Source organism: Symphalangus syndactylus, chromosome 21 (assembly GCF_028878055.3).
Source record: "Symphalangus syndactylus isolate Jambi chromosome 21, NHGRI_mSymSyn1-v2.1_pri, whole genome shotgun sequence".
In the NCBI taxonomy this organism is placed as follows: Eukaryota; Metazoa; Chordata; class Mammalia; order Primates; family Hylobatidae; genus Symphalangus; species Symphalangus syndactylus.
Window position 1 is genome coordinate 59,754,377 of NC_072443.2, and position 114,338 is coordinate 59,868,714.

At 46.0% G+C, this 114,338-nt stretch overlaps 1 protein-coding gene across 5 annotated transcripts; it reads left to right on the forward strand.

Moving 5' to 3' along the window:
• The first annotated feature begins 297 nt into the window (after positions 1-297).
• Positions 298-59,107, forward strand: SSUH2 (ssu-2 homolog). Of its 5 annotated transcripts, XM_063630476.1 has the most exons (15): positions 23,897-23,908; positions 24,864-24,958; positions 25,852-25,979; positions 42,622-42,720; positions 43,106-43,187; positions 44,726-44,855; positions 46,417-46,477; positions 47,598-47,722; positions 48,801-48,863; positions 50,746-50,831; positions 52,193-52,285; positions 52,867-52,972; positions 54,854-54,961; positions 58,286-58,322; positions 58,481-58,507. In XM_063630476.1, exons 3-14 carry the CDS (start codon positions 25,934-25,936, stop codon positions 58,295-58,297), a joined length of 1,011 nt encoding a protein of 336 aa, XP_063486546.1. In that variant the 5' UTR covers positions 23,897-23,908; positions 24,864-24,958; positions 25,852-25,933; the 3' UTR covers positions 58,298-58,322; positions 58,481-58,507. The 5 variants fall into 5 exon arrangements, with proteins under 5 accessions (XP_063486544.1, XP_063486545.1, XP_063486546.1 ...); XM_063630473.1 differs by lacking the exon at positions 58,286-58,322 and having other exon boundaries at positions 58,481-59,107; XM_063630474.1 differs by lacking the exons at positions 23,897-23,908; positions 24,864-24,958; positions 58,286-58,322 and adding an exon at positions 298-381 and having other exon boundaries at positions 58,481-59,046.
• Positions 59,108-114,338: the final 55,231 nt, after the last annotated feature.

Below are 114,338 nucleotides of genomic sequence, written 5' to 3' on the forward strand. Positions count from 1 at the left end.
TCCCCCACTCCGGCTCTTAGGACCCCCACCGCAAGGGGCGAGGCGCCCCCAGCGATACAGGGAGTAAGAGCCAGCCCCTCCCCCCCCCCCCCCCCCGGCTCTTAGGACCTCCACCGCAGGGGGGCGCGCCGCCCCCCGCGATACAGGGAGTAAGAGCCAGCCCCTCTCCACCTCCCCCGGCTCTTAGGACCTCCACCGCAAGAGGGCGCGGCGCCCCCCGCGATACGGGGAGTAAGAGCCAGCCCCTCTCCCCTCCCTGGCTCTTAGGACCCCCACCGCAGGGGGGCGCGGCGCCTCCCGCGATAAGGGGAGTAAGAGCCAGCTCCTCTCCCCACCTGGTTTTTAGGACCCGCGGTGGACTCACAGCCTGTTTACCATATTGTGAGTAATATCATCTCCCCCTCTGGAAATTACGAACTATTTCACAGACGGGTTTACACCCTCGGTGTATAGAGGATGTACACCCGTCTGTATTCGGAGTAATATCATCCTCTTCCTCCCTGAATATTAAGAACACTATCACAGGGGTGTTTCTGCTCCCTGCGATATTGGGTGTCATATCCTCCTCTCCCATGTTGCAATTAGAAACAATATCAGTAGGGGCATGTCCACCTGCTGTGATATTTAAAGGAATATCATCCTCTTCCGTCCAGGATCATGGGAACAATATCTTTGGGGGGTGTACAATTGCTGCGATATATGTAGTCATATCACCCCCTCCGCCTTGGAATATTATTAAGGACCATCTCACACGGGGGTGTACGCTTCCTGCGATATTGGGAGTAATATCAACCTCCCGGCCTCTGAATATTAGGAAGAATATCACAGGATGGGTGTTCACCTCCTGCTCTATCATGGGGAGTAATAGCTATCCATTATGGGGAGTAATGTCATCCTCTCCCTTTCAGCATATTAATAACAATATCACAGGGTGGGTGAACACAGCCTGCGATGCTGGAATTATTATCATCCTCTCCCCCTCGGGATACTAGGAGCAATATCACAGAAGAGGTGTACACTCCTTGCGATATTGGGAGTAATTATTATACGCTTCTTCCGTGAATATTAGGAGCAATATCACCGGGTGGCTGTTACATTCATTGCTATGTTGGCAGTCATGTCATACTCTACCCGCTGGATATTGGGATCAGTGTCACAGGGTGAGTGTACATCTACTGTGATATTAAAACTAATATCATGCTCTCCATCCCTGGATATTAGGAACAATATCACAGGTAGGTGTACATCCCCTGCGGTATTAGGAGTAATAATATTATGAATTATTAAACATCAGTCTCATTAATAATTATCATTGGTAATATTAATTAATAGTGTAACGTTATTAATTAATGATTATTTTAAAGACAGGATTATGCATGATCAAAATTATTACTATTAATGTCATTTTAAATAATATTAGTTATTAATCTTAATATTAATCATTGTTTTATTACCAACATCACTTATGATTGATTTCAGTAACATTAATTACTGGTATCATTATTTTATTATTAATAGTGATCTTGCTATTAATTAATAGTAATCGTTAATATTTTTAATCCGTATTAAGTTTACTGTCTCTACTGTAATTATTAATATCGATGATTACTATTATGTTATATTTATTAATATTAATAATTAATAAAACTGTTCCCGATATCCGTGGGGGAGAGGATATGACTCCCAATATCGCAGAAAGTGTACACCCCTCTATGATGTTACTCCTAATAGCCAGGGGGTAGAGGATGACATTATTGAAAATATCGCAGTGGGTGTACATCCCTTCGGTCATCTTGTTCCTAATATCCTGGGTGGGAGCGGATGATATGACTCCCAATATCTCAGGGGGCGGAGACCTCCCCCGTGATACTGTCCCTAACATCCAAAGGTGGAGAGGACGATATTTCTTCCAATTTCGGCGGGGGTGCACACCACCCCTGTGATATTGATCCTAATATCCAGGGGGCGAGAGGATGATATTAGTCTGAATATTGCAGGAGGTGTACAGTCCCTAAGGATACTGTTCCTAATATCCAGGGACGGAGAAGATGATATCACTCCCAATATAGCAGGGGGTGGACACACCTTCCGTGACATTGTTCCTAATAGGCAGCGGGGAAGAGGAGGACATTACCCCCAATATCGGAGGGGGTGTACACCCCCTTGTGACATTGTTCCTTCTATCCTGGGTGGGAGAGGAAGATAGTGGCGGCAATGTCGCACGGGCTGTACACACCCACTGTGATATTGTTCCAAATATCCCTAGGGGGAGAAAATGATGTTACTTCCAATATCGCAAGGGGTGTACATCCGCCGGTGACATTGTTTCTTATATTCAGGGGGAGAGGATGATATTACTCCCAAGATCGCAGGGGTTGTACGCACCTCCTGAGATACGGGGAGTAAGAGCCAGCCCCTCTCCCCCGCTGGCTCTTAGGACCCCTGTCGCAGGGGGGCGAGGCGCCCACCGCGGTACGGGGAGTAAGAGCCAGCCCCTCTCCCCGCCTGGCTCTTAGGACCCCCATCGCAGGTGGGCGAGGTGTCCCCCGCCATACGGGGAGTAAGAGCCAGCCCGCGATGTGGATCTTAATATCCAGGGGGAGAGAGGTGTGGGGCTATTACTCCCCGCATCGCGGGGGGCGCCTGCCCCCCTGCGATGTGGATCGTAATATTCAGCGGGGGGAGAGGGGTGGGGATATTATTCCCCGCATCGCGGGGGGCAACCCTTTGAGGAAGTCGAGAGCTGTAAGGAAAGCCAGGAACAGGGGCAAGGGAGAGATGCGTCCCGAATGATCCTGTGCCAATTCTTTCTGGAATCTTTGATGTGATCTCAGCTGCCCTTTCTATACTTGACACAGTGATTGTGGCACCCACTGGTCTAGCTGTGGTCTACAAGGAACTCCCAAAGGGAAGGGCACAGTGAGCAGGGGCATTGGCCTGAGTGACAAGGATTGAGAGGGCAGGTTGGATGCAGGGAGAGGACTGGCCAAACGCCATGTGTCTGGACTTAGATTGCCTGGTTCAAATTGGACTTCACCCTTTTTGACTTCATGATCTGGTACAAGTTATATGAAACTGCATTGCTCCTTTTCTAGTCTGTAAAATAATAATGAAAGGTGCATTAATAACTGGGAGACTATGCAGATGAAATGAAACAAGCTGCATAGACCACAGAGCTCAGAGCCTGGCCTTTAGGAAGCCCTCATAATGGTTCACGACGCCACAGTGTCTGTCATCGTCCTCTTTATCCTCATCATCACCTTCATAATCTTTTTGTTGTTCTGAGGGAATAGTTTAGAGGGACTCATTCCCTGCTATCACGGGTGAGATGTCTTTGAAAAGGACAACCAGTCGGGGAGGAAAGCAAAATTTCGAATAAGATTTCTGAGACCCCCCCACCACAACCAAGAACAGAAACTCCACAGTCTGCTGAGCTGACAGTTTGCACATTTGTCTCCTCCCATCTGCCCACCGCACTCTCCTGTTTGTCCTGAGGCTGAGGAAACCAAACAAGGCTCCTGACCGTCCCTCAGCACTCACTGAACTGCCCTTCCCCTCTGCTGGGCCATGACCATGGAGAACAGGTCCACTGTCCTCCCTGCGTGGTGCATGTTGGAGGCTCAGACTCCATCCTCAAGGCTGGCAAGAAGACAGGGTGAGACATGAGCCTCCTGATACAGGGGACGGGTGTGGAGCCCACAGCACTGGAACCTCACACTGCAGGGCTGGAGGCACAGACTGAGTATTGAATATTCTATGGCCTGGGGGGCTCAAGGCACAGAGCTCCTCATTAGCCAAAGTCACCCAAGTTCCCCAAGCTCTAAGGATTTCCTCAGAATAATGCAAGAAGAAGAAGAGAAAAGTGAGTATCCGTAGAAGCTTTGGGGCTCTTCCTCTAATCAGGAGAAAGCTTGTGTGTACTATTTGCTTCTTTCTTTTCTTTTGAAAGATCCAACTGCTTTAATTTTCATCTTTTATTATGCGAAAATATACCATGTATAAATACTAAAAATTATAAATATATATTATTTCATATGGAGTGGCCAGTGTAAACACTTAAAATTTCCACTCTTTTTCAGTTTACAGTTTAATCACATTAAGTACATTCACATTGTTTATCAACCATCACCGCCATCATCTCCAGAACAGTTTTATCTTTCAAAATGGAAGATGCACCCATTGACTAAACTCTCCATTCCTCTCTCTTGCCCACCCCTGGGGGGCCGCCATTCTATTTTGCAACTCTATGAGTTTAACTACTCTAGACACTTGATCTAAGTGGAATCCTACCGTGTTTAATTTTTTTTTTTTTTTTTTTGGTTTTGTTTTGGAGACAGAGTCTTTCTCTGACGCCCAGGCTGGAGTGCAGTGGCGTGGTCTTGGCTCACTGCAACCTCCACATCGTGGGTTCAAGCGATTCTTGTGTCTTAGTCTCCCAAGTAGCTGGGATTATAGGCGTGCACCACCATGCCCAGCTAATTTTTGTATTTTTAATAGAGACAAGCTTTCACCATATTGGCCAGGCTGGTCTCGAACTCCTGACCTTAAGTGATCCGTCTGCCTCAGCCTCCCAAAGTGCTGGGGTTACAGGTGAGAGCCATTGAGGCTGGTCGTGTCTATCCTTTTGGGATTTATTTATTTCACTGATGATAGTGTCTTCAAGGTTCATCCATGTTGCAGCCTGTGTCAGAAGTGCCGGTGTGGTTTGCTTTTTTTTGTTTGTTTTTTTGGTTTGGTTTGGTTTTGTGTTTACAGGAAGTCTCACTCTGTAGCACAGGCTGGAGTGCAGTGGCACAATCTGGGCTCACTGCAACCTCTGCCTCCCGGATTCAAGCGGTTCTTGTGCCTCAGCCTCCCGAGTAGCTGGGACTATAGGCCCATGCCACCACTCTCGTCTAATGTTTTGCATTTTCAGTAGAGACAGGGTGTCACCAAGATGGCCATTCCATTGAGTTCGCGACAGGCATACACGCAAGGTGTGACATTGTTCCTAATATCCAAGAAGGGAGAGGATGATATTACTCCCAATGAAGGAGTGGGTGTACATTACCCCTGTGTTATTGTCTTTAATATCCGGGGGCGTGGTGGGTGGGGAGGAGAGGATAACTTTCCGTCAAATGTAGCAGGTGGTTTGACGCCCCTTGTGGTGTTGTTTTTAATATCCAGCGGGGAAGACTATAATACTATTTTTGATAGTCCGATTCACCCAATCCACCTTTCCGGAACTCTGAGGCCGGTAGGCGGCATGCAGTTTCCGTGTGATCCCCAATACCTTTGCCGTCTTCTGTACCAAGTCAGCCACAAACACAGGCCCGTCACCTGAACTGATCCATAAGGGCAGTCCAAATCTAGGAATCAGATCTCGAAGAAGCACACGGGTGACTTCACGAGCTTTCTCAGTTCGTGTTGGACAAGCCTCCACCCACCCAGAGTAGGTACACCCAAGAACTAGTAAATACTTGTTACCTCCACACTTTGGCTTTTCTGTGAAGTCTACCTGGAGTCTCCCGTCCTCGTATAGTTCCCAGTCTACTGATGCCCAAGGCAGGTCCCGGAGGTCAGGTCTGCTAGAGTCAACTGAGTCCAACCCTTCTACACAATCTTGCTCGACAGGGCTCTGTGATACCGGGAGCAAGGTGGCGGGGCTTAGGGTTTTACAAACTTCCATGGTTATATGGGGATTTTCACCGAGCAAACTTTGGTACTTGGTGAGTCTAGCATTCGTTAGCCAATGATGTCCTTTAGTATTCATTAAAGTCACCACAGCATGGGGGGCCTTCATGTTCAGGTTTTCCCCAAGAGTCAGCTTATTTGCCTCTTGTACTAGCAGGGCAGTTGCTGCCAAGGCCCTCAAACATGGGGGCCATCCTTTAGAAACTCCGTCTAGTTGTTTAGAGGGGTAGGCCACCAGCCTCGGCCAGGGCCCCACAGTTTGGGTGAAAACTCCGACTGCCATCTTTTCTCTCTCTGATGCATACAATGCAGAAGGCTTTGTCAGATCGGGTAGCCCCAGGGCTGGGGCTGACATAAGTTTTTCCTTGAATTCATGAAAGGCTTGGTGTTGTTGGGATCCCCATTCAAAAGGTTCCTGGTCCCCCCACTTTGTGACCTCATACAAAGGCTTGGTTAACACTGCAAAGTTTGGGATCCACAGTCTACAAAACCCACAGCTCCTAAGAATTCTCTCACCTGCCTTCTGCTCTTAGGCTCCGGTAAATTGCAAATGACCTGTTTTCTTTCTGATCCCAGGCTGCATTCCCCCTGTGGGATAGTAAATCCCAAACGTACCTGCTGTCAGCAGATCTGAGCTTTTTTCTTGGACACCTTATACCCACAGTCCTCCAGGTGCCTGTGTAGGGCATCCATTCCCTTGGCGCACCCGACTACTGTGGGGTGTCCCAGCAAAAGGTCATCAACCTACTGGAGCAACACGCAGCCTAGTTCTCTGGTGGGAAACTTCTGGAGGTCTCGAGCCAACGCCTCCCCGAAGATGGTGGGGGAGTTCCTGAACCCTTGTGGAAGCCCGGTCCAAGTGTACTGAGTAGTGACACCTGACTCTGGATCTGCCCACTGAAAGGCAAACAGCTTCTGGTTCTCAGGGGCTAGTCTGATACGAAAGAAAGCGTCTTTCAGGTCCAAGCAGGTGAACCAGCTGTCCTCAGCTGGCAGCAACCCCAACAATGTGGATGGGTTACGTACTGTTGGATGTCAAGTCACTGTAGCTTGATTAAGCAAGCGCAAATCCTGTACCGGCCTGTAGTCCTCGGTCCTTGGCTTGGGAACAGGCAAGGGGGGAGTGTTCCTTGGAGACTGACAAGGAACTATAATTCCAAAAGTTCTTAGGTGCTTGAGATGGACCTGGATACCTTGAGGAGCTTCTCTGGGGACCGGGTCCTGTTTTTGCCTAACCGGCTGGGCCCCAGGCTTAACTTCTATGAGTAAGGGGGCTTGATTGACTGCCAACCCTGGAGGGTTGTCTTCCGCCGGTACTCTTGGCCAACGCTTAGCCAGAGCTGGTCTTATCTCTTGGCCCGGCTCAGTTAAGGAAAGTCTCTATTCCTCCTCTCGGAGGACTGTAAGGGTCATAATGACTCCCGTTCTGGGGAACTTTAGCAGCAAAGAGCCCTGCTCTGTAAAAGAGATAGTGGCCCTCAGCGTGCTAAGCAAGTCCCTTCCCAACAAGGGCAAGGGACAGTCTGGCATGTGCAAAAACTGATGAATCACTTTATGTCTTCCTACAGTACAAGTCCAAGGCAAGCACAAAGCTTGCTTGGCTGAAACCCCCATGGCTCCGATTATGTCAATAGTCTTTTTGGATAAGGGGGCGACCGGGGCAGTTACTACGGAGTGTTCAGCACCGGTATCTACAAGAAAATGTCTCTACCCCCGACTGTCATTCTGACCAGAGGCTCTTTGGCGACACTTGAGCCCGGTCTCCCTGAGTCCAAAAACCCTTCTGCCAGGTTGAGCCGGGCCCCTTCCTCCTTGTCCGGGGCCTCCTGCTCTGAGTCACCTTGTTTTCTTTTTAGCTGAGGGCATTGGTTCTTCCAGTGTCCTATTTCTTTACGATAAGCACGCTGGTTATGCTGGAAACTCTGGCAGCCAAGCTGAGTTTCTTTCCCAGGGCCCCCCTTCCCTTGCCTCTCTGGGGGGACCCATCTGATTGCTGCAGCTAACAAACAGGTCGGTGGGTCACCGGGCCTGACGTTCATTCTCTTTGCGGTTTTCCTTACGGCTTACCGCCTCCCTGTTTACAAACACCTGGTTAGCTATTTCTAATAATTGTGATGTATTCATCCCTGCAAGCCCAGCCTGTTTCTGCAGTTTTCTTCTCAGGTCTTCTGCGCTTTGACTGACTAAAGCCATGTTAGTCATGTGCTGATTTTCAGGGCTGTCGGGATCAAAGGGAGTATACATACGACAGGCCTCACACAGTCTCTGGTAGAATTGTGCTGGACTTTCTTCTTTTCCCTGAATGACCTCAGAGACCTTGTTAACATTTGTGGCCTTCTGAGCTCCCCTCTTTAATCCTTCCAAGAGAGCTTCCCTGTCTCGGTTTAGCCTTTGCATATCCTCTCTTTCATGTGGGTCCCACTGGGGGTCGGTTTCAGGTAACTGGGTCCTTACATACTCTTGGGGGTTTGGATAATCAGCTGGTGCATGTTCCTCTAGCCACTTAGTTGCTGCTTGGAGCACTCTCCACCTTTCATCTCTGTTACAGAGGAACATAAGCAACTGGTGGCAATCAGCCCAGGTCGTGTTGTGGGTCTGGATAACAGTTTGGAGCCAATCAATTAGAGCTTGTGGCTTTTCAGTATAGGACGGGGTATTGTTTTTCCAGTTGAGAAGGTCGGCAGAGGTGAAGGGCTGGTACACAAAAGCACACCTCTCCACCATGTGACCATCCTCATCTATCCCAGGATACTGCTGCTCTCTCAGTGGCATTTGTATCCCCGTTTTGGGTTGTAAACGAGCTGCCAAGGGAGGGGTTTCTCCCGAGTCTTCACCTCCTCTCTTGTCTACTCTGGGGGGCCTAGGGATATGCTTGTCTTGTGGAGGCGCAAGCACTGTGGGCTCAAGAGTGGGGAGCCTCTTTCCCTGGTAAGGGGAGGGCATCAAAACCAAGAGATTAATGCCAGGTCAACACTATTCAGTAAACTATAGAATGTGTTCAGATCTCACCAGTTTTTCCACTCATGTCCTTATTCTGTCCCCAAATCCCACATTACATTGAGTCCCATGTCCGCCTGTTCTCCTCCAAACTGTGACAGTTCCTCAACCTGTACTTGTCCTTTTATGACCCTAACAGTCTTGAAGAGTACAGGTCAGGCATTTTACAGAATGTCCCTTAGTTTGTGTTTGTCATGTTTTCTCATGCTTTGATAGATGGAGGTTATGGATCTTGGGGAATAATGCCATGGTGGTGATATGCTCTTCTCTGCTCAAAATACTGGGGGTACGTGCTATTGGCACAGGTGTTACTGGTGATGTTAGCCTTGATCATGTGATTGGGTGGTGTCTGCTTTCCCCACTCAAAGTTGCTATTTCCCCTTTTGTAAATAATACATATTTTGGGGAAAGCTCTTCCTTCTTATCCCTTTTCTTCTTAATATCCTATATCTTGTCAAACTTTTGTCCACTAATTTTAGTATTCTTTGGTGAATCTTGCAGCAATTATTGCTGTACTGCTCTGATGAAGTTTGTCTACTTTCCTTATTCTGTCTCTATTTGTTAACTGGAATTCTTCTGTTCTCCCTCACTTGTTATTTATTCAATCACTTTTTTATATTAGTATTGACTTATGGTTGTTTATTTTATTCTTTGGGTTATAAAAAATATTTTTGTTACTTATTTTGTTGCTCAGTTTTGTTCCAACTTTGGCCACTGGGAGATCTTTTAGGTCGGCTCCTGTTTCCTTTTGACATGATGTATTACTTTAATAGTTTAAAAAATACAACAAAGTACAAATAATTAAAATTGCTGTCCACCGCTTTTTATTTTGTTGTTTCATTTGAATGAGAGAGTATGCTGAGACTAGCCAAGGAGCAAGTGAGATTCATCTGGGGTACATAAACAAATCTTTAAAAGATTTCCTTCCTTCCTTCCTTTCTCCTTCCTTCCTTCCCTCCCTCCCTCCCTCTCTCCCTCCCTCCCTCCCTCCCTCCCCTCCCTCCCTCCCCTCCCTCCCTTCCCTCCCTCCCTCCCTCCCTCCCTCCCTTCCTTCCTTCCTTCCTTCCTTCCTTCCTTCCTTCCTTCCTTCCTTCCTTTTTCCCTTTCTTCTTTCCTCTCTTCCTTCTTCCTTCCCTTCCTCCCTTTCCTTCCGTCCCTCCCTCCCACTCTGTTTCTCTCTCTGTATACACAATTCTCTTTGGCATATGAGGCTGAATGGTTCTAAAATGCAGACTCAGGAATCTACCTAGGCTGTGAAAATAACATGAAGAACATGTGAAACTGTTTCTTTTTTTTCAACCACAAAGAATAACAAGAACTTCATATTGTTAAAGAGACTCATGAAATCCCTGAACTTGAGTGCTGCCCAAACTTCACTTGGGGAGAAAATTACAAATAAATTCCAGAATATTGATTTGTCTGATTTTTCAGTGAAAGGCTGAAAAGATGACTAAGGTTAATTCATCCCTAATAAAGGAAAATTGTACTCACCGCTTGTTTATGCATGCTGCAGTGAAAAAGAAACTGTTCCTAAGCCCTGGAGAGCACTCCTTAAGTTGATGATGTCTTTGAAGCATAGTTGAAATTCTTTGAAGTAATGAGATTAATGAGAAAAAAAAAGAGAAAGAATGGATGTCTGCTGATGCTATTTCATTAATGTTAGATTTGCAGTAAACATTTAAGACAATAATCCAAGAGAGATGAATCATCTTATGATATCACATTGCTGCCAAGCATTGCAGTGAAAAACTCCATAAGAGCATCTCAGCCTAGCTATCCAGATAGCCAACCTGTGAAAAATAGTGTCTTAAAGCATCAGCCTGTTTGCCTTTTTTGTGTGTGAAGATTTGAATGCTGATCTTAGAATACTCAGGTTCATTTCTTGCTACAGGGAAATTAACCTGGCTGGAATTAATGAAGGCCACAGTCGTTGTGTTTGTGGAATACCCAGGGAAAGAGCTTTACAAGTTTTTAATAATGTTAACTCTCCACATAGCTGGGTGTAGCAGATCCTCTCAGTGCTTCACCTGGAGACCCTGGGTCTTTTAATTAATTTAATTTTTTTAAAAAAATTGAAAGTTAATTTTTGTAAGAAGATGGGGTCTTGTTATGTTGCCCAGGCTGGAGTGAAGGCCTGGGTCTTTTTACTGGTTGGATGCTTTCATCCAGCTCCCTCCATGGGTGAGTGCTAAGGGATTCTCAGGCATAATGCGCTGAGATATTGTGAAATATTAACTTAGTCTTCATTCCCGTTTCCTGGCATACAACTCCTAAAGTCCTTGGGATCACCAAAGTGCTGTCTTTTACGTGTCTTTTGTCTGATAGGTTCAGGGTGGGGCTGGTTACCAGAGTGGCCAAGGCAGGGTCAGAGGGTTGGGACTTTTAGCCCCAGGAGGGGAGAGGGGCTGAAGGTCAAGTTGATCCCCAGTGGCCAATGGTTTAATCAATCATGCCTGTGTAATGAAGCCTCCATAAGAAGAAAAGAGGACAAAGTTGGAGAGCTTTTAGATCTCTGAACACGTGGTGGTTCCTGGAGGGTGGCCTGCCCAGGTGTCAGAGGCTTTGGAACCAGACTGACTCCATCAAATGGGTGAGCCCGGAATTGGAGGGACTGGTTTTTCAAGATACAGATCACAAAGACCCTGCTGATAAGGTGTGGTAAAGAAGCCAGCCAAAACGCACCAAAACCAAGATGGCGACAAAAGTGAGCCCTGATTGTCCTCATTGTTCATTATATGCTAATTATAATGCATTAGCCTGCTAAAAGACATGCCCACCAGCACCATGACAGTTTATGAATGGCATGGCAATGTCCAGAAGTTACCTATATGGTCTAAAACGGGAGGAACCCTCAGTTCCAGGTATACGCTGCCCCTTTCCTGGAAAACTCATGAACAATCCACTCCTTGTTTGTTATATAATCAAGAAATAGCCATAAGTCTATTCAGTCCAGCAGCCCATGCTGCTGCTCTGCCAATGGAATAGCCACCCCTTTATCTCTTTACTTTCTTAAAAAACTTGCTTTCACTTTACTGTGTCATCTTGCTTTTGAATTTCTGTGTGAAGCAGAGAACATGCGTGGACTCCCAGCCTGAACTCTAATTTTGGGATTCACCCTGTGACATGGGAGGGCATGGAAGCTCTGCACCCTACAAGTCTCTTCATCAGTATCATCTGTAGTGTCCTTTGTGGTAAACTGGTAAATGTGGTTCCCTGAGTTCTGTGGGCTGCTCCAGCAAATTAGTCGAACCCAAAGAGGGGCTTTTGGGAACCCAACTTGAAACAGGTTGGTCAGGAGTTCCAGAGGCCTGGACTTGCAAACTGGTGTCCGGAGTGGGGTGGTCTTGGGGACTGAATATTCAGCCTGTGGGATCTGACGTTATGTCCGGGTAAATCGTGTTGGAATTGAATTGGAGGACATCCAGCTAGCATCCGCTGCTTGGTGGTGGGGAAACCCCTGCCCCCTGCCTACATTTGGTCACAGGTGTCGTCTTCTGTGTTGATGATTGTTGCCGTGGTATGAGAGCAGAAGAAAAACATGGTTTGGGAGAGTTTTTCCCACCACACGCACCTTCCAGAAATGGTCCCCTGGCTGGGCTCTTCTCGCTTCCTTGTTCTTCTTCCCTCACACCTTACAGGTTTCTCCTTCATAAACCCCTTGTGGCTGCATCTTCCCCGAGGGTCTGCATCTCAGGAGCCCAGCCTAAGATACTTGGCATACTTAGCAGATATATTTGAACTTTTGAATATATTGATTGTGAAACTTCAAGAAATAAATATCCATCTTGTTTCTCAGTATTGCTTATGTCAAGAAATTATAGCCCACATTTATCTAAAAATACATTATATTATTGCTAAACGTTTCTTTTTAGTGTTTAGATTTGGTGATCTTGCGCTTAAGGAGAAAAAAGCAAAAAGCAGTTTCGTCTAATATGTCTGCAGAGTGAATTTAAGAAATCCATATTTTTCTGATATTTTGTCTGAAAAGCACATTTGAAACTCCATAAGGAAACCCTTTCTCACATGTTCAGTCTTTGCCAGATCTCTCCGAGGTGTTTTGGGAGCTCAAGCTTGAGTATAAGATAATTTAATCAAGTTGGCTTTCAAGATTTTTGGGAGTAAATGATCTCCTTGATCCTCTGAACACAAGTAAACATTTATCGAACATCATTTCTTATTTTTATCAACATTAAAAAAAGCTAGCAACAACTTTGATGTTGAAAATGATCTTCATTATGTTCTAATGGCCACTTTTGACCAGGAAAGAGGAATCAGGGCAGACAAGCAGATTGAGACCTTGTGACTAAAATGAAGATTCTATTTTTAGGGAAAATGAACTATTTTCATCTAACATTGCCACAGCCTTGCTTTGTTTTGAGTAATGATATTTAATTTGTTAAGACATTTGAAGTGACATGAAAGGCATGTTTTGTGTGTTTGGCTTTTGGGTTGATGAATGGGGGGGACTTTGGGTTGCAGAAGGTTTTAAGGGCTCCTCTTAGTGACCTCTGTGGTCTTTACCTGCAATGACATTCATTGATAACAAGATTTACTTATTTTTTCTTAACTAAGACTTGAGTCTGAGTCAGACTGCCTTTTCTTCCAAATAAGGATGTTGTGGAAGTTGCATTAAATTTTGAGTTTCAGGTCCAAACACTGAGGGACAGAGACTGCAGAATGAACCTCTCCTTGTGTCAAGAGACTATGCTAATTAACATGGTTGTCTTTGGCTGATCTTGGAAAATTGAAGATGACCCAGGGTCCTCTTTAGCTGGACATTCTCCCTCTCTACCTCCTTCCTTGCTTCTCCTTTCTTCTCTCTTCCCCTTCTACTCTCTTTTCTTCTTTATCTTCCTTCTCTTCCAATTCATTTCTTTCATCCATTTTCCTTTTTTTCTTCCTTTTCTCTTTTTCTTCTTTCTTTCATGGCAACTGAAATATACCCATCCCAAAATAATTGCCGTCAACATCTCACCTTTTTGATAATAAATATTCTACAACATTGACACAAAAGGACTCCTGCAGTTGAACATGAAGAAGAAAATCCGGTGGAAAAGAAGTGGGTGTAGACAGCAGAGATTGTTCTTGTGGTGAGGGTGATTCTTAAGGAAGGCATTTGTAAGGGAGGGGTCTGCAGAGGCCAGATGCCAGAGAGAATTAAGGCTCCGTGCCTTGGATAAGGATTCAAATCCAGAAATGACTTGCAGGAATCGCAGATCCTTTCTTGAGAAACGTTTGAGTTGGGTTGGTGTTGATCATAATGACCTGTTTAGATTGTCTTCTGTATGCCTTAATTTGCTTTTTTGTTAAGTGGGAGCAAGGATTGTGATTCCTTTTCATAGATGAGAGATATTGTGAGGGCCAAGGGCCCATTGGAAGGCAGCATGGTGAGGAGGTCAGAGCACTGAGCCAGGAGCCAAATCTGGGCCACAGACCCAGCTCTGCTGTCCTCCAGGTTTGTAATATTCAGTGTGTACATAGCTTCTGAAGATCTTTTCCTCATCCATGCAATAAGATGTTTGAGTTTCTCAAAATGGGGTGCATTTTCGTGGTTCAAAGCTGTTTTGTGCCCCCCTGCCCTTTTGGATAAATGTTTTTTAAAGGCATAAATGTGGTAAAAAAAAAATTGCTCAGAAATGTTGTTGAAAGCGTGGATGGATGAATGAATGCTCCGAATTGGGGCCTCCAACCATGACTGTGCGGGCTGTGGGGCTGTGCTATACACAACTCCAAGGGAAAAGGGGACATGCTTCTTGAAGATAGTGATGGCAATCCTGCCCCATGGATCTGTGCCAGATGGCCGCCTGATCCCAATGGGCAAGGATTCAATGACCTGAAGTTGCTGAGAAGAACACGAGGCTCTTGAAAGATGTAACATCCCTTGTATCCTTCTCTCAAGGGTTGTTTTCTAGGAGCTTCAAAACAATCCACTTGGACTCCCCATCTTCCTCTCTCCCTACAGAAAAACAGGTCTGTGCATGCCTTCTGAGTTTGCAGCAGCCATGGGGGTCTGGGGCCTGCTAAGAGGCCCTGGCAGGGTGCCTGGGTCAGCAAAAGCCTCGTGTTGACATGGGCTGGGAGAGAAATAACCTGGGTCTCCCAGCGCTTCCCTTAGAAGCTATATTGTGTTAGTTAACAAGCCAAAGAATCCCTCACTTTCTAACCAAGGAAAATATTTTTATCTTACTCAGAAAGCAAATCCCTCCTTTGTGCAGTGCAGCTAGAAGAAAACAAAATTTTCTTAGGACACGCATCATTATTAAGAATTTTTCCTGTAAATTTATCTGTGTGCCTTCTACAGTTACCTGTGTGTCCCCTGTGGTACCTATGGGAACCAGTTGTTGGGAAATCCTTGTTAAGGTAAGAAAGAGCGTGTATGGACCAGGATGTCCCAATAGCTTTGGATGGGGGAGGCTGAGTTAATCAGTTAACACATTCCTAGTACTCCCTGGTGGACATTGCTGCTCTAACTGACCTTGGAATTCTTGGACTTGCCTGGGCTGGAGATATCATACCCAGCCAGACACCACCCACCCCGCCCCACTGCTGTGGCCCCCACCTGACCCCAACTGCCAACCATGCCTTCTTAATTTTCTCTGTGTTTTTATGTCACTTTGTGTTTGTTTCTCACAAAGCTCTGATGAAACTATCAGGGAACAAAGGACGAGAGACAGGGTTCTGAATCCAGAGTAAAGAGTTTTAGTTCCAGGCACTTCCTTGGGCTCAGCACATGCATTGCTGTTCTCTTATGTCAGACATGAGGGGGTAGGTGAATTCCAAGGCTCCTTGTAGCAGAATAATGCAGTGTGGTAGAGCTTGGGCTTTGGGGTCGGTCAAACATCTGAGATGTCAGTTTACATCTGAGCTTAGTACCTGAGGAAAGTTGCCTTAGTGCCATGAACTTTAGCTTTATGAGCGTAAAATGGGGATAATAATGATAATAGCTGTCCCTGGATTTATTGTGGAGATCAAATGGGAGCAGGCATGCAAAGCGCAGCTCAGCCTGGCACATTAATTATCAGGCTCAGCTCATGGCAGTGGCTGTTTTTATTAATGCCACTGTGATCTTCCAATGATTTGATCCAGGAGATGCCTGCTGAAGAGAGCAAATCAATCTCTACGCGATAGTAGGAACAGCAGCATCGATGTGGCCTTGGTACTTATTTTGCATTTGGAAAAATTCCAAAATGATTCATTCATCTCAGGTTTTTAGTGGGTAATTCATCCCAAGTCAGTACCACTGGAGCCTGGAGCCATCTTCAGCCACGTGGGTGTCATCACATCCCTGTCTGTGAGTGCAGAGTTGGGATGAAGACCAGGGTCAATGGAGTAGGAAATTACATCTACCTAAGTGGCCCTGTTGGAGCCTGGGGAAAGCAGGGCTGGGTGGGTAATGATGTTCTCTGATGTTTCACAGCTGTAACTCTGTTCCTTGTTCCTGAGTAGGGCCAGGCTTTTCTGGTCTAGGTGCTCAGTCTTCTTCTACTTCTGTATATCTGTCCTTGTTCCTCCTCCTCTTTCATTCCTTCCTTGATTTTGCTAACATGCACAGCACTCGCTGTATACTTGCCTCAGTACTTCACAGGAAAAACTCAGTTCATCTTCCCAACAACCCTGTGAGCTAGTTCCTGTCATTATGCCCCCTTCACAGGTGGGGTGAGTAGTGCCACTCTGGGTCCTGCCATTCGCTGGGAGGGAGACCTCAGGAGGGACCAGGTCAGGGCTCTGACTGGATACTCAGTACTGATGTTTGGTATCAGGAGGGCAGAGTGAGACCAAAGGGGTGCATTTCACACTCAGCTTCTGTTAGGGGACACAGGTTTTGTTAGAGGACAATTTCCCATGGCCCTCTCTTGTTTCTGCATGTCTTGCAAGCAGAGGCACTGTCTGCCTTTTGTTCTGTGTTATCTCTGCATAACAAACATTCTTGGGAGACAGACAGAGTGTCTCCCACTGGAACAAAGGTGGGCATGTGTATTAGTGCACTTTCACACTGCTGATAAAGACATACCTGAGACTGGGTAATTTATGAAGAAAAGAAGGTTTAATGGACCCCCGGTTCCACGTGGCTGGGGCAGCCTCACAGTCATGGCAGAAGGCAAAAGGCATGTTTTACATGGAAGCAGACAAGAGACAGAATGAGAGCCAAGCGAAAGGGGAAATATCAGATTTCATGAGACTTATTCACTACCACAAGAACAGTACGAGGGGAAACCATCCCCATGATTCAATTATCTCCACTGGGTCCCTCCCACAACCCATGGGAATTATGGGAGCTACAATTCAAGATGAGATTTGGGTGGGGCCACAGCCAAACCACATCAGTATGCTTACTTACAACAGGTTCCCCAAGCTCAGCATTGCTGTTCTGTAATGCAACCCACTGTGTATACAGTATTACCTGGCCCTCTTCATGTGGTCCTGTGGAAACTGAGACTGAGGGCACTAGTGCAAAAACCCTGATTGTCCGGCTACTGCTGTTGCTGTGATAATAAAGTCCTTTGTCTCGGATTCAGAAGTCTCTCATGTCTTCTGTCAGCATCCAGGAAACAGGCAGGCTGACTTGTTGGCTTGCAGGTAGGGTAAAATCTCATCGCCTTCACAGTCCCTGACAGCTTCCAGGTTCATGACTTAGAGGAGGCAGAAGTTTAGGATTTTAATGATGAATCAGCCATAGCACCCAGTGTTAAATTGCTCAAAGACTAATGGGTATAGAGGGAAAAGGATACGTGAGAGAATGACATACAAGTTAAACAGTGAATACTTTCAGAGTAGTTAAGGAAAAGGCAGTTTTTGGGCATGGCTTGAAAGAGGAATGAGATTTTGATGGATTAGGAAGCTGGGCAAGGGAGTTCTAGGCAGAGGGAACAGAGTGAGTGAAAGCATAGAGGTGTGTGCGAAGGCCAAGAGTGGATTCAGGGGACAGTGCCTGGTTACTTCCAACTGTAAAATATTTCTTTAGTAAGGTGTAAGGAGCAGTGGCTAGAAGAAACAGCATGGACTTCAGAGTCAGACAGTAAGTCCAAGAGCATGAGAGCCAGAAATGCATGGCTAGCTGGGCTGGACAGCTTCATCCATCCTTCCAGAGTCACCCTTTACCCTTCACATCCTGCTCACTGTCCTGGCAACCTGGCCTTGTCCCCTTGTTCGGTCTGGGTTGGCCAATGGGAGGTGCCAGTGAGAGATGAGTGTGTTGCAGGAAACTGAGGACAGGAGAGACTGATATGGAGAACAGGAGGATTGTTTATTTTAGGTACTCACCGGCTCAGTGGATTCATATGCAAAAAGGTGAGCATTGAACAAAGACTGAGCACGGTTTTTGTAAGTTGACTTACAGAAGCAAAACAAAAGCAGCTAATCATATGATAGGTCACATAATCTATAGCATAGCATAACTTGTGGCCCTGCATAGCTGTTGGCCTTGTAGCTGCATTGAAAGAAAAACAAGAACTGGCTAAATACAGACATTTGTAAAACATAGCTGTACTTAAGAAGCCAGGGAAAGGAGGAGTAACAGTAAAGGAATTTGTCTTTCTCTCTTTTTTTCCTTTCAACCTTGTTCGAGCAGGGGGTTGTCTGGTGCCCATTCCTTTGGCCTTGGCTTCTCAAACAGTGTTATCTTATAACTGTCCTTAAAGTGAGCATGCTAGACAGAGGAAAATTTGTTCTTTTCTTTTAATCCTTGCCTTGCCTGCTACTTTTCTTGGAGTAAATGAATGCATATTTATTTTAAGTTTCTGCCTCAAGTGGATGAGAGGCGAGTGAGGTCAGGGTGTTGATCTTGCCTCCTGGCCTGCAAGGTTGCCTTGGGCTGCTGTTATCCTTTGACGGAAAGTCACTGTGCCCTCAAGGGGGTCTCTAACCAGCTCTCTCTTTCTGGATTTTTATAAATTCCTTCCTTTCACCTTTTCAAGTGGTAATGGCTCCATTACAACTAGCCAGGTAACCACACTCTCCTGTGTGGTGCTCAATCCTGCCTGTTAGGGATTGTGTATTCCCTGTGGAAACTAACATGCCTCCTGGGATCTGACTCAAGCAGACTGGCTTCCCTGTTGCAACCCGAGTGGTACAGTGGCTGATGGGGATGAGATGGGAAGAATGTTAGGTCAAACCCTAGAGGACGTAGGTTAGCATCCTGTCTGAAGAATGGTTTCCTAGTTTCACCTAATTAACTCCATTCTCCCTTTAAGATCCAACTCAGATGTCTGCTTCGCTGGAAAGATTCCCATGAACCTGTGCCACTTTCCATAGCATTTATTGACTGTGTTCTAATTGCCTCCTTCTCTATCTCTCTCTCTTCTGACTGCAGGTATCTGATGCATCTCCATATCTCTTACACTGCACACAATAAATACCCAGTGAATGAATAAATACATATATGGATGGATGGACAGACGGATGATGCATGGTAGATGGATGAATCTATGGATGATCCCATGCCCATTGAGGGTTTGGGTCAGGGGACAGATGTGAGCAGACACAGGGAAGCACAGGCAGCCCCCGGCCTCCAGCAGATTCTTCCAACCCAGCTGGAAAGACATGATATGGACATGGGAGTTCTCTAACTCTGAAAGGCCCCCTCTGCTGAGGTGTCCCATGTGCACAGACAGTGTGCATGACCAGAGGTCAGGAAGGAGGGATCTCACTCTGCTCTGGGCAGGGGGATATCAGGGAAGGCTGCCTGAAGGAGGAGAGGCTGGAGTGGGGCACTGAAGGATGGGAGAAGTTATGTGGATGGAGAGGCGGAGGGAACGAAGGCCTGGGAATCTGATGGGCCAAAGGGAAGACAGGAGACAAGTAAAGCTTGGAGATTTTGTCGAGAAAAGAAGAGAGGAGGCAATTAAGGTGGGAGAAATGACACCAGAAAACCACTGAAAATGCCCCAGTGGGGTTTGTTACTTTTAAAAAAAAGCAACCACAAAGAAAGACAATGAAACAGCCACGCTTTCTTTAGTAAGGTGTAAGGAGAAGTGGCGCCAAGAAACAGCATGGATTTCGGAGTCAGGCAGACCTGGGTTTGAATTTCAGCCTTGCTGATTTTTCACTGTGTGACTCTGGGCAGCTGACTTTACCTCTCTGAACCGTAGTTTCCTTTTCTAGAAAATGGGCCTTGTAATATGTACCTCTTAGGGCTGCTGTGAACGAAGGATAACATGGAAGCAACATGCCTGTCATAGTGCTTTGTGTATGGTAAGTACTTTGTTGATGTTATTGTTAATACTGTGAATACTATAGCCTTTGTGTTTTGTTTTGTTTGGGGGAATGTGGCATTTGAGAGTCCTGGGCATTGTCTGCAGTAGCTGTGGCAGCTGTGATTGTGGGTAATAGAAGGAGAAGTCATGCAGGCACAAGGCTTTTTTTCTTCTCTCTTTTTTTTTTTTTTGTGGTCTGAAAGAATGAGATAGCAGAATATTAATACTGCTATCTGGAGGCTTGACGCTGGGGCCCGGCGGGGGCTTGTTTTTGCAGCTAGAAATAGTCTGGCCTTTGCCTTTCCAGCGGGCAGGTTGCCAGGCCAACGAGTGTGTAAACCACCCAGCCGAACAAAGCAAAACTATTTTTACCTTGGGGAGCCCAAGAATGCATCACAGAGTTTACGCACCTGCCCCACCCAGCCTGGCAGCCCAAGCCAGTCGCCAATGGAGGCTGGTCTCCGGCAAGCAAGTGGAAAGCAAACAGCCCTGCCCCTTGGTGACCAGCTGCCCTGGCAAGGAGACCAGGTGTTCCAGAAAGGCCCAGAGTGCCCCCTCTTTCTCCTCTAGCCAGAGACTAGGAGACCAGAGACTCTCACTGAGAGAGTTTCTGAAGTGGTCAGGCAAGGAGCAATAAAGGTTTAGTTTTACCTCCTAATTCGATGTGAATAACAGCAATCCTACTCATAGCAATGCCTTCCACTTACTGAGATTCTGCTAGCCACAGGCACTGCGCTAACTGCTTACACACATCGTCGTCTCTTAGTCTGTAATAAATATCTCCATGAGGGACATCCCCAGTTTTCTGATGTAGAAGCTGAGGCTCAGAGAGGTTAAGTGACCTGCCCAGGGTTACCCAGCTAGGATGCAGTTTGACCTCAGGCCCATTCACTGCAAAGTGGATGCTCTTCTCACCTCCCTCACTGTCTCCCCACACATGGGAAGAACAGGGAGGAGCCAGACTTAGAGTCGTCATGGGGAGAAGGGTGCCTGTGGTCCTGCCCATGCAGGGCTATGAAGGCATGGAGGCCGGGAAGAGATTGGGAGAGCCCCACTGCCTGCTGATACCAGCAGATATGCACACATACTGGAGAGCGAGAGTGGCACCATGACTTGTTCTCTGATGAGCAAGAGGGAGGCCAGGGTGTCAGAGCCTACAGAACTGAATCCTCCATGTGTTACCACAGTGAAGGCTTTTCTTCGTTTCTCCCTCCCTCCTTCCCTTCCTTCTATACTCACCTCTTGGTAGGATGTAGCAGAAAGAGCATAGTTTCGGTAGTCAGCCTTTGTTCCCTTCTCCATGTACCTGACTGTTTTCATCCTTCGGTGCCCAGTGTCAGCCTCGCCTCCTTCAGGCAGCCTTTCCTGATCTCCCCCTTCCCAGAAAAGAGTAGGCTCATCTGACCTCCTGTCGTACCCACTGTCTGTGAGCATGGAACACTTCATGGAGGGTGGCCTGTCAGTGCTAGAGAACTTCCACGTGTCCATGTCTTGCCTTCCCACCTGGGTTGAAAGCTCCTTGAGGGTAGGGGCTGAGTCTTGGGCTTCTTCTTGCCACTTTGTATTACTCCTCTGCCTCCTAACATTCCATGACTTGTACCACCCTTTGGATTGATTATTCATCCACCCACCTATTCAACAAATACTCATCAAGTGCAGTGTCAGTTATGTGAAGATGCCTGAGATGCTATCCTGAAGTCTAGAGTCAGTCAGGAAAGAGAGCTAAGAAAGGAGGTAATTATAAAACAGGGTGGTGGGCCAGGCACAGTGGCGCATGCCTGTAATCCCAGCACTTTGGGAGGCCGAGGCGGTAGGATCGCTTGAGGTCAAGAGGTCCAGACCAGCTTGGCCAACATGGCGAAACCCTCTCTCTACTAAAAATACAAAAATTAGCCGGGTGTGATGGTGCACGCCTGTAGTCCCAGCTACTCGGGAGGCTGAGGCAGGAGAATTGCTTGAACCTGGGAGGTGGAAGTTGAAGTGAGCTGAGACTGTGCTACTGCACTCCAGCCTGGGTGACAGAGTAAGTGAGACTCCGTCTCAAACAAACAAACAAACAAACCAAAAAATGAAACAGAGTGGTAAATCCCATGGAAGAGAAGGCAGACTCATCGTGGGAGCCAGAAAAACCCACATTCAAATCCTGGCTCCACCACTTCCCACCTGTAGGAGCTTGGTCGAGTGACTTCCTCCCTGTGCCTCAGTTTTCTCATTTATAAACTGAGGCTAATAACAATTCTCAACTCACAGGGTTGTAGTGAGGACTGAATGAGATGATGTGGCCTTTTTGTCCTTTCCATCATGTTGGCTCCACATGGGCAGGGGTTGTGTCTTCCTCGCTCCCCGTGGTGTCCCCTGCCTAGCGCACATGGTGGGGCATGAAGAGTGTTTGTGGAATGGCTGTTGCTCCATCCCTGGGTCACAGGCAGTGACTGCCTGGTGCTGTCAAGAGGGGCTGACAGTCCAAGAATTGTAATGCTCAATCCATAAGCAGGTTTTGTGCCAGTTGGGAACACAAAACAGGGCAGAGGTGGCCAGGTGGCAGGCAGCAGCGAGGTTCCAGGAGGTCTCATTTCCTGTATGTTAGAGGAATAAATAGTAAAATGTGTCCTGGACCAAACCTTTGTTCCTTTTCTTGCCAAACTTGTTCATGGGAAAATCAGCTGCTTTTAGCAGAACATGGAAAAGAGGGAGAGTATATATTGCCAGAGGTTTAAGTTTCTCAATTTCAAACCTAAACATGAAGACTTTTCAGTTGTGTGTTCTGTTTGAGATTTGCACAAACCTGGTCTCTCTCTCTCTCTTTGTCTCTCTCTCTTTCTTAAAATCTTATTTCCTTGGTTATTGTTGAAGTGGGACACAAATTATTAAAAAATAGAACAAACCACCCAACAACTAGAAACTTTATTTTCATAGCAGCACAGGCTTATATTTAGTTAGAATATATTCTTTTGAAATCGAATTTCCACTATTCCACAGTGGTAGGAGGAGAAGGAAAAAAAAGTGAAGATATCTGAAAAATTCCCTAGTGCTCTGAACTTAGGATAGAACAGAACAGGTTTTGAAATCCTGGCCTGTGTGTTTGCCTCCCAAGTCTTCTGCTCTACCTTCAATCATTCTTCTGTCAAAAACAGAAGAGCGAGAGGCTGTGTTATCAGTTTTCTGATTGGCTCTGAACAAAGGAATGGTGCTGTCTCTCCACGCTGTCAGCTCATTGATGTCAATCAGAAAATTGATTCGAGGCATGTTTGGGATTCCGACTAGTTTGTGTGCATAACGATTCCAAGTCAATATTTTCAGAGGGATGAAAGAGATAGAGGTTGTGGGGACTAATGGGGGCAGGAATTACCCACTGAGATCTTGGGAAGCCACCCACTGTGATCTGGGGAGGCCACACACTGTGATCTTGGAGTGGCCACACACTGAGACCTTGGGGAGGACACCCACTGAGACATTGAGATATTTATATTTTCCCTGGAGCTCCAGCATCTATCTGTAAAGTGAGGTGCTATGGTTCTATTCCTACTAATTTACCCTATGGAAACACATACACATGTGTAGGCATAAATACAAGGCTATCTTTAAACCACAGCAGTGTAACTGCAGTGAAATAGGAGACAATTTGGGTGTCTATTGAGAGGAGAATGGTTAAATACATCATGATACATTCCTACAATGGGAAACTACGAAGTGTTAGAAATAAAGGAAGCTGAGATGATGTGGGTGATTCTACAAACATGATGTTGAGTGAAAGAAGCCAGATTCTTTTGTTAAAAATTCACTTGTTGAAGCCCTACCCCCCATTGTGATAGTATTTGGAGATGGGGTCTTTAGGACGTTATTAGGTTTAGATGAGGTTGTGAGGGTGGGGTCTCCAGGATGGGATTAGTGCCTTTCTAAGAGACAGAAGAGAGCTTGCTCTCTCTCTTTCTCCTCTCCACATGAGGGCATAGCAAGAAGGCAGCTGTCTACAAGCTAGGATGAGAGCCCTCACCAGAACCCAACCATGCTGGCACCCTGATCTTGGAATTCCAGCCATCCAAATGGTGAGAAAATACATTTCTGTCATTTAAGCCACCAGTCTGTGGTCATGGAAGCCTGAGCTGACTAATACAAGTGCCTGCTGTTTGAGTCCAAATGTATCAAGTTCGACAGGCAAAACTGAGCCATGGTGTTACAGGCAGGGAAATGGTTCCCATTGGGTGGGGTGGGAGGGTCAGGAGGTGGAGAGTGAGTACCAGAAAGTGGCCTAAAGTGGCTTCAGAATCTGGTCATGTTCTGTTCCCAATCTGAGTTTTGGTCACACGGGTACATTTACTTTGTCAAAATGCATCCAGTTGTGTTCTTAAGATTTGTGCTTTTTAAATGATTTGTGTTATAATTCAGTAAAATGTACACAAAGAAAAATAATCTCATTCAAAAATTATCAGTAAAAACAAAAGACTTGTGAACAATATTTTAGTTATTTCTATATTATTCGTATTTAGCCCAGTGCCTGAATTTAAACCAGATTGTTTGCTAAATGTAAAATTTGCTACAGCAATAACAATAAAATGAACAAGGTAAAACTGTGTATGCTGTTGACACAGAAAGATATCCATATTGTATTTTGTGTTTTTTTTTAACAAAAAGGCTGAGCAATATTTACAGCATGATTTCATTTATGCTTTTTAAAAATTCTAAGTGTATGCACACTTATAAGCAGATTTACATGTAAATTGACATATGGACATTGGAGGTGGGGTGACTATTAGTTTTCAGCTTTTAACCTTTCGAATCTTTGATTTTTTAAGGATTAGGATATTTCTTTTATAAATATAAAAAATAATGGTGAAGGTAAATAAAAGAGGACAATGAAAGTGAGTTTGGAGCAGATGATGTCTGTGGCCCCTGCTCTTGCTCTGAGGTCTGTGATTAACGTTGACCTTTTTCATGTCCAGCCAGATGGATGACCAGGTTTGAGTTGGATGACACTAAATCTCCATGTGATTCTTAATTTAGATCCAAAAAGGTGTCCATTCTTGTGGCTATCATTTGGGTTTTTGGTTGTGGATTCTCCTTCTCCAAGAGGATGTGGAGCTGGCTCTGGAAGCCAGGTAAATAGCAGAGCCTCAGGCCATTTAGGTAGCCGATCCCCAGGACAAAGAGGAGCCCAGTCTCCTCCCCACTCCGAGGGAGATGGCCTGAGGGAAAGGGGGAGTCAGTCACATGCTTATATTCATAAATAATAGCCCTGTGGAGAGTGGCCTGAAGTCACAGAGGAGAGAAGAGTTGTTTCTGGTCAGGGAAATCATGAAAGGCTTCCTAGAGGAGAGGACATCTGAGATGGTCCTTAGAGCATGGGTAGAAGTTTGCCAGGGAGAAAATGGTAGGAGGAGAATGTTTCAAATAGGGGAAACTGTATGCACAAAACTCGATATAGGTATATCGGGGAAAACATTGAGGGCTAAGGCTGGAAAGGCTGTTTGGAGGCTGACTGAAGATTTGGACTTTATCCTTGGGTAATAAGGAGCCATAAAAGATTTGAAGCAAGATACCTAATCAGATCTAAGTAGGCAGGAAAAGCTTTCCACCCTTCCCCTTTCTTTCCTCTCTCTTATCCTCCCTTCTTGGGAGGGGGACTCTGAGCAGCAGGAATAGAAGACAGTCTGGGTAGACATGATAAGCATTGAGGTTATGCCATGGAAGGCAGCTGCTATTAGTGACACAAAGGTTTGCTTGCCTTGTGGATGTCTTATTGGGAAAAATCTGGAGCTGGTAAAGCCATTTCTGTTACTAGTCTATAAGGCTACTCCTGATCACAGAGCACCTGAGACCCTTGGACTCGGGGAGATTGTGGTACAGGTGCAGAGGGAGGGAGATCAGAGAGATCCCGAGGAGGGCTCTGTGTGCTTGGATCAGGGACTCAACAGGGAAGGTGGGAGAGTTCTGTCGCACTTTGGACACTGTGTGTCATCCTGATCATGTGATCGTTTGATTTTCCTTCTAGGGATGGACGGTTGACTTCCACTGTTTCCTGGTCATCACTGTGCATGCGGGACACGCTGTAGAACAGCTCCCACTGGCTGGCAATGCTAAGCAGGTGTGGAGGGGAGTCAGAGACCCCCGGATGGAGGGGTGAGTGAAAGCCTGCCCGAGGCAGTCGCCACGGAGATGGAGGGAGGAGAGATTGGCAGTAGGTGTGTGTATGTGGGAAGAGAAGAGACAGGAGTTGAGGATAATTAGGGGTTTCCTGTATGTGTGGCTGGGTGTGATGGTGAAGAGGCAGAGGAGGGGAGGAGCTGGCATGGGGAAAAAGAGAATTAGGCTGGAGCCATGGGAACACATCCATCCTTGCTGAGGGCTATCTCTCCAGTTGACATTAGATGGGAGGCCTAACATCAGGGGATGGAGGAAAAAATCATTTCTGCCACTTTTGGCTTCATGGGAGACTCTGTAATGGGACTATGTCTGATGTTACTTATCGCTCTGGTACCCATCAAGGTCTCTGCAAGGAATCAAAGCTATTTAATAACGTGAAAAAAATACACAATTCCTCATTCTGCTCCTGCTCCCAATTTTCTGTGTGGCCCCAGGAGTCACTTCACCTCTGGGGACCTCAGGGCAACTTGCAAAGTGTATTTGTCATGGAAGAAATCCTGGGCTATGGTCTGCTACTCACTGCCATGTGAGCCTGGACAAGTCCCTTGTTTTCTCTTGGCCTCGGTTTCCCCATGTGCACAGTGAAGAAGTAGAACAAAAAGAATTCTGAGGTCCCAACAAGTGCTCACCATCAGCAATGATGGCTTCCCTCACTTGCCTCCCCCCTTGCTGAGATAGCAGAGAGATGCAATGGGCTGGATCCTGAAGCACTTATGACAGAAACACCTCTGCAAACACAAGGATGGAAAGTTAGTGTTGTCCCGTGGCCTGGGAAGGCTGGTGGTGCCTTGCAGAGCAAATTGAATTTGTGTTTGAAAATTTCAGTGACCAAATAGACTGGCCTTTTAAAATTCCAAATTGGTTTTGTAGATAAATGGATCAGATTAGTAGGAAGGAAGGGAGAAACGGAGGGACCGTGCAAAATGCGTGCAATTGCTGGCAGGCAGCCTTCTGCCTTATGAGATTAGCATCTCTGCCTTTTGCTGGAAATGAGCCACTCTGTTCTCCTTGCCTGCCAGGAGCCATGATTTAAAACCTCTCCCATTTTCTAGCCCAGTGAGGACAGCAGCCAGAACCATAGAAACTGGTTTTAGTTGGTTTAATCTGCAGCCCCCAGGCTGGGCATCTGCATTGACCCACAAAAGAGCTCCCTGGGAAATGTCTTTCAGAGTCAAGGCCACAGATGGAGCAGGAGCTGTCACTGGTCACTTTTCCAACCATGGGGATGGAGCTTACTATAGTCCCAGCTTCCAGGGAAGCATCCTGCATTAAGTGTTTGAGCCACTGGGTCGAACTGAACTCCTTCCTGCTGTTCCTGTAATGCAGCACTGAGACTGGATCCCTGGTTTTGAAGAAGTAAATGTCTAGAGACAGGGACAAACTGGTATTTAAAAATTACCAGTGGCCTTTTTTTTTTCTGTCAGTTTCCCCACAGATGGAACAAAGCTTATCTTTGGAGAAAACTGTTTAGAAGTCCAGGACAATGGGAAGATAAAGTCCCTGCACACTAATTTATTTATTTATTTATTTATTCATTTATTCATTCATTCATTCATTTATTCATTCATCACATATCTATAGAGCATCTATTATTTTCCAGGCCCTGTTCACAGTGCTAAGTATACAGCAGGAACTAAACAGATACAAATATGCTTTTTGGGATTTTTATCTTGGTAGCCTACACCCAGATTATGACAGGTGTTGAACTAAGTTAGTTAATGTATTGGATAGAAGTAAGTGCCATGAAGAAAAACAAAAGCAGGAAAGAGGATCTGAGACGAGATTTGGTGGCGGTGGCAGGGTGTTCAATTTTAAATAGGGACCAGGGACAGCATCCCTGGGAGAGTGACATTTGAGCAAAGGCCTGAAGGTGGTGAGGGAACAGTTTGTGTGGAGATCTGGAGGGGAATTCCAGATCGCCAGCACAGCCAGTGCAAAGGCCCTGAGGTGGGAATGTGCTTGGTGTGACCCAGGAACGATGAGGAGGCTGGTGGGGCTGGAGGAAAGAGTTGAAGAGAAGCAGGCAGAGGCCATATTGGTAGGTAGGGTGCAGGGCATCGCTGGCAGAGCACGGCAAGGACTCGGCTTTTAGTCCAAGTGATTTTGCAGCCAGTAAGGGTGTTGAGCAGAGGAGGGCTGTCTCCTGACTTACAGGTGTAGAGGGATCAGTCTGAATTCTGAATTGAGCATGGGCTTTGTCAGGGCGAGGGCAATAGCTAGGAGGCCCATGAGGAAGTGACTGCAGCAATCCAGGTGAGGGGGTGTGGGGGCTCAGGCATGAGTGGGAGCAAGGAAGCAGACTGGGAGGGGACCCAGGCAGATATGACTTGCTGACATTGAATGGGGGTATGAGGAAAAGGGGGAGTGAAAGCAGGTGGAGACCAGGGGTTCAGTGCTGAACACAGAGGGGAGATGTCCCAGCCAGATAGTGGAGTCAGGAGTTCAGAAGAGAGGTGCAGGCAGAGGCAGAAATTGGGAATCATCAGTGCATGGACGACCATCACACTGAAGGAGGTCACCAAGGGAGTGAGCACGGATGGATGGGCACACAATGAGTCCAGACACCCTGATATTTAGAGATCAGGAGAGAGGAGCCACCATCCTACCTTGCCTGCTCCTGGGACCTGCTCTGGGAATGAGGAGAAATGCAATTCCTGCCATCTTCATGAACTGCAGGAACCTTGGGGCCCTGGATGTGGTGAAAGTTCCTGTTGCAGGCAGCGTTTTTGGGAAGAAGATTTTGAGGAGGAGGAGGAACTTTGTGTGTGGGAAGTTAGCTGGGGGTGCTCTTGGGATCAAGTCCTGTGAGGAAGCGAAGGCAGCAGGATTTCACAAAGGGAGGAGTTGAGTCGCGCTGCAGTCAGGACGAAGGTTTCGCCCATTGTTGGAGGGTAGGGGCTCAGGAGCAGGGCAGCCCTTCAGAGCTGCCCTGAATGAAGGCCCAGGGTGAGTCAGGGAAGGGCTTGACCAGGCACTAGAGATGAGGTTCTCATCCTGAGGGGAGCTGGGAGGGCAGCCCAGCACTCAATAAGGCACCTAGGGGAAGGTGACCAGGCCATCATTAGACGGTGGGGGCAGGCCAGAGTCTCTTAAGAAAGTTGATGAGTTAGGTTCCTGGGACATCAGGATTGGTAGAATCCTGGAGCTGCGATGTATCCAGGGTCAAGGTTAAGTTTTGTGTTGTGTTTAACCATTTCCCCACCGGTGTTTTGGGAGGCTTCCAAGAGGGGCCTTAGCTACATCAAGGGGATGAGGGAAGGGGCGCTGGGGCTTGGAGGAGGTGATAGAGGGAAGCCCAGGGCAGCAGCAGACCAGAGTCACAGAACGGAATAGTGCTTTGGTGAGCACTCATTGGAAGCTTCCGGAAAGACTTAGGGATGGGGAGCACTGGCTAAAGTGTGGCTTTGCTGTTGTTGAGGAGACAACGGTTTAGGCTTGGCTAGGAAAAGGAAAGTTGGAGGGTGACCTTCCTGAAGGCCTCTGGCCTGCAAGCATCGTAGTTTCTCAGCTTTCCGCCATTGCTTTCTGTTCAGCTGATTGGGTAGCCAGACTTACATGGGCCAAGCCACTAAGTAGCCAGGTCAGTGAAAACCATGCCATGCTTCTTCCCCCAGCTTCTTACAATGACACATAACAACGCACAGAATTGTTTGTCATCTACATCAGGGCCTTGGTGCCAACTTGCTCTCATTCCTGTTCTGCCACACCAGAGCTGTGTGACCTTGGGTAAGTCAATCAACCTCTCTAAGCCCTTGTTTTCTCATCTATAAGGAGAACAGTATCTATCTTATGGAGTTGTTGTGAAGGTTTAAATGAGAAAGCATCTGTGAAAGCATCTCCCTTCCTTTGTGGTATTTGGGGGGCATCAAAAAGATCTCAGTCCCTGTATTCTCTCTGTGCAGTTAGAAGTCCACGACTTGGGCCTGGAGGGATGTGCCAATTTCCCTAGCTCCCAGAGAGAGGAGGGTGCTTGGGCACGGTGTTTCGAGAACCTCCTACTTGGACAAGTTTCTTATTTGTGTCAAGTCCATTCTCCTCCACTCCATACTTGATTCCCACCATGGGCACCCCTGGTCTCCATCCACCCAGCCTGCAGATAAGCCAACAACAATGTTATCGTGGCTGCCAGGCCCTTTGGGGCAGAACTCCTTTGTTGGCAGTCTTGGCTCCTGTGGGGGTTCTAGGTGGCTCTCGGCTCGGTTGGGTTGAGAGGGCCTGAGGCAGGGCCTGGTTCCTGGTGGATGTGCAGGGAGCATTCACTGGATGAATGAGAGTGAGGGCTCTGTAGCTGGTGGGATGAGACCTTGTCCAGCAGGAGCTGAGCAATAGCCGGCTTCTCTGAGACAAAAGGAAACAACCAGGCCAGGCACTGTTCAAGGTTATTCCCCCTGGGAGTACCTCTCCTCACCACGGTCCTTCAGGGATGTTCTGGAAAGGGGCTGCAGTGCTGCTGTGTCCACTTTAGGACTTTGAACTCAGTCTACCCTGACTCTGAAGCCATAGACTGTGATGTTCTACTATTGCTCACACCCCACTTTGTTTAATCACCAAGCTTCTGCTTTAATATTCTTCCGAAGGGCTCAGTCCAAAGGCAAGAAACTCTTCTCCCTAGAAAGTTTCTTTGTTCAGCTGAAAATGACCTCCATTCCGGACCAGCTCTCCGCATGCCTGCGCATGGATAGGACGGGTGTCCTGAGATTCTATTCTGCTGCTGCCTTCCCACACGCCCCTTTAAATACTCGAAGACAGTTATTGAACCTTGCTTCTAGGCTTTTCCCTCACTATCATGTTCAATTGCAGTCCGACCACATGGTTCCTTGATTCACTTCTAAAGCTCTGCTCTACCCTAATTCTTCCTGCAGCCATGACATATCCCAAGACAGACACCCACCTGTGAGATTACATAGATTTTATTTCCAGGAACAAACAAGGTTCTCAGACAGCAATCAATGGATAGAGTCAGCTCCTGGACAGCTGTGCTGATTCCACAAATGTTTCATGAGCACTTAGCACATGCAGGACATGAGGTGTGCAATGGTTCATATTCGTGGACCCCTGAGGGCCAGTTCAGGAGGAGCTCTCGGAGCCCACTGATTTCCATCAACAGCAGGGAGGAAGAATGACCATCAGATGTCAGGCACAGAGTGATTGCCTCTCTTCCCTGACCCCAACCTCCTTTGAGTCTATAATAGTAAGAGGCAGAGTCCAGTACTAGCCTCACACTGTCATGGGTCCTAGAGCTAATGCTGCTTGTTCCCACTGACACCACGGATGTTAGGTGTTGATGGGTACATTATTTACCCCAAGTCACTCAAGCACACTGTTGCAGACAGCACTTCCATACTGATGCCGAAGCAAGATTAGAAAGGTCTAGCTGTTGGTTTGTTCATCCTCCATGCGTTCTAAGAGCTTTTTATTAACTTGCTATTATGTGATCTAAGTAGTGTTTAGAAAAGGACTGTCATTCCTGCTGATCAGCACTCCCTGGTTACGAAGATGCAGCTCAGGGTTGTCTGCATTTTTGCAGCCTCGAGATTTTGGGTCCTTGTAATGCTTAATTCTCTTTAACATTTTGTTCAATTTGACATTTAAAGAATTTTCTGTGGGTTTTCCTTTTAAATGCTGAGGAAGGTTTTAGGTAAGCATATATTGCTGCTTAAAAAGTACTCAAGATGTAATAGTGGTATATTGTTTTAGTTAAGTTTCAAGTATTCTGTCATTAATCTATCATTTGTCATGTTTTGGCTCAAATACATACACATGCAAACACACGCATAAACAGATACAGCAATGGATGCTCACACATGTTTAGGGTAAAATATACACACAGAGAAAGGCATACAAATTCATGATAATCCCATTTATCATGGGGACAATTCTATAAGGGCTTAAAATCATTGCTTCATGTATAAAGGCATCAAAAGACCACATTTCTTCCTCAGGATCATGGTCTTCCTTGTGTATACACAGTAATGAAACTTATATGACTCTCAAGTATCAGAAATCCAGTGCTCCTACCAGCCATAAAAATCTATTTGTGAGGACTGAGTCACCTAAGAAGTGTTTGTGAAATTGTGAATACTGCTGAAGATTGCACTTGCATGCTGTCGGCAATGGGCAGTCAGTGACGAGGGTGAAGGCAGTAGAGAGAATAAAGACACGCTCTTTATGGAGCAGCTGGGAGCCATCTCCCAGTGCAGTGTGGCCATCCCAGACAGGCCGAACTTTAGGACACTGACAAAATAGTCCTGATGCTTCCCCTGGTGAAAGCAATCCCAGGTTGTCATTGAGGAATACCATGGCACATCCCATGTGCATTGCTGGGATGGGGAAGTCAAGGCATAGAGCAGTTTCATCGCCCTGGCCAGAGAACCCCAGGTTCAGCTGCAGAGGCGTGATTGCCAAGGATGCAGTGGAGGGGGTGGGACCCATAGAGCCTCGGGGACCAGCTCCTTGGGGAGGTAACCTCCTTGTGGTTATGACCTTTTTTCTGCATGCCCCCTACAATACTTAGGAGTCTGCCTCCTACAGCTGGGAGATGTAGCTCAGTTGTCAGGCACTCTGACTAAAGAGTAAGACTGATGAGGGCTTGAATCTATCATCCTGCTCAGAAAAATGGGCATGATACCAGTGCCCCTCTCAAAGGGGTGCAGTGAGGACATGAGTAACTAGAAGCATCCACAAGAGCTCGGTTAGTAGAAGGCTCTTGTGGGAGAGGAGCTCCCAGAACCCGGTGGATTGGGTGCAGAGCAGCTGCTATGATGAACGGTATAGATGTTTCCCTTTGTTGTATTCAAACTGGGTAACAATGGGCCTGCTGTTCTGGGAGGGGCCTGAGGGTGGTCCATCAGAGCACATCAGTCCAAGCACACTAGAAGGGCAGACATCTCTTTGGCAGGACGTCTGGAACATGGACAGGGATCTGAATGAAGATGACAGTAAGTAGAGCCTCAAAGACGGCACGAAGACTGTGTGGAGATATTTTAGCCTGCACTTGAAGGGGACCTAATCTGACCTCTAATATGTTGGAAGTTGTGTATCCATAGTCTTTTCTAATAAGCTCTGTAGCTAGCACTGTGTGAACTCTTCCATCTGCCCTAAATGCGGTCCTGGGTCTGCATCTGGGTTGCCGAGAGCACCCCTTCCTTCCTTCCTCTCATGTGTAAAGCCTACCTGTAGCTTGCAATCTCGTCTTCCGTTATGAGCCTTTGGACAATGGAGAAGGAAGGTGAAAGACGAAGTTGAGAACTTTTCTCTCTATCACAGTGACACCGTGCAAACCTTATATTCTTTTTCCTTTTTCTTCTTTTCTCTAGTTGACAGTATCTCCTGCTCCCAGCCAAATGTAAGTGAGATTTTCAGGATTCTTATTTCAATCACAATTGGATTCAGTTCTTAGATGATGTTAACTCTACAGAAAGGTTGGGAAAAGTCTTCCCTTGTGATCTTTCTCGAGCAAACAGCCGGCTCGTTCATTACTGCTTATGAAACATAGCAAGGTGACCCCATCCTGTCACTACCAGGACAGCAGTACAATGGATTCTCAGGGCTATTTAAAAACATGAAGGAAATGGTGTTTCAGAAAGAAATGTGCTATGTTTTAAAAAGGGAAATTTTTGAATCCGAATTTGAAACAGGCAGTGCAGAGGGGTGGTGGTTGCAGGTGGCAGGGAGGGGGGAGGGGAAGAGCATGAGACTGAGAAGTGGGAGGCCAGGGTTCAAGTCCTGGCTCTGCTCTGAATTGTCTGTGTGACCTTGGGCAAATCACTTAACCTCTCTGAGCTGCAATATTCTCATCTACAAAACGAGATTGGTTTAGGAGGTCTCAATCTGAGGACCATGAGGGTGTGGGCAAAATGTTTCTTGAACATGCTTTGTGGGGGATATAGAGAGAGGTCTCTAGCTTTCATTTGAATCCAGAGAGACCCATGACACTAACACACCTTCATAGTCACCAGACTTGCCAGACTTGATGACACTGGAGCTTCTTTGCAGGCATAACGCTCTTTCTTGTCTTTAATGTTGATATCTAAAAGCTTTAAGTTTTAGACCTGAAGTGGAATATGAAATTAACCTATACTAAACTTAGAGAGCTCAATTTAAATTTTGTTGGAATCTTTTTTCATATTGAAGTGAAAGACTGCCTGGAGATATTTTAGCATGTATTGGAGGAGGACTTAATCTGACCTCTAATATATTGGAAATTGTATATCCATACTCTTGTTCTAATAAGCTTCAAATAACATTCTAATGCAATCTTTTTCCTTCAGAACACTGCTTATTAGCAGTCTTTCCATTTATGAATATAGTTTCTCATAGTAGCAATGGACTAGGTCCGATCTGGACTCAAACTTATGCTCTGCCTCCTAGTTTCTGGGTGACTTTGCTCAAGTCACTTAACCTCTCTGAACTTCATTTCCCGTAATTTTTTTTAAGGGGATGGTGTCATCTTGCAGGATTGATCAAAGATTCATTGGCTACAAAGTGCCTAATACATCACCAGCCCAGAGTAGACATGGAGTCAATATTGACTCTACGAAATGATCAGGTCCCCAGAACTTTAAAGGTAAACTGCTATTAATGGGAAATATTATCTCCTGTGAAGTTCCTGTTTTGACCTCATGCCTTTTGGTGAGCAAGGTGAGAGAAAGGTGAAGTCCTTGGCCCCATTACAAGTCTAGGAACCCTGAGTCTTTCATAGGGTTGTCCTGAGTGCTGGTCTCAGATGTGATGGAACTCAGGTGAGCACTTGGGGTACACTGCAAGGTATGGGGGCACCCAGGGAAACTTTTAGAAAAAGTTAATGAAATCAGAAACTAGGAAGATTTTTTTTTTCCTCCCCAAGTGTCAGAAAGGGAGCCTGCTACAGGCATTACATAATTTAAATGTGCCTATTCAGGGGAGAAGTGATTGCCCATTTTATCCAATCGAGTTAACTTTCCAGGCACTAAAGTGTTGTCCCATCACTTTTCAGGTCTATAATATGAGTGACTTCAGAGGGAAGAAGCCTTTCCCCAGTGATACATTTTGGGACCAAAGTGCATGGATAGGAATATTCTGGGATGTGGCACCCATGTGCAAGTCTCCTCAAGGAGGCCTTTGATCATCACCTTCAGGTGCTGGCTGCCTGTGACAGCATCCCTGACTAGGGCAGCATCTCCCACTTTGGCTGGAACACTTCCAGTGATGGGCTGGTCCTATTTCTATAGCCGAGACTGTCCAAAATTCCTTCTTACATTGAATCGCTATCTCTCTCCCTGGAGCTTCTACTCTTTGGTCTTGATTCCAGGCTGCAAGTCTACTCCGAAATGTCTGTTCCCTGTTTAAAATAAGAGCCCTGTAAGTCTTTTGTTTTCTAGCCTTCTGTTTTCTTTTCTAGCCTAACCAGATCCTGTTTCTTCAACAATCCCAGAGGTAATCACTCTTTTTTTAAAGTGCAGTGTCCTAGCACAGAGCAGAAGAGAAAAAAATCCCCTCCCTTATTCTATATACCATATCTTTTGTGATAGAACTTAATTCTTTGATTGCAGACTGAAACCTCTTCCAGAAATGGTGAGCAAAAGCCTCTTCAAGTAAGATGGGCTATAAATACAGCCTCTGGTAATTTTAGGAGGCAGCTTTTCTGGTCTAGGACTATAAGACATGGGTTGTACCGTTTAACTCCTGGGCATGAGTCCCTGTGGACGGGGGCAGGGTTGAGATCACAAGTGAGAGCCCTGGTCTGAGGCCAAATCGCCATCACCACCCCTGACCCAGTGCTGAGCAGCTGAGACTCTCCCTGGGTACCCAGGCCAGCTCTGCTCCCAGAAGGCTTGTTCATAGAATGCCCCTGCCCTCCACCATTAGGGATGGAAAATCGATACTAGCTTTCAGGCTCTCAGTGTATCTCGATGAGAAAGGGTGCTGGACTTCTTGGCAAGGGCCAAGCTGCCATTAGCTGTGGTGACTGATGGGGGATCTCAGTGTTTTTCACACATCCCCTGGATGGAGGCACAGCCACTGGAATGCAGCCTTCCCAGCTAGGTCAGCCCTGGCCTCTAGGGGCCCATCTGGTCTTTCCCACAGGCTGCACACTTCTGGAGGGGGATAGTGGTTCTGGTAGCCCCTAATGGGAAGATACAGCATCTACTTTGGGGAGTGAGTAAGAAATAAAAAGCTTTAATGAAAGTGTGACAGCTTAGACAGGATCCCCAGGGCTCTCCTGGATCAGTTTCCAGACTCCCCTCTCATCCGTTGTCTCCTCTGCTCCTCTCAGTGATCCTACTCCCTGAGCCCTGTTTTTAGGGAAAGGAAATCAAGGCCCTAAAAAAGTGAGTGATTTTTTCTCCCCAAAGACTGTGTAGTGGGTTAGGTACTTTTTGCTGTGCTCATTGCTGGGAAAATGAGGATTAATAAAACATTGATCTACCTTTGGGGTACTCAAGTCTGGTGGGGGACACAGACCCCCACATGGACTTTTTACAAAGGATTCTTAAGAAGCCATTTGGCGAAACAACAGTGGAAAAGAGGAATGGAGTGCTAAGGGGCACAGGACAGGGAGCCGCACTCAGGCAGGCTTTGGAGATAGGGAGGTCTAAGCTAAGTCAGGCTGGAGGGGGTGCCCAGGGGTGCCACGGGCAGGACCAGCCCCAGCCAGGGCTGGGGAAATGGCACAGGGTGTGTGAGGGTGAGTACAAATGTCTGTATCATGAAGCCACAGGGCACCTCTGGAAGCCCAGTCCCTGTGTGGCCCTGTCTTGGCATGACAACACTTTCTAAGAAGCATTAATTTCACATTTCAAATAATTGAAAAATATTGACAAATAACAATCTCAAATAATTGAAAACAAAAATTGCGATATTTGCTGCATTCTTGCTTGGCAACCCAGGGTGGCCTACATAACTTAAAGCAAATCTTCTCCCAACTCTTCACCCATTTCTCTTGATGTTGGTCTCACGGCATGGTGAACATTTGCTCCTCCAAATATTTTTTCAATGGCTCCCAAACCAGCTACTCATGCTTCTCTCTCCAGCAGGTTTGCCTTTCTCCTTCCTTCTTTCTTTCTGCTCTCCTTGTCTCTTTCCTTCCTTTTTTCTCTCTGTTCTTTTTCCCTACCATTGCCCCCTTCCACAGTTAGCTGCCTTACCTTCTCTCACCCTGGTCTGCACACGTAGGATGCTTTTCCCTGGCATGTGGGCAGATGAGAATCCTTTCTTCTTCTCTTGTGGGTAAGGGCATCTAATGTAGGGGCCTTACCTGCCAAATTCAGGAGCTTGGATTTAGCTGTAGGTAATAGTGAGTCACTGCAGGGGTTCGGAGAGGGGGTGATGTGATCAGGTTTTCTGGTCTTGCTAGGAAGTACTTGAACTAGTGTGACCAATTATTTGCTTGTTCTTTGTGGGAAAACAGGACTTCTTTCTTTTCTTTCTCTTATGATCACCTCTCTCTTTCTCAAGTTGTTTTTATTTGTGATAAAATACACCTGACATAAAATTTACCATCTTAGCCATTTGTAAGTGCACAGTTCAGTAGTATTGTTCATTCACATTGTTGTGCAGCCATGACCATCCTTCTCTGGAGCTCCTTTCACCTTGTAAATCTGAAATGCTGTCTCTATTAAATAATTCCTTATTCCGTTCTCCCCGCAGCCCCTGTCAACCATCACTCTACTTTGTGTGTCTGAGTTTGACCACTTGAATCTTTTTGGCACCATCTCAAGTATAATTCAAATCATGAGGCATTTGTGCATATCGACAATATGCCCATCGTGGTAGGTTTCTTGTTCCCCTAACACTTACGCGTGCCTGTTGTACTCCCACTCTTTGTTTAAGTGTTGAATGCCATTCCTTTCTTATACAGGAGAGAGGGGCCCCTGTCCAAAAGGGGCCCTCACACCTGTCAAAGGAGACAACGTATGAAACGAACTCAAGTAAGATGGTGATGGGAAGCCCTCTGAGCACGCTTCAGTGCTTTTAAGATGATTAATGTGGAATTAGGGGCAAAGGACATTGATTTCCTTTCTCATCTGAAGTCAAGGGAATGACATTTTAAAAAGAGAAAGTTAAAGGGGTTACCCATTAATAATACCTTTCTCCGCAAGGAAAATTCCTTTCTATACAAAAGAAAAATATCTTGTGGCTGGTGAGCTGAAACACTACCTTGGCGACTGTCTTTGCAAAGTCTTCTCAACATTCACTTGATGCTGTTTGCATGGAACCATAGGGTGTTCAGCTAAGTAAAAAGGTCACTGGGCTTGGAGACAGGATCTGAGCTCTAAGTGCTATTTCTATCTCTGCCGTGCGTGTGTGAGCAAGTTGCCCCAAACCACATCTTTGAGTCTCATTTCATTCTTCTCCGAAATAGGGAAAACTGGTTATCATGAAGCACAAATGAGATCATGCCTACAGTGTCCCTTTGGGAGCCACAAGACACAATGTGTGTGTTAGGGCGGGGTGGTCCAGCTGGATGACTGCCTGAAACTCAGCTGCAACACCATGGGAACAGCAATGTGGCTGGTGGCCCCTTCTGAGTGCCCCGTGCTGGGTGTCACACAATGCCCTGTGACGTCCACATTCCCTGCTGAGCCCATCAAGATCTGTACAGGAAATGACACATCCTCCTTAGTTCAGTCTGGAGTCTTTTATTTTTGTACATAATGGAATGGCGAGATTAATTTAGCTCTGATGAACTGTAGCTGCCCTGAGAGGTCAGGGTGGCTCCTGGTTGAGGAATGGAGTCTGAGTTTCCCACCTCTCATTCTTACCCTCTTCCTGCCCCTTTTGTTTGGTTTCCAGCAGGACATTGCAGCCATGTGGTATTTCCCGGTCTTCCCATCAAGAGGAGTATTGATGCCCCAGCAGACCCAAGACTTCCGGGTGGGTGGGGGACCATCCCAGGGGACAGGGCTGTGACAGTCTTTCTATGCTTGATATTTTCACTGTTGTCTCCTGGCTTAAATGAGCACAAAGAAAGGGGAAGACCTACCATTCTTAGGTTTGAGGCAGTGACTGGGTTTTGTTATAGGCCAGGCACGGGACTAAGGACTATGTACACAGTGTCTCATTGCTTGGGTATTAATATCAACTGCTCTGTTTTGCATAGGAGGGAGTTGAGTTCTACAGGGATGTGTGGCTTACATGGTGTCACATCATGCAGAGAGCCTGGGCCCAAGGTGACATGTCAGAACCCATGTTTCTAAGCATGCTGCCTCTGGGTTTCTGACTCCTGTCAAAATGTGACAGGACCATTGGCTCACAAAGATGTGTTTTCCTGCTTACGAAGGCACTCTACATCTATGAAACTTTTTTCTATTTACCTTCCTTGTAGGTTTTCTGCCAGGAGGAAAAGACCTTAGAGATACAGATAGTATTTCTTATTGTCAGAGGACAAGGACATTCCCAATTTGGGAGGTGGTAGAGAGGGGGTGTTCATTCGTCCTAAAGGCATCCCCTCCTTCCTCCACTGCTTGGGCCACGTATTTCAGGGCTACAGTCCAGCCCTGACCTTGATCTTTAATTCTGATAATGGAGCTGACAGAAACTACAGTGGACATGCATGGGCCTTTGCCCCAGAAAGCCTCAGGTTTCAGCCTCTACCTTTCTGATCCCCTCAAGCCCATTCCCAGGAGAATGTCTAAGCAGACATACAGGTGAGTGTCTGAGTCAGGGATGGGCTAAACACGACTCAGAGGGCCAAATCGGACCCACCACCTATTTTCACAAATAAAGTTTTCTTGGAACGAAGCCACACTCACTTATTCAATTGCGTATTGACTATGGCTGCTTCACACTACAACAGCCAACTCGAGTAACTGAGACAGAGATTGTATGGCCTGCAAAGTCTAAAATATTTACCACATGGCTCTTTACAGAAAATTGTTTCTAACCCTTGGGTCCCTGGTGGCTAACATAGCTTCAAATGCTACTAAACTAATGAGAAGCAAAGCAATATTGAGAACTAAGGTATTAATAGTAATTCCAGATGAATTATCACACTGGAGATTTCAATGCACATTGGCAGGCATCAGTCTGAAGCTTTGGGATGACGTCACTTTGCATCCCAGCCACATCTATTTCAGATCTCTCCCCTGTTTCCTGGCAGAACCATTTGCTTTCAAAGGTGGGTTTTCCTGCTTAGAAAGGTACTCTCTACATCACAAATCTTCTTCTACCCACTTTCCTTTGTAGGTTTTCTGCAAGGAGAAAAAATCTTAGAGATGCAGATAATAGTTCTTATTCTCAGAGGACAGGGACATTCCTAATTTGGAAGGTGGCAAAGGGGAGTGTTCATTTGTCTTAACGACACTTCGCTCCCTAAATCATTCTCAGCCATGTGTTTCAAGATTTCCTCCTTCCTCACCTGCTGACAGCTCCACTTCCAGATCAGCCTAGGTTGGTCTCATTTAGAACAAAACCTGCTATTGTCTGGTTTTTGTTTTTATTAAACTTGAAGGGACAGGGCATATTACTTTTACTTTTGTGAAGGGAGAGATCTACTACGGGCTTTAAATAGGTTCCTCCCACCAAAAAAAAAAAAAAAAAAAAGAGGCTCTAGGAGATGGGGCAGTTCAGCTGGAAGTCTGATCTGAGTTTGCTTCAGTGACTGAGAGAGACAGCGTCCCCTTCCATGACCATTTCACAGGCACCATTTGAAGTCAACTCCTGTGACTGACTTGGCCGCTAGACAAACAGAGCCAAGGGATTCTTGTCTCCCAGTGTGAGGGGTTGTAGGAACAGTTTTAAAGGGGTGGCCCAGTGGGCTGGAACTAGACCTCTTGTTCCAGAGGCCTCCAGGACCTCTGTCCTGCTCTAACACCACAGTTGTGGGACCTAGGATTACAGGACTAATCTTTCTGAGCCTCATGTGCCTCATGTCAAGTGGGGTCAGAAGTGCTGCCTTCCACACCCCCAGGTGGGAGTACGGGATGAGGCAACAGGTGTGGGAAGGTGTTTAATGAACCATCCAGTGCTTCAGGGACCAGTTCTTATATTATGCTTTCCTCATTGGCATCTCAGGGCAACCTGTATCTATGTCACACCTGACAGTCTAGGATGAGGTTTTGAAAACAGATATGTAGTGAATGATTTTTTCATGGTTTTGCCTCAGGAAAAGTACAGATACTACTCCACCGACAGTGGGGTTATGTTCCAATACACCCATCATAAGTTGAAAATATCAGAAGTCAAGAAGGCATTTAATACACCAGGTAGTGGTGGAGTGGGAGCTGTGGTTCACTGCTGCTGCCTGGCATCATGAGAGTGTATCATATTGTCTATTGCTAGCCTAGGAAAAGAGCCCAATTCAAAATTTGATGTTTGGTTTATAATGAATGCGTATGGCTTTTGCACCATCATAAAGTAGAAAAATCCATAAGTCCAAATATCCTAAGTTGGGGACTGTCTGTACTTGGAAAGAACATGAACTTCGGAGTCAGACGAGTCTAGGTTTGAATCCAGCCCCAGCCACCACTTGCTGGTTGTATGATCTTGGGCAAGTCACAACCTTTCTGAGCCTCAGTTTCCTCATTGGTAGAATGAGGGAAGGCGTTAGTGTACCAGTTTGGGTCACCCATGAAGCAGACACCAAGATGGCATTAGATGTGCAAGGGGTTTCTTGAAGATACCTGGGAAGAGAAAAGAGGAGGGAATGTCTTCAGACTGCAATGCAGGTCTGACATTTGTGAAGGGAGAGAGGGAAGGAAGGAGACTAAGTAGGAGGAGTCTCAGACTCCATGTGGCTCCAAGAAAGTCTTGGTCAGGTCTGCCGGGAATCCCAGAGCAAAGATTGTCCACTGGAGGAAGCTGCATAACAAATGACCCCACATCTCGGTGCCTTAAAACAACAACGTTATTGTATCTCATGATTTTGTGGGTCAGGAATTAGGGTAGGGCTCAGGCAGGAGATTCTTCTGCTCCACGTGGTGTTGATTAGGGTCATCCAGTGTCATTCAGCAGGTGGTTGATATGGCTTGGAGGGTCCAGCATGGCTTTGCTGGTTTGGCGGGGATAGCTGGAAGGCTGGACTCAACTGGACCTCCTTCCATGTAGTCTTAGGGTCTCCTCATGGTCCCTCCAGCATAATAGCCTGACTTAGAGCTCAGGGTTCCAAGACAAATGCTCCATGAGGCAGAAGAAGCTGCAGTCTTTTAATGCTTCCACTGTATTCTCTTGGTTGAGGCAGTCACGTATCTTCCCAGGTCCACGGAAGGGAAGCATCAGAGAATATGTGGCAATCTGTAATTCACCACAGTGAACTCCAAAGTTCATGTTCTTTCCAAGTACAGACAGTCCCCAACTTAGGATGTTTGGACTTATTAATTTTTCTACTTTATGATGGTGCAAAAGCCATATGCATTCACCACAGTGAATTACAGATTCATGAATGCAATAATGCATATTCATAGAGTAGGTACCCAGCAAATAGGAGCTGGCATTCTTGATATTTCTTATCACTATTATTACTGCTGCTACTATCACCTGCCCTGCAGATGTATTCTGTGTCCCAAGGATGCCAGAGTGAGGCTGGCTTAAATTGTGAGGCTTTTTATAATGCACTCGCCCTCATTTCTCAACTTCCTGTGAAGCCCTCATCAGCCCTCCCCTCCCTGCCCAAGGCTTAGGAATGCTTGTCTTTCTGCAGGTCTGGAGGACCTCAGTTTTGAGGCCGAGAGTCCTCTGGCGCCCCCCACAGAGCTCCTGGAGAGACTGCCCAGCTATGACTGGCTTTTTCAAGGGGGCAGTAAGTCCAGGGGGGCTTGGGTCTTTGGGCTTCTACCTAGGGTTCATGCTGGTTGGGGGGATGTCTCTGGAAAAAGATGGTGCTGAGATAGCTCCCCTTTCCCTGGGGGGACCCTGGGAAGCCCCTCATCATGGGTAGGTGGAAAGAGGAAGCAATGGGGCATAGGCCTTCTGTCTATGAACAGTCCATGACCACAGCAGGTCCCTCTAAGACCTAGATGGTGCTGGTCTTGGAGTCCCCATTCTTTTTGCATTAGATGCATTGAATGCATCACTTTTTCTTCATCTGTTCTTGCTCACATTCAATCAGTCTTTCCTTCTTCCACCACACAAATATTTGTTCCTTTGGCCTGGGCTGTCCAGCCCCTGACTCTTCCCTTCTCCAGGAGGACAGATATTCTTCCCGCCTTTGGAGGCCCCGGGGAGGCCCCTGGAGCAAAGGTCCTGGCCCTCGTTCCTGCAACACAGGTGAGTTTCAGGTTGTGCTATGTGACTGTGTGCATTTCCTATGTCACTATTGCCCCACAGGAGCCCTCCTTGAGGATCTCAGCCCTGGCAGTGCATCAGGATCCCTGGAGGGGGCCCTCTGCACCCCAGATCTACTGCACCAGATCCTCCAGGGATGGGGCTTGGGGATTTACATTTTACCAAGCTCTTCAGGTGGTTTGGCAACAAAGCCAGGGTTGAAAACCATAGTCTAGATCAGGGTTGCAAACTTCTGTCTGTGGGCCAAATCCAGTCCACTGCACATTTCTGGAGTAAAGTTTTATTGGAACACAGTTACACTCAATTGGCTGTGTATCGTCTCTGGCAGCTTTTACTCCAGAGCTGAGTAATTGGGACAGAGACTATGTGGGTCACGAAACCTCAAATATCACTGTGTGGCCCTTTGCAGAAGTTTGCTGACCCTGGTCTAGATCCGTGGAAATGCCGATATCCACCTTGTTTTGAGAGGACTCAGGGCTGAGCTCAGAGTTTCCAGCCAGCTTTGTGCAGAGAGAAGGTGGAGCTGCCCCCCATTTCAATCCAGCCTCTCACCTGGGCAGCATGAGAGGCGTCTCCCGGGGGCTTCTGACCCTGCTGCTGCCAGAAGCAACCCCTGCTGCTGCCAGAAGCAACCCCTTTCTCCTCCATGGACACCCACTTTCCATGCTTAGGAAGACCCCTGCTTCCTCCATGGAGTCACCTCTGGCCTCTCCAGCCCACAGTGTCTCTTGTGCTTCCATCCATGGATCTGAAGACAGACGGGCCACTCCGTGTGCCGGGGCTGGTGGATGCTGGAGACACAAGTGTGCAGGATTGTGGATTAATGGCTCTCAGGGCTGCCATGGAGAAATGCATGAAGATGTAAGGGGAGGAAGGAGGATTCTTTCCTCTTGGAGGTGTTGGGGCCAGAAAGACTTCAGTAAGGGAGTGGCATGGCCTCAAGGAAAGGACTTCCAGGAGGAGGGGGAGGCATGCAGAAAGAGGGCCGAGGTTAGGGCCCCTGTCTGTCGTCCCACCCACGGTCCTCAGGGTGAGTCTCCATGGGCGCTGCCATCAGCCCTGGCCAGTGCCTGGCTGGGGTCTTCCCATCATGTTGCTAACAGCTCCTCTGGCCAAGGTCAAGGTACCCAAGGGCAGGAGCCTTGTTTAGCCTGTCTCTGCCTCCTTTTAACTGGGTGACATCCTCTCTGGACCTCTGTTTTTCTTATCTATAAAATGGTACAATTCCTCTGTAAGGTTTTGTTTCTTCAGTTGCAGGATTCTATCAGCTCTTCTCCTAAGCTCCACATTTCAACTAAAGTGTTTTTGGCTGTTCTTTAGGAAAACCTGCCCCGTTCTCACCCTGGGCACCTGTTCACATGTTCCCCTTTGTGGGAGATGCCCTCCCCAGTTGGGCTTCTGAGGGCTTTACCACTACTGTGGCCTCAGTTTCTCACCTGCTCATTGAGGAGGCTGGCTGGCCTGCATGAGTCCACAGGCCCTTCCCAGAAGCCCCTGCCTCTCTGTTCGGTCCCCTGCAGAGTCCCTGTGATGACGGAGGAGGTGGCGCGGGAAGCCCTCCTCAGCTTTGTGAACTCTAAATGCTGCTACAGCAGCACAGTGGCTGGAGACCTCGTCATCCGGGAGCTGAAGCAGCAGACCCTCTGCAGGGTAAGAGGCCAGGGCCAGTGGGGGGCCTTGGCCAAGGGGCTGGGGGTGCTGGGGGCTTTGGGACAGTGGAGGCCTGTTTGTGTGATGTAGCCAGGGGAAAGGAGTCCTGGGGGCAGTGTGTTTGAGTGTGAGCGGTGGTGATGTTGAATCCCAACTGCAACTTAACTTGTCTGTGGCTGTGAGTAATAATAAAAAGAAGAAGTGTCAGGCCGGGTGCGGTGGCTCACGCCTGTAATCCCAGCACTTTGGGAGGCCGAGGGGGGTGGATCACCTGAGGTCAGGAGCTTGAGACCAGCCTGACTAACATGGTGAAACCCCATTTCTACTAAAAATACAAAAATTAGCCCGGCGTGGTGGTGGGTGCCTGTAGTTCCAGCTACTCGGGAGGCTGAGGTAGGAGAATTGCTTGAAACTGGGAGGTGGAGGTTGTGGTGAGCCGAGATGGTGCCGTTGCACTCCAGCCTGGGCAACAAGAACGAAACTCCAACTCAGAGAGGAAAAAAAAAAGATAGGTGTCAGCAAACACCACTGACAAGCTCGAACATGCCAGGCATCATGGAACGCATGCTACACACACGCCTTGTCAAATCCTCATGGCTGCTCTATACAGTAGCATCACTGTCACTGGTTTACAGATGAGAAATTGGAAATTTAAAGAGGCAAAGTGATTTTCCCAAGCAGATGCAACTAGAAGTGACAGAGGTGAGATTCAAACTCAGATTTGGTAGCCTCAAAGCCTATGTCCTCACTCCATACTTCCACAAGGCATGGGCTGAGAAAGGTTCATCTACTTGCCACTAGACTTCAGCTCCCTCTGCCTCCCCAAAATCATGACTGTGCCAAGAAGTTGTTTGTTCATTACTGCAGGGAAGTCCTACCTCTGGCAGGCACTTTTGTCTCCTGTATTGACAGAGCAGAGGGGCAGCTTTTACGTTCACATTTCCTAGTGTTGCTGATCCAGCCATCCTCTGAGGAGCACATAATCGCACAGAAATTAGACGAGCCTTGCAGACAGTGGTTAGAGCAGGAATCTGGAAGAAGAGGCCACTGTGTGGCTGTGTGACCTTGGGCAAGTCAGCTGACCTCTCTGAGCCTCCATTTCCTCACATGTAAAAGGAGAGGGCAAGTGATGTCCAAGACCTCTTCCCATTCTGTCACTCTATGGATGAATATCAAGAAGGAAGATCTTGATATCAGGCAGATAAATTCCTCCATAAGGGAAATCTCAAAGCCATAGATTCCAGGGACCTCCATCTATCAAAGACAGCTACTGCTTTGAAGCTTGTCTCATAGAATCTTTGTATAAATTCATGGGGAACTGAATTAGCTCTAGTTTGAGCCTGTCAGGGGAGATTTCCTGGGGCTGGCTGACTTCCCGCAGACATGGGGGCACGTGGAACAGAAATCGCTGTTGTCAGCCAGTTCCAGCAGCTGAGGGTGTTGTGCGTGGACCTCTCAGTTTCCCCACTGAGCCCTGGCAGGGGAAGAGCTTCATCTTTTTGCATAATGCTCTGTCTTCATAAGGGGCACGAGTGTGAACATGCTGTTTTTTTCCTTTTAGTATCGTCTGGAGACCTTTAGTGAATCCAGGATAAGCGAGTGGACATTTCAACCCTTTACTAGTAAGTGAATTGTCTGAAATTAGTTTAACTGGGGGCAAATAAGTCCGAGAGCTGGTGGAAAATATCAGGACTTGGCTCAGGCACTCTTCTTAAATAAGATGGTCTCTTGCTTGGAGCCTTGGCTTCCTTATCACCTGCAAAATGAGAGGGTGGACTTTCATCTCAGAGACTTTCCAGTGCTTATCTTAGAAAATGCTTCCTGCCCAGGAAGCAGGAGGTCCTGAAAGAGCCAAGCATTTGCTTTTCCCACAGTCTGGTGCTGCCACATGGGGCCAGGTAGTAAAGCAGCACGTGTGTCTAAGCATTCATCTACTCCCTCATGCCACCCTTAATTCCTCCTAAGCCTCTAGGCCCCTGTGCTCCCCATTTCCCTTGCCATCCCACCTTATGCTGAGCCCCCACTGGAGGCCTAAGTTTCTCTCTTTGGGAAGATCTATGTCCTACTTGTTTTCTCTAACAGATGACTCAGGTCCATTCTTCAAGACTGAGCTCATGTGTCACTTCTTTTAAGAAGCTTTTCAGGATTTCTCCTCCTGCTGCTCCCCTCCCAGCAGGATGGGCCAGTCTTCTGAGTTTTCAGAGCCCTTTGTGCAACTCTTGTCCAAAGCATGTATCATATCCTATCACATCTTATTGTGATGGTGTGTTGTCTGTCTCCTTGAACAGAGCAAGAGGAAGAAGAATATGGGATGGTGAAAGGGATGGTGATGATAATGATGACAATTCTTGTTTGTCAGCCCCTCAGTATGTGCCATCCCTGGTGCTAACAATTTTATATACATTCTTCCATTTAATTTTCACTACCGTCTTGTATGGTAGGTGCCATGACTATCCCCATTTTAGAGATGAGAGGATGGAAGCTCAGAGAGGGTAAGAAACTTCTCTAAAGTCAAACAGCTAGGACATAAAAGAGCCAGAAGTCAAACCCAGATCTGTCTCTCTCTAAATCTTGGTTGCTTTGTCACTGCCTCCAAGGAGGGCCTTGACTATCCATCCCTGTAGCCCCAGGATCTAGACTCATGCCTGGCACCAACTGAAGGCTCCATGCTGTTTGCTGGATAAATGGAAGTTTATCCCTGCTGCCCTTTGTCATTCTTACAATGACCCCTTTCTGTGTCAGACCACTCTGTGGATGGGCCGCAAAGAGGCGCCTCCCCCAGGCTCTGGGACATCAAGGTTCAGGTTCCTCCGATGTTTCAGGAAGACACCAGGAAGTTCCAGGTCCCTCACTCATCACTGGTCAAGGTAACACGATTAACACAATTACTGGAATACTTGCCCTTCTCCTTGAGAGGCTTTCCGGCACTGCATGTTTCCTCAAACTCATCCTTTGAAGGGAAACCCAAAATTCAGGCCAGTGCTTCATTTGTTGGTTATAAATAAACATAATTTAATAAAACCTAGTGTATGGAATGTAGTCCCAAATAAAATTCCAAGCAAATCTGGGAGTGTTCAGGTAGCAAACAGATCATCCGATTTACAAATCATCACCAGCTTTAGTGAGCAGTGACATTCCTGGACCGGTTGAGTGTAGTTTTCATTTTTTTTTTAAATTTATTTTAGCTTAAAACAGCTGGAGTGCTGAATGAAATTGATATAAAATAAAAACTTAAAACTCTGCTGGGATTTTCCATGAGAGTCAGTAAGGAAATGGAATCTGACTTCCATCCTGCTTTATGGACATATAATCATGGCGTGAAGGGAGAGGAGCCTAGTGGATTACGAAAACATGACTGAGATAGCTCATGTTGTGTTCTTTTCCGATTACTGCCTGCTTTACACTTTTGGACTGGATTTAAGGGTGCAATTTTGCTCTTTGAGTTTTTATAGAGTTCTAAGATAAAGAGGACTTTGAGAGGTCAAGAAAATGTTCTATTCCTCTCTCAAGGGGGGCAAGGCTATTTGAAATTAGTGATTAAACACTAGTAGCTAGCTCATTGCCTTTCATAAAAATCCTGTCCATTTTTTAATGGCTTCTGTTCCCAAACACCACATTAGCTACCTTATGGGCAAATGCCATCAGACTTTGTGGTTCAGCCTGGCAGGAAACTGTAGAGTGTGAGCTAGGATATGGGGCTCCCAGAACACATCTCCCCTTGATGGCATCCAGATTGGACTAAGGCTCAGAGGAAATGGTGACGTGATCTCCTGATGCAGTCAAGCCTTCTGGAATCTTAGTCAAATGGGAAGGGCCATTTCTTTCCTGTGCCATCTTCCTATCCTGGTCCTGAGCCGCTGCACCTTCGGTTTAGATGGTGATGTTATGGGTGTGGGAGAAGTGGACCTTGGGAAACTAGATCCCAAGAAAGTGTTGCACTTTCAGGAATGCCACAAATGCCACGGGCGTGGGCGGTACAAGTGCAGCAGCTGCCACGGGGCGGGCACGGTGAGTCATCTGTGAACCATTGGTGAGTCAGTGAGGGTGTGGTGGCAGGGGGATCCTGGGGACAGTGGGCTGGGCTGGTGGCCTAGGGCTCCCTGCAGTAACTGTGTCATCTCAGGCAAGTCATCCTCCCTTTCTGGGCCTCCATTTTCCCGTCTATAAAATGAAAAAGTGGGGTTGTGCGGTCTCTAATGACACTTTCACTTTGACAGTTCAATTTTAATTTTTCTCTTATTTTCTCATCCGTCTACCAACATATACCGAATACCTGCTTGGCTCTGACCTCTAGGTCCTGTTAGAGGACCGAGGCCTGGGGTTCTTCTTATCAGGGAGTCCCTGCCAGCCAGGGAAACCAACAAGTGACTCCATTTGTCGTACAGGGCGGTGGGTGCTGAGCAGGTGAAGTTTGGAAGGCTTGGAGAGACAAAGTAGACAGGACACTTAAGTTAGTTTCCTTCGGCTGCTGTAAGTCATGACCGCCAATGGGTGGCTTAAAACAACAGACAGTGCCAGGCGCGGTGGCTCCTGCCTGTAACCCCAGCACTTTGGGAGGCCGAGGCAGGCAGATCACGAGGTCAGGAGATCGAGACCATCCTGGCTAACACGGTGAAACCCCATCTCTACTAAAAAAAAAAATACAAAAAATTAGCTGGGTGTGGTCACGGTCGCCTGTAGTCCCAGCTACTTGGGAGGCTGAGGCAAGAGAATGGCGTGAACCCAGGAGGCGGAGCTTGCAGTGAGCCAAGATCGCGCCACTGCACTCCAGCCTGGGCGACAGAGCAAGACTCTGTCTCAAAAACAAACAAAAAACCAAACCAACCAAACAAAAAAACCAGACACTTATTATCTCAAAGTTCTGGAGGCCAGAAGTCCAAAATCAAGGTGTGGGCTGGGCTGGTTCTCCCAGAGGCACTGAGAGGGAAGTCATCCCCTTCCTCTCCCCTGACTTCTGGCAGCTGCGGGCCGTCCTTGGTGTTCCTTGGCTTGTGACTGTGCTACTTCAGTCCCCACCTCCCTTGTCACCCAGCCTTCTTCCTGCATGTCTTTTTGTCTCCACATGGGCTTCTAATAAGAACACGTCATCGGTTTTAGGCCCTACCTGGTCATACGACCTCATCTTAACTAAATGCATTTGCAAAGACTATCTCTAAATGAGGTCCCACTCTGGGATTCCAGTAAACTTGAACTTGGAAGGGCCACTATTCAACCCAGCACAGGCCCCTCAGTGGCATTAGTCATGGCATTAGTTGTCTTTTCAGAAACCTTCAGGCCTATTTACCATCCCAGGGGGTAAAACCAAACTCCTCGTGTTCTTTGCTGTCCTGATTCGAGCCTCGTCCTTTGGCCATGCTCTGAACTGGCCACCATGAACTGTCTTCTCCATCAGCCCTTTCACCCCTCGCCTGCTGGGTTTGCATCCCCTGCTCACTCTTGCTCTGCCTGTGGGTCCCAGCGGTGGTCTTCCCTGGAATGTTTCTGAAGCCCACCATGAGCCAACTGGGAGCACAGCCTAGGCCTTTTCTGGGGGCCATTTCTCAAAAGGAGCTCCCCTGTCTCCAGTGCCAGGCCCCTGACCAGCGCCTCTGTCCCAGCTTCCTCTCAACACTTGGTCAGGGTCAGGTCTCAGGGGTTGTGGGGATCAGAGAAGAGGCAGGAGAGGCTGATGTCTCAAAAGAAACAGGGATTTTAGGGAGTGGAGTCTTTGAAAGCTACAACTGGAAGGATACAAAGATACCCCATGTCCACCCCGCACCATTTTACAGATGAAGGGGCTAAGGCCCAGGGGGAGGAGGTCACCAGGCTGGGATTTGAACCAGGTCTTGGGATGCCGTTGGCCCTGCTTCCTGGGAGGCCGGCGGGGGCTGAGGCAGTGGTGTGTCCGCAGGTGCGCTGCCCGTCCTGCTGTGGAGCCAAGCGCAAAGCCAAGCAGTCCCGGAGGTGTCAGCTGTGCGCGGGGTCCGGCAGGCGAAGGTAGGGGCGTCTCCCAGCACTGCGGTGAAGTGCTCTCGCTTTCTGGCTTTCTGGCTTTTCGTTGCCTGCCCATCTGGAGGGCAAACAGGCACCTGTCTCGTTACTGCTGTGTCCCCAGAGCTCTGCATATAGTAGGTGCTCTGTGGTTATTTGAAGAGTAGGTGAGCTTTTCTCAAGGCCTAGCATTTCTGGACAAGGCTGGAACTCATCATGCAATATGTGTGGAAAGGATGTGAAGAAAGAGGCACTGCAGGGAGGAAACACAGGGACGGGGTTACCAGGAAAGGAGACCTCTCCCGCCTATGGGTTGGGAAGAGAATATCAAAAACCACCTAAAGGCCAGATTTTTAACTCTCTGAGGATCAGGTCCTGGGCAAACCCCTATTTGTAACTCATTTTGGGGTCTGAATGGAGGAGGAGTCAAGGAAAGTTGGTTGATTGACTAAACAATAAACAAAATTTCATCACTGCTCACAGCTTTGCAAACACCGGGCCATTGCATTTTGTAAATCCTATCCTTTAATGTATTTATAAATTTTTAAGGGAAACAGGAAACCGTGAGGGGTAAAAATACTCAAGGTTGGGTTGGTTCATGACACTTTTGCCTCATCAAATCCCAGGCCATCCTTCTGACAAGCCAGTTAGAGAAGCTTTGGTGCACCTTCCACCGTGGTTGGTAGAGACGGTCTTTGACTGGGAAAAAGAATCTTATTTTTCTTTCATTTGCAAGTGAAAGGAATCCAGTTCAAATTGGCTTTGGCAAAAAAGTAAATTTACAGGCCTAGGTAAGAATGAAGTCCAGGGGTGTATTTCAGGGATGGCTTCTGGCCCAACTGGATCCAGGTGCTTAAACAACACCACCAAGAATCTGTCTCCACCTCTCACTCTGCTTTCCTTTGTGTGGGCTTCATTCTCAGGCAGGGGGTTCCTTGTAGTGGCAGAGGAGATCACCAGTAGCTCCAAGCTTACTAATCCCAGGAGAAACGATGTCCCTTCCCCGATAGTCGTGACAAACATCCTGGGACAGATCTCACTGCATTCACCTGGGTCATGTGCTCATCTTTGTATCAGCCACTGAGACCTGGGACATGGAATAAGATGATTGGCCAGTCCCAGGTCCCAAGCTGGTCACAGAAGGTGTGGGACAGGCCCTAGAGCCATGTGGGCTGGGTGGGGGAAGGGTGATCCCCATAGAGATATAAGGGCACTGCCAGCAGAAGGAGGACTAGGTGGTGGGCAGGTACAAACAATGCAGGCCCACCACAGTCTACCTCCAGGAGGAAGGGGGTGCAGGTGGGAGCCTCTGGAAGCCACCAGGATCTGCAACTGATCTGGGGGTACGGACTCTATGCCCTTCTCAGATGCAGCACCTGCTCAGGGAGAGGGAATAAGACCTGCGCCACCTGCAAGGGGGAGAAGAAGCTGTTGCACTTCATCCAACTGGTCATCATGTGGTATGTGGCAGTGTCTCAATGCTGTGGCATGCGGGGGTGTCTGAGGGACTTAGCCCCTGACTGGTTTCTGCAGAGAAACTCTGGTTGGTTGGGGCTTTCACGGTGCAAGCACCTGCCAGGACTTAGAAGGGGGAGAATTCCCTTGGAAGAGGCAGTGTGGGGTTGCGGGATGCCAACTGGCTTTAGAACAGACACACCTCAGTTCAAATTCTGCCATCACCACTTTCTAGTGCAGCAGCCACTCGACAACTGGGCCCTTCCCATAGGAATAGAGCCATAGCATCCTGCTATGTCCCTAAGTCAGTCAGGGCTTCCACGCATTAAAGGTTTCTCCTGTGTCAGGCACCTTGCTAAGTGCTTTGTAGGTAAAGATGAAATGAGGTAATGGAGCTGAACTGTCACTATCCTTACTAGCTTCATTTTACAGATGAGGAGACTTAGGCTCAGAGAGGCTACAGAACTCTTGCAAGGTCCCTCCAGTAGCAATTCAAGCCCTCAACCCCAGGTCTGTCTGATTGCAAAGGCCGTGCTTTTAACCTGCCACACTGTGTGCTTTCATCCCTCATCCTCCTTCCCTCCAGGAAGAACAGCTTGTTTGAGTTTGTGTCTGAGCACCGGCTTAACTGCCCTAGGGAGCTCCTTGCTAAAGCCAAAGGAGAAAACCTCTTTAAGGATGAAAACTCAGCGGTAAGAGGGCATTGTAGATGGGAACAAAGGAAGCTGGGTTCCTCCTCCGGTCTCGTGGGCCTGGGGCTGCTAGCTGTGTGTGCAGGCTGCATTCCTTGGAAGGACAGGTTGGGTAGGAGCAGAGCTCCCCAGACATGGATAAGGCTGTGGGGAGCCTGGGGGCTGTCAGTTTCCTTTTGACTTTTACATACTCAGCCCTCTGTCCTTCCCCACCCACCATGCCGTTCTTCCTTCCTAATACTCTTTCTCTCTTTCCCTCCCTCCCTTCTTCCTCCCTCTTTTCCCGCCTTCCTCATCCCCTTCTTCCCTTCCTTCCTCATCCCCTCCTTCCGTCCACAAATCTTGAGACCCTCCTCCTATAACAGGCACTATTCTTGGCCCTGGGTAGACCACGGCAAATAAAACAAGGACCCTGCCCTCGTAGAGCTTACAGTCTGGTGAGGGGACTATGATGGACACTTTTATAGCAATGTCAGATGGTGAAGGGGCACTGAGAAACACTCAAGCAGGGTAAGGGGCAGGGAGGGGTGGCAGTGTCATTCCAGCTGGAGGCGGGAAAGCCTCTCTGTGGAAGTGACCTTGGGCACAGACCTGGATGCAGGGCAGTTGGGGAGTGGACCTTGTGGCGTGGGAGCAAGGGGACAGTGGGGCAGAGGCCTTGAGGACTGGCAGAGGGCAGTGAGCAGGGCAGAGCTAGGAGCTCAGAAGTGAGAGGTGCCTTTAGCCAGAGGAGAGGGTCCTGTGGGCCAGGGGTTGGCACACCCAGCCCACTGCCTGCCTTTGTCAATAAAGCTTTATTGGAACACAGCCCCACCCATTTTCTGACAGGTTGTCTATGGCCGCTTTCCTGATGGTGGATAATGACAGACTATATAGTCTGAAAGCCTGAAATACTTACTATTTGGTTCTTAGCAGAAAAGGTTTTCTCACTTTGCCGTTGGCCTTGGCAGAGAGATTGGCTTCAATGGGACTTCTGAGTGGGGTCCTCAGACTATGGTGGGGGGGGGTGTCAGCCTCCTTTCTTTGCTCCAGTAATTTGGCTTTTTAAAGGCTCACCTCAGGCATCCTCCTACCAGAAGCCCTGCACCCTGCTCTTCCATTTGAGTTAGGGGTCTCCCCCTGGGCTCAGCTCAGACTGAGGACCATCGCTAGGCGTCACTGGCTGCTGGCGGCTCTGTGAGCTGACCCTGCCTGGTGCTGAGCTCTGACCGCTGTCTCACCCTCAGCGTCCACAGCGGCACTGGACCCAGGTGGACACTTAGGAGGAGGGTGGAGGGAGGAGCCACAGTTCCACAATGAGGGGCAGAACAGGGAACCCCAGGGGAGGGCTATGCTTGCCCTTAATATGTGGAAGGCTTTCAAGCCTGGCAGAAGGGGATTTGGGGGCTTTGGGGACCGAGGAGATGTTCCAGTGCCCGGACCTTCTGTAGGTTGAGTGCAAGCACCTGGGCTTATTTGCAGTTCATTTTGTATCCACAACTCACAGACAGTGCCTGACCCTTAGTGGGCGGTTTGAATGTGTAAGTGAGAAATGAATCTGAGTTCCTTTTCCGCTACACGTGTACAGACCCCACGAGTCCACATTGACGGGGACCACACCTGCCATGGTCACTGCCTTGTCCTGCACCTAGTGCGGTGCCCGGCACACAGGAGGCACACAGCTGGGGGATCTAGTGGGCTGCAGGTGATAGCGTTCTCTCTCTGACTGCAGGCTGCCTGTTTTCCTGTTTTTGAAATTCCTGAGACCGCAGTGTGGGTCCTTCTCTCAGCCCCGTTCTCTCTCTGGCTCTGGCTCTGGCTCTGGCTCTAGTCAGCCCCAGTGACTTCCAAGGCTCCAGGTGCAGCAGCCAGGCGGTCTGTGTCGCTCTCTCTTTCCCCCAGGTGTACCCCATTGTGGACTTCCCCCTGCGAGACATCTCTCTGGCCTCCCAGAGGGGCATTGCAGAGCACAGCGCTGCCTTGGCCTCCCGTGCCCGCGTTCTGCAGCAGGTGAGCCAGGGCTGAGGGGCCATCTGGCTCTGACATCTCTTCCTGGGCTGCTGAGCCCTCTTTCCTGAGAATGTCAGAGCAGAAGGATGAGGATGTGGGGGTGAGGGAGGTCCCAGGGGGAGGAGTGTGGGAAGGGCTAGGGCCTGACCTAAGGCCCCAGGGCATGGAGCAGGGCAAGTAAGAGGCAGAGGCAGGAAGGACCCTGGGTCACAGGAGAAGTTTGCATTTTTATTCCCAGAAGCGATTGCAGGGTTTCAAGCACGAATGTGGTGTCATGGGATTTTTGATTCTGACTCTCTGGTGTTTAGATAGGGGAAGAAAAAGCTGGAGATTCAACGTCACAGGCCTGGCTGGAGCTCAGCGTCTTGCCCCTGAGGCCCCTGGCACTTCCCAAGCCCCAGCCCTGTCTTCTCCCAGCCTCTGGGGTTTTGGCCGCTGTATCCTGATGGCCACAAGGTGGCGGTGGTGGCTGCTACATCCCCAGGAGCAGCCCTGAGCGGCCCCTTCTGCTGCTGCTGCAGCCAGCCAGGGGGCCCTAAGGTGGGAGTTTGGCCTGGTAATGTGCTTTGCTGGAGCTGCATGAAGTGGGACTCAGCAGCTGGGACAGGAACCTTGCAGACTGGGCTGAGATCTTGCGTTTCCTGCATCCCAACATGATCCTGGGCCAGCCACTTCCCTCCTTTAAAGCCAGTCTCTCTCTCACCTGCAAAAAAAGACACTAAAGCACCTCATAGGGTTTTGCAGCAAAACTCTCTTAATGTGTTTGGCACCTGGTGCTCAAAATGTCCCTTTCTGTCCTTTGCAATGAGCATTTCCCCTTCTCTCTCTCTCTCTGCACATCTCCCTGATTTGTAGGAGAGAGAAGATGCATTTTATCTAAATGAATACGGACCATCTTGGAGCTGGAAGGGGACTGAGAAATCATGCAGTTCAGACACTGCAAACTTACATGCCTGCCAGGGCCAGGCAGTAAGGAGGGTGACAGGGCGTCATTCAAAGGGGCCTGTCAACACTCAGCTTTCTGTAGGCACAAGACCCAGTGTTTCCAGACTGTCTAAAGTCCAGATTTTTAGATGAAAACTTGTAGTTTTTCAATATTTTGGCAGGTGGGGAAACTGTGGCCCAATGAGGGGAAGTTACCTGTCCTAAGTCACACAGTATGTTGGTGGCAGGTCCAGGACTAGAACTCAGGTCTCCTGAGGCCCTGCCTCTGCCAATACAGCCATTCCTGGAGCCAGGAAGGGTAAACCAGGGGGCAAATACACATTTTTCTTTAAAAAGGAGTATAATGGGAGTGGAGGTCACTTCTCTGAATCTTTTTTCTAATTTTGCCTTTGGTCCTAGAGCTGTAGACAAAGATTCATGCTAATATTTTAGTCAAGATGGAGAAGTTAGAGACGAAATCCAGACATGAGGACATAGCTCGCTAAATTCCATCTCCCGGCCATGGCCATGACTCTGAGACCTGGAATCTGCTATTGCAGGGGCTGAGCTGCACAGACAGATAAACAGCCAATTACATGATGACCACTTGATGGCAATTGATGTCTTGAGCAATTTGTGGCCTCAAACTTGGAGACTTTTTGAGCCAGAAGCAGATGGAGGCAGGGGGGTTGCGGGGGTTGGGGGGGTGGTATTGCCCTGCTCTCCATTGGATCTTAATAGAAAAATCTGGAAACAAGAGTGGTCTTGAATTCAGTGTCCAGGCCTTCTGAGCACTGACATTGACACTCCCATCTCCTTGTGCCCTTTAGTCCCTATTTGGGGTCCTTTGCACTGAAATTTCAAGAGGCATCTTCCAACTTTTATTTCCAAAATTGTCATTTGGATTCCAGTTTCTGGCATATGAAGAAAACTCAGTCACCGGGGCCTTATTTGGTTGTCTCAACAACTCTGTGAAATAAGAGTTTTTATTCCCATTTCACAGATGAGGAAACTGAGGTCTAGAGAACTGGAGCACAAGATCACACGGAAAGCTGTGTGGAAATTTCTTGCCCTGACTCTGATTCCCTTCTTCCTTCTGTAATGTCATGCTGCCCCCTGGCCTCTCCTCTGACAGAACAGGGGCCTGCCTCTCAAAATACACCCCCACTGTCCAGATCTCCAGGGATGGCCAGGGCAGTTTTTCTGAAATGGAGAGAGAAATCGAAGCAGCCAGATGGCTTCAGCCTCAGCCCCCCACCCAGCCTGGTTTACCTCTTCCCTAGGGTCTTCAAGCCATCAACTACAGCAAGAGGACTTGGGGCTCTTTTCCCAGCAGGAAGAATTCCCTGCAAGTAAAGAGGGCCTGACCCCGGGCCAATCATGCCACCTCTCCCTGGGTTTGGGTCCCCACATCTGAGTCTGGGACAGGGGAACAGCTTGTGCAGAAGAACTTAGGGATTCTTGCACAGAGCCTGGCCCACAGTAAGTCCAGAAGAAAGCTTGGCTTAGATGGTTAGGAGCAACATTCCTATGTCAACTATGTAGTGTAGTTGCCAATAACAAAACAGCACCAGAAGCCAATGGGGATGGGAGCCTAATGTTTGCTCCCAAGATGGGCTGCTGTTTTCCTTTCAGGGCCTCATCATTGCAGAAAGTTATTGAGTAACTGCTTAGAGAAGGGGCTGGAGAATGAGGGACTTAGCACCACCCTGTGGGAGGGAATGATGTCCCCATCCTGAAAATAGCCTGGCACAGCCAACTAAACTTTCAAATGTCTTCGGGGTCAATGTTTTACTTAAAACTTGATTCAAATGTTATAAACCACTTCCTAATACCTCTGTGGTTGTTTTAATATACACATGTTTAAACTGACTTTATCCTTCACTGTCCCCCAGCACTCCATCTAAAAATTAATGCTTCTGGAAGTTGTCCTACTTGGCTGGTGACTTTCCATACACGCTGGAACTCCCCTGGGGATGCCTGTGCCCACTTGGTGAAACCTAGAATCAAATGGTAGCTAAAGATGAGAAGTCAGTTTTGGCCAGAGCTTAGGGTGTGTGAAGGAGCACAGTAGGAGATACATCTAGAAAGGCAGATTGAAGGCAGATTGTAGCAGGGTTTAGAATGCTGTGTTAGTCTGTTCTCATGCTGCTAATAAAGACATGTCTGAGACTGGATAATGTGGACTCACAGTTCCACATGGCTGGTGAGCCCTCACAATCATGGCAGGAAGCAGAGGAAGGGCAAAGGCACATCTTACATGGCAGCAGGCAAGGCAAGAAGAGCTCATGTGCAGGAGAACTGCCTTTTATAAAACCATCAGATCTCGTGAGACTTATTCACTATCATGAGAATGGTATGGGAAAACCCCATCCCCACGATTCAATTACCTCCCACTAGGTCCTCTCATGACACATGAAGACTATTATAATTCAAGGTGAGATTCGGATGGGGACACAGAGCCAAACCATATTGAATGCCAACTCCAGAGCAGGACCTTCATACCACACACAGTGGAGAGCTACTGAAAGTTCTTGAGCAGGTGAGTGACTTGAACAGAACACTGACATTTTCCTTGGCTATTTGTTTCCTTAGCGCCAGACCATTGAGCTGATCCCCCTCACAGAAGTTCACTATTGGTACCAAGGAAAGACTTATGTCTACTACATCTATGGCACTGACCACCAGGTGTATGCAGTGGACTATCCTGAGCGGTATTGCTGTGGCTGTACCATCGTGTGACATAGCATAGCTGTCCCCAGAGCCTGCCATTCACGTTTGCCAAGGAGGATAACCGACACTCTCAGAGTGTGTTCACTGTTGGCTGCATTGGACAATCACATACAAACCCTGGCATGTCCTTCCAGAAAAACCAGCTTATCATCTATCAAGCTCCAACTCCTTATGCAGCTCCTCTGGTGGAATCCATCACTCATATGTTTAACCTAAAATAATTCAGCTACACATTCCTGTAGAACAAATGAGAGAAATAATTTAAATGGCAAGGTCTTTGCCTCTGGTCTCCAAGTTAATGCCCCGATGAAGCATGTAATTTGATTTTGCTTTTTCCCTTTGTCGGTCTTGGTTCTGTTGTGCTTCTTCTAGTGGGAGCCTCTTGACAATCTGAGTGTTGCTGAAATGTTCAAGGATACACACAAATATCTGGCCTTAATGCACAATAAATAGGGCATTTAGGCATAAAGTGCAATATGTTACTGCCCATTCTGTGGATCGGGAATTCAGACACAGCCACAGTGCGGATGATTTATCTCTGCTCTGTCATGTCTGGGGCCTCACCTGGAAGATTTAAAGCCTGGAGCTGCTCAAGGGTGGGGCCTGAAATCATCTGAAAGCTGGTTCACTGAGATATTTGGTGGTTGATGGTGGCTGGTGGTTGGGACCCCTTTAGGGAAGCTGTCAGGTGGAGCACATATACGTGGCCTCTCCATGCAGCAAGAGCTTCCTCACAAGATGGCAGCTCTGAGAGTGTGTGCCCCTCATGCACATCCCAAATGAAGAAATAGAGATCTGTTTCACAGCTGGAGAACAAACCAGCTATGTTGGATGGACTAAGAGTCTGCATGCCAATCTCTAGTGTGGTGTCTATGTAAGGAATTTAGAGAGTGTTTTTGAATAGATACAGTTTTTTACATCACAGGCTGACCTTACAGCCCGCCCACTGAATAAGATGTGAACTTGATGCTCTGTGCACCCATCACAGGCAGGAGCTCCCACCTGGTGGTGTAAGGCTGGGTGGGGGGTGGTGCCGGAGGGGATGTCCTGCAGTCCTAATGCTGAATCAGCTTTGGAGAGGTGGTGCTGGGCTAGGCAGGTCTCTGAGCATCTGGTTGTGGGTAACCAGAGACCCTCTGTCATCTCACGATGCCTGCCCCACACCCAGAAGGGGATTGCTACAGCAAGGAGTGGCCTCAGGAAGCAGCCCCTCAGAGGGCCATTGGTGCCCTCTCTTGATCCCCAAATCCCCTCACTGGGATGTGGACTTAACAGGCCTAGTTGGGGGAGGCTGGGGAGACTGAGGCCATCCCCCAGGGCATCACTGATAAATGATATGGAAATGAGCACTCTCATCCTCACCTGCTACTGCCGAACCCTGATTGTCCTGCGTCCCGTTTGCATGTGGCTGTTTCCCGCGTTTGGCTGAACCACATGAACCCCACACACGGGCAGGTCCTGGCTAGCGGCGTGGTGGCTAGCCTCATGCAGGGCCAGCAGGGGTTAGGGGGGTTCTAGCTCCCTTGGGACCACACAGAAGCCCAAGGGGAACTGGACAGAGAAGCAAAGGGAGATGAACCTGGAAGCTTGGAGAAGCCAGGGCCCAGCCAACCTTCCAGGCTCTGATTTCAGCTCCTGCTCACTCCATAGCTTAGTATGTCAGGGAGGCCAAGGGCAGGACGAGGTGTCCCCTTGGGTCAGGGTGCACTGGGGCATGGGCAGCAGCTGGTCCCAGGGACAGAACCTGGTGGTGGCGGGGGAAAGAGGAAGCATTCCCCAAGGAAGACCTCACTTCATCTTCCTCCATCGCGCTCAAGTCTGGGAGGCCCCTGCTCTGGTTTAACAAGGGAGGCCATGCCCTCCCATCCCCATGGCCTACCTGTGTGGTCCTCAAAGGGGAGGCTTCTGCCTGTCAGGCGCATGATACAAACTGGGGGGACAGCTTTTGGTTGTTGCAATGATTGGAAGCAACACCATTGGCACTAAGTGCACAGAGCCAGGAAGGCCAGGCGTCCAGCAACGCTGTTCTGCATCTCACACGACTTGCACATAACCCACTCACTTTCCTGCAGAATGTCAGTTATACACAAAAGTCCTATCAGGTAGTACTTAATGTAATGCTTATTTTTATTTAGTGTTCACCTGTGTTTTTTGTTTTTTTCCTATATGTCTTGTTTGAAATGACTTTGGATCATCTTACTTTTCTTAAGTCCAAATGTGTGTTCTAAGTGGGCATAATTGATGACTGCATTGTGGTTCCCCACATGGTTGTGCCTGAGCATTTACAAATTGAAACACATGTATGTAAAAATTACCTTCTTCCAATTACTCCTCTATATTTTATTGCTCCTATATATATATTTATAATCTGGGCATTAAATTGCTGTTTTAAAAACTTCTGTTATGTAAGTGGGATATATATATATATATATATATATATATATATATATTTTTTTTTTTTTTGTGGAGACAGGGTCTGCCTCTGTCATACAGGCTGGAGTGCAGTGGCTCCCTCACAGCTCACTGCAGCCTCCATGTCTTGGGTTCAAGCCATCCTCCTACTTCAGCCTCCCTAGTAGCTGGGACTACAGGCGCATGCCACTGTGTCTGGCAAATTTTTGTACTTTCTTGGCAGAGATGGGGTTTCACCATGTTGCCTAGCTGATCTTGAACTCCTGGGCTCAAGCGATCCTCCTGACTCAGCCTCCCAAAGTGCCAGGATTACAGGTGTAAGCCACCATGCCCAGCCTATAAATTTTATTTTAGGATAAAAAGGAAGCATTGTGTATGTTAAGGCTGAGGCTCAATAGCCCAGATGCACTGTCGGCTTGTGAACCCAAAAAGAAAATGCTAGCTGCAATAACATGGGCCCAAAGGACCACTGTTCCTATTAGGCAGCAAGTGAAAGAAAGCAGCAGTGAGCCACGAGCCACAGCATCCTTAGTTCTGATGGAGAGCGGGTCTGCTGGCCATTTGATGACTGCTGCATGTTTTCCCTTGCAGTGTCATCTGTTTTTATGACATTCACTGAAGCCAGGTTGTGACTTAATTCGCTATTTTTGCCTCTCTTTGTTATAGTAGGGCTGATTCGGCTGTTAGTGTATAGCCCTAGATTCAGTTGAAGTCATTAAGGGTGGAGAATAGAACATAAGGACACTTCTAATCCTAAAACTGGCCAACATAGACTGTGGCTCTGAGCCTGATTCAGTTTTGCTTTAGAATAACATTAGACCCATGTGGTTTGCCTTTTCTTTATTGCTCTGTCAAAGAGGAACATGAGCTCTAATCTTCACCAGTCAGCAACAATCACAGGGTCTCTGCTAGGTGGCCAGAACCCTGCTGGGCTTAGTGAGGATTTTGCAAAGATCTAAGGTCTCTCTTCTAAGTCTACAGGATAATAGGAAGCATTATGTGTAAACAGAAGAAAGTGAAAGACTCAACGTGAAAGTCGGGTAGCTGTACTGGATGAAAAGGCATAAGACTTAAGTTGGTGGTGGTGTTTACAAATGACAGAAACTCAAATGGATTTAAACAGGAAAAAGGTCATCGATGAATTCTTTCACCTTTATTAAGTTTATTAGTTTCAGGTATAGCTGGACTCAGGGATTTGAATAAGTTTATTCCAACAGGCTCTCCCCTGCCTCCTATCTTCTCCTTGTCCTATAAGCATTTCTCTCTTTTGTTTTTGTTCTCAGACAGGCTTTCCCTGACTTGGTAGTGAGACAGCTACTAACAGCTTTAGCATTTCATCCTATGAACTCAGTGAATCTAGGAAAGAGAATGCTACGAGCTTATTTGCTAATTAACTTCCACAAAAATTCCCAGGGAAGGCTCTCAGTGGCTTGGTCTAGGTCACATGCCCAGTCACTGGCCAGGGAATGCAGTGACTGCATTGGTCAACCTAGGTCACATGACCACACCCTCCCCCAAGGTAAGGTCTGTCAGCCTGGGCCAAATCTGAAAGGGGACTGGAAGCTCTGCAGGCAGAAACATTGCCTGTCCACTAGAGAGGCACAAAAAGTGGACTGGCATTTTCTGTGTGCTTTATCCCAAATGACATCTTATGCCAAAGAGGAGCGATTGGGGCTGGGTCCTTTCCCTGCTGAGCCTTGCATCTCCCTTCCCCATACTTGTTGGGGTTGCAGGGCTGCTATGCCTCTGAGCTCTGGTTATTACAAATACAAATTCACACTGACCTTGGGCCTCCTTCCTGCAGGGCTCAGGGGAGGCATGTGGACCTGAAATGTGTGTATGCATGGTGTGTGCATGGGTGTAAGTGTATGAGTTTGTGTGGTGTGTGTGTACATGGGGTGTGTGTGTGTGTGTGTGTGTGTTTTCCAGTTGGGAGGGTCACTGCTTTGAAAGCAGGAAGGACTTCTCTCTCCCATCTGGTTTTCTTCCCCTACCTTCCAGGCCCCTATCATTCCCGTGGTTCCCAATCCCCTGGCCCTCAGCATGTGATCACCTTGTTGTAACATGGCAGACTTAAATTTCTAGTTCATAGGCAGACCTTTAAATGGAGAATGATTAAAGAACTGTTTTTTCAGTCAGGGCAAACAGCCCAAGTGGGGTGATGTTTCTCAGCAGGAAGGCACCTGCTAGATACAGCAGCTCGGATCCTGTTGGTTTACATTCAGATTTCCATTTTCTCTGCTTTTTGTTTGCATAGAGTGATCTGGGGTTGTGGAAAGAGTATGGGTTTGGGAATCAGGCATACTCGGGTTCAAATTCTGGCCCTGATCATTTTGAGATCTGAGATGTTGAGCAATTCATTTAAATCTGTCTAAGCCTCAGTTTCCTCATCTGTGAGATGAGGATGACAGCACTTGCTTTGCAGGATGGGTTGAAGAGATGAAAAGAGATCAGGCATGCAGAGCTCAGCGTGAGGAGGTGCTGAGTACCTGAGAGCGTCCTCGTTCTCCCTGAATTGAGCTCTTTGATAGGTCAGTGCTTGGCTGCTGGTCTCAGGCCTCTCCTGAGGGCTGGTGTTCTGGGCCTCCTGCACTGCAGCGGCTGCTTATAGGAGAGATGTAGCTTCCCTGCCGGTGCCCCTCTATTCATCCCTCAGCTCATCTCAGCTCTCATATCTTTTCCCTGGGGAGGTTTCCCTTGCCCTTTATTCAGGTGAGATCCCGTGTCCTTCCTTTAGGGCTCGCGTCTTAGCAGCAACTGTGCATGTGTTTGCTGTATTGCACACGCATTGTTGTATTTATTGCACATTTGACTTGTATCTGCCGGTCCCACTGGTGCCTGTCAATAAACACCAGCAAGCGTGACTGAATGCCTGAATAAAAGTGCAGGATGTTGATTTAATACAAGGAATATTAGATTTTAATTCCAGCCTGGCCTCTATGAGCTGTGCAATCCTGAGCAAGTCCTTTCACCTCTGAGGTCTCTTTCTTGCACTGTGAAGAATGGGGTTGGATCTTATATTTCCTTTCCTTTCCTAAGGCACTGTTTACTTCTCACTGATATATCACATGAATCAAGTGGGACTGCTGTGGTTGGGTGTGGGTGGGGACTCAGAATCCTTCCCCGCCTGAGCATCTGGGCCCTGCTCACCTCGAGCCCTCAGCTTCTAGAAATCCAGCTGAACACGGCCAGAGTGGAGCCACTCAGAGCCTCCCTGCCACCACATCTGTGAGTCTGGAGGATGAGCTGCATCTCTAATAGACCACAGGACACTCCCAAAAGCTTTATTTATTTTCTTTCTTTCTTTTTTTCAAAGAATTAAAACCTTGGCAGAATCTGATTTTCTGTTTATTTCTCAGAATGGCAAATGTATTGAGGAGAAAAGCACTGTAAAGCCCTGTTGAGGGGTACTCTGGGCAGCAGACAGTTTTTCCGTTTTTTATCTAGAGCAGATGGGCCCTGGGGCATCCAGATTCGGAGGCCGCTCCCTCTATCCTGATCTCCAAGCTGCAGAAGCATGTTGCTACTTATTTTTGCATCTTTGAGCCTGCGGCATTTCTTTGCTTTTTTTCTCATCAGCTGATGGAATTGAAATTTCCAGCTAAAAGGAAGATGGGATGTGGGAATGGGGATGGGGGGGACACGAATCTTTTAGGTCAAATCAGTTACGGTCATTTTAGTGATTGTTTCTGTCCCATAATCAGAAAGTAAGATAGGACTTTCAGAGGACTAGGACACAGGATGGGAACATTTTTTAGGGGAGACAGTACAGTGGGACTTCAAGTCACCCAGTGTGGCTTCCATGGTCACAGCCTGGGACTCACATCTTGGCTCGATTGCATGTCACCTGGTGAACTATCGGGCACCTCTGCTTGCCTGGGACCGGTGCCGGGCTTGCAGTGAGGACTCAGTGCAATTGTGCACACAGTATGCATGGCACACATGTCCTCAAGACATGCTAGGTGTTATGTGAGGGGACACGGAGAAATAGGCATGTGCTGGGAGGGAGAGGTCGAACCCTCAGGCACAGGGCTGGAGGGAGAGGGGTGTCCGCACACAGACTCTGAGGCCATGTGATGCAGGCGATGCTTTCCAAATGCCAGTCCAAATATTGGGACCTGACTGCACCGGACTCACCTAGAAAGTTCATCAGAATGAAGATTCTCGGTAGCCCTTAGGTATTTGGGTTAATGGTGGCTGAGATTCTGTAGTTTTACCCAGTGTCCTCAGAGGATTCTTATGTACTGTCAGAAGAGGGAATTGGCATTTAGAGTCCAAATAGTTGAACTGTGGGATCAGAACTCTCAGCCTCGTGTCATTTTTTTTAGCTCACCATGGGAGGGCCCCTTCTAAGCCTCATTTTTTTTTTCATCTGTGGAATGGCGATAATCTTTAGCTACGTTGCAGGGTTGTTTTAAGGCTCACACGAGCTACTGAATGTGAAAGCGCTTTGCAACCGGAAGCACTGCCTCATTATCTTTTCTTACCAGGAGTGGAAACGACAACCTTGGTTTCCAAGGCTTCCCGTCACTTTTCACTCTGCCCACCAGGGGGCAGCAGGCACTCGCACATGAAACCTCGGAGCTGGAGCCGTTTCTCCCGCAGGAGCGAGTTCCAGTGACTGCAACACCCGCATCCAATTTCCCCTCAGCAGTCCCTGGGCCATGGAATCCCCTTACAGGACCAGACCCTCAGGAAAATCGAGGTGGCTCCAGGAAGTTTCTTCAGAAACGGATTTAGTATATCTTCTATTATTTGTAGGCTGCAGTTAAAGTGTTTTATCTTCCCAAAGGAAGGATGGTGCAGAAAACCATAGTGACTTTGAGAAAGCCAGGCTTGAGATGCCAGACTGGAAGTTCATGGTCTAGGTTAACACGTTAGCTCCTGAATCCAATTCATTCATTCATTCATTGATTCATTCATCAGACTTGAACTGAGCCTCTTTTCTGCCGGGCACTAACTAGGCCAGGCATGGGGGAGACGAAGGTGAATCGGGCACTGATCTTGCCTTCAGGATTCTTGGTCTTTAAGGGAGCTGCAGATGTTTCTAGAATACCACTCATGTGTCAGGTGCTGTTCTCAGCCCTTTACAGGTGTCAAGATGTGAGTCCTGTGAATGAGGTATTATTATTCCCTCCACTTGACAGAGGGGAAACTGAGGCCCAGAGAAATTAAGTCAAGGTCTCAGGTCTAGGAGAGAAACAGGGCTTTGGACATGGGCAGCTGGCTGCAGAGCCTTCACTCTCCCTGGTTGATGGGCGAAGCAGACATGAGACCAATTCGAGGGTGGGAGCCCACAGCCCTGTGCCTTAGCCACTCGTTCCTGGGAGTGCTCTGATGGGGCTGTGCTACCAGCCTCTGAGCCCCCGTCCGAAGGCGTCCTCTTGCGACTGTGCCTGGCAGTGGGAAGTGCTGGAGGGGGTGCCCCTAGGAGCAAACCCTTAGCCAAAGATGGGAGAGTGGGAAGTTGATTCACTCCGGGTGGGGCAGTCATGGAGGGCTGCTCTAGAGTGCCTCCTAGCGTTCCCCAGAGGGACTGAGCTCCAGGTGCCTTCAGCAGAACTTGTGGCTGTCCCAACAGTATATGTGGGATCCTCGTCTAAATAAACCATCCTCGCTGAAAGCCCTGGCTCAGGCTTTGTTCTGGGAAATAGCCCTGCCTAAGGCCACTGTATCTCCCAGGATTTGTATCCTTTAAGGAACAAAGGGCTGAGTTCTAGGCACAGCTGTGGTTCCAGCCCAGAACATGCCAGGGATGAAAGGAATCAGAGGTTGCGAAGCTTTAGGGGGCATTACTTTGCCCTTGTAATGGGTGGTGAAGGCCTCTCAGAGGAGATGACGTTTGGATTCAGATCACCCCTTTTAACTCCATGTTAAAGGGCGTTCTCCCTCACTGATGCTTTCCTCGCCTTTCAAACCCATGTGCCTGTCTGAGGTCTCAGAAAGCCATGAGCCAGCTCCTGGAATCCCAGTGCCTTCTGTACCCTGCTCATTCATATCTAAGCGTTTATTTTCCCCCATATTGATCAGATATGGTAAACAATCAGTTGCTTCTGCCTGACTTTTCTAGAGCCATCTGAAGCCACACGTAACCTCCCAGGGCCTCAGTTTCCACACCTGTGAAATGGGGACGGTGACGCTTTGAGGTTCAAATGTGATAGGCTTTGACAGTGGGCATGCTCAGCTGCTGGGCTCCCCTGGGAGCTGGGTGGCAGCCTTAGCCCTGCTCTCCACAGCGGCCCAGTGCTCTGCCTTGCTAATGAAGGTGGCCCAGCTGCTCCCTGTTTATCTTCTGCCCTGCCACCTGCTCCAGTCATGGGACATCCTTCTCTGATCCTTGTTGGTCCTGATGGTGTCCTGGACTCCTAGAGGAGATGCTGCACTTCTTCCTTGTTTCTTTCAGATGCCCCCAGACACCCAGAAGCAAACGAAGCCCCTTTAAGGGTTCAAACAGCCCTCCCTGAACCCCTCCAGGACACCCCAGTATAACAATTAGACTTTATTCTACTGACAGAACTCTTGTCTCTTCCCCACCTTGTCATACTACAAAGCCCTATGTGACTCCTCTAACCTACCCTTGGGGGGCAAAGTGACCCCCTCCCAATTCCTTGCTTTTTTAAGGGATCCCTTCAGGTACTAATAATGGCAAACACTTACTAAGCTTTTCCCAAGTTGCAGGCACTATTCTAGCCATTTTTCAAGTGTCAGACCCTAAGTCTTCACAACAAGCTTATAAAGGAGGGGCTGTTTTTATCCCCATTTTACAGATGAGGGGACGGAAGCCCAGAGGGTTTCAATCGCTTGCCCAAAGTCACAGAGCAGGGAAGTACAGAGCCAGGCCACTGCCTGGTTTTAAATTCTGGGTGCAAATGCAATGTGCGGGTCAACATGGTGTGCTGGTGAGTGTGTTATCCTCAGTGGCCCCCAGGGGACAAATGTGCAGACCAGCTGACAGCAACAGCAGGCTCCCCTCTTCTCCATCAGGAACTGTCAGAGGAGGCTGGGTAAGGAGAGCAGTTTGGTCGCCTGGGGCTGCGGTTGGGAGGCCCCAGCACAGCAGCTGCTGGGTGAAAGTGGGTTGTTCTTCTTCAGTAGGAGTTTTGGGCCCAGGTTGCTTTGTTGCCAAGGCCAGCTTGGCCTCTTTGCAAGTAGTTGGTAATTGTGCCATTGCACTTCAGCCTGGACAACAGAGTGAAACCTTATCTCAAAAAAAAAAAAAAAAAGAATTAATAGTAATAATAATTACTGAGTACTTGGTATGTGATATGGTTTGGCTGTGTCCCCACCCAAATCTCACCTTGAATTATAATAATCCCCACGTGTCAAGGGTGGGGCCAGGTGGAGATAATGGAATCATGGGGGCAGTTTCCTCATACTGGTCCCAGGTAACCTGCTCTTTAGCCACACCTGAGAGTAGAAACATCTTCATTTCGGAAGGCAAGTAAGGGTCCTGTCCACAGCTTCCTGCATGTGATCATTGCTCAGGGCAAGGTGACCAGTAGAGCCCTGGGTGAGCCTCCCCTCTACCAGTCATTGTGGGACTAGAATTACTTACGATACATATTATGCAAGATATGGTGTATGTAGGGCACACACACACACAACATGTATATGATTAATTGTAAAACAACTTTTGCCTTTGAATAAATCTTAGCTAAGCCTAACCCTAGCCCTGAGACCGTCTCATCAATCTCTGCGAACTTAGTCTGCTCATCCGCAAAATGATGGTATTAAGAGTACCTACTCCTCCCAGACCTGTTGCGAGGACTAGAGATATGTAATTAATGGAAGGCTCTTAGAACACAACCCAACACATACTGTATTAATCTGTTCTCACTCGGCTAATAAAGACATACCTGAGACTGCATAATTTATAAAGGAAAGAGGTTTAATTAACTCACAGTTCCACATGGCTGGGGAGGCCTCACAATCATGGCAGAAGGCAAAGGGGAAGCAAGACATGTCTTACATGGCAGCAGGTAAGAGGGCATGTGTTGGGGGAACTCCCATTTATAAAACCATCAGATCTCGTGAGACTTATTCACTACCACGAGAAGAGTGTGGGGAAGCTGCCCCCATGTTTCAATTATCTCCACCTGACCCCACCCTTGACATGTAGGGACTATTACTACTCAAGGTGAGATTTGGGTGGGGATAGAGCCAAACCATATCACATACTAAATACTCAATAATTATTATTACTATTAATTCATTTTTTTGAGATAGGGTTTCACTTTTGTCCAGGCTATAGTGCAATGGCACAATCAGGGCTCACTGTAGCCTCAAACTCCTGGACTCAAGCAATCCTCCTGCCTCAGCCTCCCAAGTAGCTGGGACGACAGGTGTGTGCCACCAGGCCCCGCTAAGTCCAATGTCATATATTGTCATTATTACTGTTACTTTTACAATGTGGAGTCATTGTGGGACTTAGATGCATAAATGAAATAATTCCTCGCACAAAGTAAGTGCTCATTAAGGGGTACTTTATATTTTTGTTGTTATTACAAAGTTCTTTCTCCCGCATTTAATCCCTACCCCAGATGTGGAGGAAAGCTGGGATTCCTTTTCTCATTTGAAAAATGTTGAAACAGATGCATATAAAAAAAGCAAAATGTCTTGTTCCAGGTTTCCTAAAGAGGAAGTATGAAAGGCGTAATTGCAATTCAAAATGTTTGGTCTGAAAATCCTACATCCTTTCTCCTAACCACCATGAATTCTTACTAAGGGATAAGGCATTAAAGGCTTTTTTGAGCCATCTTTCTCTTATGGAGGAACACAGCCTTTTAAACCACAACAGCTACTAACTGCCTGCTAGGGTCTGAAAGTGTCCTCCCAGCAGTCATGTCCCCAAGGTGATGGCATTAGGACGTGGGGCCTGTCAGAGGTGATTAAGTCACTAGGGTGGAACTCTTATGAATGGGATTAGTAACAACTTTTCTAAGAAGAGGCCAGAGAGCTAGCTCTTTCCACCAGGAAAGGATACAGGAGAAGTCAGCCGTCTGCAACCTGGAAGACGGTCCTCACCAGAAGTCAACCATGCTGGCACTCTGATCTTGGACTTCTAGCCTTCAGAACGGTGAGAAATGAGTTTCTGTGGTTTATGTGCCACCCAGTCTATAGTACTTCAATATCAAAGCCCAGACAGACTGAGACACTGCTGTTTACACAATTCTGTTCCACCTGTCATTTCAATTTTGTACTCTTAGGAGTCCTTTGAGGCCTGTCTATTTCGAAACCCATTTCAAAGATGAGAAACCTGAGGTTCAAAGAGGTTGAGCATCCTGCCCAAAGCCATATAGCAGGTTGGGCTGGACCAGGGCCTTCTGGCTTCTGGTTCTCCAGGATGGAATTAAAGAAAGAGTCCCTTTAAATCCAGAGGAGGCTTGGGGTGTGCCAAGAAGCACCCAGTGCCTCCACAGAGCAGGCTCCTTCCTTCTCCGTCTTCACCTCCCTGGCCACCCTGGCAGTCCCAACTGTGCATGACGGCCAGCCTCTCACTGTGGCCTCCAACCCCTCTTGTAATAGGTGCCTCCTGGTGAACTTGCCGTGCCTTAGAACCCAGCGCTGCCTCCCTTTCACTGCACAGTCTCGGTGTGAAGCTTCTGAGTGCGTCTCCCAGCACTGGAACCTGCAGCCTCTGAGCACTTCCACACTCTCCTCTCAGACCTGCCAGCAGGCAGTCACCTGTACATGGTATGGCTGAGCCTGAGATCTCACCTCCCAACACTCAGCTGGCTCTAGACAGGCAGGACCATTCGGAGGCAGACAGAGGGAGTTGTGCAGGGGTACAGAGGACAGATAGATGTCACTGACCCCACCAACAAATAGTGAAACAGCAGAAAGAAAACATAGATGTACACGTGGGCATTAGGAGACTTGGTCACAAGTAACGGAAACCCAAACCACGCTGGGTGAAGCAGTTTACTGGCACACAGAACCGACAAGTCTGGTGTAGTTCTGGCTCTGGGCTGGGGTGTTCCCAGAGGTTCAGGCAATGCTGTTGAACATGTTTCTTTCTACCTGTCTCTTAGGCTTCCCTATCCTGCTAAGGGCAAGAAGTACACCCTTAGTTCCAGGTTGGCTGTGACTTTCTCAGCATTCCTGCAGCCAAGAGCTCATGACTTTCCTGGTTGCTCTACAAAAGGTCCCAGGACTGAGACTCCTTGGGCCAAACACCCTGGCTTGAGCCAGCCTAACACCAGTCTCTATGGCCCTGTGCTGAAATAAGCTGATTATCGAGGGGGGTGGAGCCAAGATGGCCGAATAGGAACAGCTCCGGTCTCCAGCTCCCAGCCTGAGCGACACAGAAGACGGGTGATTTCTGCATTTCTGCTTGAGGTACCGGTTTCATCTCACTAGGGAGTGCCAAACAGTGGGTGCAGGACAGTCGGTGAAGCGCACTGTGCGCGAGCCGACGCAGGGCGAGGCATTGCCTCACTCGGGAAGCGCAAGGGGTCAGGGAGTTCCCTTTCCTAGTCAAAGAAAGGGGTAACAGACGGCACCTGGAATATCGGGTCAGTCCCATCCTAATACTGAGCTTTTCCAACGGGCCTGGAAAACGGCACACTAGGAGATTGTGTCCCGCACCTGGCTGGGAGGGTCCTATTCCCACGGAGTCTCGCTGATTGCTAGCACAGCAGTCTGAGATCAAGCTGCAAGGCGGCAGCGAGGCTGGGGGAGGGGCGCCTGCCATTGCCCAGGCTTGCTTAGGTAAACAAAGCAGCCAGGAAGCGCGAACTGGGTGGAGCCCACCACAGCTCAAGGAGGCCTGCCTGCCTCTGTAGGCTCCACCTCTGGGGGCAGGGCACAGACAAACAAAAAGTCAGCAGGAATCTATCTCCACAGACTTAAATGTCCCTGTCTGACTGACAGCTTTGAAGAGAGTAGTGGTTCTCCCAGCACGCAGCTGGAGATCTGAGAACGGACAGACTGCCTCCTAAAGTGGGTCCCTCACCCCTGAGCAGCCTAACTGGGAGGCACCCCCCCAGTAGGGACAGACTGACACCTCATTCAACCGGGTACTCCTCTGAGACAAAACTTTCAGAGGAACTATCAGACAGCTGAATTTGTGGTCTCACGAAAATCCGCTGTTCTGCAGCCACCGGTGCTGACACCCAGCCAAACAGGGTCTGGAGTGGACCTCTAGCAAACTCCAACAGACCTGCAGCTGAGGGTCCTGTCTGGTAGAAGGAAAACTAACAAACAGAAAGGACATCCACACCAAAAACCCATCTGTACATCACCATCATCAAAGACCAAAAGTAGATAAAACCACAAAGATGGGGAAAAAACAGAGCAGAAAAACTGGAAACTCTAAAAAGCAGAGCACCTCTCCTCCTGCAAAGGAACGCAGTTCCTCACCACCAATGGAACAAAGCTTGGTGGAGGATGACTTTGACGAGTTGAGAGAAGAAGGCTTCAGACGATCAAACTACTCTGAGCTACGGGAGGAAATTCAAAACAATAGCAAAGAAGTTAAAAACTTTGAAAAAAAATTAGAAGAATGGATAACTAGAATAACCAATGGAGAGAAGGGCTTAAAGGAGCTGATGGAGCTGAAAGCCAAGTTTCAAGAACTACGTGAAGATTGCAGAAGCCTCAGTAGCAGATGCGATCAACTGGAAGAAAGGGTATCGCTGATGGAAGATGAAATGAATGAAATGAAGCAAGAAGGGAAGTTTAGAGAAAAAAGAATAAAAAGAAATGAACAAAGCCTCCAAGAAATTTGGGACTATGTGAAAAGACCAAACCTACATCTGATTGGTGTACCTGAAAATGACGGGGAGAATGGAACCAAGTTGGAAAACACTCTGCAAGATATTATCCAGGAGAATTTCCCCAATCTAGCAAGGCAGGCGAAGATTCAGATTCAGGAAATACAGAGAATGCCACAAAGATACTCCTCGAGAAGAGCAACTCCAAGACACATAATTGTCAGATTCACCAAAGTTGAAATGAAGGAAAGAATGTTAAGGGCAGCCAGAGAGAAAGGTCGGGTTACCCACAAAGGGAAGCCCATCAGACTAACAGCTGATCTCTCAGCAGAAGCTCTACAAGCCAGAAGAGAGTGGGGGCTGATATTCAACATTCTTAAAGAAAAGAATTTTCAACCCAAAATTTCATATCCAGCCAAACTAAGCTTCATAAGTGAAGGAGAAATAAAATACTTTACAGACAAGCAAACGCTGAGTGATTTTATCACCACCAGGCCTGCCCTAAAAGAGCTCCTGAAGGAAGTACTAAACATGGAAAGGAACAACCGGTACCAGCCACTGCAAAAACATGCCAAATTGTAAAGACCATCGAGGCTAGGAAGAAACTGCATCAACCAATGAGCAAAATAACCAACTAACATCATAATGACAGGATCAGATTCACACATAACAATATTAACTTTAAATGTAAATGGGCTAAATGCTCCAATTAAAAGACACAGACTGGCAAACTGGATAAGGAGTCAGGACCCATCAGTGTGCTGTATTCAGGAAACCCATCTCATGTGCAGAGACACATATAGACTCAAAATAAAGGGATGGAGGAAGATCTATCAAGCAAATGGAAAACAAAAAGAGGCAGGGGTTGCAATCCTAGTCTCTGATAAAATAGACTTTAAACCAACAAAGATCAAAAGAGACAAAGAAGGCCATTACATCATGGTAAAGGGATCAATTCAACAAGAAGAGCTAAATATCCTAAATATATAGGCACCCAACACAGGAGCACCCAGATCCATAAAGCAAGTCCTGAGTGACCTACAAAGGGACTTAAACTCCCACACAATAATAATGGGAGATTTTAACACCCCACTGTCAACATTAGACAGATCAACGAGACAGAAAGTTAACAAGGATACCCAGGAATTGAACTCAGCTCTACATAAAGTGGACCTAATAGACATCTACAGAACTCTCCACCCCAAATCAACAGAATATACATTTTTTTCAGCACCACACCACACCTATTCCAAAATTGACCACATAGTTGGAAGTAAAGCTCTCCTCAGCAAATGTAAAAGAACAGAAATTACAACAAACTGTCTCTCAGACCACAGTGCAATCAAACTAGAACTCAGGATTAAGAAACTCACTCAAAACCACTCAACTACATGCAAACTGAACAACCTGCTCCTGAATGACTATTGGGTACATAATGAAATGAAGGCAGAAATAAAGATGTTCTTTGAAACCAACGAGAACAAAGACACAACATACCAGAATCTCTGGGACACGTTCAAAGCAGTGTGTAGAGGGAAATTTATAGCACTAAAAGCCCACAAGAGAAGACAGGAAAGATCCAAAATTGACACCCTAACATCACAATTATAAGAACTAGAAAAGCAAGAGCAAACACATTCAAAAGCTAGCAGAAGGCTAGAAATAACTAAAATCAGAGCAGAACTGAAGGAAATAGAGACACAAAAAACCCTTCAAAAAATTAATGAATCCAGGAGCTGGTTTTTTGAAAAGATCAACAAAATTGATAGACCTCTAGCAAGACAAATAAAGAGGAAAAGAGAGAAGAATCAAATAGATGCAATAAAAAATGAAAAAGGGGATATCACCACTGATCCCACAGAAATACAATCTACCATCAGAGAATACTACAAACACCTCTATGCAAATAAACTAGAAAATCTAGAAGAAATGGATAAATTCCTCGACAAATACACCCTCCCAAGACTATATCAGGAAGAAGTTGAATCTCTGAATAGACCAATAACAGGTTCTGAAATTGTGGCAATAATCAATAGCTTACCAACCAAAAAGAGTCCAGGACCTGATGGATTCACAGCCAAATTCTACCAGAGGTACAAGGAGGAACTGGTACCATTCCTTCTGAAACTATTCCAATTGATAGAAAAAGAGGGAATCCTCCCTAACACATTTTATGAAGCCAGCATCGTCCTGATACCAAAGCCTGGCAGAGACATAACCAAAAAAGAGAATTTCAGACCAATATCCTTGATGAACATTGATGCAAAAATCCTCAATAAAATACTGGCAAACCAAATCCAGCAGCACATCAAAAAGCTTATCCACCATAATCAAGTGGGCTTCATCCCTGGGATGCAAGGCTGGTTCAACATACGCAAATCAATAAATGTAATCCAGCATATAAACAGAACCAAAGACAAAAACCACAGGATTATCTCAATAGATGCAGAAAAGGCCTTTGACAAAATTCAACAACGCTTCATGCTAAAAACTCTCAATAAATTAGGTATTGATGGGACGTATCTCAAAATAATAAGAGCTATCTACAACAAACCCACAGCCAATATCATACAGAATGGGCAAAAACTGGAAGCATTCCCTCTGAAAACTGGCAAAAGACAGGGATGCCCTCTCTCACCACTCCTATTCAACATAGTGCTGGAAGTTCTGGCCAGAGCAATGAGGCAGGAGAAGGAAATAAAGGGTATTCAATTAGGAAAAGAGGAAGTCAAATTGTCCCTGTTTGCAGATGACATGATTGTATATCTAGAAAACCCCATTGTCTCAGCCCAAAATCTCCTTAAGCTGATTAGCAACTTCAGCAAAGTCTCAGGATACAAAATCAATGTACAAAAATCACAAGCATTCTTGTACACCAATCACAGACAAACAGAGAGCCAAATCATGAGTGAACTCCCATTCACAATTGCTTCAAAGAGAATAAAATACCTAGGAATCCAACTTACAAGGGATGTGAAGGACCTCTTCAAGGAGAACTACAAACCACTGCTCAATGAAATAAAAGAGGATACAAACAAATGGAAGAACATTCCATGCTCATGGGTTGGAAGAATCAATATCGTGAAAATGGCCATACTGCCCAAGGTAATTTATAGATTCAATGCCATCCCCATCAAGCTACCAATGACTTTCTTCACAGAATTGGAAAAAACTACTTTAAAGTTCATATGGAACCAAAAAAGAGCCCACATCGCCAAGTCAGTCCTAAGCCAAAAGAACAAAGCTGGAGGCATCACGCTACCTGACTTCAAACTATACTACAAGGCTACAGTAACCAAAACAGCGTGGTACTGGTACCACAACAGAGACATAGATCAATGGAAGAGAACAGAGCCCTCAGAAATGATGCCGCATATCTACAACTATCTGATCTTTGACAAACCTGACAAAAACAAGAAATGGGGAAAGGATTCCCTATTTAATAAATGGTGCTGGGAAAACTGGATAGCCATATGTAGAAAGCTAAAACTGGATCCCTTCCTTACACCTTATACAAAAATTAATTCAAGATGGATTAAAGACTTACACGTTAGAGCTAAAACCATTAAAATCCTACAAGAAAACCTAGGCAATACCATTCAGGACATAGGCATGGGCAAGGACTTCATGTCTAAAACACCAAAAGCAATGGCAACAAAAGCGAAAATTGACAAATGGGATCTAATTAAACTAAAGAGCTTCTGCACAGCAAAAGAAACTACCATCAGAGTGAACAGGCAACCTACACAATGGGAGAAAATTTTTGCAACATACTCATCTGACAAAGGGCTAATATCCAGAATCTACAATGAACTCAAACAAGTTTACAAGAAAAAAACAAACAACCCCATCAAAAAGTGGGCAAAGGACATGAACAGACACTTCTCAAAAGAAGACATTTATGAAGCCAAAAAACACATGAAGAAATGCTCATCATCACTGGCCATCAGAGAAATGCAAATCAAAACCACAGTGAGATACCATCTCACACCAGTTAGAATGGCTATCATTAAAAAATCAGGAAACAACAGGTGCTGGAGAGGATGTGGAGAAATAGGAACACTTTTACACTGTTGGTGGGACTGTAAGCTAGTTCAACCATTGTGGAAGTCAGTGTGGCGATTCCTCAGGGATCTAGAACTAGAAATACCATTTGACTCAGCCATCCCATTACTGGGTATATACCCAAAGGATTATAAATCATGCTGCTATAAAGACACATGCACATGTATGTTTATTGCAACACTGTTCACAATAGCAAAGAGTTGGAACCAACCCAAATGTCCAACAACAATAGACTGGATTAAGAAAACGTGGCACATATACACCATGGAATACTATGCAGCCATAAAAAATGGTCAGTTCATGTCCTTTGTAGGGACGTGGATGAAACTGGAAAACATCATTCTCAGTAAACTATCGCAAGGACAAAAAACCAAACACCGCATGTTCTCACTCATAGGTGGGAATTGAACAATGAGAACTCATGGACACAGGAAGGGGAACATCACACTCCGGGGACTGTTGTGGGGTTGGGGGAGGGGGGAGGGACAGCATTAGGAGATATACCTAATGCTAAATGACGAGTTAATGGGTGCAGGAAATCAACATGGCACATGGATACATATGTAACAAACCTGCACATTGTGCACATGTACCCTAAAACCTAAAGTATAATAAAAAAAAAAAAAAGAAAAAGAAAAAAAAAAGAAATAAGCTGATTATCCAGGCCTGGAGCCAGGGGATGGGACCTGCCCCATCAAAACATCCTGGATGAGGAGAGGGCAAACCCTGCTTCCGGCAGGAAAATTCAGGTGCCATTTCCAGAAGCGGAGGTGAATCCTGGCAGCAAAACCACCAACACCCAGGGCAGTGTTTATGCACACACTGGACACCGGGTGTCCCCAGCCAACCACTTTCCTCATAGGACTGCAAACTTGGACCTGTTTAATGTCACATGTGAACTTGATAAGAAACCAGGGTGGAGGGTTTCCTCTGAAGATGCAAGGGCTGGGATGGAGATTCTCTGTCTAGAATGGCCTGAGTTCTTTCTGAAGCTGGGCAGGACAATCAGCCTCCCAACTTTCCTTCCTTCCTGGTGCCCCCAGCAGCCACTGATGATCGCCCTGCCTCACAGTCAGGGAGGCTGTTGAGGAAGACAAGATGCCTGTTATTTCTAAGGGACACACTCTCTCCAGGTGGTACAGAATGCAGACTCTCCCCTGAGAAAGAGCGAGTGAATGAGGACAGCCGGGGCTGCAGAAGCCAGTGTGGTCTGCCTTTGGGCAGCAATGGGCAGGTGGCTTTGGCTCTGTGGCCATTGGTGGGCACAGGGAGTCCAAATTCTTGCAGGGGAACAGATCCAATCTGATTATACAAACGTGACAATCTTCCTGGCTCGAAGCATCTGGTTATTCTTCTCATTCCTCCAGCTTGGCTCAGAGAAAGTTTTCTCAAAGAAGGATCCACTCAGCGGCTGCCTCTTACAGCTGCAGAAAATCCTCTTTAGTTTTGCCCTGAAGCAGATAGCTGCAGACACAGCAAACCATCCATGAAGAGATGGGATTTATATTGACAGACACATGTTTATCCAGATCAATTAGGGAAAATTATTTTTTGCAACACTCCTCAAACAAAGTTTTGCAGCTAATAATGAGTTTGAGTTGTGCAAAGTGAATGCCAAAAATGTGAGATGAGATGAGAAAGCTATGTGCTAGATTGCCTCTCAGGAGAGCACTGTACGGCCAGGAAGAGACACTGTGGTGATCCTCTGGCACAGAGGGCAGGATGTTCTCTAAATTACTCTGCATAATTAAGGAGAGATAAGTTTGACGTCGGGGAGGGAGTGATTGGATTGGGCAAACTGACCACTGTGTGGAGGAGTGGCAGGAGAGAGAGAGAAAGCCAGCACTGCAGAGAAGGGCCTGGGGAATGCCCGAGCCCATGTGCGGGGTGGAGAAATTTCAAGGGAGATCTTGGGTGCAGGGTGACACGGACCCTCCCACACTGTCGGGGGAAACGGTTGAGAAATCCTCACTTGGTGGTTGAATCTGTTCTTTTTGCTTCTCTGGATCCTCTCTGGACCCCTCTCCACTCTAGACTGGGCCCTGGGAGGCTGTCCTGCATGGGCTTCCTTGCTCTCTGGCTTTTTTGAGGGTTTGGCCAATGGGGAGTGCAATGCACTGAATGTGTCCCACCAAAATTCATAGGTTGAAATCCTAACCCTGAATATGAATGCACTTTACTTTGGGGAGTAATCAGGTCATGAGGGTGGAGCCTTCATGAATGGGATTAGTGCCCTTTTAAGAGGAGATGCAAGGGTTTGATCTTGCTCTCTGCTCTCCATCACATGATGATACAACAAGAAGGTGACCGTCTGCAAACCAGGAAGCAGGCCCTTCCTAGACACCAGATCTGCCAGCACGTTGATCTCAGACTTCCAGCTTCCAGACTGGGAGAAATAAATTTCCATTGTTTATAAGGCACCTAGTCTATGGTATTCTTCTGTAGCTGCCCAAACTGCCTAAGATAGGGGCTTTACTTGGCTTTGGCCAACAAGGAGCTTTCATTGAAGCCTGGGAGGGAGAAGAGTGAGGCTGGGGATACTAGTTTCCCTATCCCCCAACTGCTGCATTGCCTTGGGCTGGTTGGGTCTCTCGACAGAAGACCTCAGCGTGATGGAGTGGCCTTTCTCCACAGCCTTCTATGTCTCCTGGTTCTTGAAGCTGCTCCTTCCTTGGCCCCTGCTGTTACTAGCTCCAGGGAGTCACACAATCCCTTGGGGTTTCTATAAGCCTTGCCCACACCTTGACAAAATTTCCCTCCATTGAACACTCCCCAAATAATCCTGGTTTGAGTGTGCTGGCTGTTTCCTGCCAGGACTCTGACAGACCCACTTGGGGTGAGTGCTTTTCTCATGGAAGCCAGTCTAGGACATGCGTTCTGGGTCCTGGGTGAGTGGCTGAGCAGCAAGTTCACACTAGGGAACAGTCGGCTTGTAGGTTAAAGCAAACACATTTGGGAGCTCTCCGGGAATATCCCAGCAGCCTGGCTGCCGCTTGAAGCCATTCCCGCTTCCAACTCCAAACTTTGAGGCTCAGTGGGGGACGGATAGCATTAGGAGAAATACCTAACGTAAATGAAGAGTTAATGGGTGCAGCAAACCAACATAGCATATGTATACGTATGTAACAAACCTGTACGTTGTACACATGCACCAAAGAACTTAAAGTATATAAACAACAACGACAACAACAACAAAAATCTACATACTTCAGTGTGAAAAAAAAATATCAGATCAGTCCCCGGAGCTCACCCAGGCTAGGGCCCCTTAGGCCATTATGAAGAGGTCTTTCATTAACTGAGACCGGGAACAACTAGGATCTCAAGACACAGAAGGTAGGAGATTGAGAACTGCTGATGTGACCATTTCACTGATGTGGAAACTGAGGTTATAAGAGGTTCAAGGTCACAGGTCAAGTAGACAGCAGCATTGAAAGAGCCATAGAAACGTGAAAACAGGCCTTGGTCTGAGATCAGATGCTGAGCCCGGGTGTTTATAGGCCATGTCTAGGCAAGTCAGCTAGGAGGGTTCTGGGGTGCTGAGATTGAAAAGATGTTTCTCTGCTTTTCTGATTACAAAAGTAATTCAGATTCATTACAAAATATTTTAAAAATATGGCATAAAGTAAAAATCACCCAGGATCTTACCACTTAGACACAACTCATATTTACCATATTTCCTTCCAGGCTTTTTTCTTCAATATAGCTGCAGTCATTCCCTTCTTATAACTTTGCTTTCTACATATTTTTCTTAGCATTATGAGTAAGCATTCTTTGTAAACGTGATTTTTAGGACTTCCTTTTTTTGTCACGTAGATTGCCATAATTTATTTATATAACCAACTCGTAATCATTCCCATGAGTGGCATTTACTTTTTTTGTCTCTAATTTTTAATTTTTTGCTGTTATAGTTAACGATACATACTTATATATGTATGTAACTAATGTATACAAACCCTGTACTTACATATTTATGTTCACGTACAATTATTTCCTTCATTTAGAGTCCTGAAAGTGGAATTACAGCATGATAGAAAACGTGAACATTTTTCAGAGTCCTAATAAATATTGATGACTTGCTTTCCAGGAAATTTGTACAGCAGGCCCTCAAATATGGTCATTTTGTTCAACATTGTTTTGTGATAATGTTGATGAAAAAAAAATCCATTCCCGGTTGGGGCCGCTGTTGTGTGTATGGAGTTTGTACGTTCCCCCATGTCTGCGCAGGTTTTCTCTGCGTACCCCAGTCTCATCCCACATCCCGAGGATATGCTGTAGGTGAATGGGCGCCCTCAGTTGTCCCAGTTTGAGTCTGTGTGGGTGTGTGAGTGAGTGTGCCCCAAGGTAGATGGTGTCCTGGCCAGGGTGGGTTCCCACCTTGTGCCCTGAGCTACAGGGACCGGCTCCAGCCACCCACGTCCCTGACCTGGAATAAGCAAGTTGGAAAATGAATAAATGAATGAGCATGAATTATTACAAAATAATAATTCATAAAGTTCACAATAATCATACAAATGCACAACAATAAACTATTTGGTACGAAAGCACTGAGTGAGCCACCGTATTTGTGATTGTTGGTGTTTGAACTGAGTGGTGGTAGGAGGTGCTTCTGACAATGTTTGCTTTGCATATATTTATTCCTTGATTTAACTCACTCAATGATTCACCAAAAGTTTGGTAAATAATTCTCTTACTTGTTTTTATTAATATTTCTTAGATATATGTGTATCTTACATTTATTTCAGTGTTTGCTATTAGAGTGTTTTGGGCCTTTCTTTAGAAGTTGGGAATGATTTTGTGACCAGAATTATGCCATAGGAACTTAACTCCTGTTTAAGCCCATGGTTAAATTGGTTTTGTTACATGTTGTTTTGCTGAAATTCTCAGTTTCAGAGATCCTATCAAAGACGTTAAGTGAGAACTTAGTGTGCTAAAAACATTTCTCCTGCCAGTCCCCTAGGACAGTGTGTGTCTCAATGCATGGAGTTTAGTAGGGGCTTGCTTCCAGGCATTGGCTCCACTCCAGATCCCAGCCCCTCCCCCAGGCCTTGCCTTGCTTCCAGGTTTCACTTCCATTGGTCTTAAAGGTGAGCCCCATGCCGATTAGTGAATGCATGGTGTGCGTGAGGGTTCCAAGAGTAATATGTGCCTACTTTCTACTTTCCAGATGTTTCTCCCCTCTGGGGCCAATTCCACCACTCCCTGGAAAGTGATGTGATGACCCTGGGCTTGAGTCCAAAGAACATAGGAGAGTTTCGGCAGGTTGATGGTGTGTTGGTGCCAACCCACTTAAACTGTAAGTTGAGTTCACATGGATGAACATATCAGCATCTGCCTCACGTGAATTCAGAGGGCACCACAGCCTCCTCCCAGAGACTTCCTGGGCAGCCAGGTCCCTTTGGAGGAGAAGCGAGCAGGGTGTGGTTTAGAAAGGATTTATGTATGGCATGTTGATGGAAGGTGTATTAGTCGGTTTTCATGCTGCTGATAAAGACATACCTGAGACTGGGAAGAAAAAGAGATTTAATTGGATTTACAGTTCCACATGGCTGGGGAGGCCTCAGAGTCATGGTGAGAGGTGAAAGGCACTTCTTACATGGTGGTAGCAAGAGAAAATGAGGAAGATGCAAAAACAGAAACCCCTGATAAAACCATCAGATCTCATGAGACTTACTACCACGAGAACAGTATGGGAAAACCACCCCCATGATTTAAATTATCTCCCACTGGGTCCCTCCCACAACACATGGGAATTATGGGAGTGCAATTCAAGATGAGATTTGGGTGGGACACAGAGCCAAACCATATCAGAAGGGTAAACATTTTCTAGGTGTGGACACCTGGAGACACTGGCCTGTAGAGACCGTTAGTACGAAGTCAACAGTAGTAAAAGAAGTGGAAACTTAGCCTCTCTGAGCCTCAACTTCCTCCTCTGTGTGGGTTAATGTTGGAAAAGTTTTCTTGGGCATTTTCCATTGAGCACACATTTACCCATGTGCATGAGTGTGCGCGCACACACACACACAAATCCATCCCAAATTTATGTTCTATTGCATTATGAAGTTGCTGGATGGTGGATAAATCCCAACTCTTACCTATTTTAATTTTCATCTTCCTACTACTTATCCTGATGCTAGAAATGCATTTAGTGGATTATTAGTAGTAACTATGGAAACCCTGAACAAGGCCCTCTCCCCATCACTACCCTGGGGCCTCACCATTTCCTGTGACTGGGTATAGCTCATTTAAATACTAACTTTAAAAATGCAATTAAGAAAGTGGATCTTCAGGGCTTGCGTATGGGCTTATCCAGTGTTTATGTAGTCATCTTGCATTGTTCTTCTCCCTGAGTGTGGGCAACTTAGAGTTGCTGGACGTGACCATCTTATAGATGTGGAAACTGAGGCTGAGAGAGGGGCCATGTCTAGCCCCAAAGCATCCACTTGGTGAGTGGTAAAACCAGGAAAACAATGCATACCTCCAAATTCCAGGCTAGTGCTTTACTTATTTTACCCATAATTTTAAAGAGGTGAACTTCCTTAGAAAATGTGTCTTAAACAAATCTTCCCTTTTTTTACCTTTTGAGAGGGGGTCTCACTCTGTCACCCAAGTTGAAGTGCCATGGCGCCATTTCAGCTCATTTTAACCTCTGCCTCCCAGGCTCAAGTGATCCTCCCACCTCAGCCTCCCACATAGCTGGGACCACAGCCGTGTGCCACCACACTCAGATAATTTTTTGTATTTTTGGTAGAGACACGGTTTCATTGTGTTGCCTAGGCTGGTCACAAACTCCTGAGCTCAGGTAATCCATCCATCACAGCCTCCCAAAATACTGGGATTATAGGCTTCAGCCACTGTGCCTGGCTGCACAAATCTTCTCAATTCATAAACAGATGGAAGTAGTGAGAGGGGGTAGGTGTGGCCCAGAGTCTCATCCACTACAGGTTTCTGAAGCAATTTTGTGGATCTCTATAGTTCTGCTTAGAAATCAGTGGGGTCCACCAAGCCTGCCCCCTTCCTTCACTTATTCTTTCATTCATTTATCCACTTAACAAACTTATGATGAGTACTCACCATATCTTAGGCCCCAGGCTCAGCTTAAATGAACTACCTGGGATCCTTCCAATAAATTCCCTGTCTTTGCCTTTTTTTTCCTTTCTTAAATTACTCAGAGTTTTTCCTGTTGCTTTCCATCAAGAAATCCTAATAGGTGCAAAGAGTTTATACTATTTAGTGGGTGAAGCCCCTTTGAAAGAGTTTAGGTGGGGAAAGATTTGAGTGTTATATAGACTGTGCTGATGGCTTAGAAAGAATGACTGAGTTCCCATATGAGAAGGAGGAGATAGGGGTACAGCAGGTTGGTTAGGTAGTATTGAAGTCAAGGAAAGAAATACTGAAAGTCTAAGCTAGGTCAGTGATTAAACTAAAGGCAGGAAGGTGTAGTGATTAATAGCTTGGACTCTAACCACAGACCAGTGTTCAAATCCTGACCCTGCTGCTTACCTGGTGTGTAAACATGGGCGTTTATTTAACCTCTCCAAATCTGTTACATCCTCTGTGAGATAGACTGGATAACAGCATCTCTGCTTGTGAGGGATTCACTGAAATAACTAAAATGGAGTTGAAGTACAATGCATGGTTCATAAGAAGCATTCAGTAAATACTATTGGCTATTGTTGGTGATAATGGTGATAATGATGATGATGACAGTGATCACGTTGGTGATGATAATGGTTATAATGATGATGGTGGTGATGACAGTGATGATATTTATGATGTTGATGATAATGGTTATGGTAATGATAGTGATGATGATGGTGATGATAACAGCAATGACACTGATGATAGTGATGATAATGCTGACACTGATGATGATGATGATAATGGTTATAATGATGGTGATAATGATGATGGTGGTGATGACAATCGTGACGTTGATGATGGTGATGATGACGTTGATGATGATGGTGATGATGATGACAATGGTTATAATGATGGTGATGATGATAGTGGTGATGACAGTCATGACATTGATGATGATGATGATGGCAGTGAAAGTGAGCATTGCGATTGTGATGGTAATGATAATGATGGTTATAACTATGAAGGATGGAGATAATAAGTGAGATATGAGGGGAAAGGCAAGGATGATTCCTGAAGTTCTAGGCTGGGTGATGGCGGGATACCTTTTTGAGAAAAAGAAAAACATACAAAATGTATTCATATGGTCCTGTGCTTTTTGGAATTTGAAAAGTTGGATATCTTAATCCCAATCAATTAAGGTTGCCTTCTTTTTTCACTCTGGCTTTTTCTCCTGTATGCTATCATTTTTATTGAGTGGTGCTGGGACTGCTTCAGGAAGGACATATGCAAACTTCATTAGCTGTGTGTTTAATCTATTTCTTTGTAATTTTCAGAATATCTGAATTATATTTACTTCATGTTTTATTACATTGTCTTATGGTTATACATGGGAACGAACATCATTTGGCTGGTATCACGTCTTATGCTTATACATGATACTAACATTACTTTTATAAATAGAAAGTAGCTACAGAATTAAATATGATGACATCAAACCAAACTATTCTATTTAGTTAGATACCTGCCAACACTTTTGTTTTTGCTAAAAAGGGAGATTAAATATGTCAGAAAGATGATAAAGGCATAGTGGCAACAAAGAGAGACTTTTTTTTTCTTGAGACAGAGTCTTGTTCTGCCCCCCAGGCTGGAGTGCAGTGGCACAATCTCAGCTCACTGCAGCCTCAACTTCCCAGGCTCAAGTGATCCTCCCACCTCAGTCTCCTGAGTAGCTGGAACCACAGGTGCATGCTACCATGCCCAGCTAATTTTTGGATTTTTTGCACAGATGTGGTCTCAGTATGTTGCTCAGGCTGGTCTTGAATTCCTAGGCTCAAGCGATCCACCCACCTTTGCTGGGATAACAGACCTAAGCCAATGTTCCTAGCTCAAAGTGAGACTTTCTCCTTGAAGTAACCAGCTAGATTTGGAGAGAAGTGATAAAAGAATATGGTCAATTTTTCACTGTGTGAGTCAATGTTGCTTAATGCTAGATTTGTGAAGCACTGAAAGCCATGTCCTGAATGGCCAGTGATACTCACTCTACACCACGGACAGTCCTGCTTCAAAGCCAGGCTGTCATATTACACACCACGTGACTACACTATTCAGGACCTGTGGAAATGGACATCAACAGGTGGACACAGGTAAAAATTAGCTCATAACTAATCAGCTTGGCCTCTCAGCCTGGCTTCTGTAGGCAGGCAAAAGGGTAGGCATCACTAAACAAGGCTTCTATTTAGAGAAGGCATCCGAGCAGCTGAGTTTGGGATGGGCCAGGCACTGCAGAAGGATTGCTTAAATCTCCAAAGCCGACTTGTGGGTGACATCACTGGAGCCAAGGGGGCAATAGCCCAGCTCAGAGATAACCATGAAGCAATTAAATGGACAAGAAACGCTCCCCACTTCCAGGCGCTTCCACAGAGGACCCTCCCCACGAAGGAGGCAAAGCTGGTAAATTGGTCCCTTGGAAAAGAAGTGAGGATGAGAAACAGTTTTGCCATTATTTTGTTGAGTTTTTCTTTTTTGCCATTATTTTGATGAGGAGTGTAATTTTCCCAGTCCCTGTCCCATTCAATAGCAGTTTGGCCAAATGACTTCCAGGAAGATTAATAAGCACTAATATAATTATGGATACTAAAATTGACCTTTGCAAAATATTCATATACTTTTAAAAATTCTCTTTCTAGGCCGTGACATTAGCAGTGATGCTCAAAATATTGGCAACATATTTTTTCAAACTTTAATTATGGAACATTTCAAATGTATATAAGAGTAGAGAGAAGAGCAAATATAACAAAGCCCCTTTGTACTCAGCCACCAGTTCAACGATTATTAACTGAGGTTGTTTCATCTGTCAGCACCTCCCTCTTCTGGCACCCCCATTAGGCTATTTTGAAGGAAATCCTATAATTATGTTATTTCATCCACAAATACTTCAGAATGTATTAGGTTGAACCTTATGTCATTTCTGGTAGGTAAACATATTTATTTAAAGTTGATTTATTTGGGTGAGGATTCAAATGTTGTCCACCCATTTTGGCAGTGTCTTCATCTTGCCTTTTCTCCTCCTTTCACATGTCTCCATCTTTCTTCCCATGTCCTTTATGTTTACAGTTATCCCAACAGGGGACATTTGGGAAGGAAGCACAGTAACCCCCCCTTATCTGTGAGGGGTATGTTCCAAGACTCCCCGTGGGTGCCTGAAACCACAGACAGTACCAAATCCTATGCACACTATGTTTGCTATGTTTTTCTCCCATGCAATCACTTTTTTTTTTTTTGAGACAGAGTCTTGTCCTGTCACCCAGGCTAGAGTTCAGTGGTGTGATCCTGGCTCACTGTAACCTCCCCCTCCCGGGTTCAAGCGATTCTCCAGCCTCAGCCTCCCAAGTAGCTGGGATTACAGGCATGCGCCACTGCACCCGGCTAATTTTTGTATTTTTAGTAAAGACGGGGTTTCATCGTGTTGGCCAGGTTGCTCTCGAACTCCTGGCCTCAAGTGATCTGCCTGCCTCAGCCTCCCAAAGTGTTGGGATTACAGGCATGAGCCACCGTGCCCGGCCCCTATGGAATCACATTGTATAATAGGGTGGGTGACACAGACGGTGTGCATATGCTTGACAAAGGGAAGATTCAAGTCCCAGGTGGGATGGAGAGGGACAGTGTGAGATTTCACTATGCTACTCAGAATGGTGGTGTACAATTTAAAATTCATGAATTGCTGATTTCTGGAATTTTTTACTTAATCTTTTCAAACTGTGGTTGACCTAGGGTAACTGAAACTGTGGAAAGTAAAACCACAGATAAGGAGGCATTACTGCAATGTCTTTGGAGTCCCTAAGCTCTTCTGGGTGTTGTCTGCTCTGTGAGGTTCCAACCTCCCTCCCGTAGACACTCAGAGATTGTGTATTGGCTACTGCCTTAGGAGTTTTTATTCTCAATAAACTCTGATTCCCTGAAAAAAAGAGGTTCCAGAGACGAGAGAGTTGGTAGATTGGAGGATGCAAGGGCCTCCTTTGTGCTTCTGGGCCCAGTGGGGCTGACATTTCTAACAACACTTTGACCAAAGGTGAGAGGAATCCTGGTCTGACCCTCAGCCTTGCATTGCTCTGTGACCCCGGCCAAGTCACTCAACCTCTCTGGGCTCCAGTGTATTCAAATGCCACAAAACAGAACGTTTGTTCATTTGTTATTCCCTTTCTTTCCCACCATTAGAATCGAGTCTGCCCTATGGCAAAATGCCTAACATGTAGTGAGCACTTTCTCATGTCTGCCGAGCAAGGGGATTGGGTGTTCTCAGGAACTTCTTGTGCTCCGAAGCCCTGCTGTTCTCCCACACCCAAGACTCATGCCCAGTCTCGCCCATCTGAACATGTGTCACTTCATCGCATGGTTGGGATTGTCTCTCATTCCTGACTGTTTGGCTGATTGAGAAGAAAACAACTGCAGACCCCAGTGGAGGGAGAAGAGGCAAGGATGCGGGAAGCCACTTCCCCATGTCCTTGACTAAAAGTCCCCTTTCTGGGTGATAGCCTGGGTCCCAGGGCTCAGCTCTATTTTGGTTGCCATTTGACAGGTGTCGCCTTGCTGAGGCCTGGGCCCTCAGGGACAAGAGGCCAAAATCTGCTACAAGAATGGTAATTTGAGGAAACTTGGCCCCCTGCCCTTGGGGCTTCGGTGTTCTTTAGGACAAGTTGAGTGATGATATCATGGACTTAATTACTTTCTGGAGCTCTTGTCTCTGAGCTCTAGCCCCTGTGTGAGGCCCCAGAGAGCCTAATTTAGGAGAAGGAGTCAGTGGGATGGCAGCTGTTGAGGGGGGTTGGCCGGAGAATTTAAGAAAAAGGTGCTTTGCTACACCTTGCCCTAGAGGCAGTGTTTCTTTCCTGAGGCCTCCCAGGAAAAAGGCTCAGTTCTGGAGATAAAAGGGCCCACGGAGGCGGGGGGGGGGGGGGGAGGGCATCTTGGCCAGCGTCTACCTTCTTAGTACCCCTCCGAGGTGGTCGTTCTGTTGTGCTTGATTACTTCCAGTGACGGGGAGCTCAGTCTCTCTGGAGACAACCCATTTTATCATCAGACAGCCCTGACTGCTGGTCAGTACTGAGTTGACTTCTGCAGATCCCAAATCTTCCTTGATGTCACTGGCATTGCACTGGCTTCACGCTGTGGAGCCACACAGAACAAGTTTGAATTCTTCCTGGTGACAGCCCTTCAGATATTTGAAAGCAGCTCTCATGTCCTCCTGAGCTTCTTCTGTATGCTAAACATAGCACTTTCAGCCATTGCTCATAGGACATGGCTTCAGTCCCCATCACTCCTCACCATTTTCCACTGGATGGGTACCTGTTTTTCACTGTCCTTCGAGTGTGGGGCTCTGGAGGCTCTGAATCGGAGCAAGGAAAAGGAGGACACTCACTTTATTCTGACACATCTGCGATCACAGCTCTGCTTAGCAGACACCCCACACTCCGTACATGCAACAAAACTCCCTACATCTTCCTCACACATGCTGCTAGTACTCTGTGCTACCCCCTCTGGGATTAGGGCAGCTGCATTTCAGGGCCCAAGCACAAAGCTTTCCACCATCTGTCCCCATTAAAATTTTGCCTTGTTGGATCCATGCTGTATTGTTTCAGGATGCCTGGATATTTTTGGGTCCTAATTTTCTCATTCAACATTTGGCAGCCCTTCTCATCACAGTGCCACCCACGCCATTGATGAGCATGCTGTGTGCCTTACCCCAAGTCATTGATAAACACGCTGTCTGGGCTGGCACATGCATCCCTCTCAGGCTCATGTGAAGCTGTTACTCAACACCCTTTTGGGGGTGGTCATTCAGCACATTACAGGTTGTACATCCACATAGCTCCCATTTCTTTACCCACTCATAAGAGTGTTAGGGGAAGCCTGGTTGTGGTCTAGATTTTCTGTGTCTACACACAACTCCTGACTGAGGTGCCTTGTCTTAGCTAATGAGACAACGAGCTGAACTACCTAAGTGCGTAACAGGCCCATGCTACCTCCTAGTGATCTCTGCCCACTGTATGGAAGGTTAACAATCTCCAGGCTGCCCTGGAAGCCAGAAGGGAGGCAAGCCATGAGGCAGTGGCGTTCAGTGGGGCAGCTGCTTGTACAGGGTCCTTGGGGCTGATTAGCAGGTGATGGAGACTCTGGGCTTCTGGCTGAGGTCACAAGGAAGGGCTGCATCCTGAGTGACAGGTGCAAGGAAAGGGGAGCCTCTGGCTTCGTGCAGGTCAGCTCCCCTGTGGGACCTTTTCCAGAGGCTAAACTCAGTGGGTTCATAACTAGAGGGACAATAGGTCTTACATTTCTCTGCTTTATTTTCCTTCCTCCTGTCCTTCTTTCTTTGCCTTCCTTCCCTTCCCCTCCTTCCATTGAAAAGTTTTTTTCCTCTGAGCATGGTCTCTGTGTTCACCATTGCCCTATGTATTAGTCTGTTCTCACGCTGCTGATAAAGACATATCCAAGACTGGGTAATTTATAAAGCAAAAGAGGTTTAACGGACTCACACCCGGCTGGGAGACCTCACGATCATGGTGGAAGGCAGAAGACACGTCTTACATGGTGGCAGACAAGAGAGACTGAGAGCCAAGCGAAAGGGAAACCCCTTATAAAACCGTCAGATCTCATGAGACTTATTCACTACCACGAGAACAGTGTGGGGGAAAACAGCCCCATGATTCAATTATCTCCCACCCGGTCCCTCCCACAACATGTGGGAATTATGGGAGCTACAATTCAAGATGAGATTTGGTTGGGGACACAGCCAAACCATATTACTCTGGGTGCCAGGTGCAGAGACGACTGAGACACTGACTTGTCCTCCATGTCACAGAGCAGCGGGAGAGACACATGGCAATCACTAACCTCCATGCCTGTGGTAAGAGGCAGGCTGGAGGGGCACACAGGGTGCTATGGGAGCATGGAGTTGCTGGGTTGTCCCAAGACCTGCTACTCCGCCCCATGGCCTTCAAAAACCATTGAGCTATCCCTGGAATGACCACACTCTGGTATCCGAATGACAACTTCCCAGACTGACTTTTATACCTGAAGGAGAATAACATTCGTCTGTTGGATCCCGGGCTTGCTCTTTGGTTTAGAAAATGTGTTCCCCTGAAGAGATGACTTTAAAGTCAGTCCAGGTCATTTTGGGATTCAAGGTGCGTTGAATTTGGAGACAATGCTTGACAGGCACCAAGTGACCATAGGTCAGTGTGATATGTAGATTTAACCAGGCCATCTGAGGGCTGGGAGCTCCCAGTACCATCTGGAGAGACTCTAGACTCTAATATCAGATAGTCTGGGGTTTGCCCAGTGGCCCCTCCTGTCACTGACTGTGTGGCCTTTAGCTTCTTAGCCTCTCGGGGCCTTAGTTTTTCTCGTCTGTGAAATAGGAGTAGTATTTTGCAGAGTCATTGTGAGGATTAATGGAATGAACGCAGTACCCGGTACACAGTAGACTGTTGGATTTGTTACTTCACTGCCCTGCCTCTAATAGTACTATGAGCTCTTTTGAAAAAGCTGTGACTCTTTTAAAAAGGAAAAAATGCTGGAGAATGTGAATAATTTAGGTTCCATATGGGGCTTGAATTATGCTTTCAAAATGATTCCTAATTTGTGTTTCTCAAGCAGGTGACATTTTGTAAGTTTGCTTTTCTTTGCTGTTTTGTTAGGAAGTCTTTATAGAGAGGAAAATGCAGCTGCATTTCAAAAGTAAAAGCCTCCAGGCCTTGACTTTGTTTGGGACAGCTGGGGCCCATAGACCAGGGGTCCAGCAGTGTTTCCTGACAAGGCAGGGCCGAGGCCTGCCTTGCTCTGTGCAGTGAGGTGTGGCATGAAGCAGGGAGCTCCTGGGGTGCCGAGCTGGAAGTGCTTTTGAGTGGCTAGCACCAGAGGAGGGAACAGTGCCATGCAGCGACACACAGGACAGACATGCGGCTTTGCCACTCACCTCTGGGCTACTGGCCGGGGTTCAGGCTGGAGGAGGCTCAGGGTGGGGAATATTCCTCCTGCGCCTCTGACCTTCACCTCTCATTCCCCATTTTCAATGCCAAGACCTGAGTTCCATGTTCTCCATCCCAGCCACTGTCCCCTCTTCTCCTCTGGCAGGACTCAGGCCAGCCTTAGATGCCAGCTCACCACAGGTCAACCTGATCCTTGTCTGATGATAATTTCTCTCCTGGGTTGGTCTCTTTTACTCCCCTTCCTCCTGAATCCCAACATTGTGTCATTTCACTAGGATTTCCCAACTGTGAATTCCTGCGATATGGCCAGCTCATGCCATTCCACACCAAGTTAAGTCAGCAGATTTTATACTATTTATAGAATGACATGGAAATTCAGACCTGGCACCATGTCTGCTGGCCTGGTGGCCACAGTAGAATTTAAAGGCAGGGACTCACTCTGTCACCCAGGCTGGAGTGCAGTGGTGTGATCACAGCTCACTGCAAACTTGACTTTTCTCTGTCTTCTTTATTCCCTAAAGTCTTAAAGATAACTATTTTCACAAGCAATATATGCAAATATATTCTCACTGGAAAGAATTTTAAAAATAGAGAAATATGGCTGGGTGCAGTGGCTCATGCCTATAATACCAGCACCTTGGGAGGCTGAGATAGGAGGATTGCTTGAGCCCAGGAATTTGAGATCAGCCTGGGCAACATGGGGAGACCCCATCTCAACAAAAAATACAAAAATTAGTTGGGTGTGGTGGTGTGTGCCTGTGGTCCCAGCTACTTGGGAGGCTGAGGTGGGAGAATTGCTTGGGAACAGGAAGTCAAGTTTGCAGTGAGCTGTGATCACACCACTGCACTCCAGCCTGGGTGACAGAGTGAGTCCCTGTCTTTAAATAAATAAATAAATAAAGGAAGGAAGGAAGAATACATAGAGTAAAATATTTAAGTTCCATTTCAATCAATTCTGACTATTAACAGTTTTATTCCAGTCTTCTTTCTATGTATTTGTATACACTTTGTATTGTTTGTATAAATACAAGTGCAGCTATATATGTGTGCGTACAGTAAAGAGTTTAACCTTGCCTACAAGAAGGTCTGGTTTTGCCCTCAACTCCTGGGAGGTGATCTTTGTTTGCCTAGGGCCCCAAGCTTGCCAGATAGTAACATGTGATTTCAGCTGGGGCTGACCACACCAGAAAGACCAACAGTGCGAGTGAGGGTGGGGGCTTTGGATCATGCAGTATCAGTTGACCTGGAGACTAGATCAACCATGTGGGCAATCAATCCACCAATCAATCAATTACACCTATGTAATGAACCCTTAATAAATACTCTGAACACCAAGGCTCAGACAACCTTCTCTGTTAGGCAGTGCTCTGTGTATATTGCCACATATGGGTACCAGGAGAGTAACATGCCCATGACTCCCTGGGAAGAGGACAATGACAGACCCACCTTTGGCACTTCTCCTACACTCTGTCCTATCAGCTTATTCTCTTGGCTGATTTTAATCTGTATTCTTTCACCGTAATATAAACTGCACTGCGAGTGTAATTGCTTTTAGTGAGTTTTTTTAAGAAAATTATTGAAGCTGAGGGTTTTGGGAATCCCTCTGAGTATATAATTGGTGTGACAAATGAAGGTGGTCTTGGGGACAGTGCCCTCTAACTTTATAGTTGCCCAAACTAATTGCAGTGTGTGGTTTTACCTATGTATACATGTGCGTATTTAAATTACCTAATAGTGAATTCTATTCATGGTCCTGGGATTTGAATTTCATCTTTCATATGGTTGGAAACCTTCTTTATGCCTGTTGTGCCTCAGTTTCCTCACATGCAAAATGGGGTTGGTAACTGCAGCTTCAACTATAGGATTGTTATGAGGAGTAAAGGAATGAATGTTTGCAAAGCTCTTAGGTTGGTGCCTGTTATGCACTTAGGGTTACAAAACAGAGGATAATGATTTTCATACCAGACCATGAAAATATACCTTGTTGCTTTTAATAACTGAATGGATATCATTTCTATTAGTTACCTCTGGGTTTCTCACAAAGAAAGTAGTAATTAGGGAACTAAAATGTGTTGTTGGAAAATGACTCTTGTTGTACTACAAGGTTGAGTAAATTAGTCAGCTAGTCTAGAACAACGTATCTAGCACCAATTATTTATCTAGAAAACACTAAGTTGGCCAACACTATGTGCAGAGGCCCAGTGCTGATAACTGTATGGCTACAAAAACAGGTATATTGAGAGAAGCAAAAAGGGAAGGGAATGAATATCCTTTGGAGATTTAATAAGTGGCCATTGCTATTCATTTGTTATTTTATTTAATCCTCAAACCAACACTGGAGAAAAATAGTATTAGCTCATTTTCAAGAAGACAAAAAAAGAGTCTCAGTTTAAGAAACTTGCTTAAGTTGACAAGGCCACGATATGTTGAAGGTAGAATTTAAGCCTAGATATGTCTCATTTCAAAACCTGTTCATTTTGAACAGCATTTCACTGCTGGGCAAGACACAGATCTTGCCTTAAAAGAACTCGTTGTCCCTTTGGAGGAGGGGTGGTAGAAGCGGGAAAGATGAGACACGATGCAATTAAAGAAAGTTCAAACTCTGATAAGCACTTCTCCATTTTCAAATTTTGTCACTCAATGAGGCATTGGAATTTTCAGAACGACTCTGATATAAGCAAACATTATAGTTTGCAGGTGAGAAAACTGAGGCTCAAAGAAGCTAAGCATCTAGCCCAGGGTCAGTATCTAATAAGGGGCAGAGCTGGTAGTTGAGTCTGCATTGCTGCATGAGTGGGTGTAATAATACTGTGAGTGACTTTATGAAGAGAAGAGCCCCAGGAAAGGAAAGATCTGGAGTTCTTGCCTTGCTCCTGACACCTTCCCACTGAACCCTGGAAGGTTGTTTGCAGATTCTTTAACTTTCAGCTCTTTCTCTTGTGACCTAGCTGTTGAAATCGTTGAGACACTGCAAACATATTCCTTTGGTCTTTTGATAATAGTGCATTCCAAAATTGAACATAAATCAAAAACAACAGCCTTAATTAGTTTCCTTTGCATCTTTATCTGCAACCAAATAAATGGCTGCCTCTGAAGAGTTTTCTTCATTTCTTTTCCAGGCATGAATCATCCTCAGATCTATGCCTCCTCCAAGATACAGTAGAAAATGAATGGGAATTTAATGTCAGCCAAGCATAGTAGGAAAAATCCAAGTCGAATACAGGGATGGCCACAGGGCAGTCAACAATGACTTAGAATGCTTCGCTTCATTCCCTAAGTGTGGGCTTCGAAATAGTGGCTGCGCTTCAAGCCAGCAGAATAAGGTCATGAATGAAACTGGCATTTATTTTTCCCTGTAAACTTCCATTTATGAGACCTGATGGATTTACCTTCCTTGTGGTGAGGGCCTCTCAGACAGGCTGGGGCACAATTACTGCAAGATACCAACCCTTCCTAATCTGGAACAGCTGCTGCTGGCATAAAGGTAACCTAATTCTTCTGGAATCTGGGCTCTGTTTTTACTCTTTGGAACCACAGTTAAACCGGAGGCAAATATTATAACCACCCTCTTGGGTTCTTGTTTTGAAGACCACAGGAGTGTTGGGATTTTGGAGATTATTCAGGAAACATCTGCTCTGAGAAACCTCCACTCAGCGGGAAGCAATAACAATGAATTTGCCCAATTCATCTAAGCTACTTTCAATTGGGCACCTACTATGTCCCAGTCCAAGTGCTAGGAACTGGGGAAACAGTCATGGACAATACAGACGTGAACCTTCCCACTACAGGGCCTTGCTGGATTGACATTTTAATTATGAGGTGTTTTTGTAGCTGTAGTCTCAGTTTATGCATAGCAAGCATGTGGAGGAGGCATGGATTGGTTTTTCGTATCTTCCAGATGAGGGAAACTGAGGCTGGGGAAGGCAAAAGAGGGAAGGTTTGTGATTTGACAGTCACACACTGGTACTGGAACTGGATCTTCAAGGTCACAACTTTGTCTAAATGCTTGGACTTCAAAACCAGTAAACTGGTTATTAGGGAAACTTTAGGGAAGTTACTTAATGTTTCAAAGCCCGTTTCTCCTCCTATAAGACAGGAATAAGATAATCTACTTTGCAGAGTTGTTGAGATGGTTGACTTAGATGACATAGATGGATATTAACAGATGGATGGCTACCTGTAGATATAGATAGATACAATAGATTGTAATATGCTTAAGCACTGGACATGCTGCCGAGAACGTAAGAATACTTACCACTGCAATAATAACATTGGCAGATATTTATTGGGTGCTTACCCTGATCCAGGTAATTTCTAATATTATTCCTATTTTACTGTTGACAAATTCTAAACATAAGGAAGGGAGATGACTTGTCTGAAGTTACACGATTCATTGAAAAGGTTATAAAGCAAGTATTCAAAACTTATAATTCAGGTGTGTATTATCTATAACTCCGTTGTATATATCCCCCTTTTATTTCACCAGTGGAAAGAAAAGGCAATTAGTTTTGAACTACCAGAGGAAAGGATAAAACCTGTTCTCAGGTAATTTATAATATTGCATAGCCTTTCCAGATATCGAGCTCTATGTAGCCTCCTGAAGGACGACTGGGGTCTAGGTTTTTTCACCTGTTCCATGGTCATTGTGATAAGCCCTCCAGGGTTGTTGTGAATGGCCAAGGAAATATTTTGGAAATCCTGAAGTGCTGTACACAATGAGAATTGCTTGTTCTCGTGTGTTGAACTCTAAGGGCCTCGGCACTTTGTGCTCTAAGTTTGTAACGATGCCATTTGACACAGAGAGAGATGAATCAGTCTGCTGAATCTACAACCCCAAAGATGATATTTTACTTGGGCAAAAGGACACCGGCTGACTATCCAGGAAGGAGTAAACTATTTAAATTAAACTCCTGGTTTATTGATACCTGCCGTTCAGCTGAAGCGCTGACTTTAATCTCATTTTTTAAGGACTTGTTCACAGCTGTTTCTTGTTTCTCATTTTGCCTTTAATTACCTGTCTGTTGTCTTAAAATAATAGTGTCACTGCATTGAGGTACGTAATTCAAAGTGGAGAAAAAACAACAGAAAATGGAAATTTCTTGTTTCTCAAGAAACAAGAAAAATAGAAGTACTCTTCACTATTACACCAATTTTCAGATGTGAAAGAGAAGAAACTGTCAGTAATAATTTCTTTTCATAGATTTTTTAAAAGTATTTTTCTTGGAGTAAAATATATACAACATAAAATTTACCATTTTAGCCATTTTTAAGTGTATAATTCAATGGCATTAAGTACATTTGCATGACTGTGCAACCGTCACCACCATCCATCTGCAGAATTTTTTTTATCATCCCAAACAGACACTATGTACCCTTTCTATAGCACAATAACCCCGCACCCCTCCCTCCCTTCCCCCAGCCCCTGGTAACCTCTATTCCACTTTCTGTCTGTATCAATCTGGCTACAACTTTAGGTACCTCATATATGTGGAATCACATAATATTTATCCTTTTGTGTCGGTTTATTCATTTACCTTGGTGTTTTCTAAGTCCATCCATGTTATAACATGTTATAGGCTGAATTGTGCCTAGACATGTGTGTATAACATGTTATATTTTGGAGTCGTAACCTCGGCATCTCAGAATGTAATTTTTTTTGGAGATGGGATCTTTACATTGATAATTAAGTGAAAATGAAGTCATTATGGTGGGCCTTAATCCAATAGGACTGGTATCCTTATTAGAAGAAGATATTAGGACATCAGTCATATTAGATTAAGGCCAAGGAGAGAGGCCTAAAACAGATCCTGCCCTCATGGCCCTGAGCAGGAACCAGCCTTGCTAACACCTTGATTTCAGACTTCTAGCCTCCAGAACTGTGAGAGAATCAATTTCTGTTGTTGAAGTCACTTAGTCTGTGGTACTTTGTTATGACAGCCCTAGGAAACAGCATGCATCAGAATTTTATTCCTTTTTTAAAAAGACCAAATAAAATTCCATCATGTGTATACCACATTTTGTTTATCCATTCATGTGACTGTTTCCATCTATTGGCTATTATTAATAATGCTGCTATGAACATTGATGTACAAGTATCTGCTGGAGTCTCTGCTTTCAGTTCTCTCGGGTGTTTACCCAGAAGTAAATCCATATGCTGAATCATATGGTAAATCTATGTTTAACTTTTTGAAGAATCACCAAACTGTTTTCCACAGTGGCTGCACCATTTCACATTCCCACCAGCAAAGCACAAGGGCCCCAATTTCTCCACATCTTCACCAACACTTGTTATTTTCCATTTTTTTTTTTTAAAGTCATATCAAGGAGTTCTACTTCTCAGATGGCAGAATACGCTCTGTGATGGTTAATACTGAGTATCAACTTGATTGAACTGAAGGGTGCAAAGTATTGATTCTGGGTGTGTTTGTGAGGGTGTTGCCAAAGGAGATTAACATTTGAGTCAGTGGGTAGGGAAAGGCAGACCCACCCTTAATCTGGATGGGCACAATCTAATTAGCTGCCACGCAGGCAGAAGAACGTGAAAAGGCAAGACTGGTTTCGCCTCCCAGCCTACATCTTTCTACTGTGCTGGATGCTTCCTGCCCTCCAACATTGGACTTCAAGTTCTTCAGCTTTGAGACTTGAACTGGCTTCCTTGCTCCTCAGCTTGCAGATGGCCTATTGTGGTACCTTGTGATCACGTGAGTTAATACTCCTTGATAAACTTCCCTATATATACATCTATCCTATTAGTTCTGTCCCTTTACAGAACCCTGACTAAAATACCCTCAGAGAACAATGATAAACTCTGGATAAAATACAAAGATCAGTTCCTGAGGTTCTAAAAAGTGCATCAAAGTAGGCAGATTTTGGAGAGGGTCAGGCCTTGAAAGAAAGGACAGGCACCCACTAAGTTTCTGGGGTTTATGGCTTTTGCTTGAAGGCAGGATGCAGCCATAGTGAAATGAACCGTAGCCAAAATACCAACAGAAACCTGCCATATTCTTGGCCTGGGAACCAGAGCTAGGTTCCACTGGGCTTGTAACCACCGAGGAGTGAAGGTGGACACCAGGATGGGAGAGAGCTGAAGAAGAGGAACCCCCAAATTCCTTATATTCTCCCAAAAGCCTCTGGCTGAACTCTAAAAATGCATGCACAGAGCAGATGAAAATGCCTTCAGGCAAAGTCAAACAAAATCAGTTGTGTTTGTATATATTGGCAGCAAACAACTGGAAAATAAAATTTCAAAAAATTACAATGTTGTCAACAATTTAGGAATAAATTCAACCAAAGATGTTGAATCTCTACAATGGAACTCTACAATGGAACATATCCATAATAAGAAAAATGAAAGAAAACTTGAATAAATTGAGCCATATACCATATTCATGGATTGGAAGACTGAATAGTGTTGAGATGTCAGTTCTTCCCAAATTGATCTGTTGATTCCACACAATCGCAGTCAAGAATCCCAGCAGACTCATTTGTACAAATTGAGCTGATTCTACAGTTGGTGTAAAAAAAATGCAAGTGACCTAGAATAAACAAAAACAATTTTGAAAGAAAACAAAGTTAGAAGACTCACACTATTTGATCTCAGTATTTATGATAAAACCATAGCAATCAAGACAATGTGGTCTATGGGTAAATATGAATAATAGACATACAACTGGTCAAAGCAGTTCACAAGGCTAGTTTAGACTCAAGGAATTGGAAAGTAGACTGTACCTCTTGATGGGAGGGACAGCAAAATCATATTGCTTGGGTCATTGAGACAGAAAGACGGGAAGGATTGGATCTATTTTGGCATCTACCACTGCAGGCAACCTGGATGTGCCTTTGGGACCACTCATCAGACAATTCTGCAAATCTGTCCAGGCCTCAGATCAAAAGGCCACCTCCTCTGAGAAGCCTTCCCAGATTGCTGTACCTCAAGGTGGCCCAAAATAACCATTTATCATCCTGCTCTGTTCAGCTCCTTTACAGCTCTTCTACAATCTTGTTCATTTGTTTCTTCACTTGTTCATTATCTGTCTTTCCATTAGAATATAAGTATAGTTCAAGACGGCTTTACAGTATGTGAAAAGAAAAGAGGCTGGAAAAGTAGCTAGAGGCCAGACCCTGAAGGGCAGGAATACCCCTGTAAGGAGTTCAGACCTGATGTACAGAAACAAAGACTCAGACATTTAGAACAGGGTGTGACCTGATGAAACTGGTAATAGAACCATACGCCATATTCATGGATTGGAAGACTGAATATTGTTGAGATGTCAGTTCTTCCCAAATTGACCTGTTGATTCAATACAATCCCAATCAATGATGGTATGGTATACAGTATAGTAATAGGACCCCTGTTCTATTAGGTTGGTACAATAGTAATTGTGGTTCTGCCATTACTTTTAAATTATTTCAAAATCCCTGCTACAAGGGCACTGGAGTAGATTTCCCTGGGCCCCCTGTAGTGGCAGGTGGTGTAAAGGGACAATTGGAGAACAGGGACAGAGGGAAGTTTGTCTGGAAGCTGCTGTAATAGCCTGAGGGAGAGTGGATGGCCTGGCTGCAGGGGACAGGGGAAATGGGCAGGCAAGTCCCTGAAGGCTGGTGTCTCCGGACCTTCCGATTTTTCAACAAAGTATGGATATTAAGTTGTTCTTTGTAGACTCTTACAATTTTTCATTGCTGAAAACTAATAAAAAAGTTTAAGCTGTGTTGTGGGGGGTGCTGTGGCTTAAATCCCACTAGACAGCTATGTAAGGCTGGTTGCCCCTCTGATAAGCATTATATAATCATGATTTCACAGGTGTTAACTGTAACTTAACTTGATTTCCTGGAATCCAGGTTCTTGTTCTGAATGGCTTATGTGTGCATCCCAAGATACAGTGCCAGGAGACAAGATCAGGAGGCATGGGGGGCAAGGAGCAGTGGGGAATGTGAGCCCCATGGGGTGATGAGACCCAGCTCCCTGTCTGTACTTGGGGGAAGTTTGGATTCTAATATGTTATGAGTGGTCTAGATGCAGCTCTACCACTTTCTAGCCTGGTGAACTTGAGCAAGCAATGTCTTCACTTCTTAGAATGTTGTTTTCCTCCTCTGAAAATTGGGAATAATAATCCCTGCTCCTCAAAGCTGGATGATGGAGAAAACAAGAAAATGTAATTGCTTACCTGGTGACAACTGTGTACCACATGCAGCTTTGTACCCTTTTCCTCAACCATTCATATAAGAGTCCCAGTAACTCTATGAGGTTATCACTATGTTTTCCTTTTTTATATGGGAAAACCAAGGTTTGGAGAAGTTAAACCACTTGTCAAGTCTACATAGCCACAACGTAGCAGATCCAGAATTTAAACCCAGCCTTTAAAATCTATGGTTCCACCCAATATGCTATGCCTCTAGATAAGAAAGTACCTGACACTTAGCAGGCCCTCAGTGAAGTCATTCATCCATTCAACTGATGTTTACTATGCACCTACTGTGTGCCAGGCAGTGTGCTAGGCTCTGAGTGGCAGAATAGATAGGTGTGGCTCCTGCCCTCATTTGATATTTGTTGAGTGTTAGTTGAGTGCTGATCTGTGTTTGGGGCAGGAGACTGTATTAAAAGGTAGGTTTTGCTTTTATTCAGGTTGGTGAGACCAACAGATCAGAAGATGATGGCTATTGAAAAATAGTTTGTTACTCACAGTTCTGGAGAGGGGGTGTGCCATGCCATGCAGGACCACATGGGGAAGCCCCAGGGCTGGTCCAGAAGCAGAAGGAGTGAGGGGAAAACATGGGCAGGAGCCCTTATTGTGGTTTTCTTGGGAAGAAATGAGCGAGGCAGAGTGAGCAGGCTGAGCAGCCTGGGAATTGGAGAGTTTGAATAACATGGTGGGCTCTGGGCCATAGGGGTCAGGGGTAATCCCTAGTTGTCTGGTACCTGGCCTTGGGGTGATTTAGGGCAGGGGAATAGTGTCTTACTCTGCAGGAGCCTGATAAAGGAGGCAGATGGGAAGTGTGGACTCAGGATTTATTGCACATCAAAGGCAAACCTATTTACTATCTCTAAGAACTGGCTGGCACTGGGAGGATCAGTCCCTCCTCTGTCAGCAAGGCTCCAGATGCCAGTGTATCAAGAATACAGAAAACAAGAAAATATAGTTAATTCAGAGACACATTCTCTGGCATGAAATAGACATGCTTCTGCCCTACAGTAACTTATAGGCCAGCTTGAGAAAGGACAGTCCCGTTGGTAGCAAACAACAGCAAACTTAGATATAGGAATTCTTCTCCTGTTTATTCCTTTGTCAAATCTTTATTTACTCATTCAGGATAGTATTTATTGATTGCCTATGTGTGCCTGCCAGGCACTGATCAAGGTGCTGGGGAATAAAGCACTGACAATCCCCTGCTCCACGGAGTTTACATCCTAGTAGGGGATATCATTAACAAGTAAACAAGTAAATAAACAAGATGTACCTCCTATATGTGCCACACAGAAAACAAAGCAGAGGATGTCATGTGGAATGGCTGGTGGGTGATGCCTTTTAGATAAGGTGATCAGGGTCAGCCTCTCTGAAGAGGTGACATCTGAGTTGATCCTGGATGGCAAGATAGAGCCTTATGATGATCTAGGGAAGCAAGGAGCATCCCAGGCACAGGGAACAGAGTGAGAAGGTCCTGAGGTTGGATCAGGGTTTGCCTGTTATGTCGCAAGCATGGTTAAAAGGCCCCATGTGGCTGGAGCACAGTGAGCAAGGGAGGGGGTGGTAGGAGATGAAGCTGGGGTAGTTTGCAGGTGCCAGATCTTCCAGGTCACGATAAAGAAGCTGGATTTTATTCTATGGAGAGACATCACAAAGTTAGAAGTAAGAAGGGACTTGAGCTGATGCATGTTAAACATTGGCTTGTAAGGAATGGGTTACGGTGGGCAAGAGTGAATACCAGGTGAGAGCCAGTTGAAGTCAGCCAGGTGAGCAATAAGTGTCTCCTGAGTGCCTGGAGCCATGCCAGGAGGTGAAGACACCACAGTCCTGGTCCTCAGGGGGCTCATGGTGTATAGAGCAGACCGCCAGTGAATAGACCCTTACAGAACTGGGGCACCCATGCATGAACCTGGTGTGTCAAACTAGGCCACTGGGTTCTCAAAGTGCCCAACTTTCTCTCCAAAATAACTGTCTTGCCAGAAGAAGCCAGCAAAGCCTGTTTGTAACGTGGCCCTTGGAGAGCCTTCTGAAGGACTGAACACTCAGAGCTCTGCCTTCAGATGCCAGGAAAGATTCTGGGCCCCGAGCTTTTCTCTCCACTGTGGTCTGAGTGAAATATAAACAAGACTCCAGGGCCCTTGGAGTGTGCCTTGAATCTGGGTGGCTCTGTTGGGGTCCTGGGCCATTTTTTTCTGCCTCTTTTTACAAGTTTCCATTGGGATACATGGCTCTGAAGTATTTCCCCAGTCCAGTCATTATCTTGGTGTGGATTATTTGAGAATGGAGGTCATATTTGTCTCTTGTGGTTCAGCAAGCCACAGTCAAACTCTGGCTAGCACAAGGATTCCATCAGCTGGCAAAGACCAGGCTCAGTATGGATTAAACTAACTGAGGTGGCAGGGTTTTGTTGAGAATGGAAGACAAAATTGCATTGCTAGCAGAGTCTAAGTGAGGAATTACAATAAAGAAACAAGAAAAAGGAGGGTTTGTTTAGAATCAGTTCTTCCTTTGCTCACTTACTTTAATAGAATTCTCTGAACTTTGGTCCAAAAATGAGAAGAAAAACAACAAAAATACGGACAACAATATGATTAATAAGTGCTACTTGTTTCACTGGTTCTATCACTGCTCTTAACGAGGAGTAAAGTAGAAAGATCTCAGGAGCAGGAACCAGGGCAACTGGAATCCAGCCCCAGCCCTGGTCCTCTTAGCTGCATGGTCTTGGGAAAGTCACATTTCCCTCCAGACCTGTTTCCCCATGTATAAAATATCTACAACACATTTTATCATCTATGAAGTGCAGTAACCCCTATCCTGTTCCGCCAGCCACCTTGTGACCTTGGGCTTTCTAAGCCAAGGTTTCCTCATTTCAAAAAGGGGATTACTTGCACTTCAACTTACCCATAGGCAAAACACCAGGCCATGACAGGCTCCCCTGGACATACTATTTCTAGGCTGTATTACTGACAGTAACTAATGCCGACTTACCTCAACTGTCCTGATATTTTCCCTGTATTTCTTTTTTTTTTTTTAAGAGGTGGGTCTTTCTATGTTGCCCAGGCTGGTCTCGAATTCTTAGGCTCAAGAGATCCTCCTGCCTCAGCCTCCTGAGTAGCTGGAACTATGGGTGAGCATCACCACACCCAGCTATATTTTCCCTGTTATAATTTTTCTCTGCTCCATGCTGAATATCTGGTGATCTATGATGACGGGGGCAAAAGAAATAAACACAGTTGTTTTTGAACTTTGTTTTCCAAGTGCCATGGGGACTGTCAGTTTAGGAAGAGAACAGGACGGAGCAAGTCCTCCCCAATTATCTGAGGCCAGGAGCTGCCATAGATCATTTTTTATGTGTATAATCTGTTGTTTCCCAATCAGAGTTGGTTAGACAGAAGGAACCATCTGGGGGTCAGCACCAGGTCCTTTTCAAAGGTGTTTCCCCCACCGGACATCAGCATTTTGGGTGGGACAGAAGACTCATGTCCTCTGTGTGGAAGACCCTGAAATCTGGTCTGGAAACCGGCAGCTCTGGGGCCAAAATGCTGCTCCATGTGGTTGGATGGTTAAGAAAAACAAACTTGAGGAAATTTCCCGTAGTTCTTCTCCTACTCAACACCATGTGGGTTGTCTGGACAGAGTGTGGGTGGTGGTTTTCTTTTTCTTTTCTTTTCTTTTTTTTTTTTTTTGAGACAGAGTCTCACTCTGTCACCCAGGCTGGAGTGCAGTGGCGTAATCTTGGCTCACTGCAACCTCTGCCTCCTGGGTTCAAGCAATTCTCCTGTCTCAGCCTCCTGAGTAGCTGGGACTACAGGCGCCTGCCACCACACCTGGCTAATTTTTGTATCTTCAGTAGAGACAGGGTTACACCTTGTTGGTCAGGCTGGTCTCAAATTCCTGACCTCAGGTGATCCACCCACTTCGGCCTTCCAAAGTGCTGGGATTACAGGCATGAGCCACTACGCCTGGCGGGAGGTTTTCTTTTGCATGATGTGTGCAGAAAGGCTGGGCTGGGCAAGACTTGGAAGGGATAATTAAACGTGGCCTTGATAACCTTTGCCCAAATTTCCCGCCTCATCTGTAGGCACTTTTTGCAGTCCCCTCCAAGCCCCTGATGACAGCCTCTTTCCTGCCTCTTTGATTTGAACCATGCTGTCAAGTTGCCTTCTCTCCCCTCTCAAAGTCCTTCCTTAAGGAACTGGCAGACTGGGAGGGGCAGGACACTTCTACTGCTCTCTGTTAATGCTGCCACTAGCCAGGAATGAGCCTTTTGGCATGGTCTGGTCTAGAGCTTTTTGCACCTGGTCGCTGGGAGCCCTAGGGGTCTGTGCAGAGGCCTTGGATGCTGCCATGAGAGGCTGATGGGTGGGGTGGTATTGGGGGAAGTCTCTAGCTCCCCTCTCCCTGCTGATTCTTGCAGCCCTACTTTCATTTATTTTATATATGGAGATAATGTGTAAAATTTCATTGACATTGATAGTTCAAAAAATGTTTGAATATATCTGACTTAGCCCATTAAATGCTGCTGAAAGAATGCCCATCTCAAATCAGATTAGGAGGGAGCCATTAAGCAGGCCACACATGAATAGGGCTCTTGACAATGTACACAGCTCTTTGGTATTGCCTACCCCATTTCATCTGCCTGAGAGGCGGATGGGACAGATAGTCCCATTGTACAGTTGAACACGGAGGTTTAGAGCCACTGTGGTAAAGCTCAGATCTGAACTCAGACTTTCTGCCTTCTTGGCCAGGGCTTCTTTTTATATCTAGAGTCCCCAAGAACTGGGTAGCCTTGGGTGGCTGAAAGAAGACTCTGGCTAGGAAAAGCCTAAGCCACTCTGCTGGCAGGGCCGTGATACCAGGGTAGCTATGGGATGGGTGTAGTGAGAGAGCATCAGAACAGTGTTCTAGTCTTCAGAGACCTCAGAAAGTCCCTCTCTCTAAGTAACACCTGGCACTGACTTCTCTGATGAGTCATTTGGTGCTGGGTTATAGTGTCTGCCATTGTTCCTATTCCTAGACCTTTTCCTAAAACACAGCCATTGAAACGCTTGCAGGAGGGGAGAAGAGCCCAGATGTCTGGCCTCAAATTAGGGGCGTGTGTGTAACCCCCTTACTCCCCCACTCCCAGAAAGGAAGCCTGATGCTACATGAGTCTCTAACACAGCAGTCACTAGCTCAAGTCCATTCTTTTCAGGCAGCTGCTCATTTGCCTGCAGATGACTTAGTTTTTTTGGTAAAAGCTGTCAGTGAGGAAAATAGTTCTAATTCTGCATTATAAATGGAACAGACAACTCCCAGATTAGCCTTGTTTATTATTATAGTTATTTTTTCCTCTTGGAAAGTTTTCTAGCATGGAGGACACCACATTGTGTCATGAAACCTTTGCCTGGAACTGAGTTTGCCTTTAAACTTTTTAAGTGGAAAGAAGTTTCCTAGAGTGAACAGTGCCCTGACCCCTAAAGTGAAGTCAGTTCCCAAAGTCACTCCCCATGGTCAATGGGTGGCCTATATTTGAGGCCATGTGCACATTCTCATGCAAGAGGATTCCTACTCAAGACAATAGAAAGCAATCACAATTTTAGCAAAGTCCAGAAGATCTCATTCTAATTTGTAGATTGACAGCCCAACCAAATGGAACCAAAAAAATACATGTACCCAATCAGAAGGCACTTGTGTGACTCTGAATATGGAAGAAGAAATGAAAGTCAAAAGAAAAGCAGGCATCCATCCTGATGACTGTAGTAGACTGCGAGGCATTTTTAGAGTTGAATGATTTGACTTCTCATTGTTAATAGCGAGAGTCTCTGGGGCTATTTAAACTTTTGTTTCATCATTCCAAGATAAGGTGTTTTAGATTTAGACTGTGGGTGTTCCCTCTAGAATTTTTGGCATTTTCTTCTTGGCCCCTATCTTTAACGACCCTTTGTTTAAAAAATGCTTTCCTTAAAAAATGTGAATATACTGGTGCATCCTGGCTCATTCTCTCAGACCCACGTACTAATTTGGAATTTGTGATAATTCAGCCACTACTGAATTGACTTCCTTAAGCGAAGTGACACTGGTCATATATTGTGTTTTACTTCGGAAAAGAAACAGCAATTTTCTACTGCTGGTTCCAAATGAATTCAATTCGTTTACCAAGGCAAGACATGGAGTTTCTCCTAGATGGAAACATGTTGGCTTCCTTGACTTAGAAATTCAACTTGTCATATCCTGTCACCTTGTTAGCTGAGGAGCCAAACATAATGTCTCATACCAGTTCCCTTTCTGAGGCTGGTTTCTTTTATTTTCTTTCTTTTTTTGGACAGGGTCTTGCTCTGTTACCCAGGCTGGAACAATCACAGCTCATCGCAGCCTGAACCTCTCAGGCTCAAGTGATCCTCCCACCTCAGCCTCCCAAGTAGCTGGGACTACAGCCATATGCCAACATGCTGGGCTAATTTTTAATTTTTTGTGGAGGTGAGGTCTCATGATGTTACCCAGACCGTTGTTGGACTCCTGGGCTCAAGCAATCCTTATGCCTCAGCCTCTCAAAGTGCTGGGATTACAGGTGTTGAGCCACTATGCCTAGCCATTTTTTTTTCTTTTTAAAGAGACAGGGTCTTGGTCTGTCACCCAGGCTGGAGTGCAGTGGCATGACCACAGCTTACTGCTGCAGACTTGAACTTCTTTATACAAGTTGTTTCAAATTGATCTGATGTCACTTTATATATGTCTTTTCACTTCACTGTGCATACCACTCAGTTAAGAAACAACCTTGTAGAGGGCTGGAGAAATGCTACCATGTTAAATGTATGCTGCAACTCTAAGATGAATCCCTATTTTAGGAATGCAATGTTTTTATTTAATGTGTACTTTGGAACTGAAGAAACAAGACTGTTAACTTCTGCCCTCCTTTTAGCTCACAGAAGACAACACTTTATTGACCTTGAAGACACAAGTTACATTTTAAAAATACTGTTCTATAATGTCAGTCACACTTTGTATAAATAGAGACAATTTTCTCCCCAAGTTGTCTAATCTGCTAAGACAGGGGTTAGCAAACTTTGGCCCACCTCCTGATTTTGTAAATAAAGTTTTATTGGAACAAAGCCATGTCTAGTTGTCTACAGATTGTCAACGTCTGCTTCCACATTACAACAGCAGAGCTGAGTAGTTGCAACAGAGCTCATGTGGCCTGCAAAGTCTAAAATATTTACTATCTGGCTTTTAATAGAAACAATTTGCTGACCACTGGTCTAAGGTTATAGGGAACGCAAACTGGCTGCCCAAAGGCCAATTGTCCTCAACAACCATGTTTTGCTAGTGTTTTAAAAAGTGAGCCAAAGCAGCTGAGCCCCTGCTGTTTGGCAGCTGGCTTGCATCAGACATTTTCCAAACCGCCTGGCTCTTGCAGGCACCGGCACCGGGATTTGATCCCTGGTTTAGTAGACTCAGAATGGGTGTTTGCTCGGGAGTGAAAGACCCAGGTTGTGTTCTTGGTTCTGCTTTGAGCTTGCTGTGTGATATTGATATAGCTACTTCTACTCTCTAGCTCTGTTTCCCCACTTCTTAGGTGAGGGGTCAGATAACCTGACTTCTAATCAGCCCTTTCAACTCCAGTGCGCTCTGGCCTTGTTCCTCCAGGCTTGCTAAACCAGCATCCAGGCTTGCTGAACCAGAGTCCAAATTTTAACCATCTCCCCAGGTGATTCTTATAAGCACTCAGGTTTGAGAGGCAGTTTTCTAGAAGATCACCTTCCTGGAGTGATGTTAGTGGTACGTGCTGGTCTCCACTTTTTAAATTGAAGGCCTTTGGAGATTTCAATTTCTGAGTTTGAATCCTAGGGTGAGTTAGGTGAGACATAAAAGCATGGCCCTGTTAGTATAATGTTTCCCCAGCCCCTCCCAGGTAGTCTCTTAACACTTTGTGGGACCCAGTGTGAGTCTGAGGGTCAGTACACTCACCATTCTTAGAAGGAGCATGGCACAAATACAGGACAGGCAATGTTTGGCTTTGAAATGGCAGGTAGACGCCACCAGAAGAGCATCTACATTCACAGTTGTGTGTGTGTGTGTGTGTGTGTGTGTGTGTGTGTGTATCAGGATGCTGAAATATCTCTCTTGGTGGGGAGGTAATATTTGAGCATTTCCTGGAAGGTCTCAGACTAGAAAGAAGAAAATTAGTGAGCAATTGTGCTGATAGATTTAAAGAAACTTACATAATAATTTTTCTTTAATTGCTGTTTCGAAGAGTGGAAGAGATTGCAAGTGAGTCGTCTTCTTCCAGGGTTTACTGCTGGGTAATACAAACAACAGCAACAACAAGGGCAATGGCTGGTACTTGCTGAACACTCACTATGTGCCAGGAGCTGTTCTAAATCTTTTAAACATGCATAAACCTATTAAATCCTCAGAACAACCTCATAAAGTAACACCTTTACTATCTCCATTTTATAATGGAGAAACTTGGGGACAAAGTGAAATGACTAATCTAAGGTGCCGGGATTAGAATCAGAGGCAGTCTAGCTCCTAAGTCCATGCTGTTAATGACAATGCTACACTGCCAGGCCTGTTGAATCTACTTGGTCAGTGAGTGGGAAAGACCACTCCTGCAATGACTATTTGTGGGAGGCTGAGGGATACCTTGGAAAGGAACATAAGGTGGGATTCTGCTGGGATTCAGGCCTGTCTTATTAGATAATTGTCTACTTGTTGCTCTCCTCTGATAGACCATCACTCCTTTAGAACAAGGGCCATGTCTGCTGTGTCCACTACTGTGTTTCCAAGGCCTAGCACAATGTTTGGGACATAGTAGGTGCTAAGTAAATGCCTAGTGACTGAATGAATACGAGAATCTACTAATGAGTGAGTGAGCTTCCCATTGTTCAGAAGACAAAGCACAGGGTCTGACATGAGTACGGTGTGATCAAGGGCCAAATCAGTTATATAGTCAGTTGAGACTCTGAGAACCTAAAGGAGTATTTGGAGGAATCAGTGGGGCTTCCTAAAGAAGGGAGAGCTTGTGCTAAACTTGGAAGGCAGAGGCAGCTGGAAGGAAGGCCTTTCAGGTGGGAATAAGCTGAAAGCTCAGTGTTTGCATGCTGTGGCCCAAGATGTCACAGACACCTCCCCTGCAGACAGAGACCACATGGTCAACGTACTAAACAGACAAACACTGTTCTATTTGGCCTGGGTCTTTGCTTGGAGCATGTTCTTCCCTCCAGCTTTGGCACTGGATGGTCCCCTTGTGTGGGCCAAGGATGCCTGCCCGTCTGCTCTTTCTCCCTGTCCCCTTATCAGCAGAAGATGAACTCTGCAGAGATCTCCTGTCAACTGAAGCACAAACCATTCCCTTGTAGGGCAAAGGCTTGCCATTCCTTGTAACAATATTTCATAATTTATATATTTGATTAAAAACTGGAACCTGGGCCAGCAGCCTGCATACTCTAACATATTGGGATCATTAGCTGCTTGTGTCACTCTTCTATTTTAAAACTTTCCATATTTGAACTCATGGAAGTACATCCTTCACATTTATTAAACTTTCCCCATAAAAACAGTTTAGTAAGTCTCCATCATCTTTCATAGAATTAAAGAAAATAAGGCCAAAATAAAACCCTCTGGACATTTCCTTCAGGGAATATCATTTTATTTAGGCCTTTAAAAACATTTGCCTTATCTTGCCAGTAATTAAAAAAAATTAATACAAATGAGAATTTTAGTGGCATTATAATTACTTCAAGATGAGCTGTGCCACTTGGCTTCTCTCCTGGCTCTGCTGCAGCTCCACCCAGGCCTCCTGTGTGAGCTTCTGTTCCCCAACCCTGCACCGTCTTAGTCTCTTGGATTCTTTGGGTCGGTTCTCTTCCAGCTTCTCCAAGATTGCTTCTTCTCCATGCTTTGCTCCTGTTGCTCTCACAGGGACTTTTTTAAAATAAAGGGGACTGCTTTATGAGATTTGGGTGTGGCTGTCTTTTCTAATCCCTCCCCCTTCCCCACAGTGGTTGGCCCATGATGAAGGCATTGCCAATCAGAGTACCCCACCCTCTGGGCACAGAGATTGGTCAAGGGATAAGCATAGGAATGACCCTTGTTGGCCGATCAAAGTCACCCCTGGGAAGCCGCAGAAAGAGAAGCTCCTTTTTCACTGGGCTCACTGGCTCCAAGGACAAAAGTGAGCCCAGCTGCCGCTGGTGGCTGTGTTTGTGACTGTCTGGGTAAGCCTACCTAAGAATAAAGCCAATGTGAAGGAAAACAGAAGAGAGATGGAGAAAAGAAGCAGAGACTTAACTTGTAATTTGAACTATTGCATCCAATTGTTCCTGAAGCTAGCCCTTCTTCTGCACTTTCTGACTAGAAAAGATTCCAGAAAGCAAATCCCCTCTCACCTTTTTTTTTTTTCTTTTTCTTTTTAGGTTTAAACCAGTTTTAATTGAACTTCCCTCACTTGCAACAAGGGAGACCTGAATAATATTGCTTCTGTCTGCACATCCAAATACTTTCATTTTTCTTTTTTTGTGCGTGTGTGTGTTTTTAAATCCAGATTTTAATTAATTAATTTATTTTTATTTTTTATTTATTTTATTTTGTTTTTTAATTTTATTTTATTATTATTATACTTTAAGTTTTAGGGTACATGTGCACAATGTGCAGGTTTGTTACATATGTATACATGTGGCATGTTGGTGTAAAGCACCCATTAACTCGTCATTTAGCATTAGGTATATCTCCTACCAATGTCAGAACAAAGAAACACTTTACGCTGATCCTTGCAGTTTCCATTATTAGAGACCCAAAGGAATCAGACCAGGACATCGTTTTGCTTTAAACTAGTAGGATCTGACCTAAGGCAAATATCAGTTGAGAAAAAGGAGAAAACACATTTCTTCCTTCAACAGCGTCATCTCCATTCTTGGCAGAGAGAGATGTGAATGACCAACAGCCATGCCATTGCATAGTTTCATCTTTCATGTAACTTTTTCATATTTGAAGCCAAACATTTGGAGCCAAAGCCTGATAACCCAGCGAGTCAAGTGCTCATGTCACTATTGCTTGTGTCTCCATGGGACAGGCTTGATTGAAAATTGCTAAGATAATATTTTTAAAATGTTCTCACCACAAAAAATAACTATGTGAGGTAATGGATACATTAGCTTGATTTAGCCATTCCACAATGTATACATATATCAAAACACCATGTTATAGACCATAAACATATGCAATTTTTATTTGTCAACTTAAACAAATCCAAATAAACTAGGAAGTGTAATGGCTTCAGAAATGTGTAATTCACCCAAGCTACAATGTGAAACATCTTGGGTATCCATCACATTGTTTTTGGTTATAATTGACAAAAATTCCCACTAATGAAAAGCTATATGTTGAAGAAATATCTTTCAAAATGAGGAAATGTACCGCCCTACATAGAAAATAAGAAAATCAATTGTCTCATGTGGCAAGCAGTCTAGAGGTTAGTTCACTGTCTCCGTGACATAACTCAGTACCTAGGCTCTGTTTAACTCTAAGCAGCATCATGGAAAGCTTATTGGCTTGGTTCGCTTGTTTCCTTAAGGTTCTAAGATGGTACCAGGAGTTCCAACACAACAACAGCCAGATTAAGAAGGAACTCCTTGAGAATGGCTGATTTCAAAGATGGGGCAGGAAAAATATAAGATGGGTATGCAGCACATTATTGTGCCAGATGTAAAATGTGTTTAAAGAATGATAGGCCATGTCAAAAGGACATAGCAACCAGTTTGAAGGAGCTTTCTTTGGCCATAATTTGGGACAATTTGAGCATTAAAATAAATAAGGATTAATCAATTATAAACTATTTAATAAAATAGAAATCCATAACTCCAAGCTGATGTAAATATGTGAATTAATAAATGGGGAGAAGATAGTGCTTTTCCTTATAGTAGAATGCTAATAAACACTAAAGAAATGATTGAATTAGAAAAACCAACATTTGGCAACTATCGTAATAATAATTAGTTCGATCAGTAAACATCAATGAATACTAAGAATGAGTCAGTGGAATTTTGATGAAGAACAGTATATTGACATAGTCTCAAAGTCCTTAAACATACTAATTAAATAAAAAGGACAAAGGAATGACTTTACAATGGAAAAATCTGGATGATACTGGCATTATCAAATGTTCAAAATTAATGTCAACAGTAATGGAACAAATCAAAATCCTGTATCATCTGATTGGATGCAACAGAAAGAAAACAACATCACTTCTGTGGTATTCCTTCCAAAAAATGCATAAGCTGAATCTAATTTTGAGGAAATATCTGACAAACCTAATTTAATGGATATTTAACTCAACAACTTTAAACAAACTTTAATCTTCTAAGATGTCAAGGTCATGAACATTCAGGAAAGAACAAAGAACATTTCCAAATTGAAGAATAAAGACACAAGATAACTAAATGGAATGAGTGATCTTAGACTGAATGTTTTTGTTACAAAAGACATTATTGGGACAACTGGTGACACTTGAATTGGATCTGAGGATTACATGGTAGAAACGCATCAGCGTTAACTTCCTGATTTTGATGGTTGTATTGTGGCTATGTGGGAGAATGTCCTTATTTGTAGGAATTACACATGAAAATATTCAAGAGTGATAAAGCATTGTGTCAACAATACCCTCCAATGGCTCTTTGTTCTTCTCTTGTAACGTTTTTTGTAAGTTTGACATTCTATCAATAGAAAAGAAAACAAAAGCAGGGCTATTTACTGCACAGTATCTCCTTTCATTAAGGAAGAACACTTTTCTAAGACCCTCCCAAGAAAGAAGCCCCAGTGGCTGGTAATAGAGGCGCATGGCCTTTTTCCAGCTGCAGACAAGGTTGGCAAAGCCAATTTACGTAAAGGTCAGTGGGCTCTTCTCTCAGTCCTTTCTCTCCATCCTCCCTTTGTCTCCATCCCCAAAGTCATATCTCACATATCATATTTTCTGCTGAGACTGACAAGTCTCCCTGACAGGAACTCACCCTCTCCACCCACCGCTTCCTTGCCACTGGGAAGAAGGAAGTGGGGTGGGGTGGCAATGTGTAGGCTGCCAGCAGTGTCTACCTCAGTCTGAAATTTTCATATTTGACCTTGGCCATTTTGGAACACAGTGCCATCAGCAAAGACGAACCATCCCAGAACCCCAGGTTGTTTGTTCTTTCATTTAGTTGCCAGGATTTGTACTAAGAGTTGGGGAAATAAAGATAATACGATTATTCTTTAGAAGTTCATAGGGGAAGGCTTTCATGAATAAATAATTATAGCACAATAAAGGCCG

Bases quoted from the DNA above. Each gene is read 5' to 3' on its own strand.
- SSUH2 (XM_063630474.1), top strand. From the start codon at position 25,934: ATGCTAAGCAGGTGTGGAGGGGAGTCAGAGACCCCCGGATGGAGGG. The intron at 25,980-42,621 runs GTGAGTGAAAGC...GTCTTTCTGCAG, and splicing joins AGAGACCCCCGGATGGAGGG to GTCTGGAGGACCTCAGTTTT. The intron at 43,188-44,725 runs GTGAGTTTCAGG...GGTCCCCTGCAG, and splicing joins CCCTCGTTCCTGCAACACAG to AGTCCCTGTGATGACGGAGG.